Source organism: Papaver somniferum, chromosome 1 (genome assembly GCF_003573695.1).
Source record: "Papaver somniferum cultivar HN1 chromosome 1, ASM357369v1, whole genome shotgun sequence".
Lineage (NCBI taxonomy): Eukaryota > Viridiplantae > Streptophyta > Magnoliopsida > Ranunculales > Papaveraceae > Papaver > Papaver somniferum.
The window spans coordinates 229,363,154-229,479,773 of record NC_039358.1 but is presented as its reverse complement, the minus strand read 5'-3'; the positions used below and the strand labels follow the sequence as shown (position 1 = coordinate 229,479,773).

Sequence of the window (116,620 nt, the reverse complement as noted above, 5' to 3'; positions counted from 1 at the left end):
CAATATTCAAGTGTCAATCAATTTATTTCAACAACCAAAGGTTGGATTATCTAATTGATTGATCTTAACGCACAACCTGTGATATTTCAATTATATAACAAAATATAATGCGGAAAAGAAATAACACAGACACCAGAATTTTGTTAACGAGGAAAATGGTAAATGCAGAAAAATCCCGGGACCTAGTCCAGTTTGAACACCACACTGTATTAAGCCACTACAGACACTAGCCTACTACCAATGAACTTCGGACTGGACTGTAGTTGAACCCTAATCAATATCACACTGATTCAAGGTACAGTTGCGTTCCTTACGTCTCTGATCCCAGCAGGATACTACGCACTTGATTCCCTTAGCTGATCTCACCCACAACTAAGAGTTGCTACGCCCAAAGTCGAAGACTTGATAAACAAATTTGTCTCACACAGAAAAGTCTGTAGATTGAATAAATTTGTCTCCCACAGAAATACCCAAGAGTTTTTGTTCCGTCTTTTGATAAATCAAAGTGAACAAGAACCAATTGATAAACCGGACTTATATTCCTGAAGAACAACCTAGTATTATTAATCACCTCACAATAATCTTAATCGACTAGCGAAATAAGATATTGTGGAATCACAAACGATGAGACGAAGATGTTTGTGATTACTTTTATCTTGCCTATCAGAGATATTAATCTTGAGTCAATTATTTCAATTGTACTCAATACGATAGAATCGGGCGAGATCAGAATACGCAACTACAAACAAAATAGTTGGGTCTGGCTTCACAATCCCAATGAAGTCTTTGAAGTCGTTAACCTACAGGGTCTCGATAGAAACCTAAGGTTAAAGGATAATCGACTCTAGTTGATGCGACTAGTAACACACAGGAGGTGTGGGGATTAGGTTTCCCAGTTGCTAGAGTTCTCCTTTATATAGTTTTCAAATCAGGATTTGCAATCCAAGTTACCTTGGTAACAATGCATTCAATATTCATCGTTAGATGAAAAACCTGATTCAACGAAGCTAATATCTTTCAACCGTTAGATCGAACTTAGCTTGTTACACACAAATGAAATGTACCCTCATTTAGGTTTATGTAACCGTACCAAAACGTGTACACCATGTTGGCTCAACAATAGTTAACCGAAGTTAGCCATATGATTACTCTCATATCAACCTTATTCATCTTAACCATAACTAGTTCAAATGACTCAAATGAAACTAGTTAAAGAGTCGTTCAATTGCTATATTCTCATAGAAGTATACAAGAACACAATTGAAGCAAAACCAGTTTGATTCACTTATAGCCACAGTATGCAAAGATTGCATTCCTTATTTTATAAATGTTTAAGTTCATATACACAACCGATTTTAGAAAGTAACCAACTCAAGTATGCAAACGGGTACGCATACTTAAGTAGCCGGACCGAGTTTGGTTACGCCAGTACGCGTACGGGTGCGCATACCAATTTACATTCCAAACTCCAGCAGAAATTCACGGACGTGAGACTTCCGCCAGTATAAGTACGGGTACGCATACTTGCCCAGACATCCAACAACCGCCAGTACGGTACGGGTATGCATACTTCAGGTTCCCGGTTTTGGACTTATACACAAATGTGATAACATACTATGTTTATATCCGAACATGGTTACATGATTTTAAAGTCTTTATTTCAATCATTGAAACTTTCTTAGAGGATGGCAGTAGCCGTTTTCACATACTATTAGCATCAAAGAAATTTTCAAGATATTGAAATAATCATTACGAAATATTCCAAGTCTACACCAAATGATTGTATCACACAAACCATGTAAGATGTTACTCAGCAATTTTCACATGATATATGATGAACTTGGTCGAAGAGAAAGCTTGCCAAAACATATTTCGAGAAATATGTAAGCGAGATAAACTCATCTCGAAATCTCAAATGTGTATACAGAAAACTATATCGTAATACGAGTTATGTCTCAATATAGAAGATATAGTAGAAGTAGACTTTCCAAGTGATAGATGAGTTTCAGTCTCCACATACCTTTTGTCGATGAAGTTCCACAAGATCCCCTTTGGTAGTTCTTCGTCTTTAAATGATGAACGCCGTGAAGTCTAATGCTCAACTACACAATCTATGTCCTAGTCCGAGACATCTATAAATAGGCTAGAAATTAAGACTTATAGTTTTGATCACTAACATTGACAAACATGCTTGAGATAGCAACGTATGCGAGTTCGACCGAGCACTGCTCTAACACCTATGACGAATTCTCTCCAATGCACGACGGTCTAATTCCTCTAGCAAATCTTTCCTCAACTTCTCTATCTCCTGATCTGGCAATGACAAGGAAAGAGCTTTGGCCTGCTCGTATTCTGCTGATAACGGTGGTGGAACGACGGGAAGAGGATTTTGCGAGTTGTCAGGAAGGTTTTGATTACCGTTTTTGGCCATTCTCTAAAAATATCCCCTTTCTCTTAATATTTTCCTTTTCTGGGACCATTCATAGCCATTTATGGCATTTGATTGAGAGTCATGTCTCTAGACCATGCACGCCGGTTCAATACCCATACACGGTACTCAAAACCATCATGACGCTTTGGGAATTATCCCACACAATCAATTTTCTCTAACCTTTCAGTTCTGGCTTAATTGCATCTCTTCGACCTTACCGCCCCAATACACCAAACCTAATCTTCTACCCACTTCTAGCCTTTATGGTTCCACCATTATGAGTGAAATTGGTAAGACACCAAACCTAACATTTTTTTCTTGGGTATTAATCCTAGTTTATGATTTTATTCAGGTTCAGATATTGCAGCACCTGTTAGGAGACACTATTGGCTTTTGGGGCATGTCGAGTAGATACATGAATTACCATAGCATCAACTACTTCCTAATAAATGTTCAAAACCCTATACCCCAAAATAATTAATATCCTACTCAATCTAATCATGAGTTTACTAATATCTCTTTAGCTCACCCATTGTTATTTCATACCACCCCTTATTACACCCCATATACCATTATTATATTTGGAAGCATTCATATTCTGCTACACAACTCAAAAGAAAACAATAAGTTAAAAGTGTACCTTAAAACTTATGAAGCAAAACCTCCCTTACATGAGTTTTATAATTATTATACCTTTTGTGCCTCTACCATTATTACGGATGTCCTATTATCCCACCAGTTGGATTTGTTTACGTCAATGAATTATCAGCATGGCACGACTATCACGGATTCTGCAGATACCTCTGATACAATGCCCAACGCCATTTCTGTTGAACTTACCAACACATACCCAACCTGAATCTTTCACAATTTCATTCCCACTTAACCAATAGAAATTATAATCTACCTATCAGACTTTCCCTTTTTAAGGTTCAGTCTCCTAGGCATGCTTATACTTACTTATCTCTGGATATCTCCATGACCTGTATTTATTCTTCTCTGATCCCCATTGTATCTTGGCATTATCAACTCCAAACACAAATATATATTATCCCAACATCCAATCCAAAAATTGCAGATACCCACTTGACCCTTAAGTTCACCATTTACTTTATTGTTTATATGGAGGACTCAAATTTTGCAAGTGATACCCATTCTGCTGCCTCTATTCAAAACATCTTTAGTTATATGGAGGACTCAAAAATCTTCCTGCTTCCGTATCTGAACCAGTGTACATCGATAAAACAATCGTTCTAACTGAGAATCATACTAATTGGAAATGGTATATGGTAGGTTACATATGCAGTGAAACTTTAGTGCCACCTCTTCTATCAGATACTACATCTTCTCTCAGTGGCCTTTAGCTTAAACTCCTATTGTTACTAACTTTAATGGATTGAGAAACAAATTTCTTATCAAATTCTTAGACGAAAGTGATTTCATCGGGGTCAATGAACAACGCTCTTGGTTTTCTTGTGGATTCCTTATAGTTCTATGAGTGGTTCCACCAACTGGTTGGCCTGCAAATTTCCAAGTCTCCTTTGAGGAAGAAATGATATGGCTTATCTTATGCAATGTTCCTAAAGAATGTGTTGAATTTGAAGATTTGAAGCAACTTACACTCAAACTTGGAGAACTGCTTGATGCCAAAGATCCATATGGTAATCATACTCTCAAGAAGAATGTTAAAATCTATATAAGAATCCTCATCAATCGAGCTCTCCCAACTGGTATTCCCCTCCTTACTAGAGGAATAAAATAACCCTTTCTCATTGAATTTAGGTATTTCAAAGTCCCAAGGAACTTTTGTCACTCTTGTCGTGTTATTGATCATAGCGATGTTGTCTGTCCTAATTGGATGGTAAAACAAAATCTTATCAAGGAAGCTAGCTCGTCTGCATCAAAATATGTTTACCCACCAATCTATAGACTCATGATGCGATCTACTCAAGTACAAAAGCTTCCAATAATTGCTCCAAACATCTCAATTGTCGTTTCCCTATCGACTCAAGTTGAAGTAGCACCAAATATGCAAAGTCAAATGTTGGTATCTATTGGATATGTGAGTAAAGGAAAGGTTGTAGATGTTACTCAAATTTCAAGTGCTACCAGCCAGGAATCTCCTAATTGCTTGATTAACATGTGAAAAAGCGGGGGTCTAACAACCACACCCAATAATTCGTTTGGCAATCTGAATGGACTAACTCCAATATACTTTCAAGAGAATCAACTAGACAGTCAGACTCAATCTTAAGAAAAGTATATCAAAGAGTTTTATATCTCTATCTCTTGATTCAATCCGCAATCAGCAAATAGGAATTTGCGAGCCCGATTGAATATAAGAGGATTAACTTAAACGGTACCAAAGACCAATGTTCAAGTGTCAATCAATTTACTCAATAAACCCAAAGGCCAGATACAAGAAGTGATTGATCTTAACACACAACCTGTGATATTTCTATTATATAAATAAAATATAATGCGGAAAACAAATAACACAGACACCAGAATTTTGTTAACGAGGAAATCGCAAATGCAGAAAAACCCCGGGACCTAGTCCAGAATAAACACACACTGATTATAAGTTGTTACACCAGTTTCCTACTACCTATTCGGACTAGATGTAATACCTCCTTCAGAACTTGTAGAACTCCTAGCAGAATACCGATTATCTCTAGAAATTCTTCACGTAAATATTCTAGCAGAACCCAAGGTTCTCTTTAAAAGATACACCAACATGATTGATACGATTTGATATTTTGTTTGCACAAAACACCAGTTTGATTTCCCTTTAGATGTGAATCACGGTTTTGGAAATCTTGTGTTTGTTTTGATAAAAACAATTATTAAGTAAAAGTAATATCAAAACAAACTTGTAGATTAGGGATTATTATACTCTTCAATAAAAGGAAGAGAAAACTAATAACTCTACAACAAGAACAACTAGAATAAATCTAGAGATATCTTGTTTAAAACTTCTCAAGGATTTTTACGAGACGCCTCAATGGAAGTTTTTCTTTCAAGTCTCCGATTTCGACTAACAAGTGTTAGTATACGATCCGAAACTGAAATCTATCAAAACTTAGGGTTTATGATCAACAACTCTTGAATGGTTTTATATCAGAAGAGAAAACCTTAGAATAGACAAGAGGTGAAAACCTAGATTACAAGTTGTATAATCAATCACGAAGATTTGATCCAACTTGGCTTTGTGATCCCCAATACAAAGACTTTTATCTCACTCTTGTTCACGAAGAACATAAGACATGGGAACAACCTGCAAAGCCTACGCCAATTTTCCAAAGGGGATGAAAACTGTATAAACTCACGAACCCTTTATTTATAGTGAAAAGTTAGCTTGAAAACAAAGCTAGGGTTTTGACTATTTTCCTTTTTCAAGACTCTCCTAATTATGAGAGTCTTTCCTAAGTTACAAATATTATGCATAAATAATTAATTAATAATTAAATAGCAAATATTTATTTATGTGAATAAATCACATTCTAACTTAGGAAGGAATTAAAAGTTATCTCAAACACTTTAATATGGTAATCAAATATGTTTGGAATAATAGCCATCTTGCCTAGACAAGGAAACATCACCAGAAATAGATTTTAATCACGAATTGGGCTCAAGTCCATGAACTACTATAAACAACCCATGAATTGTTTCCTACTAACGAAATTTAATAAATCACTTATAACTTCATCGTTATAACTCGGAATTGGGTGATTCTTGGCTCGTTGGATTCGTAAGCTCATTCACTATAACATGAGATCCTAAGGATAAAGGTTATTGTCTCCAAGTTCATGAATCCAATAACCTCAAGTATATATACATAAATGTACATTTACCGACATCGGAATTGTTCCATAGAGTGAGCATATATCTTGATAGATTAGAAAGGTAGAATTGAACAAGAATCCAAATGAAATCAATCACATACATTTGTTGATGAAGTACTTTTTATGATGTCTTCTTGTAGTCTTCAATCTTCATCCTTTAAGGATAACTTCAATTCAACTTCTTAGACCTAATCTAGTCCGAAACTATCTTTAGTATGATAAATCAAGAATGCATTTTGGAAACTAAAATTGACAACTAACTTGACATACCAACGCTAGTGGGTTCAAACGAGCAGTGCTCTAACAATATCCCCCTTTGTCAATTTTAGTGACAAAACCATTTTACATCTGGCTTGTACTTGTTAAAAGAAAAATCGACAATCTTGATTTCCTTGGTTCTTCAACTCTTCACGTGTTCATCCTGTACTTGTTGAAGATCCATCTAGTATTATTACACAACATCAAAGTTTCATTATATCACAACTTTGACAATAATACTACGGTGATATGTATCACTCCCCCTTAGTCAATACTCCATCTCAACATGAAAATCACTCCCCCTTACATAATGATCCATAAACCATATGTATATGTAGTGTGAACTATGAAATAATTCTCCCCCTTTTTGTCAATATAAATTGGCAAAGATACGAAGACTGGTGGGATCCTCATGAAATTTTCACGGAGACACTTCATGACCAAAAGAATGAAGCATAAAAAGTATGGGTGTGGTTCTTCAACTCTTCATATGTTCATCCTGTACTTGTTGAAGATCCATCATAGTATTACTACACAGCATCAAAGTTTCATTATATCACAACTTTGACAATAATACTACGGTGATATGTATCACTCCCCCTTAGTCAATACTCCCTCTCAACATGAAAACCACTCCCCCTTACATAATGATCCGTAAACCATATGTATATTTAGTGTGAACTACAAAATAATTCTCCCCCTTTTTGTCAATATAAATTGGCAAAGGTACGAAGACTGGTGGGATCCTCAATAAATTTTCACGGAGATACTTCATGACCAAAAGAATGAAGCATATAAAATTTGTTTAAACGATATCACAGAGTCGAAACTTAGTGACTTCATCAAGGAGTTTATAAAGATACAAGTAACCCCTTCGTGTTCCAAACCCGCTTCTCCCTACAAAGATATGACAATTAAGCACAAGTTCATTTAAGAACTCTCCCCCATAAGCTGTCATTACCGAAAGAAAAACAAGAGTGACCTTACTCCAGAGATAAGGATTTATATATTGGATTTTAGAAAACCCACAAGGATATGCGAACTAAGAACCAATCATTGAAAGTCTCTCATGAGATCAAGTTACTGAACAATAGAACTATCTCATGGTAATAATACACAATATGTAATCATGAAGATCAAATATTGTGATCATCTTTTCTAAGATAAAAACTTGTATGAACAAGAATTGATACACTTAGAAGGAAGAATAATCTTTTCCATAAGGATTTACACCAAGAATGGTTACCATAAGAGTATGAAAAAAGATTTTTTGACAATAAAAACCAACATCCATGGCTTTGATAATTGCTTCTACCCTGTTATATTTAAGAATTCTAATCACAAATCAAGTTAGGTAATTAAGACTCATACATGTGGTATCTAACCATATTCTTCTTCATCATAACTAGTTCAATTGACTCAAAGGAACTAGTTAGAGAGTTGTTCAATTGCAAGGAAATCTTATGTAACTACACAAGACACAATTGAAGCAAAGATGATTTGATTCACTTGAATCGGTTCATGAACTTTATAGCCACGGTTAGCAAATTGCATTCCTTAGTATTTAAGTATAAGTTCAAAACAATCATCTTTAGATATAACCTAACTCAAGTTCGCAGACTGGGTTCGCGGACTTAAGTTCCTGGAAGGAGTTCACAAACTCCAGCAGAAATTCTCGGGTCAAGAACTTCCGCCAGTTCGCGGATTGGGTTCGTGGACTGAGTTCGCGGACTTGGCTCATGCCATACTTCCAGTTCTTTTGATCAACAAAGTTCGCAAACTTTGGCTCAAGGAATAAGGACTTGTACCTATATGTGTTTCCACAATAATGCTTATGTCCACCATTGGTTATATAATCTAAACTCTCATTTAAATCATTGAAACATTCTTAGAGGACGTTATATAGTTTGTCAAACCATTTCTCGTTAAAGCAATTTTCAAGGTGATTGAAACATATCATGACTTTCGTCACTAGGTAAAGATGAACTTGGTTAAAGCGAATGCTTACCAACACATATTTCGAGGAATATGTAAGCGAGATAAACTCAGCTCGAAAAAATAAATTGTTTCACATATCCAGAAATTACCCAATAAAATATGTGCGCCCCAATTCTTTTGCAATCCTCACCGCATTTAATAGGGCTTCATGGTGAGGATGCACTTTCAACACAGTCAGGTTGTGTTGAGGTGAGAAAAATCTTGCTCACGACAGGTATTCGAAACAAAATCAAACATGAAATCTAGGAATTTAACAACTTCCTTGAAACTTTCAGTAAATGCTCCATACCATTTTAAGATGTTATCCCTTGTCGAACTCTTGTCTGAGAGATCCTTCTTAATAGTACTCGTTGCTTTATTGGTCTTCTTTGGTACCCATTTTTGAGCAGCTTTTGGAGCAACGTATTTCTTTTTCTCCCAAATATAATTATGGAACTTCTTGGAGGGAATACTGAAAAAAACTGATATTATGAGACTCAGTTTTTCTCCAGTTTGGAACATCAGATCTTGTCATCTTAGCAGAATAAGATCTGGTTTTATCTCGTTTAAGAAATATGCAATTCATTTGCAAGTGACCTGGTTTTCCACAATAAAAATAGTGTTTAGTAGAATGGAAAAAGTTATGTTCAGTGTTACCTGAATGTTTATGTGCTTGCTTTGGAACTTAACATGCTTTCCTCTTTTCGTTATCAGCAGTTGATAGAGATACTTTATTTTTGTCAACCGTGGAAGGTTTTGGTTGAGAAGAATCTTTAGCTTTGAGAAATTTTACCTCTTTGCAAATACTAGGAGTGTCTATTCCTTCATAGCCCAATCCTCGTGTATCACGATGAAATCTACATGCTCCCAATATCGAGGTTAATTTATCTGAGATGCTATTTCTAGAAAAACTCTCTTTTAAGGTCGAGTTTTCTTCTTCCAAACTTTTGAACTTTTCAAGCGCAATGACTAGATCATTCTTGGATGATTCACATTGAACTTTGAGATATTCTCGTTTTGAATCGAATAACAAGTTCATCTCGATGTTCTCCAAGTTATCTAGATTTGATTAAAGAATGATTTCCCGATCACGACCTTCGGCAATTTCTTCTTTAAGCTTTCGTATTTCGTTGAGATAATCTCTTGCACCACTAGAGTCAAGTTGGTCTTGCAAGCCTTTACTCCGACTAAGAAGTCTGTCATACTTAACTTTCTCACTGGAAATGGTGCTTTTAGCTTCCGAGAGTTTCTGATTACATTCTTTAAGAAGATTATTAACAACTGGATCATCATGGAACACTTCTTCGTCAGAATCAGAATCAGTATCCGAAAGAATTTTTACTGAAGCTAATGCAACCTCGCCTATGAGCTCTTGAGGATTATAATATTCAGGTCCGTCATCAAGACTAGGCAAATCTGCTGCATATGCCGATTGTCTACGGATCCAGCTAGGACATACTGAAGACAAGTGCCCGAAACCACGATAATTATAGCATTGTACATCATCCTTAGGAGATGTTACACTTTTAGAAAAACTCTTTTTCCTGTCTCTCAAGAATTTTCTAAATTGTCGTGGAGTAACATCCTTAGTATCTGGCGAACCAGATTTATCCTTAGAGGATTCAGAATTGTTTGCAGCTTTAATAGAAATCACCTCTTTTCTTGCGTGTTCATTATCAAAGATCTCTAACTTTCCAACAAGAGTATTTAAGGAGAGTGTAGAAAGATCGTTTCCTTCTTCAATGACATGTTTATTAGACTCGTATCTTGATGGTAGAGACCTGAGAATTTTGCACACAATATCTTTCTTCGGAATAGTTATTCCTAACACAAACGAGGAGTTAACTATTTGAGAAAGTATTTGGTTAAACTCATCAAAGGTTTCATCATCAGACATGTGAAGTTTTTCCCAGTCAGAAGCTAGATTTTGAAGCCTTGCTTCTTTCTCTGCGACATTCCCTTCGAATACGGTTTCTAAGATATCCCAGGCATCTTTAGACTTATTACACGTAGTAACGTGGTGCTGAAGATATGGGGTAATGGCGTGGATGATGACATTCAAACCGTCTGAATTTTGCTTTGCAACAAGTATCTCGGCAGGACTGTATTCACCAATGTTCTTTGGAACGTTTACATCTCCAACTGCCACAACGGGAGCATCATAGCCATTAACTACATATACCCATGATTGAAAATCATGTGCTTGAGGAAAAGCTCGCATAGCAGTTTTCCACCATAAGTAGTTTGCCATCGAAGGCTGGTGGTAAGTTTATAGAGATAACACCTATGTCCATAGAATCAGATTTCTACAAACACAGACTTATGAGGTCTTAGCGTGTTTGCTTGCTTTGATACCAATTGAAAAAGCGGGGGTCTAACAACCACACCCAATAATTCGTTTGGCAATCTGAATGGATTAACTCCAATATACTTTCAAGAGAATCAACTAGACAGCCAGACTCAATCTTAAGAAAAGTATATCAAAGAGTTTTATATCTCTATCTCTTGATTCAATCCGCAATCAGCAAATAGTAATTTGCGAGCCCAATTGAATATAAGAGGATTAACTTGAACGGTACCAAAGACCAATGTTCAAGTGTCAATCAATTCACTCAACAAACCAAAGGCCGGATACAAGAACTAATTGATCTTAACGCACAACCTGTGATATTTCTATTATATAAATAAAATATAATGCGGAAAACAAATAACACAGACACCAGAATTTTTTTAACGAGGAAACCGCAAATGTAGAAAAACCCCGGGACCTAGTCCAGAATAAACACACACTGATTATAAGTTGTTACACCAGTTTCCTACTACCTATTCGGACTAGATGTAATACCTCCTTCAGAAATTGTAGAACTCCTAGCAGAATACCGATTCTCTCTATAAATTCTTCACGCAAATCTTCTAGCATAACCCAAGGTTCTCTTTAAAAGATACACCAACACGATTGATATGATTTGATATTTTGTTTGCACAAAACACCAGTTTGATTTCCCTTTAGATGTGAATCACGGTTTTGGAAATCTTGTGTTTGTTTTGATAAAAACAATTACTAAGTAAAAGTAATATCAAAACAAACTTGTAGATTAGGGATTATTATACTCTTCAATAAAAGGAATAGAAACCTAATAACTCTACAACAAGAACAACTAGAATAAATCTAGAGATATCTTGTTTAAAACTTCTCAAGGATTTTTACGAGACACCTCAATAGAAGTTTTTCTTTCTAGTCTCCGATTTCCATTAACAAGTGTTGGTATACGATCGGAAACTGAAATCTATCAAAACCTAGGGTTTATGATCAACAACTCTTGAATGGTTTTATATCAGAAGAGTAAACCTTAGAATAGACAAGAGGTTAAAAACCTAGATTACAAGTTGTGTAATCAATCACGAAGATTTAATCCAACTTGGATTTGTGATCCCCAATACAAAGACTTTTATCTCACTCTTGTTCACGAAGAACATAAGACATGGAAACAACCTGCAAAGCTTACGCCAATTTTCCAAAGGGGATGAAAACTATGTAAGCTCACGAACCCTTTATTTATAGTGAAAAGTTAGTTTGAAAACAAAGCTAGGGTTTTGACTATTTTCCTTTTTCAAGACTCTCCTAATTATGAGAGTCTTTCCTAAATTACAAATATTATGCATAAATAATTAATTAATAATTAAATAGCAAATATTTATTTATGTAAATAAATCTCATTCTAACTTAGGCAGGAATTAAAAGTTATCTCAAACACTTTAATATGGTAATCAAATATGTTTGGAATAATAGCCATCTTGCCTAGACATGGAAACATCACCAACTTGACCAAAAATAGATTTTAATCACGAATTGGGCCCAAGTCCATGAACTACTACAAACAACTCATGAATTGTTTCCTACTAACGAACTTTAATAAATCACTCATAACTTCATCGTTATAACTCGGAATTGAGTGATTCTTGGCTCGTTGGATTAGTAATCTCATTCACTATAACATGTGATTCTTTATAAGGATAAAGGTTATTGTCTCCAAGTTCATGAATCAAATAACCTCAAGTATATATACACAAATGTACATTTACCGTCATCGGAATTGTTCCATAGAGTGAGCATATATCTTGATAGATTAGAAAGGTAGAATTGAACAAGAATCCAAATGAAATAAATCACATACTTTTGTTGATGAAGTACTTGTTTATGTCTTCTTGTAGTCTTCAATCTTCATCCTTTAAGGATAGCTTCGATTCAACTTCTTAGACCTAATCTAGTCCGAAACTATCTTTAGTATGCTAAATCAAGAATCCATTTTGGAAAATAAAATTGACAACTAACTTGACATACCAACGCTAGTGGGTTCAACCGAGAAGTGCTCTAACAACATGGGCCCGTTTGGCAGCAGATCTACTACTCTCAAGATTTATGAAGTAGAAACAAACCAAACCAAGCAACTCATTCCTTTGGTCATCGGCTTACCACTTATCTTAAAGAAAGTCACCGGTCAAGCTGAGGTTTTGCTTGACCTGAATCCTATCCCTGAGTCCAGCAACACAGGACTGATCCGTACCAGTAACTCAACTAGAAGATTCAAGACGGCGGCAACTCCTACTCAGAAATCTGTTATTTCAAATGAACAAGCTATATTTTTAGAAGTTTAACATGATGCTCTTTCTAACCTAAAGAGAAAGATTAATCCCCATGATGATCTCAGAAAGAGGACTAGATCATCATTTTCTCTCCTAGTTGATTCTATCACCAACTCTCCCAAAATTGATAGCTCTGAACCAGATTATTCTATTCTTTTCCCTCCCATCACCAAAATGGGTGACATTTCCACTTTAAACCTGTCTGAATCTACCTTTAATACCTATCCCTCTCCTGATGATTTTGGAAACTTCACTGTACCTACTGATGCTGCTTCAAATGTAATGGTGTCCGCAACAATTCCTCTCATGAGGCTGCTGATCTGAACCTGGATGCTACCCAAGGAACTATCTATTCTGGTGGAAATAGAAATTCTCAATCTAATGGAAACCAGGACTATGTTAATCATGTTCCTTCTTCTCCCACCATTGTTGTCTCTCCCTCATCTCTTGCTTCTCCTTCCTTTTTTCCTGTCAATAATGTGAACATTGTTTGTTGGAATGTGCGTGGTCTTGGAAAAAATTTGCTAATACCTATTTAGGAATGTCAACCCTGATATTGTTTTCTTGTCTGAAACAAAAATGCAAAATGATTTTGCTGCTAGGAAACTGAGGAATACATGCTTCCCTTGTACTTCTAATATGCCTTTTATTGGACGGAGTGGTGGTCTTGTGCTGGCTTGGAAGAAGGAAATCGACCTTACTATTGTTTCCACTAGTAATAGGGGCATCTATGTCACCACTAAGGATATCATACATTCCAAAACTTGTCACATTTATTTCATATATGGAGAACCTAATAGTGCCTTAAGGAAATCCTTCTTTGGAAACCAATGCCTTCTACCACCTATACCAGTAGATGAACCAGCTTTTCTTGTAGGTGATTTTAATGCTCTCCTAGGCCCTGGGGATAAAAATGGTGGTCTAGAGGTTGATGACACTGATCCTGGATTCTCTGGTCCTGGGTTTACTTGGTTTAACATACAACAAGGTTCTGATCTCATTCTTGAAAGACTTGATAGGTGTCTTATTAATCCTTATGCTGAGCTGTTATGTCCTAAATTTTGTGTTAACAATATTCTTAGGGACTCCTCTAATCATTGCCCCATGCATATTGGTTTTAATTTTGAAGTGAATTTTATGCCCAAACTTTTCCATTTTATGGCCATGTGGATGGAAGACCCTACCTGCAGGGATATTATAGCTAATGCTTGGTCTGTTAATGTGATTGGTTCCCCTACTTCTAAACTTAAAGCTAAACTGCTTAACACAAAAAAAGGCCTTAGGGACTGGAAAAAGAAATCTTTTGGTAACCTTTAAACAAACATCAAAACTACTAGAAGAGCTGGCTGATCTCCAAACTTTCAATCCCTCTGATTCCTCCTCTACTGCTAGATTAAGATATATACTAGAATACTTGTATAACCTTGAGGATCTTTACTGGAAAGATAAATCTAGGGATATCTGGCTTCTAGAAGGAGATAGAAATTCTCCCTGTTTCCGTAGAGTCAATCTCTTTAGGAGAAAAAGGAATGCCATTAGCTAGATTAAAAATTATGTTTGTACTGTTTTCACTGATAGGAATATTGAAAAAGCGGGGGTCTAACGACACCACCCAATATATAGATTAGCAATTTGTATGGACTAACTCCGAAACACTTACTAGAGAATCAACTAAACAGTCAGACTCAATCTAGATAAAAGTATCTCAAGGAGTTGATATCTCTCTCTTGTTTTGATTCACTCAAGCTAATAGAAATCAACGAGCCTATAATCAAACACAAGGAATAACTTGGACGGTACCAAAGACTAATGTCCAAGTATCAATCAATATCAATCAACAACCAAAGGTCGGATTTCCAATTGATTGATTCAGACGCACAACCTGTATTATTTCAATTATATAAACAAATATAATGCGGAAATAGAAACAACACAGATACCTTAATTTTGTTAACGACGAAATCGCAAATGCAGAAAAACCCCGGGACCTAATCCAGATTGAATACACACTGTATTAAGCCGCTACAGACACTAGCCTACTCCAAGCTAACTTCGGACTGGACTACAGTTGAACCCCAATCAGTCTCCCACTGATCCAAGGTACAGTTGTACTCCGTACGCCTCTGATCCTAGCAGGATACTGCGCAGTTGATTCCCTTAGGTGATCTCACCCACAACTAAGAGTTGCTACGACCCAAAATCGCATGCTTTAACAATAAACAAATATGACTCACACAGACAAGTCTATCAAAGGATCAATTTGTCTCCCACAGAAAAACCCTAAACGTTTTTTTTCCATCTTTTGATAATAATCAAGGTGAACAGGAACCAATTGATAATCCGATATTATATTCCCGAAGAACAGCCTAGATTAATCAATCACCTCACAACAATCTTAATCGTATGGTAGCGAAACAAGATGTCCTGGAATCACAAACAATGAGACGAAGGTGTTTGTGATTACTTTTTATATCTTTCCTATCGGAGAACTCTCATGATCTCAAGCCAATCAATATGATTGTACTGTTACGATAGAAGATGCAAGATCAGATCACACAACTACGATAAAAGTAGTATCGGTCTGGATTCACAATCCCAATGAAGTATTTAAGTCGTTAACCTGGTTTTAGAAGAAGAAAACCAAAGGTTAAAGGAGAAACGACTCTAGCACGCAAACTAGTATCACTCGTAAGGTGTGGGGATTTGTTTTGCACAACACTAGATGTCTCCTTTATATAACCTTTCAAATCAGGGTTTTTCCTTAGTTACAAAGCAATCAATATTCACCGTTAAATGAAAACCTGATTTAGATTCAAGCTAATATTTATCAAACGTTAGATCGAAAACTTAGCTTGTCATACACAAATGACTGTACGCTTATAGGTTTGTTAACCGCACCCAAACATGTACATTGTTGGTTCAACAATAGTCTACCCAAAGAGGTTAACCATATGAGCTTTTCATACCAACCATGTTCTTCTTCACCATATCTAGTTCAATTGACTCAAATTAACTAGTTAAGAGAGTTTTTCAATTGCAAGGAAATCTTATGTAACTACACAAGACACAATTGAAGCAAAGATGATTTGATTCACTCTAATCGGTTCATGAACTTTAATAGACACGGTTTGCAAATGCATTCCTTAGTCTTTTAAGATTAAGTTCAGAAATCATCTTTATATATATAACCTTCTCAAGTTCCCAGACTAGGTTCGCGGACTTAAGACACCGGATAGAGTTTACAAACTCCAGCAGAAATTCTCGGGTTCGAGAACTACGCCGGCTCGCGGACTGGGTTCGCGGACTTGGCTCACGCAATTAGTTTGTCAACTCCAGCAGAAATTCTCGGGTTTGAGAACCTCGGCAGTTCGCGGACTGAGTTCGCGGACTTGGCACTTGCCATACTTCCGGTTCTCTTGATCAACAAAGTTTGAAAACTTCGGTTCAAGGAATCCATTGGTTATGTAATCTAAACTCTCATTCCAATCATTGAAACATTCTTAGAGTATGTTATATATTTGTTACACTATTTCTGGTCAAAGCAATTTTCAAGGTGATTGAAACATTCATGACTTTCTTCACTAGGTAAAGATAAACTTGGTTGAAGCGAAAATCTTACCAACACATATTTCGAGATATAGATAGGCGAGGTATTCTTGGCTTGAAATACCAAATATGTATGATCTAGTCTATATATATAGCGTATGACTTTTGTCTCAAAGAGTAAGAGATATAATAGATAGACTTTTGAGTGACAAATAAGTTCAAGTCTCCACATACCTTTTTGTCGAGAAGTTCCACCGGTTCCTTGAGTAGATCTTCTACTTGTATGATGAATCGCCATGAAGTCTTTGATCTCAACTACACTTACTATCCTAGTACGAGACTTAGCTACAAGAGATTATAAATCAAGACTTATAGTTTTGATCACTAACATTGACAAACATCTCAAGCAATGCATGCCAGTTTGACCGAGCAGTGCTCTAACAATCTCATTCTTTGTAAATTTTAGTGACAAAACTATCAATACATATGGAATACAAAAAAGATAATGAAACTTTAGTAGCTCCTATTCCATATGTCTAATCTTCAACATTCCTCGAAATCTTCGTCACTTCCAAGTACTCCAATGATCCCAAAGGTTGTAAGTTTAGCATCACCGTTGTTGAAGATCCGTAGCTATAACAATGAGAAAGCATCGGTCTCGATCATTGTTATACAGTGTCATAGTATTATTATACAGTGTCAAAGTCCAATTGTATCACAACTTCAACAATTATACTATGGTGATATGTATCAGTCCCCCATAGTCAATACTCCATCTCACATAAAAACCACTCCCCCTTACACAATGATCCGAAAACCATATGTATTTGTAGTGTGAACTACATATTAGTTCTCCCACTTTCTGTCAATAAAATTGGAAAAGGTACAAGAACGAGATCATAATGAAATTTCCGTAAGAGACATTTCATGACTGAGAGAAAGAAACACACATCATCTTATTTAGATGCAATCATATAGCCGAAGCTAACAACATTCATCAAGGAGTTTAAAGATACAAGATAACCCCTCTAAAATTCCACAGCCGCACACCCCTCAAGATATGACCATTAAGCACAAGTTCAAAAGAACTCCCCCCCATTTTATGTCATTCCCAAGGGAACAACAACGAGCGACCTTTTATTCAAGAGAAACGAAGGATTTTATTGGACACCAAAACCATGAGAATTATTTTTATATCCAAAACTCAATCAAATTATTCATAAGTAAACCCATGAATAATCTAATTGGAATACATAATAAAATTAACCACAAAAGTGATCAATTTAATTCATTGTGCTCAACATAAGTAAACTTACGGAGCAACGACTAAGTTAACCATACAAGAGAGTGATTGGCTTAATCGTTCATGTACTCAACACAAGGGAACTTGTGGAGTAATAACTAAATAACCAACAAGATGATTAATTTAGTTCTAAAATGCTCAACATAACTACCTCACGGAACAACCAACCAAGCAAATCAAAAATAATCAACTTAGTTGTATCGTGCTCAACATAAGACACATCACGGAGCCTTACGGTAATATAAAAATATGGATCAATGAAGATTTATGCCGTGTAATACACAAGGATTCATTCTTTTGCACAACCATATACAATAGCAATAATCCTTGGATACAAAATATTTTTAACTTATCTTCCGTCAAGGGATGACAATATAGGCTTAACTTTTGTATATGTCAAAAGTCTATTCATTCTTAAACCAATACATGAATACCGATCGTGAACGACTTTACTTTTGACAAAATATGGGACAACAAAGTTCACGGACGTAAACACAAATATCCCATAACAAGTTGCAATATAACAAAATCAAAAATATTGCAAACCATCATCCTCCAAATAGTTTTAGAATTTTAAACCACAAACCTAAAAACAAGAAGATGAAAATAATAGCTATGTGTAGTCACAATCATTGCTATTCAAAGCACTAGTTATTCTTCCAACTAAGCCAAAAAGAAGACATACTAGGCAACAATGTCTTTGAGAAATTATTTATCGTTCCTGAACTCCTTGTCGTCAACAGCCATTGGTACATAAGGTTCGTGAAGATAGGAGTTAATATCAACAAACTGTCTTGGATGATGATGTCGAACCAGGGCTTTATGAATTTTCAAAGACCTTAAAACGCAAGATTTTATATCGCGAATCTCCTTTATTACCTCCTTCAACTCATCAAGAACATCGGAAAATTTCTGAGAGTTAGAAGGGACATCCCTTGGCTTTCTTGTATTCATCCTTTTTCTTTTCAAGGACGGAATTACTGGAGATTTTTCTTTTTCCTTGATTGATGGCTTAACAATCATGTTGACATCCTTTCCATCCAAAGACATGATGCTTATGAGAACATCTATAACCAACTGATTTTTGTGATTGGAATTCACAATCTCTACAAGCAGTCTTGGAATATAAAGAATATCAAAGAGGAAAAAGGAATGTAGGGTTCGAAACCTTTAAACAGGTTCGTGGACGTCCAACTCTAAACCCTATAAAGAATAGAATTGTCGAAAGTAACCCTTCCTTTTATTTGATAGACAGAAAAGAATAGACCTACGAAATTTTTTCCTAAAGCTTATGCATTCACAACCTTGTCTCTTTTGAACAGGCACATGAGACAAGATTTACCACACAACACAATTAATTTGTGTTGTGGTGAACAATGATATGTCCACCATTTTTCTCATGAGAGGAAGCCTCTGACTTCTGTCTATCAAAGCGATTTGACCACACTTTCTTCTCAAATGGTCTTGTTTTGTCTTTGGAAACTAACTTCTTAGACGAAGATAAAATCCTACATACCTCAGCGGTCTTCTGAGCAAGTTTAAGCTTTCCTGCTAACTGATTTTCTCTTCGTTGAAGTTTGTTGGCGTGCCTCAATTGATGTTTGTACTTGTAACATCTTGATAGTTCATGACCCTTCTGAGAACAAAACGAGCACGTCAATCTTGGATAATAATCAGGCATCTGTGGTGCAACAACATCTAAACACACCGTAGATCCTGAAACATTACAGACAGGGTTTCCAAAGGTTGGGTCAATTTATTCTTCCAGCATGATTGGCTTCTTATCTTCACCGAAACCATCAAGATTGATATATGTATTTCTACAGTTATCAAAATCAATGTTTTCACATAGAAGACCGACACTTGATTTCCTATCTTCATCAGAATCATAGATCTCAGATATCTCATCAAGTGTTACAGCAAGACCTTTGTTCCCAGTGTATTTTCTACGATTTGGGCACTCGTTTGCAAAATGACCAAAACCTTTACACTTAAAGCAATATGGCATATCCTCGTCATCAGCCTCGTCAGCATCCCTGTTTTTAGGAGGAACACGATTGTGAGGTTTATCAGATGACATAGGTTTGTCTCTTGAAAACCGTTCTTGAATAAAAGATCCCTAAACTGTCTTGTGATCCAGGAGACTGATTTTTTAAGATCTTCATCTGAAAAATCACCCTCAGACTGATCATCCTCAGAGGCATAAACACTTTTACTCTTATCAAGTAATTTATAGTTCTTATGTGCTTTAAAGGAAACATCCTTTCCGATTTTGGATGTATGCTCATGATCAAAGATCTTTAGCTTTCCAATCAATGTATTTCTGGAAAGATTATCAAGGTTATTTCCCTCAACGATGGCATGCTTCTTAGACTCGTATCTAGATGGCAGCGATTTGAGAATTTTCATCACAATATCCTTTTCAGTAATAGTCTTACCCAATGCAAAAAATGCATTAACAATTTCAGAAACTTTGTGATTAAACTCATCAAATGTATCTTCATATGCCATACGAAGGTTCTCCTAGTCGGAATTAAGGTTTTGAAGCCTGGCTTCCTTTTCACTGGAGTTACCTTCAAATACGGTTTCTAAGATATCCCAAGCATCTTTAGACTTAGTGCAATTAGACACATGGTGCTGAAGATTTGGGGTAATGGCATGTATGATAGCATTCAAACCGTCGGAATTTTGCTTTGCAACATTTATCTCAGCAGGGGTGTATTCACCAATAGGTTTGGGAACGTTTACATCTCCAACTGCCACAACGGGAACATCATATCCATTAACAACATATACCCATGATTGAAAATCACGTGCTTGAAGAAAACCTCGCATAGCAATTTTCCACCATACGTAATTAGAGCCATCGAAGATTGGTGGTACGATAATAGAGATAGCACCTCTGTCCATAGTGTCAGATCGCTACAAACACAGAATTGTAAGGTCTTAAACGTGTTTGCCTGCTCTGATACCAATTGAAAAAGTGGGGGTCTAAAAACACCACCCAATATTTCGATTAGAAATTTGTATGGACTAACTCCGAAACACTTACTAGAGAATCAACTAGACAGTCAGACTCAATCTAGATAAAACTATCTCAAGGAGTTAATATCTCTCTCTTGTTTTGATTCACTCAAGCTAATAGAAATCAGCGAGTGTATAATCAAACACAAGGAATAACTTGGATGGTACCAAAGACCAATGTCCAAGGATCAATCAATATCAACCAACAACCAAAGGTCGGATTTCCAATTGATTGATTCAAACGCACAACCTGTATTATTTCAATTATATAAACAAATATAATGCGGAAACAGAAATAACACAGACACCATAATTTTGTTAACGAGGAAACCGCAAATGTAGGAAAACTCCGGGACCTAGTTCATATTGAATACACACTGTATTAAGCCGCTACAGACACTAGCCTACTCCAAGCTAACTTCGGACTGGACTATAGTTGAACCCCAATCAGTCTCCCACTGATCTAAGGTACAGTTGTACTCCCTACGCCTCTGATCCCAGCAGGATACTGCGCACTTGATTCCCTTAGCTGATCTCACCCACAACTAAGAGTTGCTACGACCCAAAATCGCACGCTTTAACAATAAACAAATATATCTCACATAGACAAGTCCATCAAAGGATCAATCTGTCTCCCACAGAAAAACCCTAAACGTTTTGTTCCGTCTTTTGATAATAATCAAGGTGAACAGGAACCAATTGATAATCCGGTCTTATATTCCCAAAGAACAGCCTAGATTAATCAATCACCTCACAACAATATTAATCGTATGGTAGCGAAACAAGATGTCGTGGAATCACAAACGATGAGACGAAGGTGTTTGTGATTACTTTTTATATCTTGCCTATCGGAACTATCACGATCTCAAGCCAATCAATATGATTGTACTGTTATGATAGAAGATGCAAGATCAAATCACACAACTACGATAAAAGTAGTATCGGTATGGCTTCACAATCCCAGTGAAGTCTTTAAGTCGTTAACCTGGTTTTAGAAGAAGAAAACCAAAGGTTAAAGGAGAAATGACTCTAGCATGCAAACTAGTATCACACGTAAGGTGTGGGGATTAGTTTTGCACAATACTAGATGTCTCCTTTATATAGCCTTTCAAATCAGGGTTTTGCCTTAGTTACAAAGAAATCAATTCACCGTTAGATGAAAACCTGATTTAGATTCAAGATAATATTTCTCAACCGTTAGATCGAAAACTTAGCTTGTCATACACAAATGACTGTACGCCTGTAGGTTTGTTAACCGCACCCAAACGTGTACATTGTTGGTTCAATAATAATCTACCCAAATAGGTTAACCATATGAGCGTTTCATACCAACCATGTTCTTCTTCACCATAGCTAGTTCAATTGACTCAAATGAACTAGTTAAGAGAGTTTTTCAATTGCAAGGAAATCTTATGTAACTACACAAGACACAATTGAAGCAAAGATGATTTGATTCACTCTAATCGGTTCATGAACTTTAATATCCACGGTTTGCAAATGCATTCCTTAGTCTTTTAAGATTAAGTTCAGAAATCATCTTTAGATATATAACCTTCTCAAGTTCGCAGACTAGGTTCGCGGACTTAAGACACCGGATAGAGTTTACAAATTCCAGCAGAAATTCTCGGGTTCGAGAACTACGCCGGTTCGCGGACAGGGTTCGCGGACTTGGCTCACGCAAGTAGTTTGTCAACTTCAGCAGAAACTCTCGGGTTTGAGAACTTCGGCAGTTCGCGGGATGAGTTCGCGGACTTGGCACTTGCCATACTTCCTGTTCTCTTGAACAAAGTTTGAAAACTTCGGTTCAAGGAATCCATTGGTTATGTAATCTAAACTCTCATTCCAATCATTTAAACATTCTTAGAGAACGTTATATAGTTGTTACACTATTTCTCGTCAAAGCAATTTTCAAGGTGATTGAAACATTCATGACTTTCGTCACTAGGTAAAGATAAACTTGGTTGAAGCGAAAATCTTACCAACATATATTTCGATATATAGATAGGCGAGGTATTCTCGGCTCGAAATACCAAATGTGTATGATCTAGTCTATATATATAGCACATGACTTTTGTCTCAAAGAGTAGGAGATAAAATAGATAGACTTTTGAGAGACAGATAAGTTCAAGTCTCCACATACCTTTTTGTCGAGAAGTTCCACCGGTTCCTTGAGTAGATCTTCTATTTGTATGATGAATCTCCATGAAGTCCTTGAGCTCAACTACACTTACTATCCTAGTCCGATACTTAGCTATAAGAGACTAGAAATCAAGACTTATAGTTTTGATCACTAAAATTGAAAAACATCTCAAGCAACGCAAGAGATTTTGACCGAGCAGTGCTCTAACAAATAGCATAATTACTTCTTTTGTGTACTACTTTAGAAATATGTACTCCTCCCAACCTCAGCAATTTCAAGATGAAGTTTTAGAAAACTTACCAGTCAATTTTATCCTGAGAATAAGTCTTTGTTAAATCTCGCTCTCACTGCTGAGGAAATAAAAAACTCTATCTTTCAAATGGGAGCCCCTGGCCCTGATGGCTTCACTGATTTGTTCTACCAGAAAAACTGGGATATTGTTGGAGAAGCTGTTATTGACATGACCCAAACCTGTTTTAGAACTGGTCATTTAGCAAAAGTTTTCAATACCACCAACATTGATTTAATCCCTAAGGTCCATCTGTCTGAATTAGTTTCCCAATATAAACCCATTGGCTTATGTAATTTCATCTATAAAATTCTATCCAAACCCTTGCCAATAGACTCAAACCTCTTATGGATAGTATCATATCTCAGAACCAAAGTGCTTTTGTCCCCAAAAGAAGTATATCTGACAATATCCTGCTAGCCAATGAGGCTGTATATGCTTTTAACCATCACAAAAAGAATGAGGGCATTGCTTCTATTAAACTTGATATGTCCAAAGCTTATGATAAGTTAGAATGGTATTTTCTTAGTAAAGTTTTACTTTAATGGGTTTGTCTGATCACTGGGTTAATCTGATTCATCAATGTGTTTCCACTGTCTCTTATTCTGTTTTATTGAATGGTATTCCTATTGGCCTTATCAAACCTGAGAGAGGCCTGAGACAGGGAGATCCTCTCTCCCCTATCTCTATATCATCTGCTATGAAGCTTTATCTGTTTGTATTTATAATTTGACTAGTAAAGGCTTAGTTGAAGGAATTAGAGTTTGTAAGAATTCCCCTTTCATGACACACCTCTTGTTTGCTGATGATTCCCTCTTGTTTTCTAAAGCTACTGATAAAGACTTCAGAACTATTAAAGACTATCTTCAAAAGTATTGCTTGGGTTCTAGTCAGGAAATCAACTTTGATAATTCTAGTATCTTGTTTAGTAAAAAGTTGCCTGCACCCCTTATGAACCATTTGTCTAATATTCTGGATATCCATAACAGATATCTAGGGGAGAAGTATCTTGGCACCCCTATAGCTTTTCAGGCCTCTAAGATCCAGACCCGTATGGGTATCCTCCAAGCTGTAGATACTAAGATTACCTCTTGGTTTCGTAGACTGTTATCCCAGGCTGCTAGAACTACTTTGGTTAAGCATGTTGGTCAGGCCATTCCTCTATACCAAATGGGTGTGTTTCTTATCCCTAAGCACCTTTGCAAAAAGATGGATTCTCACCTTTGTCAATTCTGGTGGGGAGAGACTCTTGACCCTAAGGATAGAAAACTGCACCTTCTAGGATGGGATGCTTTGTGCTCCCCTAAGTTTGAAGATGATTTTGGTTTTAGGAAATCTTAACTTAATAACTTGTCTATGTTAGCTAGAAATGCTTGGAAAATCATAGAGAATCCTGACTTCCTTTTACGTACTGTGTTAAAAGCTCGTTATTTTCCTAGGACTGATTTTCTTAATGCTGCTTGTCCTGCTGATTGCTCCTGGACTTGGAGATGCCTTCATACCATTAAAGAGATGATTAAACAATTTATTTCTTGGATTGTTGGGGATGGTAAATTTATTGATCTCTGGTGTGATATATGGATCCCTACTTTAGGTTCTGCCACCCCTAATCCCTCAGTCCCTCCTGACCCTTGTGTTAAAGTCTCTTATTTCATTGATGATGCTACTAGATCCTAGAATTTAGATAAACTAAATACTCATTTTAATGATGCTTCTGTTCAGAAGATCATCATCATTCCCTTAAGCCAGTTATGCACTCCTGATAGGAGGGCTTGAGAGCTTTCAATGAATGGCAGAGTTTCTTCAAAATCTGCTTACTTGGGATTAAGAGGGTCTGGACCCTCCCCTAGTAATAAACTTTGCAAGTGCATTTGGAAAATTAATGTTCCTCACCATATTCAACTTTTTACTTGGAAAGCTGCCAGAAATGTGTTGCCTACTAAAACTGTTTTACAGACTAGGATGTCTAAGCACTCTGTCTCTTGTAATAGATGCTCTGACCCTTGTGAGTCCATTATACATGATCTTGTCCTGTGTACCTTTGCTAGTCATGTTTGGAGTCTGGCCTCTTTCTGTGCCAATACTTTTGCTTTCTCTTCAAGTTCTATTGGTTGAATTTTTGGTTGTTGGACCCTAACACCAGAATTCCTATTGATAGACATTACATGTTTGTTGTTGTTATGTGGTCTTTATGGACTAGTAGAAACAATTTAGTCTTTAGAAACCTTTCAGGAAAATCATGTTGTTGTCATCCATAGAACTAAGGCTATGCTCCTCACTGTTAATGACAGAACTCAAAACCCACCTAGTCATACCTTTTCCTTTAGTGACCACTGGATGCCCCCTACTTTTGGTAGGATTAAATGTAACACTAATGATGCTTATGATGACACTACTAAGGATAATGGTGCAGGCTATGTGATGAGCTATTTCTCCAGCAAGGTTTCTTTCTGTACTTGTATTGTGTTTGATGTGGAATCTGCTGAAGAGGCTAAAGCTAGAGCTATCTTGGCTGTTTTGAAGAAGGCTGTGAAATTAAAGCTAACTCATATCATAATGGAAAATGATGCTCAAGACCTGGTTTTCCAATTCTCTACTGGCTGCTTTGATGAGAATCCTAGAACTGATGCAATATTTAAAGACATTCAATTTTTTTGCTTATTCTCTTAATGATTGTATTTTCTCTTTTAAACCAAGAACTTGTAACTCTATTGCTCATGAACTAACCAAATGGGAAAAACAACAAGTCTTCTATGTACTGGTCCGTCCCTCCTTTTTGGCTTAGTCCTTTTGTTGAGGAAGACCATTAGCCTTTTTGAAGGCCTTTGCTTATGAAAAAAAAAAACTTCAGCACCTAGGGAAATTTCGATGGTAATTTCCAAACTCAAAAATTTAATCAGTTAGGTAGATGGGCAAACTGTAATTTCCACTATGATAAAAGTACTGGGCGGATCATCAAGACATGCACAATGCAGTAAATCTTTTTGCGGGTTCATTAAAACCGCACGGACGAAGATAATCCGCTGGCGGGCAAGGGTCATCCGCCAACGGCTACTTTTTTAATGTAAAAACGGTCATATTTTTACCACTATAAATTACATTCATCTTAAAACATTCCACTCACACTAAAATTCACTTCTCTTGAATTTTTCTATTAATCTATTTCACATTTTTAGTTTAGTGTTTAATATTTGTTAAATGAAATGTCTGAAAAGGCTGTAATATTTTTTTGCGATGCAAAGCTTGAAGCTGTTATTTTAAAGATATGTGGAAGTTTCAAAAAGATTGAAAATAGTAATAGGGAAAGGAACCAAAGGGTAATGCTAGTTTTAGTAGTGGCTCCAAAAAAATGTTCCGCTAAAAGAGGTTTGTCCATTATGTTTCATGGATAACCACAATTTGATGCAATGTCCTTGGATGCATTCAAAGTGTCTGCGAGAAGGTTGTTCACGCATCAGAATGGTCATTGAATCAGAAGCGGAGAATCTCAGGCATTTGCAATGTCAAGATCCCAACTGTCCAAAGGAACCATATATTCTAAATGATGCTATGAAGGTCAAAGAAGAAGAATAAAAGTTTGTAACACTCTGCAAAAACTTCAAACTTAAAACCAAATTGAAGAAGAAGCTATTACACTGCGAGCATTGTGGAGGTGGAGAACAACAATACAAACATTGTCCACTAAGAATCAGTGGATGCTCAAAGCTCGGTTGCAGGAATTTTATGCATTTGTGCACTTATACAGAAGAAAACACATACGGGAGACATTTATGAAAATGTCCTAGGTGTTTTCCGGTGGAGTGGGCTGATTAAAGTGTAGGAACTAATCGATTCACCGTGGTATTATGTTTTTTAATTTGATGTTATGGTGTGTTATGATTATATATTCAATGAAAAAATTCATGACTTCGATCATACTTCATTCAATAAAAGAAACTACACTAAATTTTAGAAAATACATTACAACTACTACATAGTCGTAAATTAATGTCTTCATTCAATTTCCAATTAGTTCAACACGTAGGATGATGGAAGAGTTGAATTTGTCGAGCTCTCTAAGAATGTTGAAACAAGCTTGGAAGTCGAAAGACCGGTCGTGAGATACTTCCCACATCGCCAGTGTTCTTATTTCAACTTCTGCTTCAGTTTTGAGCGTTGATTTTACTGTGGTGATTGTGCACTAATAGAACTAGGAATTGAGATATTTTCAGTGAAATTAAACTAAAACGATGCGACAATCCGGGGCGTCACGCGAATAAATGTTCCCGTTTCCACGGCGAACAATCCTTTTACTTTCTTCCAGAAAGTCAACATCGAATCGGCATTCTCATTAATAGAATCAGTTGTTTGGAAACCATAGGATGTACAAATAGTTAAATCCTCTTCTAGAGTATATCTAGGATCACGAGCTCTAAGAAGCCTTTTTGTAGAAGATTTGTGTGTGAAGAGATGTTGACTGTATGGAATGTGTGAATTTGGAGTTGAAATGAGGAGTATTTATAGAGCTCAAAATTCTAGCCGTTGATGAAGGATGATTGTTCTTAGCCGTTGAGATGTAACCGTTGGCGTTTTATGACTAGCCGCTGGCAAATTAACATCGCTCGCCAGCGGATTCTCACAATCCGCGCGGTTTACTTCGCCTGCTAGCGGATTTATTTAGTCCACGCGGTTTAAAATGAAATGCGCGTCTCTTATTAGTCCCCAATCAACAAACCAACAATTTATTGGTTTAACCACTGGTTTAATATGAACACAATGAACAAACTTTCGTACGAAATTTCCCTTACTGGCGTCACTATCTATGTAAATTTTCCCTTTGTGAGATGTCGTCAATAGACTTGCAAATCTCTAGATTATTTTCCAGACTTAACATACCAAAGTTCGTCCCCTGCCGATTTAACCAAGACATTTTATACGTATTCTTCGTATCAACCAAGACATGCTATGACAATAATTTATCTGTTCAAAATCACTAGAATATGAAATTACATTAAGATTTGTTCAATCTTGATTTTACATATATCTTTCTGGTCAACTTGCACTAAATGGGGGTTACTTGTCCTTCTTTCTTCTTTTTCTTGGTAAGGGATTAAATAGAACGAACATTCATTCAAATATCATAAGGACGAAAACCCAATCTTGATTTTTTCATATCAAACTCCAAAAGAGTCAAAAGTAATGTACCCTGACCAATAACAATCGACGTTCTCGGATTCAAACCCCCATCCATAAAATCTAAACACAACATGTTAGGATCAACATTTCTCACGATATTTCGTTGATCAAGAATCCGCCACTCTACATTATCCGGCAAGCCAAGACTGACCGTCGGCAATCGCAGTCCTCCTCGCATAACCACAAATGTTGATGCATTAAAACAAGCATCATACGGCGCAACCGGATCAACCCTCGAAATATTCATGGCTTCAGCTTTCTTAACATAAGCACTAACGAAGGCCTTGTAGATTGACGTCTCCATAGTGGTGCTTGGAACTATGGTGCTAACTCTGGTTCCTCCAACTCCATTATTCTCATTAATGGCCAATAATGTTTTGTTTATCGGTATGATTTCGCCGTCTATACTTATAGATTTTACATTAATGAAATATTCGTCACTATGTTTTGGATTAATCAGGAATGGGGTGTAAGAAATACCTTTAGCCAAATCACCTTCCCTGAATGCAGTGTATGGTCTATTCCCGAAGAACATGAAGCCGGCTTGCTGTGATAAATATAGAGCAAATTTGCTAGGAAAATGAAATGACGCTGCAAGCTGTGCGACTAAAGAAAACTGCGAACGTCCTAGACCAGCCATTCCATCAGCACCCTTAGCAAGTCTGTTAAACGTATCACTTGTAGTTCCGCAACCGAATGAAATCACAGTGGCCGTGACATTTGGACCTGGGATCCATTCTTGGGACTTCGGGTCCTGCACATACCTAGATTGTGCAGTCACAGCGTCTGAGAAGAGATCAAGTTTATTGGGTGAATGAGTTATTGGGTTAGATGTGTAAATGCTACATTTATTCTTTTTGCACATTGCAGGGCCAACATATTTGCTAGCAAGTGAGCATTGAGGTGACTTGCAATCGACTGATCGGAAGGTAGAAGATGTTTGGCTTTGATCACAACGGACATAGGGGAGTTCACCGCCGAGTTCGAGGACTAGGTTTCTAGTGACACTCGGAGTTCCTTGACTTAATTGGATAATGTGTTGTAAGGTAGACGGATCTCTCTGAACAGGAAAGACAAGACTACGAGGTCGACTAGAAGAGGAAGAAGAAGCCTAAGAGTTGGAGATAAAGAGTAAGAAGCAGAAAAGGAGAACAAGAAATTGAACAAGAGACGAACAACAAAATGAAAGCATAAGATTATGAACTGATTAAGCTTGATGGCTTTATCTTGTGATGACCTTTGCCATTTTGTAGTTGGAAAGTCTTTAACGCGTCTGACCAATTGGCACAAATAGTCTCACTTGGTGTGCTAGAACTCTATCCAAAACTCTATCCAGGATACACACTGGGACACAAAAACAAAAATAGGAGATGAAAGGTTGGAGAAAGAAAATGCCAATCTAATATATCTTTTTTAATTCATCTACAAAAGAAAAGATAAATAAATAAAGATTTCGACTTAGTGGATGTCATTGTAATACGATGATAAAGTCACTGGGTGATGATACCAACGAGTGAGTTGGAAACTCAAAAGTACCGAATTCTCTACTGATAAAAATAAAAATCCAGACGTAAAATGACTGGACTCCACAGTGGCAGTTTTTTTTACGTACAATTGTTCAGAACTGTAAACAGTCCTCAAGTGCATAAGATTTTAGATGCAAATTCCTCAATGTTCTTATCAGAGCTTCCACCTTCATCAACTGCCTCAATGGCCAGCTCTTGCAATCTAACAGCATTTTTCTTGATCACTTCCCTCCTCTCTCCCTCCATTACTTCTTTAATAGATTCCTCTAAGTTATGTCTGTTAGCCATCCCATCGTCATCTATTTTTGCTCTAACCCCGACTCTCCACACATCCTCAAAACATTTGGCGTTAGTCGTTTGATCGTTCCATTGCGGCGTTGCTACCATTGGCACACCTAAGCTTAATGCCTCAAGTGTCGAGTTCCATCCACAATGCGTTACAAAACATCCGACTGCTTTATGTGCTAATACCTCCAGTTGACGGCACCATGTAGTCACCAAACCTTTTTCAGATGTCTCTTCCAAAAAGTTTTTCGGGAGTTTATCTTCCTCTGAAGCTCTAACTACCCATAAAAAATGGTAGTTGGAATTCCGAATTCCCCATGCTATTTCTTCCATTTGTTCTTCTCCTATAGCAGCCAAACTCCCAAATGAAATGTAAACAACTGACGCGACTTCTTTTGTGTCCAACCATTTCATGCAAGTGTCAGAATCCGGCGTAAAGAGATGAAGCCCGTAATCGGTATCCTCCAGTCTTTTGTCTAGGTAAAATGACGGCAGTGTTGGTCCTATCGTAGTCATTCTCGTGGGCGATTGCATTGCCGTCCAGTTCACCACCCGCAAGACATTAGTATTAGGAAACAAGTAGAAATGCAAAATCATAGATATAACTCTAAAGATGAAACTCAAAAGGATATAAGCTTTACCTCTTCCTCCAGCTTATCATAGGTGTTGAAAAGTAACCAGTCTGCTTCATCAACATTCGAGAATTGATCCAAAACTGTCGCAAGTATGGCAGGATATGAGTCGGGTTTGTAACAAAAGATGGTAATTATTCATGAGGTTCAAGCAAAGGCAATCCAGGAACTGATAGCGTCTGTCCTTCTACAGGTAACGGAATCAATCCTTTTGACACTTGGTAGTAAACAGCATTGACAGAGCTAGACTGAGTATAAAACACGGCCCCGAGCAAACCCAGCTCTTTTGCTAACGGTAAAACCCATGGAATTACAGAATCATACACCAGCCACTTGATAGGACACCCTAATCTTTCCTGCTTCTCAATTAGTTCCGGCAAGTGTTTCTGAACAGCAGCTTTGAATTTCTCCATATAATCATTTCCAGACAACTTTGTAAGTCCGGTCTCATCATAGCCATCCGAAAATGACACCACAGACCGAACCAGCACCGGTTTTCACCGATTTTGAAGCGAAAATGGAGGTAAACAACGTGACTTTGATTCCCTTCGAGATTAAACGCTTAGAGAATTGGAGAATCGGGTTTATATGACCTTGAACAGGTAACGGAAGAACCAAAACATGGCCTGATTTAGAAGCAGCGGCATTCACCTCTTCTTGACCCATGTTTTCTCACTGCTTTGAAGTTTTAGGTGAACTCTTTACTTCTTTCAGTATGTGTGTACGTTCATTTATACTTAATGCATGCTCAATAATTTAGATCTCATAAATGCTAGGCTGCTAGCCATTAATTATTTCTTGTTGTTGGGTGAACTGAATTATTCAATGAAATGTGTGGTTTGTACGTGGCCAGTGGATATCATTATGTGTGTGGATACAAAATACCTTACAACCATTAGGAATGCGAGAAGATCATTCTGATAGCAATTATTCAAAGGCGAAGATAACAAGTTACGTCACTACTGACGGACGCGATGCGATGACGTCACAAGAATCACACCAAACATGTGAGGGCTAGCGCAATCTTATCGCCCTCCCGGATATGAAATTATGGGCTTTATTAGCTGTGCTCCACTATATAACTCCTATAAAAGGGACAAGAAGCCATTGTACAGAGGGGGACCTCTTTTGAGAGTTTATGTGAGGAATTTAGGAGATAGAAAGTTGTTTTGTTCTCCAAATTAGGATTTTCTCATATTTCATCTATAATTGTTCATAATTTCAATAAAAGAACTTAGAGATATTTTTATCATGTCTTAAATTAATTAGGTAATATCATTTTGGTACAGGTAGTAGGATTTCCAGCAACTACATTTTGGAGCATGGAAACAGTGTGGATGAGTAAGAGAGATGTTACTCACCTGTGAAGTTTTCAAAAATGGTTTAAAACTATCGATTATTACGTTTTTCAACATTTAAAGTTTGCTTTCATGGTTATTAAAACACCAATGGTCGATTAAAAAGATTATATCCAAAGGATTTAGTGACTTTCCAAGCATTTTTACTAGATCTAAAAAGAGTTTCCTGAGCTTTTCGGTTGAATAAGTTTTTTCGAAGGATTTGATGATGTTCTAAACATATTAACAAAAAGTATCTCAGATCTAAAAAGTAGATGCTGTAAGATTTAATTTTATAGATACTTAAATTAGGATCGTGAACTTCATGATAATCACACAATCAAACACGCAAGAATAAGTTTATACGGAATACCTGGGATCGCAAATCCATTATACGCCGATCATGTTTGGAGTAGGAATAATACCTTGTGGAGGTCATGGTTTCTCCTTCTTCACCTCTTAAGTTATGAATAATCAATTCTCCGAACCCAATACCGATGGCTATTGTGTTCCTCTTATAGGTATAAGGAGGACCAAGTTCCTAGGATTTAATTAATAGCATTAGATCTCGACCGTCCATCAAAGAAGAGATATTAGGAAATAATCCCAGAAATGGTATCCGACATAAGTTAGCAATATTCTATAATTAACCAAAATTATTACGTGGCCCAAGGGAATATTTCTATGTGTAGAAATATTCTTACATTCTGCCACTGGTCCATGTGATAATTTATTTAACAGCTAATCGTAGAAAAACATAAGGCGCGCGTAATTGCTAACAAAATTTAAAGGTTAACGTAATACCTTGGCCAGCTAAGCTAATCATCCGAGTCATAGCGATTGCACGTTGTCTTGTTATCAACATGTTCCCTTCCATGTACCACAACACAAATAACTTACTTAACTAGGCCTTAAATTGGGATATCATAATGGTCCAGTGATGTCTTCAAAAGAAAGACAATTTCTGTTCACATTCATCCATTTACATAAGTGTATACAAAACATGGATACAGAAATAACTCAGAACGACATAAATAAGAGCTCATTAAGTGTTCAAAAACAGGCACATAAATTAGCTGAATTTAATAATCAAAATTACTCCCACAGACCTAAGATTTTATTCTTTTCTTAAGAGGTCTTAAAATGTAATTGTGCAATAAGTACACCTCTCAATGCAATTGTGCTTAACTGATACATGAACAACTATTGTTTCTGAATTTCTTGATTCACGCATATATACTCAAGGTTCATGTGTTTTGTTCCTTTTGTATCATATCGTTCTTTAATGCTGCGAAACTAAGACGATAAATTTCAGCAATATCGAGAAAAAACTTAAGTCTCTAAGTATCGCAGTCATAAATATTCAAACTCAATTGTGGGACTAGTATTAATGGATTCTTCCTTTGTAGAATCCATACATCCATAAAAATTGAAGTTTGAAAAACCCAATAAACTCTTGTTGGGTTTGCTAACTAATTAAAAAACAGAAGTTAAAATAGTATCTCAAAATTCTTGATAGCTTTCCTGTAATTTGTTCTTCGATTCTTTAACATATCAACAACTTGTTATAAGTTTCATATCATAATTAAGACGTAATGAAGATTAAATTTATATATTCTATCCAACATGAAATAAAATCTGTTAAATATGTTATTATCTCAAAATTTCTTGAATATTCGATATATGCCTTATAAGAGAGCTTTATTAATCCATATGATATTACTATCACATGGTAAGCTTCATTCATATCCTTTACTTCAAAATACTATAGAGATATGCATAAAGTCAAGATCACTACTCGTAGGTAGTACGTCTTAAAATACAAGACCAAGAGTATGAATTTCTCCCACTGATCTTGAGGTATATGCATAAATCTGTAATAATTCATCCAAAACTTGAAACATTTATAGTTTTGTTGAATTTCATATACCATTATGGGAGGATGCTTAAATTTCATACTTTGATTTCTAAAATTTGTAGACTAAAATTTATCATTAATAAAGGCTATTTTCACATTTAATTAATGCAACTCTTAGGTCATACTGAGCTACTAATAATACTATGACAATTCTGAATAAGTCTTTCTTTGACACGAGAGAAAAACTTATTTATAATCAATGCATCGTTTCGGAGTAAAATCTTTGGCAATAAGTCTTTCTTTATACCGTTTAAAATTGCTATTACAGTCGTATTAGGTCAGAAAGACCCACTTTCATACAACTGATTTGTGTCTTTCGAGCAATTAAACAATATCCGAGAATTGAGTTTCAACCAATGATTTTTGCTCGCATAGCATCAATCCATTAATCAAAATTATTAAACATAATATTTGTGAACCTAAAACCGAGTCTTTGCCATTTCATATCAAAATGTAATAAATTCTTGTAAGAAAATCACTGAAACAACATGAATAACTTTCTTTCAATCTCTGTTGAGACCTTCTTAATGCTGGTTCATGTTGTTATCAAAAAATTTCTTTATTGGCATATTATGGAGTATTGGATCAGTAATTTATGGGCTTTCATTATCTAACATTCTGATAATGAGAAGATTCACAATAACTGTAGAAATCTTAAATAAAGAGATCATTATCATGATTTCTTGAACAGATATATCCACGTACTCCCACTGATTATGCCATCATTAATAAATTTATATTTTTGATTTCAATAAATCCCATACTTCGGTTAGAATATTAAAGGTGATTTAAACTAGGTTTCCAGCCTTTCTAGACCAAAGTGTGTCTTTGAAACTTCTCTAACGGAAATCTATTTAAATTACACAGTTACAGAAAGAACAAACATTCACAAATGTATAGCCATTATGCATGGTTCATCATGCTTCTAACCATTTTCATAAAAGTATTATTTAGCCCTTTGATATACACCATTACGCCAAGGATAAGTTGGCATTGTGTATTGAGAAACAATTCCGAACTTTTGAAGATATTATGCAAAAGGATATTATCCTGTTTTGTCATACCTTTCACAATATTCACCACCTTTGTCAGACTTTATAATTTTTCACTTTATCTATAATTGCCTCTCAATTTCAATAACAAATGTTCGATAAAACATCCATGGATTGAGATTCATTATGCAATCGATAGATCTACATAATAACGCGAAAAATCATTAGGTGATAAATAATTTTATCTTCCAAAAATTGGACCATTAAAAGTCTACAAAATAATCATAATCTACAATTAATAAGAACAAAAGCTGAAATTTATAATAAAGATAAATGACAATTAAGCTTACAATAGTTACATACCTTCAATAAGATTCTCCTGTGGGTAAAACCTTATCAAGGAACAATGTGAGACATGAAAAACATTAGTACATATTTTACCTTCTCATACACACAACATTATGTTTGTTTAATACCATAACTAGAATCACCTGTGGGCAACTCACGTCCTAAAATATATTAACAAAATCCAATAATTCTAAATATGTTCAACCTTATATAATGTGAGTTGTAGTTACCTGTGGGTGGCTATTATTTCACATGTATATGAAACATTTAGATAACCTTAATGCTTGTTTAACGTGTGAAGAAAAACTACTTGTGAGCAGCATTGTTCTAATCGTTAAATCAAACTAAGAGGACTCAAAATATACAACACTTACCAGATAAGAGCATAACATCACTGTGGTGATAACTAAACTATCCAGCAAACATGTACAATTGCAAATATCACACTAACTGTTCTTGTGATATTGCACAGTCCCACTCAATGATATGGACATACTTGATCTGATAATGAATTTAGTCGCTTATAAACAATAATGAGTAACCTTAAAACATCAATCACGAACATTTATTCAAAAGCATGCCATACATAAATTGTGAAAAAATATCAACACCCTATAATCGAAAAATATACAAACATAATGAACTTTTTCTTAAACTAAAATCGAGCATGAAACAAGTCTATAAATATAATTCAATAATGAAATTTCGTTGAAGAAAAATTCTTTGATGCATCGCTCATTTAAATATGATACAAACTTAAAGATCATGATAAATAACGGATATATGATGAATTAATATGAAAGGTGTAAATAGTCAACGAGTATCATTTTCAGAAATATGAAGAAATTTATCAAAAATAAAACCTCAATTTCATAGAGGATGCGATAAGTTTTGGACAATATAATAAAAATATTCATGAAAATATGAAAAAAAAATCGTAATAGGTTACTCAACTCGATAATGAGTCAATTTATGTAAATTTTCTTTTATGCACTTTTAAGAAATAATGTTTAATCATGTGTCAATTATTTAATTACCATAATGTATGATCAGATATTGTACACTTCAATGTTATCTTAAACATGTGAACTCATATTACCTGTGGGTAATTCTTGTTCTAATACACTTAAGAAAAACAATATTATAAGCACTTGACATAATAACGAATATGACTGGAAAAATTATTTGACATCACTGTGGTGATTGCAACTCAAAAATAATGCCATAATAACTACTAAACCTTGCCTTTAAGGCTTGGCGTATTCGTGCTTACAATAAAATTATTATTATTTTTAAGACAAAACACTCTAGTATCACTGTGGTGATAACTAAAGAATTATGGCCTAAGAATCTTAAGCACAATAATTTTATCCGTACAACTGAAATTATCATTAACATTGGGAGAAAAGTGAAACATAATGACACTAGACACCCTCAAGATTCAAATCAGTTCATATCCATATGATCAACAATCATATCAATCAGTGTTTTCTTAAATATGTGAACTTCAATTTCCTGTAATTTTGTTCTGATATATTTAAGAAAAACAGGATTACAAGCATTTGACAAAACTTTTGATCATGACCAAGAGTGATTTGACGTCACTGTGGTGATAGCCAATCAACTAAAATAATGTCATTATCACATGATGTCGATAACTACTAAACCTACACTTTACGGTTTGCAAATTCATGCTTGTAATAACATTATGATTATACTGAGATATAACACTCTAGTATCACTGTGGTGATAACTAAAGAGTCCCATAATAATTTTAAGTATAATCCCATAAAATTTAAAGAAAAACAATAATGCGAGAGAAACTATATCATAATGCACAAGCACACACACAAACCATATCATAATGCACACACAAATTTAATGGTGTCAAAAAATGGTTTTGATCATAAAATTTATAATGAAACTCCATAAAAAATTGTGTTACTGTTTCGATAAATCAGAAGCGTAAGTTAATTTACAATAAAAAATTGGTTTCATTAGTTTTAAAATTAATACTGTCTCGTTATCTAAATATTAACTAACATGTATACATGCCCATAAGAAAATATTAATGTTTCCAATTTTTAATGTCTTAATAACCATTCACGTGATCAAAATATTATGTTTATCTTCATTTGCTTTGGAGCACTTATTGATTCATGCCATAAAGATATAATGCCCAATAAATATTTTCTCATTTATATCATATCTCCAATTTACCTCTCTTTCACATACAAGACAAGTAGAATATATGGACTTTAGTGGAACAATTATGCATGTTTATGACTACATGATGTCGACATTCTTCCATTTCATTTATCATCATTATTACGTTCATTATTACCTCATATGCTCATTATATGCCATTATTTAAAAAATAATATTTTTTAAAATGATTTTCTTTTATTTACATGCCAAAAATAAAACCATTAGGCCAAAATAAACTCAATAAGCAAGATATATTAACTTATTTACATGAAATAAAGGATAGGACATTAGTATTAAATTAAAATATATTTTCCTCCAAAATTAAGTAGGTTATTAATGTTGAAATATATTTTCTTCCAAAATTAAGAAGCTAATATAAAAGTATACAAGAAAATCATAAGTGATAATGGCCACAGGATCTTAAATTTTACAGTATACCATAATTTTCAACCGATTTGATTTTGATGAGATAATAAAAAATCAAACATGAACATGAAGTGTGAGCATGAAATGGGTCAAGATAATTAGATGTGAAAAGTAATGCAATGCCATAAGAACGATTATGTTCACAGAAGGGGAAAACCAAATATATCAAACCCAATTTTATTTTATTATTGCATATGATTAACGGACGATCATGAGTTCTAAGCACAAGCTCTAGATGCCAACTGTAAGATTTAATTTTATAGATACTTAAATTAGGATCGTGAACTTCATGATAATCACACAATCAAACACGCAAGAATAAGTTTATACGGAGTACCTGGGATCGCAAATCCATCATACGCCGATCATGTTTGGAGTAGGAATAATACCTTGTGGAGGTCATGGTTTCTCCTTCTTCACCTCTTAAGTTATGAATAATCAATTCTCCGAACCCAATACTGATGGCTATTGTGTTCCTCTTATAGGTAGAAGGAGGACCAAGTTCCTAGAATTTAATTAATAGCATTAGATCTCGACCGTCCATGAAAGAAGAGATATTAGGAAATAATCCCAGAAATGATAACCGACATAAGTTAACAATATTCTATAATTAACCAAAATTATTACGTGGCCCAAGGAAATATTTCTATGTGTAGAAATATTCTTACAGATGCTACATATATTCTTGTTGCATATTGGAGGGCCAACATATTTGCGAGCAAGTGAGCACTGAAGTGACATGCAATCGACTGATCGGAAGGTTGAAGATGTTTGTCTTTGATCATAATGTAAATAGGGAGTTCACCACCGAGTTTGAGGACTAGGTTTCTAGTGACACTGGGAGTTCCTTGACTTCATTGGATAATATGTTGTAAGGTAGACGGATCTCTCTGAACAGGAAAGACAAGGCTCCGCGGTCGGGAAGAAGAAGAGGAAGCGCCAGCCTTAGAGAGAAAGATAAAGAAGCAGAAAAGAAAACGAAGGAAATGAATAAGAGAAGAAGAACAAAATGAAGACATAAGATTCTAAAAGATGATAAGTATTATGAGCTGATTTAGCTTGATGGCTTTATATTGCACTGAATTTTGCCATTTTGTAGTCAAAAAGTCTTTAACGTGTTTAGTCTTGCAATTGACCACTAGGTACAAATAGTATCACTTGGTGTGCTGAAACCATATCCAGAACTCTATCCAGGAGACACATTGGGACACAAAAACAAAAATATGAGATAAAAGGCTGGAGAAAAAAGACCAATTTTTCTATTTCAGCAACAACAGAAAAGATAAAGAATTAATGATTAAAATCCGGACTTAGCCGATAACATTGTAGTACAGTGCATGGTAAAATCAATGGATAATGATAATGACCGGAGTACGAAATTCCGTCAACACCAAATTCTTTAATGATAAAAATAAAATTCCCCACTTTAATGACTGGACTCCACAGTGGAGTCAGTTTTTACGTACTATGCAGGCCGTAAACAAGTGTTCAGTACTGTTAACAGTCCTCAACTGCATAAGATTTCAGATGCAAATTCCTCAATGTTTTTGTCAGAGCTTCCACCTTCATCAACTGCCTCAATAGCCAGCTCTTGCAGTCTAATAGCATTCTTATGAATATCTTCCCTCCTCTCTCCTTCCATTAGTAATTTTATTGATTCCTCTAATTTGTCTCTCGTAACCATCCCCTTCTCATCTGTTTTTGCTCTAACGCCGACCCTCCACACATCTTCAATACATTTTGCATTAGTAGTTTGATCTGTCCATTGCGGCATGGATACCATCGGCACACCTAAGCTTAATGCCTCTAGTGTGGAGTTCCATCCACAATGTGTGACAAAACACCCAACTGCTTTGTGTGCTAACACCTCCAGTTGCCGGCACCATGTAGTCACCAAACCTTTTTCAGATGTCTCTTCCACGAAGTTTTTCGGGAGCTTATCTTCCTCTGAAGCTCTAACTACCCATAAAAAATGGTAGTTGGAGTTCCGAATTCCCCATGCTATTTCTTCCATTTGTTCTTCTCCCAAAGCAGCCAAACTCCCAAATGAAATGTAAACCACTGATGCTACTTCTTTTGTGTTCAACCATTTCATGCAAGTGTCAGAATTCGGTGTAAAGAGATGAAGCTCGTAATCGTTATCCTCCAATCTTTTGTCTAGGTAAAATGATGGTAGCGTTGGTCCTATCGTGGTCATTCTCGTGTGCGATTGCTTTGCCATCCAGTTCACCGCCTGCATGAAATTAGTATTAGCAAACAAGTAGAAATGCAAAGGGTTACATACATATTGAAACTAATTTTAACTCTAGATGAAACTCAAAAGGCAATAATCTTTACCTCTTCCTCCAGCTTATCATAGGTGTTGAAAAGTAACCAATCTGCTTCATCAATATTCGAGAACTGATCCAAAACAGTGGCAAGTATGGAAGGATACGAGTCGGGTTTGTAAACAAAAGATGGCAATTCATGAGGTTCAAGTAAAGGCAATCCAGGAACTGATAGCGTCGGTCCTTCTACAGGTAACGGAATAAATCCTTTAGACACTTGGTAGTAAACAGCATTGACAGAACTAGACTGAGTATAAAAAACAGCTCCGAGCAAACCTAGCTCTTTTGCTAGCGGTAAAACCCATGGAATCACAGAATCATATACCAACCACCTGATAGGACACCCTAATCTTTCTTGCGTCTCAATTAATTCCGGCAAGTGTTTCTGAACAGCAGCTTTGAATTTCTCCAAATAATCATTTCCAGACAACTTTGTAAATCCGGTCTCATCATAGCCATCCGAAAACGGCACCACAGAGACCGAACCAGCACCGGTCTTCACCGATTTTGAAGCGAAAATGGAGGTAAATAACGTGACTTTGATTCCTTTGGATACTAAACGCTTAGAGAATTGAAGAATAGGGTTTATATGACCTTGAACAGGTAACGGAAGAACCAAAACATGGCCTGATTTTGAAACAGCGGCATTTACCTCTTCTTGACCCATTTTTTCTTACTGCTTTGAAGTTTCAAGTGAACTCTCTACTTCTTTCAGTATGTGTGTACGTTAATTTATACTTAATGCATGCTCAATAATTTAGATCACATAAATGCTAGGCTGCTAGCCATACGGTGCACCCCATTATTTCTTGTAGTTGCGTCAACTGGATTATTCAATGAAATGTGTGGTTTGCATGTGGCCAGTGGATTATTATCATGTGAGGTCACTAGTGACATGGTTCCACTGCAGTTATGTGCATCACTAGCCATCACACCCTTTCGAAGATAGTTTGGATGCCAACCTTTTGTTTGCACTCACGCCTTACTGTTGTGCCCCAGATCAGATATTGACATGCCGTACGTCAGAAAAAAACCATGCATATAGCAATTTGATGACATCACTGCGTACGTAAATGTACAAACAAACAGATGAAGTAATTTACATGTCTGTTGCAGTTTTGAGTAAAATGAAAAAGAAGAAATGGATGACAATGATACTTCAAAAGATTTGAAGCGCTAAAAGATGAGACATATCATGTTCAAGACGAGACATCAAAAGCTGACAGTTTTCTAGAATCTTTTGGGGGCGTATGCTATGATGTCATAGAAATTGTCATAATCTTTGCTGTTGGACAAAAATTTAGAGGCTGTTTGAGGGGAAGTAATGGCTCCTACCGTTGTTCAGATAGGTTCTTCATTTTCTTTTCTTTTTTTTTCTTTTTTTTTTTTTGTTTTTGAGAAGTTTTTCGAGTTATTAGCTAAAAAAAATGAGAAGAAATTTTTTGTCCCATCAAAAATCTCTTTTTATGTTACTCTCCAGTTGTAAGTCTTGCCGTGGTGTATTACTTTGGGTTTTCACCCATGTCTGTTTAAACTGTTTAATACAGTAGTAATACTCTTCTTCAGAATATTTCTAGCATTTGCAGCTCATGTCAGACACAAAATGGAACTTCGAGTGTCCTTACATACTAGTATTCTGTTTATATGATCATTTAATCGCTTCCAACATCAATACTCCTACAGTGTGACTGAAAGAATGAATTTAAGGCCGGTCCACATGGGCAGGACGAATAGAATGCCAGATGTGCCTCTTGGTTCCTTGTTTTCAAAAGGTGGTAATGTCTAACAAAGCCCCAAAGCAGACAACATTCATAATCAAACAGAAGACACTTCTCACATTGCTCATTCTCACAAAAATGTTTTAGAAGTTTGTTATGCAACGGATAAGCAACGTGAAATTAAGAAAATCAACAAAGGTAATTCCAGTCAAAACATGAATGCATTAGGATGTAATTGATCCAGAATGAAGCGCGTCCAAAATCAATTAAAAAACTTGACAGTCTAAAAATAAACTATCTACCCAAATAATCTGCTAAGACAGTACATAAGTTTGCAGAAAGCAATAGATCCATGGAGGTTTGAAATGCACCTTATCTCTGCGATGACCAAATTAGTTGCTTCCTGGCGATTCACTTGCCCCAAAGAAAGACTGCAGTTTGTATAGAAATCCTCTAATCAACTTCCAGTTGAGATACTTCTTATCTGCTTCCTTAAAGGACAAGGCTTTCGCAAAAGGATGTATATAGTCCAGTACAGTTCCAAGCAGGAGCTGAAGAGGGTATTCCTCTGATTTCTATCTGTGTGAAGGTATTATTCTTCAAACAGTAAGAATAAAGAGATACGGCAATTGTAGTTCCACTGGCATTCTGTTGATGGATTTTTAAGAATATTCGGTCGGCTCCAGCAGCAGCATGAAAAAAGAGACGTCGACTTTCATCCCAACAAACAGGCAACATGATAATCTTTTCTGGCGTCCAATTGTTGGCACCAATATCTGAAGCTATATCTTTACCTCTATACTTGCCATTGCCTTCATATATAGACATCGTGCAGTGTAAGCACTAGTTCTATGCAACATAGCGACACGGCTTTGCACATCTAATAAAGTAACACATTGTAACTGACTGAAATCAGGGATTTGGATTGTTCTGAACTTCTCACTTCCAACATCAAATGCCAATAGAAATCTTACACTAACATCACCACAATCACCACTTGCAAAGTTAAAAGGATACCAGTAAATAGAGCCATCCACATATACAGAAGGTGCATCCTGCCTGAAATGACAATTTGGGACTTGATCAATTCTTTTCCATGCTTTGTGTCCTAAAGTCAAAATCTCCCAAATTTGGAAAGCTTTATCACCATCGTATATCACCCACTTGCAAATCAGTTTGTGTTCCTTACTTTCCGGAGAATATCCAAAACTATAAGAACTAGTATCACCTACGCAATTGCGGCTAGACTTTTGCGTTTCTTCCATCAATAATGTTGATTTTATCCATGGTGTAACTTCTCTCGTACCTACATTATACATACAAGCAGCATGTACAGAATCGTTAATGAAACAGACCAAACCTTTTACAGCTCCAAGAATTTGAGTATAACAAAATGGAGTTGTGTTCCTTGTAATGTGCTTTACGGTTGATGCTACCTTCCCTCTTCCATCAAGAAATACATCAGCTATCAAGAAACTCATAGCCCGTCCTTGAAAATTGATGTCTGTCTGCGAGTTTCCATTGCTATATCTCTGTGGTGGTTTGATAACAAAAAGATGTTGACGTGGTTTTAATCGGTTAAGATGTAAATCAATAAAATAAGGATCTTTGATCAAGGAATACCAATGTTTCGCTACGCACTTGAACCGCAAAAGTGACTTCACAGGGAGTCTGCTAAGTATATTACTTACTACATGTCCTCATCTATAACAGCATTGGCAGCAGCTTTACGATTAACGCTGCTCTTCTTCTTTTTATTAGCCCTTCCATTCATCTCGTCCCAGTATATAAATAAACCGGTATTTTCCCCCGGAGGAATTATAACAAACAGTTTGAGGGCATTGTGCTTAGACCTTATTTCGCATATTTCTCCTAAGATGCAGATTAATTATGCTCGACATTATTTAGATGAATCATTGGCATAAGAAGATTACGTAAACACTTACTGGAAATCCCACTTATCGGTTTTATTGAAGAAGAATCGCCCACAAATTGTTATTGATTCCGCCGGAAAACCTTACAAACAACCACCCAAACCGTAGGCTGTTAATACTTGGTGGGGGGTTTCTGCTTATTCAAATCAACGGTGTATTTGTCTCTAACAGGGGTTGGTGGATTTGGATTTATAGGAAATTCTAAAGATATCTCAAATTTCCATAATGGAGTTTTTTCTAACGGTTTCTATAATCAAGTCTACGTTGTTAGATTTGGGATGTGAAGTTGGCTTTGATGGAGTTCTAAAACTTTTAAGTAAAACATTTCATAAAAAGCTTGAATTCTTTTTTCCAAAATTGTTGATATTTTGCGACACTTCTGTTTATTTCCGTTTTGAAAATTAAATGTCAACAGGAAAAAAAAAAAAAGAAGGCCAAATAAACTATAGAACATAAGTTATGGTTGATCCATTTAGTCAAACAACCGGAGGACCGTTTTTCGGGGAGGGGCGTTTTTTCGGCGATGAGAGGAGATCTTTAGGTTAGTGGTTTTCATCTGATCAAACCATATCCTCCTGATCTCTTCCCTTTGTCGTCGTCCCCTCATTTTTTTTTTCCTCCGTTTGCTGTATTGTTTGATACCACATTCGACCTGTGCTTCCCGTAGCATTTCTGGCAGAAGTTTCTCTTAGGGTTTTTTAGGGTTTAAGGGTTTTTCTGATGCCGATAACAAACACTTCTTCAAACCCCACAATGTTTGTTGCTTCTGCTACCCCTGTGATGATTCTGGTAACAGAGTTGATCTTTTTCAATGTCCCTTTAAGGGTTTGGATGGGTGCAAAAATTGTGTTGGTGGGAAAGGGTTACTGAAGGTGTCCCTGTTCAATCACCTGAAAAATCTGCATTACAAAAGAGATGGAGGAATCGATAGATGTCGTGAGAGAGTGCGCTATTGTGTTGACGTTTACCAAGCTTGGTAGTCTACATTGCGGGGTTTGGAGAGTTGGCTTTGTACTCACTGCATGCACATATATGCTTCAGGTAAGAAATGCACTCACCTGGAATCACATGAGCTTGCCCCTCCTCCGACTTCAATTTTTGGCTTTGTTGCTCCTGTCAGCAATAACGCTACCATTGAAGTTGAGGTTGAAGTTGCTACACCAACCTTGTGTCTTGAGTTATTGAACAGAGTGTTTCTAGCTCAGATACCCACCATCTCGAGCATACCAGATAAGTGTAGACTGCACTTCACACAGACTTTCAAGAATATTTTACAGAGAATGGTGGCCATGCCCGGTGAACTGGCCTCATGGATCCAGCTTTTATTGTTTCCTGTTTGTACCCTGCACGTTGTTGATTCTTGTCATGAGGAGAAAGCTAGCACACTGAAGAAGCTACAGATTAAATCTGTTAATCGGGCTCTATGTCTTTGGACTGAGCCCAATGGTTTTGCTGTGTTAGTTCATGAAGTTCTCAATAATTCTGACGAGAGGAAGAAGGCACTTGAGAAGTTAAAGAAGAAGGCTAAACAAGAGGATCTGGATACCACCAACCTGAGGTTGTGTAGAGGTAAACTTCGAAATGGTTTATATACAACGGCTATTCTCACTCTTTCCTCAACTGGAGTTGCACCCAATAATGATGCCACTTTAGCGGAACTTCGATGCAAGCACCCATCTGCTCGTTTGCCAATAATCCCATCTACTCCACCTTCCCAATCTGCCATGTTAGCTTCGGCTGAGTTGGTGTTAGGCAGATTGAAGAGTTTCCCCAAAGGGACCTCCTGTGGAAGAGATGGTTTATGTGCGCAACACCTTCTCGATGCTCTTAGTGGAGATGTTGTTGTTTTATCAGATGAACTAATTGCATCTATTACGGATGTGGTTAACTTATGGTTGGCAGGCTCCTGTCCTTCAGTTTTGGGGGCTTTTGTGGCTAGTGCGCCTCTCACCCCACTCAACAAGACCCGTGGTGGTTTGCGTCCGATTGCACTGGGCACAATTTGGAGAAGGCTTGTTTCTAAATGCGCTGCTTCCTTGGTTGGCCAAGAGATGAGTTCTTATATGGGTGACTTCCAATTTGGATTTGGAGCTAAATGTGGTGGAGAGGCGATTTTACATGCTGTAAATTGTGTGCTGGAAGAAAAAGGGGATCAAGATAATCTTTCCATGTTGCTGGTGGACTTTTCTAATGCATTCAATCTCATCGATAGAACTGCAATGATCACCGAGGTACGTAATTTATGCCCCTCCATATCCCGTTGGGTTGAGTTTTGCTATGCGTCGCCGGCACGCCTATATTACATGGATCATGTACTTTCTTCAGCTCAGGGGATTCAACAAGGTGATCTTTTGGGACCGATTTTATTTTCTCTTACTCTCCACCCTCTAATCTTGAGTATTGCAAAACGATGTGAGCTAGAACTGCAGGCCTGGTATCTAGATGATGGAACGGTGATTGGTGACACTATGATGGTTGCAAAAGCTCTTCGGATTATACAAGAGGAAGGTGTTTCTAGAGGGCTATATTTGAACATCAAGAAAACGGAATTATTCTGGCCCTCTCCAGATCCTAGAGCATCCACACCAGGTGTTTTTCCGCCAGACATTAGTAGGCCAGAGAAAGGGGTTAAGCTGCTAGAAGCTCATGTCAGTCTTGATGCCCAATTTAATGTCGATCTGGTTGTGAAGAAAGTGCATAAAACCGTGGATCTTATCGATGCAGTTGAGAAACTTGAAGATCCACAGTGTGAACTTCTTTTGTTTAGGAATTGTGCTGGAGTTTCACGTTTATACTTCGCTCTTCGAACCACCATGCCGGACTATATGCGTGAGGCTCAAGATTTGTTTGAATCTCGACTCTATAAGTTTTTGCGTCATGTGATCACAGACGATGGCCCTGGTTTTGGTCCTCTGGAACAGAGGCTTTCCACCTTGCCACTCAGGATGGGAGGTTTAGGGGTTTATTCGATGCAAGACATTGTGCAGTATTGTTATTTAGCATCTTGTCTGCAGACCCTTGAACTTCAATCTGTTATCTTGAGACGCACTGGCATCAGTGGTTTCAGCACCAACCTCTTACGATCTGCTGCTTCATTCAACTCGGTATGTAGTCCTGTTTCCCCTATATGCGTTGATAGCTCTGTCACTCATTTAATAAAAACCTTGGCAGTTGTCTATTTTGATGCAGTAAAGAAGAACTTGACTACCAATTTCAAGTTGTCTGAACGTGATTCGATGCTTTGGAAGAGTAATCAAATGAAGCACGTTTTAGATTTTTTATTGGCCATCCCTATAGATGGTTTAAATCAGAAAATTGGCGCAAGGCAGTTCAGTGCAGTGTTATGTTACAGGCTTGGGATTCCCCCTTTTGAGTTGGATAGTGTGTTCCCCTTTTGCAAGAGGGAAATGGATGTTTTTGGTAATCATGTTGTGCATTGTGCTAATGAAGCTAAAGTTTTGACATGATCTGGTGCGTGATACAATTGCAGACATGTGCTATCATCCTGGGGTTCCGGCACGTAAGGAGGTGGATTTGGGGCTTCTTGCTAATAATGGCACTTCTCTGAGACCAGCAGATATTCTGGTGCATAACTGGGAAAACGGTCGTGATGTTTGCTTTGATGTGACGATTGTCTCGCCCTTTGCAGGAGGAGACCGCATTTCAGAGCTGGGGAAAACTCTCAAGGAGGCCGTCATTCGAAAGAGCACTAAGTATTTGGAAAAATGCACTTCACAGGGTTATGGTTTCGAGGCATTGGCCTTTACTACTCTTGGTGAGCTTTGGGTTGAAACAAATAATTTTATTAAATGCCTTCGCAATTATATGGCCAACCAGGATGCTAATGTGCGCGTAGGGGAGTTTCTTTTTCATAGGTTAAGTGTGGTAGTACAAAAAGGGGTTGAAGCTCAGCTCGTTGCTAGGCTCCCGACAAGCTTCTTGTCTGATGAGAATCCTTTTGAATAATTGTATTTTATTTTTATAATTTGAATTGCAAAAATGTATAAATAAATAAAAAGTAAACATTGTAGTCTGAAACCAGTGAATATATCATGAGATATTTTAATCCTTCGTATTCCACTCAGCTTAATTTTTAATTGACAAAATAATTAGTACAATTTTATTAGTTTTATTTTTCTTTTTTGGAAAAGGTTAAAGTTATATTGATAGTTCTGATTCAAGATCGGAATCCTTACATGGTTTTTATGAATCAACTTAAGACAGTTCCATCAACCTCATAATATTTCCGTTAATATAAATTTTCCAACTCCACCGGTATATTCAAATCCAGACCAATCTTTCCAATATCCAAGAATAAGCTAAAAGGACTGGTTTAATGGTCCTGTTTGTTTTGTTAATTAATAAAACAAAGCTCGCGAGGCTTCGAGTGAGAAGAAAAAGAGACGGAAGATGAATCAGAGTCGCTGGAAGAACCTAAAAAAAAGGACGACACGAATTAAACATCGGAATACGTGCAAGGTAAAGATTGAGAAGTTACCTGTAGGAGAATCTGGTTGAAGTGCCACCTGGGCAGAAGATCCACCCAAAACCGAACGAGTTGAGACGGTAGGACTAAGAGAATCCATCACATCAGTAGGGATTCTAAAGTTTGACCCCCAAGTCTAGGGAGTTCCCAAAAGATAGGGTATGCCCTTTAAAAAATGGAGACCTGGGGACTAAAGCCCAAGTCTAATAGGGTATGTACATGGAACATCAAGGATAATGAGAGATTAATAAGAAACTAGGGGCTATATTAGGGAAGGTGGCAACAATAGTAACTAAGAAGGTTCTAATGACATGTGGCATAATATCATGAGAACAAGGTATTTTTGGAAAAATCTATAAAAAGAGGAATATATTACAATATACAGCAAGCTCTCTCTCATATTATTCTAGGAAAAATTGTAGTCATTGTTGTGCCTAGGATGTGCAGGACCTATATCATCTTTACCTCTCAACAGTAACAAACTTTGACAACTTGATATGTGAAATGTAAAGCAACCAAGAAATCCCATAAAAGGACAACAAAGGTTGACGGGGACATGATTTAACAAAACAACCAAATAAAAAATAACGTCAGATCAAAAACCTTGATAAAGAAACTAGATTTGTAGTGGATCTGGTTGGATCTAGCCCGGATCTGATACCATAATAAAATTGGCATCAGAGGCACGGTTTCTCTCAATCGGTATAACGTTCAATTCGGAAATATCCATATTTATATAAGTGGTAGCAAATAACATAAAAAAAAACAAGAGAATAAAACTAATTAAAATCTAATAAATGAGAAATATAATCCTTGGTAACAAAGTAAAACTACTAACAATTATTTATCATACTAATACGAAATAATATCTTTGACACAAACAAACTTAAAACATAATATCCAAAAAAAAATTACTGGAGAAATTTTCAAAAAATTTTACTAAAAAGCATATGGTTTGTCGTATTAGGTATTGGTGTAGCATATCTACTTGTTTGATACTGATATGATTACGATATAGGTGCGTTTGTTTTGCGGGTATATGTGTTAGGTGTTTGGGTGTTGAGAGGATGCATCAAGTCTCGATGATTCGCAAAGCTGAGCCGTGGGATGCGGAAATGATAGATTGATCTAACGGCTACAAGTGAAGAGGATGGTATCGACCGTCAGATGCCTGATACAACGAAACTGACGGCTCAAGATGGAGTTAGGTGCTGTAGTGTTAGACAGGAGCTTCAGACTTTGATGACTGGCGATGCTGCGACCGTAAGATGCTGAGATGATCCAATCTGACGGCTAGAAAGGGAAACGGGTATGGATATAGGAAATGGATTTGGGTGAGGGTTTTGGGCCTTGGGTATGCCAAGCCCATATCTTCTTTAAGGAAAATTCTTCCTCTTCAAGCCCAGTTCTAGCCTTTTGGTCTTGCGCACAACATTCTTCGCGGCTTCCTTGTGTAATTCCTCCCGACTTTTCACTACTTTTTTGCTCTTTTCCGCTCCGCAATTCATCTAACTTTATTTATTACATAAAAATGCAAAATTAATTAATAAAAATATTTATTCTTGAAAACAATGAAAATACAGAATATGGGATAAAATGTAGAATTAACGCACAAAAGATGAGTTAAATGCCAAGAAAAATATATAGAAATATGCACTTTTTAGCACTCATCAGTTAGGTGAGTTCATTGTCAGTGCACCCCTAACACCATTATTGAAGACGGGTGGTTGGATCAGGCCCATTGCGGTTGGTACTATTTGGCGTCGGCTGGTTTCTAAAGTAGCAGCTTTATCCATTGGTAAGGACATGACATCCTATATGGGAGATCATAAATTTGGTGTTGGTGTGCCGGTTGAGGGTGAGAGTATTTTACACACTATAAATAGCTTGCTGGAAATGAAAGTCCATTCAGACAAGATGTCAATGATGCTTATTGACTTTTCTAACTCCTTCAATATGGTATGTCGGTCACTTTTCATTAAGGAAGTTCCTCTTCATTTTCCAAGTATTTCACCTTGGGTTGAGTTTTGCTATAGTAGGCCTACCAAAATGTATTATGATCATTATATTTTGTCATCAGCACTTGGTGTTCAACAAGGGGACCCACTCGGTCCTTTGTTGTTTACCTTGACTTTTCATCCCATTGTGAAAACTATTGGGGCTCGTTGCAAACTTGATTTGCACGCATGGTACCTTGATGATGGCACAATTACTGTAACACACTTGAGTGGCCAAAGCTTTGAGAATCATATATAGAAACCGAAGGCCAGGTAGCGGTTTACATCTTAATATAAAGAAAACGGAGGTCTTTTGGCTGTCCATTGATTCCAGAAGTATTGTTGAAGATGTTTTCCCTCGGGATATTGGTAGACCTATTAATGGTATTAAACTTTTGGGGGGACCAGTGAGTCTGAACATGAATTTTATCAGTGATATGATGTTGAGCATGGTACACAAGACCATCCAGCTAATGTCTGCCATCGTGAAACTCAAAGACCCTCAAAGTGAAATGTTATTACTTCGCAATTGCACCGGTATGTCCAGATTATATTTTCAATGCAAACTACCAACCCTGCAATACTTCAACCAGCCACTTAACTTTTTGATGGTCATTTATTTCAGTATTTGAGACTTTTGGTCACAAGAGATGGTGCTGGTTTTGGGCGTTTGCAACAGCGATTAGCTACACTCCCTTTCAAGGAGGGCGGTCCCGGCATTTATACTATGGCAGAAACTCGTACTTACTGATATCTTGTGATACAAGACGTATTTTTGGCAAGTCTCATATATTTCAAGATTTGGCTCTTGGATATTTGTTAGTTTTTGTATTTTATTATTAGGATAATTAGTTTCTTTGTTGGATATATCCTGTTTTATGAGAATAATATATTCTTTAGGAATGCTCTAGATTTCTAGGTTTAATGTTTGGAGGCTATAAATAGCCATTTTATTTATCATTGTAATTAGCTTGGATTAGCTCGTCTATTAAAACTATTGTTTGGTTAATACCATGTTCATTTCTCTTTGAGAGATTGATCATCTTGATCGTTTATTCGTCACTTTTCTCATGGATTGAAGTTGATTATCATCTTTGGGTCTTATTTACCGGAGTGGATTCTCCGCGTGTCAATTGTTTTCAAGTCGTTTCCGCTGTGCCGTATCATCTTGCCTCCCAGAGTCATGACCGTATCATCTTGCCTCTTTTCTCTTTGCACCAGCTACCTGAACACTCAAATTATGAGTTCAGTTCTAGTTCAGTAAGCAGGTTAAGTGGCAGGGGAAATGGTAGAACAAAAGTGTTGGTTACAGCTACAGATGTGCAGTGCAGTTGGCAATCAAAGTGAGAAGGCAGTTGCAGTTTCAGGTTAATATGCAGAATGACAAGAAGCTAAGAAAGCAGATGACTATTGAACAATGCAGAATTGCAGAGTGCAGAATGCAGCTAAACTAATATGAACAGATGCAATATGTCAAGAAAAAAAAATGGTTGGTATGCAGTTTATGCCAATGCAAAGACCAAATGCAAGATGTAACTAATATTTACAAGGTTACAATGATGCAAAATAAGCTAAGATGAAGATGCGAACAGCAAGAATGCAATGTAAACAGCAAATGATGCAAGGAAAGAAATACAACATATGCGCCGTCACCGAGTCCCCGGCAGCGGCGCCAAAAACTTGGTAGCTCAAGGAATGAGTCCTAAAACTATGTTTTAACCTAAACCTGCAAGTATACAGGATCTAAAGTAGTGAGTGAGCAAATAAGGGGAAGTCCACAGGGACAAGGAGGGAGCTGGTGTTGTTTTCTAAATCTTTATACTGATTTCTAAGTTTCCTGACTATTTCTAGTGACAGTGAATAAAAGCACTAGGGCATTTGAATCCACCTAATAATCCTAAGCTAAGGCAATACCTATTCAACTTATGTTCTTGTTCCTTTCCAGGGAAGGATAAAATGGATAATATGCCAACCATTCTCACTAACTCACCCCTAGCATAAACTGTTTTCTTACAGTACATCCTATCACAGGTTCATTTGATCAATTTAGCTAACTATCATCCCTAACAGGATAAAATGGATAATAATTCTAGCTATGTTATCTAATTCACTCCTAACATGAACTGTCTTCTCACAGTACAACTCATCACAAGTGCATTTGAATGCTTTAGCTAGTAATCATCCTACAACAGTGAACATCATAAGAACATTAAATTGAACAGAAATTTTCTCAACATATGACTAAGGGTTTCATCTACACCCTAGCAAGAGTAATTAGAACATACTAGACATGGTGAACAAATACAATTGAAATTACTGAACTTGAAATTAAACAAGAAGTAACAGTAGAGAGCACTGGCTAGTCCAGGCCTCTAAGGTGGTGCTCTGGCTAATCCAGGCATGCCTTCTACAACACTCACACATCCCTATTTATAGTTACAAGCTTAAATTAGGGTTTACAAACAAAATCCCCAAATTCCCAAAAAAAAAACAGTAAAATTAGGGTTTACCAAATCTTACCTAATTCGATGAAATAACTGCTCCATCACGTCGACCCATCCTTCTATTTCTCTTCCCGCTCCATGTCCTGCTCCAATTACTTCTAGCTCATCAACCTATTTCACCAACTTCACACCTAGGGTTCAGTGGCGTGAAAATAGATGAAATTAGTTGTTGAGGAAGATGTAGGACGTGGTAGTGATGATGGGTTGTGGTTGTTAGAAGCCATGATGGCTTTTGGTGGGAGTTGTGGTGGTTGAGAAGGGGCAGTGGAGGTGATGGTGGTGGCAGAGTTTTCTCTGCAGACGGAATGGAGAAGACGGAGTCGATGGTTTTGGGAAGAAGGGTGCGTTTGTTTTGCGGGTTTAGGTGTTAGGTGTTTGGGTGTTGAGCGGATGCATCAAGTCTCGATGATTCGCAAAGCTGAGCCATGGGATGCGGAAATGATAGATTGATCTAACGGCTACAAGTGAAGAGGATGGTATCGACCGTCAGATGCCAGATACAACGAAACTGACGGCTCAAGATGGAGTTAGGTGCTGTAGTGTTAGACAGGAGCTTCAGACTTTGATGACTGGCGATGCTGCGACCGTAAGATGCTGAGATGATCCAATCTGACGGCTAGAAAGGGAAACGGGTATGGATATAGGAAATGGATTTGGGTGAGGGTTTTGGGCCTTGGGTATGCCAAGCCCATATCTTCTTTAAGGAAAATTCTTCCTCTTCAAGCCCAGTTCTAGCCTTTTGGTCTTGCGCACAACATTCTTCGCGGCTTCCTTGTGTAATTCCTCCCGACTTTTCACTACTTTTTTTCTCTTTTCCGCTCCGCAATTCATCTAACTTTATTTATTACATAAAAATGCAAAATTAATTAATAAAAATATTTATTCTTGAAAACAATGAAAATACAGAATATGGGATAAAATGTAGAATTAACGCACAAAAGATGAGTTAAATGCCAAGAAAAATATATAGAAATATGCACTTTTTAGCACTCATCAGTTAGGTGAGTTCATTGTCAGTGCACCCCTAACACCATTATTGAAGACGGGTGGTTGGATCAGGCCCATTGCGGTTGGTACTATTTGGCGTCGGCTGGTTTCTAAAGTAGCAGCTTTATCCATTGGTAAGGACATGACATCCTATATGGGAGATCATCAATTTGGTGTTGGTGTGCCGGTTGAGGGTGAGAGTATTTTACACACTGTAAATAGCTTGATGGAAATGAAAGTCCATTCAGACAAGATGTCAATGATGCTTATTGACTTCTCTAACTCCTTCAATATGGTATGTCGGTCACTTTTCATTAAGGAAGTTCCTCTTCATTGTCCAAGTATTTCACCTTGGGTTGAGTTTTGCTATAGTATGCCTACCAAAATGTATTATGATCATTATATTTTGTCATCAGCACTTGGTGTTCAACATGGGGACTCACTCGGTCCTTTGTTGTTTACCTTGACTTTTCATCCCATTGTGAAAACTATTGGGGCTCGTTGCAAACTTGATTTGCACGCATGGTACCTTGATGATGGCACAATTACTGTAACACACTTGAGTGGGCAAAGCTTTGAGCATCATATATAGAAACCGAAGGCCAGATAGCGGTTTACATCTTAATATAAAGAAAACGGAGGTCTTTTGGCTGTCCATTGATTCCAGAAGTATTGTTGAAGATGTTTTCCCTCGGGATATTGGTAGACCTATTAATGGTATTAAACTTTTGGGAGGACCAGTGAGTCTGAACATGAATTTTATCAGTGATATGATGTTGAGCATGGTACACAAGACCATCCAGCTAATGTCTGCCATCGTGAAACTCAAAGACCCTCAAAGTGAAATGTTATTACTTCGCAATTGCACCGGTGTGTCCAGATTATATTTGCAATGCAAACTACCAACCCTGCAATACTTCAACCAGCCACTTAACTTTTTGATGGTCATTTATTTCAGTATTTGAGACTTTTGGTCACAAGAGATGGTGCTGGTTTTGGGCGTTTGCAACAGCGATTAGCTACACTCCCTTTCAAGGAGGGCGGTCCCGGCATTTATACTATGGCAGAAACTCGTACTTACTGCTATCTTGTGATACAAGACGTATTTTTGGCAAGTCTCATATATTTCAAGATTTGGCTAAATCTTGGATATTTGTTAGTTTTGGTATTTTATTATTAGGATAATTAATTTCTTTGTTGGATATATCCTGTTTTATGAGAATAATATATTCTTTAGGAATGCTCTAGATTTCTAGGTTTAATATTTGGAGGCTATAAATAGACATTTTATTTATCATTGTAATTATCTTGGATTAGCTCGTCTATTAAAACTATTGTTTGGTTAATACCATGTTCATTTCTCTTTGAGAGATTGATCATCTTGATCGTTTATTCGTCACTTTTTTCATGGATTGAAGTTGATTATCATCTTTGGGTCTTATTTACCGGAGTGGATTCTCCGCGTGTCAATTTTTTTCAAGTCGTTTCCGCTGTGCCGTATCATCTTGCCTCCCAGAGTCATGACCGTTTCTGTCCAAAAGGTGATACTCTGTAGCTTATTCTCATCAGTTAAAGGATCTGCTTATCAGTTGTCTCTTCAGAATTTCATTCAGGTATGTGGACTACCTTCTAGTTATTGCATTGATGATATTGCTCCCCCTTCTATGCACTCCCTGGCAATTAATTATTTTGACGCAGTCAAGAAGCAAATCCCCATCCAATTTTCTATGTCTGCAAGAGATTCCATTCTGTGGAAATGCAATCGAGTTAAGCATGCAAAAGATTATCTTTTGGTTGTACCCATTAGTGGGCTGAATCAATGACTTGGGTCGAGACAATTTAGATCCGTATTTTGTTACCTCCTTGGTATTCCTGTGTTCGTCGAAGGTAGCTTATATTCAAGTTGCAATAGACCTATGAATATTTTTGGTGATCACGCACTCCATTGTTCCAAAGATGTTGGGCTCAAGTTTCGACATGACCTTGTACGTAATGTAATTGCTGACATCTGTTACAAAGTTGGCGTACCTGTTCGTAAATAAGTGGACCTTGGGATCTTGTCAGATGATAATAGAGATTTGTGCCTCGCAGATATTCTTGTTCATAATTGGGAAAATGGCGAAGATGTTTTTATGGATGTCACAGAGTCTCACTCTTCACAGGGGAAGGCATCCGTGCTTTTATTTCGGGCCAAGCTGTTTCAAATGATGTATTGCATAAATGTACTAAATATTTGGATAAATGTGTCTTACACGGTTATGGTTTGGGTGTTCTAGCTTTCTCTACCTTGGATGAGCTTAGCGATGATACTTTATGTTTTTTTAAGAGATTGAAGAATCGTTTAGTTAGTAATGATGCTAGTAGTGGTGTAGATAGGTTTCTCTTTTACAGATTATGAGTTGCTAATCAAAAGGGTGTTGGTCGCAGCTTGTTGCTAGGCTACAAACCAAAATTTTGTACGAACCTCTAATAGATTAATAAAATCCTTTTTAAAGAAATGAAATAAATAATAAAAAAATGGATAACAAATAAAATGAAAATGAAAAAAATGAAAAAAAAAATATAAAAATAAGAACAAGGACATTTCAGCCATTACCATAAATTTATAGATAAGGGGTTTCATTTTGACTTCATAAACCTGGTAAAAATTTGAGTGGTCTCCAAAAAATCATTCTAAAAGAAATTTGCCTAGTTATTGGACTTGATCAAAGCCTCTGGCCCAGGCCTGAATATCTTTTTTCCGCTTACCTGAATCAGTCCTTTTAGATCTTGCCCAAACAACTATGAACCTCTAATACACTTGCGCCACTCCGGAATCCAGACCAACTGGTTAGTGTATTCGTTTTCTGTTGGTCACACTGAAGTACCGAAAACTACACACAAAGTGTCAGTTTTGAGCATATCTGCCATTAAGGACTTTGACTTTGTGCTTAACGAATGATATTTCCGATTTTTAGATTGCCGAAGCTATTTTACTTTACTGTCTTTATAAACGTAGAGGGATCCCGCCAATAGAAGGTCCAAATTCCAATAACATCAGCATCCCAGACCTGTCTGTATTTACTGTTTACTCGGAACTCGTGAATTTTTGCTTGTTTATAGGACCGATACAATCAATGAACAAAGTTCTGGACCAATTTTCAAACACTTTTGGCAAACTTTATTGCCACTTTTTTAACAAACTCGACCACTAAGGGAATTTTGAGCATCTAATCTTGAATTCAGTGACCCAGCGTTTGAGAGACTGGACCAGCTTTTACTGTCTAGGGCGTACAGAGCACTGAGCAGGTCTCCCCACCACCACATACAAGGTGAGGATGACGTTTATGGTTTCCTTTTGAACAAGAGTAAAAATGTAGCGAAGGAACAACTTTTTAATTGAAAGGCGTGGGCGTGCACATCTCAGCTGGAGATGCTGATCTGAAAACCAAGTCCCAAGTTTCCCCTGTTTAATTTTCTCTGTTTTATGGCAAGATACCATACCTTTGCACTTGGTGCGCGAATATTCTCGCTGCACCACTGCTTTTTTGGAGGATGCCCTACTGTATGTGACAGACACTCTCAGAACTATAATTCTGCGGATGAAATTAAGCAGACGACAAAAGACGATTCCATTTAAAGTGGAACACGAGATAACATTACACAATTGATAGCAGAAAATGAAAATGAAGCTGAAATACAGTCTTAAATGGAAAATTCAAAAGGATGAGAAAATGTAGAAAAAGAAAAAGGATTAGTGGAATTCAGGTTTTGGCGGTTTGAATCTTCTTTTTAGCTTATTTTGCTTGTACAAGCTTAGCTATTCCATAAGCTGCAGCGGAGGCAATAGTTCCAATTAGAGCCGTCTCCAAAGCACTTCTGATAGGTCGGTTTCCGGTGAAGCGACCCTTAACATAGCCAAAGAACAGTAATGCAATTAACGTAACTCCCACTGAGGTTAGCATAGCTTTCATAGCGTCAGGGATGAATATGTATGGAGAGAGAGGTACTAATCCACCTAGAATGTAAGCGAATGCAATCGTAAATGCACTCTCTAATGCTCTTTTTGGATCAGGCTTCTCTAGTCCCAGTTCAAACCTGTAAAAATAAGTCAAAAAATTTAAACAGCGGGAAGTGTATAAACATAGCCCAAAGGGTAATGCTAGTAAACACAAGTATTTTGTCCCGTCAAAAAATTACTGTCGGATAAATTGGCAGTAAAAAAGTCACCTTAAGACTACTATCCGTAATTTGTAAATATTGGCTCACGGAAACCTTGAGTTTCATACTATCACATATCATACTATGCTTAGAGATAACAAACTTACTTCATCATAAATTCCAGCCATGCCTGGGGTTTCTGCCGAAGAGCATTAATCAGGGGTGCATATTCATGTGGCTGTAGGTCGTACTCTGCTAGAATTTCTTCACACTCAGCAGCCTCTGAAATTCGAAACAAATGAGTTATTTCACCATCCTTTTACTGAAATGTGACATGATGAATCAATAACATAGCAGTGAATGTCTACCGTCCGTACAACCATCTGGACTAAAGTAACACCGGAAGCAGAAAAAACAACTTAAAAGCTGCAACTTACACTTCTAATTGGACGTGTTTGCTAAACCATATAAACTGAAAAGACTAAAACCATGAAAAGTTTCAACCCGTAATGAGGCTGGAGGCTGCATCCAGGGCCTATGACCATATTAAGATCAACAAACAGACTAGAATTTTTACTTATCCTCTTAAGTACCTTGAAATGCAAAAAACAGACATCATTTCTATCTAGTTTATTTTTGAATTCTTCCCAAACGAACGCCTAATGCGTCAAAAATGTAAGTAAGTGGCATCTTGCAACATTACAAAGTTGGGTGTTGAACCCCATTTTGTCCGATTTGAATCCCAAAGAAGTTTCAAACAAAAAAAAAATACAAGTTCGATGCTTTCCATGCAAATCCGAAGTGATCCAAACAACAATGAGTCAATTTAACAAAAGTTCAAAGACCTGTATCAGGGACATTGATGATCTCCTCTTGTTCTCTCTTCAGCTCCCTATAGTAATGATCCTCTTCGCTTTTGGCTGCAAGATACCTGTGTTCATAAATAACATAATACCCATTAAAATTCAACACCCATTGATTGGAAATTGGATAAAATTCATGGGTTAATTTCTAAAACATATCACTGGATACGCATAAAGAAAATGCAGATGCCACTCAAATGGTAAAGATTCAGAAAGTTTAAAAATTCAATTTTTATATAAATAGAATCAAAATCATGATTACCCTCCAAGACCCATGGATATAGCCCCTGCGGCAACTTCAGCAAGACCAGCAGTAACAATAATGGAAGAACCGACATTAGCACCGGAGAGACCAGCAGCAAGAGCAAATGGAACAGTAAGACCGTCGGAAACACCAATAATCACATCTCTCACAATTGCACCGGCAGTAAAATGTTTCTCGGTATGGTTATTCAATAACTTCTCTTTAGTTGTTTCTGCCATTGATTGGAAGGAATTGAGATATGAATGATAAACCCTCTCAGTATATCTCTGTATATCTCAGTGCATCTGTAGACCCTTTTGATGGACTGATCACTGCGTCTCAATGAATTTATAACCCAATCACATGTGATTGCAGAGTATTGATGATGAAAAGGGAGTAACAAGCTTCCACGGTTGTTTCGTTGTCTTGGTCTCTGTTCTGAGTACTTGTGAGTGGGAGAGCAGTAGGGTTTTTGTTTTTCTACTTTTGGGTCTTTGTGTTTGACGTGACACCAATACCCTTTCAAGCTCTGGGGCACTCGAACTGTTTGTACGTGGGAGTGTCAACATAATATGACCATCTAACACACAGTGGTAACATAATTTTCAACGTATTAGGACAACCATCCGAGATTAGCCCAGTTTCCCAGAAACCTAACTTTCGTATTTGGGGTCAGTGGACCGAGATTCTCAGCTCTTGAATTTGGAAGAGGTCTTATATAGATTCATACAGGTGGGAATCCCTCTCATGTTTTAGAAAAAATAAAAATACCACGACCCGTTCTGGGTGTAATTTCTGAGATTAACACATTGTTTGTTTTCTCCCAACTCAACTGACTCGTCTGGGTCTGACTCGCCTGAATCTGATCGAAATCATCTGATTCATCTGGATATGACTCAATGTGTTTGTTTTTTGAGTCAAATCTGACTCATTTGGCTCAAAAATACGAGTTAGTGATTTGTTTCCACGAATAAAGGGTATTTTATCACCTGACTCAGATCGCGAGTCAAATCTAACTCAAAAAGCAAAACAAACAGTCTGACATCTGACTTGGGATGAGTTAGAGGTCGAGTCAAATCCAAAAACCGATTCAACAAAAGAAAAAACATGCTATAGCCACACCGATTTGTTAGGAGATTTTGTAAAAACTCCTCTTAAATTTCATAAAAAAATTATAAATGAAATACGTGAATGGTAACATAATGTCCACAATATGTGACCCTATTAAGATATGGAATTATATCATTGTGGTGCACTTTTTGTAATTCGAAGACGTGTCGAGGTACCGCCATTAGGGGGACATATGATTAAATGTCGAGCATAAAGTGGCCTCGTGTAGAAAAGGTTCAAATCATGGCTCCGCTAACTTTTTTTTTTTTTTTGATTCTCATAGTTGACTAAGATCGGGGATTCGAATCTTCATACAGGCAATGCGTTAGCCAATTATGATCCCAAAGTTCCGTTAACTAAATTCATGTTGTGCGGTCCATGCCAACAATATTATAGCAATGGGTTAGCCAAATTGATAGACTCCGTGATTAAATTTACAGTATGATATGTCACAACATGATTAAATGTTGATCATAAGTAGTGGAGGAACCAAAACCTTCCCTATCCTGAGCTTGACCATAATGTTCCCACAGTTTTTATGGTGCAACTTGAGTTAGGTAACGAAAAAAGATGTCATAGGATCTGTGGAGGTGGCTCCAGCCAGGGGAAGCCTGGTTATGCTCCACCCCTTTTCATAAGGTGGCCTTATGTAGAAAAGATTCAAATGTGTAGTTCCATTAACCAATTTGGGTTACCCAAATCGAATGATTCTCATATTTGAGGTCAGAAATTCAACTTTTCATACATGCCAACAATATTTTAAGAATATGTTAGTCAAATTGATTGATTCTCATAATTGAGGTCACATATTCGAATCTTCGCACCGACAAGTAGTTCATCTTCTGGTCCATGCCAACAATATAAGAAAAAATTGTAAACTATGGCCCATCGATGTACATATATAAGAACGATTTTTTGGGGAACATGGTTTTTTTGGGGACAATGGTTTTATTTTGCGTAAAGACATTAGAAGTACATCTAGGTTACCCCTTATCTACATATTTATATTAATATCTAAATTACCCTCCTGATTAATTTTGGGTGATGATTAGTTAGTGTTAATAATAGTTAGTATAATGATTAGTGAGATGATTAAGTTAAAGATAATTAGTGAGATTAAAAAATCAGATGTTTTTTTTTTAAAGAAGTAGAATTATTGAGAGAGTAAAGTTAGAGAAGATGAAGAAGGAAAACATGAAAAACGATGGATTTTACCAACCACAACCGGAAGAAGGTATTTGGGTACCCAGGTATGCTTCAAACTTAGATAATGTTGGTTGAATTGCTCCAAACTTTCAAAAAAAAAAATGAAATTTTTTATGTAGATTTGGGCCAGTTCGGTTACCATATGTCAAGAACATGTAACCGAACACACCTGAAAGTGTAGTTCGGTTACGTTTTCCAAACACGCAGGTTACCGAACTCGCTCGTTAATGGAGGTTTTGTGTGTTCGGTTAGTTCGCAAACTTCAACGCAACCAAGTTTCCAACCGAACTGCAGGTTAAAAGTAACCTAGTGTTAGAAGTTCGGTTGGTTCGCAAACTTCAACATATTTTGCGAATCAACCGAACTGGGCTTATATATGCATATTTGCAATTAGGCAAACGTTCGGTTACTACGAAATTTATTTCTTGGCGAATTAGGTAGAGTTCGATTACGAAGTTTCAAAGGTAGAGTTCGGTTACAAAGAAAACTTAATATTTCTGCGAACGAACCGAACTTGTGGACTTCTCATTATTTTCGTAAACTAAAGTTCGGTGATATCCTTATTTTGCGAAGGAACCGAACTTATGAACTTGTGTTGTTCTAATACAAGGAGTTCGGCTAAACGTATGTTTTTGCGAATGAACCGAACTCTGAGTTCGATTATGAAAAAATTAATTCGTGATAACCGAACTTTTCTCTGAAAAAAACCCTCTATTAAACCTCTCTGCAACTTCCATTTTCAACTCATTTTAATGATTACTTCTCATTTATTCAACCAAAAACGAACGACAAGTAATGGGTTTGTGAGAATATCTTTGTTAATGTTTTAAATTAAGCTATATATATATATATAGTGGTGGTGGTGGTTGCTGGTGGTGGTGGTAATCGGTGGTTGGTGGTGGTGATAATCGGAGGAGGTGGTGGTGGTAATCGGCGGTGGTGGGCGATGGTGGTGGTGGTAATCGGTGGTTGGTGGTGGTGATAATCGGAGATGGTGGTGGTGGTAATCGGCAATGGTGGAAGGTGGTGGTGGAAGGAGGTGGTGGTGGTTATACATATATATATATAGGTGGTTATTGGGTTGGTTTTAAATTAAATTAGGTTAATGGTAGGTTAGTCATTTCAATGTTTTAAAACACCCTTATAACTATAGGGAAGGTGACTTAAAAAAATCATGGTCCCCTCAAAAACCATGGTCCCTAACAAATCGTCCATATCTAAGAGCGACTGCAATGGTACGACTAAACTCAAAGATCAAAGACCAAAAAAAAAGACTAAATATGAGTTTAATCTGTACTGTGACGTTATGGGGAGAAGACCAAATTTGGTCGCGCGTAAAATTAATCACCGCACGAAAACGGGCGTAAATTTGGTGTACGCTTGAATGGGGCGTAAAATTGGTTTACGCCCGAAATTTGAATGGGGCGGATGGTTTGGTGTCCGCCTGATGAGTAAGTGAACGGGCGGATGGTTGGGTGTCCGCCTGATGAATTTCATTTTGAATGGGGCGGATGGTTTGGTGTCCGCCTGACGAAATGTGAACGGACGGATGATTGGGTGTCCGCCTGATGAATTTCATTTTGAATGGGGCGGATGGTTTGGTGCCCGCCTGATGAGTAAGTGAACGGGCGGATGGTTGGGTGTCCGCCCAGCAACAAGCGTACTTTAAATTTACGCCCGACTATATTAGGATTTGGTATTTGGTCGCGACCAAATATGATCTGGGATTTGATCTTTGGCTGGGATTTAATCTTTACTCCGTCCCACTGCGTTACGATCTCATCCCAAATTTTTGGTTATACTCGCCACTGTGGATGCTCTAAGGAATAGTTAGTTGTGAAGTTTTTGTTTTTGGGGGCCATCTTAGAGCATCCACAGTGGGCGAGTATAACCAAATTTATGGGATGAGATCGTAACACAGTGGGACGGAGTAAAGATCAAATTTGGACCAAAGATCAAATTCCAGACCAAATATGGTCGCGACCAAATCCCAAATTCTAATATAGTCGGGCGTAAATTTAAAGTACGCTTGTTGCTGGGCGTAAATTTAAAGTACGCTTGTTAACGGGCGGAGATTTAAATTACGCCCGATGAAATTTTAATTAAATAAAAAAAAAAAAGAATGAGGCGGACTTTTAAAGTCCGCCTGTTAAAATTTACAAAGAATGGGGCGGACTTTTAAAGTCCGCCTGATGGAATTTTAGTGAGGCGGACTTTTAAAGTCCGCCTGTTAAAATTTACAAAGGATGGGGCGGACTTTTAAAGTCCGCCTGACGAAATTTTAATCATGTACCGTTGCGTTACACCACGGACTAAACCCAAATTTTGGTCTTTTTTTTGATCTTTGATCTTTGGTTTTGATCGCACCACTGCAGTTGCTCTTAGACCACCATCATTATTGCATGAATTGACTAAGTGTGTAAGCCACGCGCTTAAAGCGTACTTTAGTACAAAAAAGCAGTACAAAATATGGCATATTAGGTGTGGATGTTTTGGAACATATGTAAATGATGTTGCCATCTTAGTCCATGGCTGAAAAAGATTGGTGATTAAATAAATATGATTATAGATCAGATCTGATAATTATATTAAAAGATGGTTTATTACAGATAGACAAGGATCTAATTAAGAATGATAGCAAATCCCAATATAGCTTTTTACAGTACCGGCCAAGGAAGGAAATGCCAAATTTGGTTTAGAACAGGGAATATTAGTTGGGCATTTTCTGGTTTAGGAATCTACAGAAGTGAGTTACTATCTTAATGCAAAATGCCCAAATTTGGATTAGCATACAAGTAGTGCCAGTAATGTACTTTCTGGTTTTGGAGCATGCCGATAGGTTTGGTGTGAATTACATTCATTGCTAGGAAAAATTTAAGTGGCCATTACGGTTATAGGGTGTTTGGATCGAGGTATTGAAAGTGTGAAGTGGAGCACTGAAGCGTGACTCGTTTTCTATTTTTGAGGAGCGAGGTGCAGGTTGAAACGTGAAATGGCGCTTTATGGTTGGCGGTGAATCGTAAAATATAAAATTTGATATATTATAAATAAGTATGAAAATATTTATAAATATAAAATATGACCAAATATTATCCAAAATAACCATGTAGAACAGTGGTTGAGCATTCACATACGACACATGAGGTGATAGGTTTGAATTCCACTGTTGTTTTTTAAGTTTTAGAACATTATTTCTTGAAGTTTGACCATTTTGCGTTTTTGATTTTGGTCAAAGTCATTGACTACATGTTTCATAGGTACGCTTCAGAGCGTTTCTCAGAAAAATTGAAGCGAAGCGTAAAGCGTACGCTTTTAAAACCTGGCTTGATAAGGGTATACCCAAATTAATTGGGGAGTACCTAATGAGACAAAACCCAGGTCATTTTGAAGTAAAAGAAGCCACCCCTTAGCCATATTTTTTCTAAATGGCTAATATACCCTTGTTTAATTAACACTAAAAATTTGATTAGCTTAATTAATTGAGTTTAGATTGATTAATTGAGTAGATTAAAACTTATGAATTTAAGTTATGAAATTTTGTTTTTGATTGAACTCATCTGGGAGGATATATGATGCAAAAATTTGTTTTCAGAATTTTTTGCAACGGAAATGAAAACATACTAATCAAACACTTCTAAAAAGAGGATTGCAAAGCTGATGTATGAAATCATACTCAAAATTAAAGAAGAAATCAACACTCTCAATTCTGAAACTATGAAAAGTCGGTAGGGTTGGCGAATGAAGACAATGTCGACTAACTTTGGTCGGCAAGGTCGACGAATGAAGAAAATGCCGACTAGCTTTGGCCGACAAAGTCGGTGAATGAAGAAGATGTCGACTTTATTATTTTTGACACACAAGAGACTGTTCTAAATGTTTTACTTGTCAGCATCTTATTGATTTTTTACCTTGCCGGCTACCTTATAGTCGGCACGGTCGACAAAAAATACCTCGCCGACTATAGAATTGTTGACATACAAAGAAAGGTGTTACAAATGCATGATTACTCGTCAAGGTACTAATTTCATAACCTGCCGACTAAACCATAGTCGGTAAGGTATAACGATGAATACGGTGCCGACCCTGTAAATGCTAATTTCAGAGTTGAAAAGTCGGCAAGGTCACCAAAAAGACACCTTGCCGACTGATACCACTCGGCAAGATCACCAAAAAGACACCCTGCCGACTTTTGTAAAAAGGTGGGATCGTATGCGATTTGAGATTGAGTATGATTTTGTACCCATCTCAAACCGTGTATGAATTTGTACTCGGTTTAAGATTGGGTACAAAATCATACCCAATCTCAAATCCCGTAGCCACTTTTTTTTTTTTCTTTTTTTTGATTTTGTTTTGATTTTGGATTTTGGATTTTTTGTAGTTTTGTTTTGATTTTCGATTTCATCACAGATGAACCTCATAGGGTGAATTGGCTTTGAAAATTTTCAAAACCAAGTTTCAGTCGGCAGGGTATTGATAGCAAGGATAATTTGGTCTCTTAACATCTTTCTGATATTCCTTGACAACCTATCTTGGATGGGAACAAAATGAATATACTCTGATTAATCCAGGTATTACCCGGATCAAGCCAAATTTTAAAAACCATGGTTTGGATACCAAAAACACATCAATATGTTACATCCTCACCTCGTGGATGCTTTTCAAGTTCTTAGAGGTGAATAGGGAGGTGAAAAAAGGGAGTTGAGTATCACTGTGGTTTGGGTATCCTTTTTCTTTTGTTTTATAAGGAGAGGTTAAAAAGCCGGAACTACGTGAAGTTAAAAATACATGGACATATACGGAATGGTGGTTGTGAATTTTTTGTTTTTAGGGCCACGAGTTGCCATCTTAGACCACCACCATAATGAGTGCCACAACAAAATACACGATTCTCATTAATTAATTATTACTATGAGTCATTATTACATTGTAATGATGGTTAATATTGACTAAGGTATGAAGCCACGTGCCAAGTACAACAACGTATGGAATATTAGGTGCGGCACTTTTTGTTTTGGAATCAAAAATTGCACATGGTGATGCCATCTTAGTCCATCGGTGAAAAAGACTGGTGGTAATAAAATAGATCAGATCCATTAGAATATGGTCTATATAGATTATAGGGATAGACGATGACTCTAAAAAATAAGCAGGTTTGCGTGTAAGTAGTAATTAAGAATGGAAGGGATCCCAATATGGCTTTTCACAATACCGGCCCAGGAAGGAAATGCCAAGTTTGGGGAACATTCTGGTTTAGAAAAATGCAGATGCGAGTTACCATCTCAAATCTCAATGTAAAAAGATCAGAAGTTGCAATTTTTAATCTTTCATGTTCATTTAGGTGAAATCTTAGCCAAGGAGCCTGTCGAGAACTATGATAGTGATAAGAAACGACACTGAAAAGTAGTACCACTTCTGTCAGGACTTTCTAAGCAGAGTTCTTTTGCTGCAACAGTGAATTTTTTTGAAGCAAGGTTGCAGAACAGGAAAGGTAAAAAATCTTACCCCAAACTGGCAGGTCTGCTTTTAAGTTTCAATTGCCTAAGAATCTGATTCGAAATCAGGATAATACAATACTCATAAATCACTGGTTAGCTTTCCCATCTATTTCGAATCAACTATTCTGGTCTCAACACTCTCTACGCTTCCCTCCCTAGACCAACCCTTCTCCTTCACTTTGTGACCAAAGCAAGTCTGGAACGGCCATTTCTTGGTTTAGGCCGGATTTATACAGATTGATCTCTCGAATCAAAGTACTCCATCTGAAAGAATCAATCTCCTGGCTTGGAAAAGCTTATGTCAACCAAATCTGATGCCCGGAGCTCCAGTGATTTATAGAGATAACCAAAGACTCTAATATGAATGATCAGAAATCCTAATAATTTATTACATTGAAAAAATTTAAAGATTTTTAGTCCTAATAACTCATCCTATTTTCTCCACATAGTAATATTCCTTCTACTAGAGATGCATCAACTAAGCTCGCTTCACTACATATATAAAATTTGGCGGTTTGGATCCTCTCTTTAGCTCATTTTGCTTGTACAAGCTTAGCTATTCCATAAGCTGCAGCAGAGGCGATTGTCCCAATTAGAGCTGTCTCAAAAGCACTTCTGAAAGGTCGGTTTCCGGTGAAGTGACCCTTAACAAAGCCAAAGAAAAGCAGTGCTATCAAAGTAACGGCCACTGAGGTTAGCATGGCTTTGACAGCGTCCGGGATGAACATGTAAGGAAGGAGAGGTACCAATCCACCTAAAATGTAAGCAAACGCAATTGTGAATGCACTCTCTAATGCTCTTGTTGGATCAGGCTTCTCTAATCCGAGTTCAAACCTGTCAGGGAAATGTCAAAATTAAACCTGTCATGGCCTTAGTAATTCACAGATCAAAACGAGTTCACTGGAGTATATTTCATGGGTTGATCTAGAAGAATATTGTGTAATTAATGACTTATTATAACGATGATTACCAAGTAACAGTAAAGATGCAAACTTAGATTGAGCTCATGTAGTAACTGTATGAAACTTAAATTATAGCATACTTGCAGTTGTACTGTCTACCCCTGATACAAGCAGTAAAAGTCACTTTAAGACTACTGTCCGTAGTCTGTTAAAATTGGCTCATAAAACCTCTAATTTATACTGTCACATATCATACCATGCTGAAAGATGACAAACTTACTTCATCATAAAATCCAGCCATGCCTGGGGTTTCTTTCGGAGAGCATTCACCAAAGGTGCATATTCATGTGGTTGCAGGTCGTACTCTGCGAGAATCTCCTCAATCTCAGCAGCCTCTGGAATTCAATACACATGCTTGTTTTAAACAATGTTGCTTGAAAGATTATCCTAGCAAGGATGCATGACATTAGCAGAGTATTTACCCAGTTGGCACAGACAAAAGCATATAAGACATTAACACCTCATAAAGCAGCAAGATCAACTTAAAAGCTGCACTTTACCCTTGTAATTGAACAAGTTCGCCAAACAGTAAAAACCGAAAAGACTAAACTATGAAAAGTTTGGACCATTATGTTGGTTGGGTAATTCACCACAGATTTCAACTTTGAAATAAGGTGCGGCTAGAGCCAAACTGAGGCTCAAAAAGGCATCAATGGCTACAAACCAATTGTATTAAGATCAACAAACACAAAATGCAAAACGGGACAAAAACATTTCATTTGGTTTCCTCTCACGGGTCTCACTCTAGACTGTTTGTTCCAAACAATTGCGTAATGCGTTAAAATGTAACCAAGCGACAGTTTGCAACATTACTTCTTGAGTCATGTGCTTTTGGTCCCCAGATTTGTGACCAAAGCTGGGTTTCATACCCCAATTTGAATTCCAAAAATTACAAAACAATTCAACGAGTTCTTTACGGATATGAAATTGATCCAAAGAATAATGCAGCTCAATTGAATTATAATTAAAATAAAGAGAAAACAGGGAATTGAGTTCAAGGACCTGTATCAGGGACATTGATGATCTCCTCCTGTTCTCTCTTCAGCTCCCTATGATAATGATCCTCTTCGCTTTTTGCCGCAAGATACCTGTGTGCATAAACCCATTAAAATTCAGCACCCATCGATTGGAAATTGGATAAAATTCATGGGGGTAACTTTCATCAAACCTCCAAAACATATCAATGGCCCTTATAAAGGGGTAAAATCAGAAAATTTTGATAATTTTACAAACCCATGAAAGTAAAAACCAGATTTACAGAGAAATAATGAAAAAAATATTCAATTTTTCACATAAAGGAATCAAGATTATTATTACCCTCCGAGACCCATGGATATGGCACCAGCAGCAACTTCAGCAAGACCAGCGGTGACAATAATAGAAGACCCAACATTAGCACCGGAAAGACCAGCAGCAAGAGCAAACGGAACGGTGAGACCATCAGAAACCCCAATAATCACATCTCTCACAATTGCACCTGCAGTAAAATGTTTCTCAATATGGTTATCCAATAACTTCTCTTTAGCTGTTTCCGCCATTGATAGAAATTCAAACACGATCTAAAGAAGATAATGATGCAAGCAAAACCCTTTTGGATAAAATCTCTGAAAACCCTTCCGAGGGGATTGATCACTGATTCACTTCTGTGTGATTACAACCCAATCACGTGTGTTTACAGAGAAAGGGAGTTTGGATTGTAATGATGGATAGAGATGCAGACACTAACAAACTAACACAGTAGTTGTTGTTGTTCTGAGTGGGATTGCAGTAGGGTTTTTGGGTGATTATGTAGACCTGACAGATGGTGACAGACTGACACAAGTACCCTCGGGCCGGGGTACTTGAAGTTGTCTTTACTTGGGTGTCAATATCTGACTCCAGCATCAACTTTTGAGATACTGTCTTAAGGCCATGTGGTTGCCACACGCCACAAGGTTCTGACAAAATTGATGATTTCATTCATTTGAAGATTTTCACTGCTATAAACTTTGAATATCATATGACCCCATCTATCTATATATATTCTGTTAAAGGGAATAGTGGTTGTGCACTTTCTGTTTTGGTTACACGAGTTGCCATCTTAGACCATGAGTATTAAGTGGCACATGACAAAATTGATTATAATTCATTGATTGTAGATTAGTACAAAAACTTGAAAGCCCGTTTGGACGGGTATAGAGTGATTTTTAGAAATCAAAAAAATAAAATAAATAAAAAAGCAAGAAATCAGTTTGGGCACAAAATTTCAAAACAATTTCTAGAAGTGGAAAAATTAATCTTGACTTATGTATTTGGAGAAGTGTTTCTTGGAAAGTCATGCCGAGAAGCCATCCAGAATCTCACCAAGATGGTCTGGCAAATCGAGCGACAGATGATTGCTCTATAGGAAAGCTCTCAACAACAGTGTGGGACAATGTAATTTCCCACCTATAAGCTCTATTGTAATAGCACACTTTATGGGCATAACATTCACATGCGTAATGTCAGTTTAACTTAATAAAATGCATGCTTCAAAAGAGGTGGAAGAAAAAAAAAAAATCTCACCAAGATAAAGAAATATAAAGGAGATTGACTATATTGGCCCCGACTGCTTTTTGCAAAAATGCAAGTCAGATACCATCATCATACGGAGTTAGCTATGTTGAAAATTGTAAAATACAACTATTTTCACTATGAACCAAGGAAATGCTAAATTTGATTTAACATGGGGGTAATTGGGTAGCTTCTGGTTTTGGAAGATGCAGCTGTGTTATCATCATAGTGCCAGTTTTTGGCCTAGCATAGGGAGTAATAGCTGGGCACTTTCTGGTTTTGGAACATGCACATGAGCTACCCATCTTAAATTCTTAGTGCCGAAAATTGGCTCAGAATAATTAGTAATAGCTGGGCACCACGTTCTGGTTTTGGAGCATGCAGATGAGACATTGAGAGCTACCATCTTAATCCCAAAATAGCAGATGGAACAACAATTAAGAGCATTTTGCGGTTTGGTCACGGGCACATGTCACCATCCTCAAGGCCTCTGTTGAGCCAGCTGTATCCGAGGCCCTGATCCAAGTTACAGGCCCAAGAACTAGTTTGGGTCCTTGCCTATGTTAGCACAAGCTGCTGTTACGAGTGCTAGTGTCCTTGCCTTGTAAGTGTACCGGGGTATTTATCACGAGTGGTGTACTGTGCGAGAGAGAGTGGGATTCACTCCTGCACTCACCCATCTCAATGCTAAAATCTCAACAAAATTCACCATCGGAAGCCTCTCAGTACATCCCACGCGATAAAACCTCCGGTCAATCTAACATCACTCTTTCTGAATCCGGGATTTAGATGTGGGACACGTTATGGAGAAAAAATCTGGAGAGAAAAAATAGGAGTATGTAGCAGATGTACTTGAGTTGTCTTTATGTGGATCTGAACATACGAGAATATTAAAACAGTGTACTTATTGCCATGTGGTTGCCACGAGCCACAAAGGTTTTGAATATGATTTCATTAATTAAAGATTCACTACATAAAGTGTTCCAATACGAAGTTATGGATTATGATTCCTACGGCCCTGAGATAAATAGTTATGCACTATCTGTTTTTGGTACAAGACAAAGTTGATGATTTCATTTCATTGATTGTAAATTGGTACAATGCATGACTTGGTATATATGGGATATGAGGTGAGCACTTACTAGTTTTTGGAACATATGTAAGTAGATAATGAAGTTACCGTCTTAGGCCAGTGTCGGTGACAAGGTTTGACGGTAAAAAAAAGATGCATTTGTTGTAGTAGAATAATAGGGCAAAAAGGAAGAGACATAGAAGAGAAGAATTTTTATTGATTAGCCTATTACATAGATAAAGTATCCTTTATATACATGTAATGTAAAGAGAAACCCTTAGGTTTCTAGTTGGGCCGCACACCCATGGGTCGTACGCCTTACAACACTCCCCCTTGTGTGGTCCAATAGAACTTCGTTTGTATTTGTTAGAGCATTGCTCGGTCGAACTCGCATGCGTTGCTATCTCAAGCATGTTTGTCAATGTTAGTGATCAAAACTATAAGTCTTGATTTCTAGTCTACCATAGCTAAGGTCTCGGACTAGGATAGAAAGTGTAGTTGAGCTCAAGAACTCCATGGCAATCATCATACAAGACGAAGGACTACTCAAGGAACCGGTGGATCTTAATCGACTAAAAGGTATGTGGAGACTTGAACTTATCTATCACTCAAAAGTTTATTTATCTCCTATCTTGAGACAAAAGTCGTTTTGCTATATAGACTTAGATTATACACATTTGCTATTTCGAGCCGAGTTTGTCTCGCCTATCTATTTCTCGAAATATGTGTTGGTAAGCTTTTGCTTTAACCAAGTTCAGGTTTACCTAGTGACGAAAGTCATGACAAGTTTCAATCACTTTGGAAATTGCTTACTTTGACGAAAAATAGTTTGTGAATAACAACTATAGAATATCAACGTCCTCTAAGAATGTTACAATGATTGAAATGAGAGTTTAGATTATATAACCATTGGAGGATATAAGCATTGTTGTAAAAACACATATATGTATAAGTCCTTATTCCTTGAACCGAAGTTTGCGAACTTTGTTAATCAAGAGAACCGGCATGGTGGCGTGAGCCAAGTCCGCGAACTGGCGGAATTTCTTATCCCGAGAATTTCTGCTGGAGTTTGTGAACTCCGTCCGGGAACTTAAGTCTGTGAAACCAGTCCGCGAACTTGAGTAGGTTATATCTAGAAACCATGTTCTTGAACTTATTCTTATATAAACTAAGGAATGCAAATTCAAACCGTGGCTATATAGTTCATGAACCGATTCGAGTGAATCAAATCGTTTTTGCTTCGATTGTGTCTTGTGTAATTACATAAGATTTCCTTGCAATTGAAAAACTCTATAACTAGTTCATTTGAGTCACTTGAACTAGTTATGGTGAAGAAGAATATGGTTGATATGAAAGTGATCATATGGCTAACCATTTGGTTGACTATTGTTGAACAAACAAATGTACAAGTTTGGATATGGTTACACAAGCCTAGAAACGTGCATTTCATTTGTGTGTAACAAGCTAGTTTTCGATCTAATGTTTGAAAGATATTAGCTTGAATCTAAATCAGGTTGTCATCTAACGGTGAATATTGAATGCTTTGTTACCAAGCTAACATTGATTGCAAACCCTGATTTGAAAGACTATATAAGAGAGAGCTCTAGCAACTGGGAAACCTAATCCCCACACCTTCTGTGTGATACTAGTTGTGCTAAGCTAGAGTCGATTCTCCTTTAACCTTTGGTTTTTTCTTCTAAACCAGTTTAACGACTTAAAGACTTCATTGGGATTGTGAAGCCAGACCGATACTACTTTCTCGTAGTTGTATGATCTGATCTTGTTGTTTCTATCGTACGAGTACAATTGTAAGAATTGGCTTGAGATTGATTTCTCCGTCTCATCGTTTGTGATTCCACAATATCTTTTTCCGTTGCGTCGATTAGGATTACTGTGAGGTGATTGATAATACTAGGTTGTTCTTCGGGAATATAAGTCCGGTTTATCAATTGGTTCATGTTCACCTTGATTTATCAAAAGACGGAACAAAACTCGTAGGTATATTCGTGGGAGACGGATTTATCTATTACAGTAGACTTTTCTGTGTGATACAGATTTGTTTATTAAAGTCTTCGACTTTTGGTCGTAGCAACTCTTAGTTGTGGGTGAGATCAACTAAGGGAATCAAGTACGTAGTATCCTGCTAGGATCAGATACGTAGGAGCATAACTGTACCTTGGATCAGTGTGAGATTGATTGGGGTTCAACTACAGTCCAGACCGAAGTTAATTTGGAGTAGGCTAGTGTGTGTAGAGGCTTAATACAGTGTGTGTTCAATCTGGACTAGGTCCGGGTTTTTTCTGAATTTACGATTTCCTCGTTAACAAAATTCTGGTGTCTGTGTTATTTCTTTTCCGCATTATATTTTGTTATATAATTGAAATATAACAGGTTGTGCGTTGTTCAATCAATTAGAATATCCGACCTTTTGGTTGTTGATTTAAATTGATTGACACTTGGATATTGGTCTTTGGTACCATCCAAGTTATTTCTCTAGTATTTGATAAAGACTCGCAGATTTCTATTTGCTTGAATATATATTGAATCGACAGATTGAGATATAAACTCTTTGATATACTTTTTATCTATATTGAGTCTGACTGTCTAGTTGATTCTCTAGAAAGTATGTTGGAGTTTGTCCATACAGATTGCTAAGCGAAATATTGGGTGTGGTTGTTGTACCCCCACTTTTTTAATTGGTATCAGAGCAGGAAAAAACGTTCAAGACCTCGCAAGTCTGTGTTTGTAGCGATCTGACTCTATGGATGATAAAGTCTCTTGTAATGCTTCACCAGGTTTAAAAACCAATTGTAGAAAAAGTTCTGATAAACTGCTTATTCTCCATAAAAGGTTAGACGAAAAAAATCCGGATCAATTCTGATCTTGTTGCTGAAATTGCGATACTTAAGGATTTGAAACCCATAACAAGTCCTTTGATGGATTCGAGTAACGCCAGTTGTTCCTCTTTGAAGAACTGTCGTAAATCGGTTGATAAACAAAGAGTAGAGGTTGTGAAAACTGATTTGACTCAGAACTGCTCTGCCAAACTAAAAGGTGTTGGCCCATGTTTGTTTTGTGATTCCTCCAATGACTTTCAACATGATTGTGTGTCTTTTCAAAAGAGTCTAAAAGTTGCAAGTAATCTTCACAAGAGAACTAAACAACTTTTTGATTCTCTAAAAAGACATACAAAACTATCAGGAAACCCTAAACATAATACTACTTATAGTATGGGAGCTTTTGCTTTAAAATCAACATCACCCTTTCAATGGTTTCTTGACAGTGGATGTAGCAGACATATGACAGGTGATCTCACTTGGTTCGTCTCCTCAGACGACTATGAAGGAGGGCCTGTAACATTTAGAGATGAGAGTTTTTGCTACATAAGCAAGAAGGGGACGATCAAATTACCCGGCGTACCTGAAATCCATGATGTAGTCTACGTAAAAGGTGTGACTGCACCTCTTCTTTCTGTTAGTCAAATTTGTGACAAAGGCCATCGATTTGTCTTCAATGCAAATGGATGTGACATTGTAGATAAAACTGGGAAAGTAATTTTTCAAGGAACTCGTGGTAAAAACAACTGTTATCTTCTTGATATTCAGTTCATCAACTGTTGCAATTTGACTAAGGTGGAATCTACACATCTTTGGCATGAGCGTTTTTTTCACATCCACTACCGTCTTCTAACTAAGATCATTAACAAAGAACTTGTTAGGGGCGTTCCCAAAATCAATGCAAAGATTGAAGGTGTATGTGGTACCTATCAAAAGGGTAAACAAACGAAAGTTCACCATAAATCATCTCAAGATATTCTCACTAAAGCTCCACTTGATTTAATTCATATGGATCTCTTCGGACCAATTCAACAACCCACGGTTGCTGGTAAGAAGTATGCTTTAGTTATGGTAGATGACTACACCATATTCACTTGGGTTGCATTTCTTTCTCATAAGAATGAAACCCTTGATGAATTCAAGATCATTGTTAAAAGAATCCAGAACGAACAAGGTCGCAAACTAAAGAAAATTAGGAGAGACCGTGGATCTGAATTCAAGGACACTAAGGTGTTTGAATTTTTTGACGAACTGGGGATTATTCAACAATACTCACCACCCATTACTCCTCAAGATAATGGAGTTGCAGAAAGAAATAATAAGAACATTCAGGAAATGACCAGGGTAATGCTCGATAACAAAAACTTACCTCTAAGGTTTTGGGGAGAAGCTGTCTTTACAGCATGTTATTTGATCAACCGTGTTTACTTACGGTCTAAAATCCTAAACACTCCTTTTGAGTTGTGGTATGAAAGAAAACCCAACTTACACTATCTTAGAGTGTTAGGAAGTAAGTGTTATTTCCTAAAAGATCGAAAACGGAGAGGTAAATTCGATACCAAAAGTGATGAAGGTATCTTTCTTGGCTATGCCTCTGATAGCCGTGGTTTTCGAGTATTTAATCTTAGAACCCAGGTCATGATGGAATCTGCTAACGTTATCATTGATGATATTAGTGATTTTCATCATGATAATCCTCCTGCTGAATTGCCTCCTACCGAGACAATTGAGAAAGTCAAAGAAATACCAGAATAAGTTAAAGTTATACCAAATGTTGTTGATCCTGATATTTCTAGTGACGAGGAGAAGAGAACTGATCAGGCTACTCCTGACGAACGAGAACGTGTCCCTCCACGACACCTCTGGGTTCAAAGGAATCATGATCCCAACAGTATTTTAGGGGGAAGATATTCTACAACTAAGACTAGAGGACAACTTCAAAACATGTGCAATGTTGGTTGTAATCTATCACAAGTAGAACCAAGAAATATTGATCAAGCTCTGAACGATCCCTTTTGGGTGAATGCAATGCATGAAGAGTTAAATCAATTTCAAAGACAAGATGTATGGGAACTCATACCTTGTCCCTCAAATGTCAATATTGTTGGAACAAAATGGATATTCAAGAACAAGTCTGATGAATTTGGCACAATTATCAGAAATAAATCCAGACTTGTTGCTCAAGGATACTCATAAATTGAGGGTATCGACTTTAACGAAACCTTTGCTCCTATGGCACGACTTGAGTCCATTAGACTTTTATTAGCTCATGCTTGTTTTCTCAAGGTTAAGCTTTTCCAAATGGATATAAAATACGCATTCCTAAACGGAATTCTAAAGGAGGAAGTATATTTTGCTCTACCTAAAGGATTTGAAAACCTTGATTTCCCAGATCATGTTCTTAAGCTCAAAAAGGCATTATATGGGTTAAAACAAGCACCTAGAGCCTGGTTTGAAAAACTTACCACTTCGCTCATTAGAAAAGGTTTTTCAAGAGGTGGAGCTGATAAAACTTTGTTTACCAAATGGAGTGGTAAAGATGTTGTCATTGCTCAAGTCTATGTAGATGATATCATCTATGGTTCAACTTCTGAGAGATTTGCAAAGGATTTTCAAGTCTCTCTTGCTAAATAATTTGAAATGAGCAACGTTGGTGCATTAAAATTCTTCTTTGGATTGCAAATTCAACAACATAAGGATGGAATTTACTTATCCCAGGAAAAGTATGCAAGGGATCTTGTGTCAAAATTCGGTCTGGATAAGTCATCTCCAAAACTGACACCTATGCCCACTACTGGTAAACTGCACAGAGATGAGAAAGGAGTAAAATTAGATCAAAAATTGTATCGATCTATTATTGGTAGCCTTTTATATCTTACAGCCACTAGACCTGATATTTCTTTTAGTGTTGGTTGTTGTGCTAGATTTCAGGCTAATCCAAAGGAATCTCATCTTGCAGCTGTAAAAAGGATCATACGATATGTTAATCACACTGTCAGTATGGAATATCTTATACTTTTGATACTAACACTGACCTTTTTTCTTATTCGTATGTTGATTGGGCAGGATGTGTAGAAGACAGAAAAAGTACATCAGGGGTTTTTTACTATGTAGGACTGAATCTTGTGGCTTGGCATAGCAAGAAGCAGAATTCACAATCCTTGTCTACATGTGAAGCATAATATATTGCTGCTGGCTCATGTTGCACTCAAATCATATGGATGAAACAAATGCTAGCTGATTATGGAATTGATACTGGAATAATGAAGATCTTTTGTGACAACTCTAGTGCGATTCGAATCAATGAGAATCCCATTGAGCACTCAAGAACAAAACAGATTGATATAAGGTATCATTTTATTCGAGACCTCTATGAAAATGGTATCATAAATATGGAATTTGTGCCTTCCGAACAACAATTGGTTGATATTCTCACTAAACCATTAGACACTGCTTTCAACACTTACGACAGTCTATTGGTGTTGTTTTGGTTCATTAATTGTTTCTATGACTCTTGCCCCTGTGCTTATCTCGATCTTTTGGTAAATTGGGTCTGAAACTACAGTAGTGTTTACTTCAATTCTGTAGTTGTTTCCGTAGGATTGGTTTTTTCTTTTAGAATTTTTTGCGTGTTGTGTCAAAAAAAATCCTTCTTTTCTTTCGAAATTAAGGTCGCTCTTGTTGTTCTTTCGGGAATGACATTTTACGGGGGAGAGTTCTTAATTGAACTTGTGCTTAATTGCCAAATCTTTATGGGGAGTGCGGCTGTGGAATATTATAAGGGTTATCTTGTATCTTTACAAACTCCTTGATGAATGCATTTAGCTTCGGATTTATGATTGCATCTAAATAAGATGATATATTTTTGCTTTCTTTTGGTCAAGAAATGTCTCTTTCGGAAATTTCATTAGGATCCCGTTCTTGTACCTTTACCAATTTTATTGACAAAAAGGGGGAGAATTAATATGTAGTTCACACTACAAATACATCTGGTTTTAGGATCATTATGTAAGGGGGAGTGGTTTCCATGTGAGATGGAGTATTGACTAAGGGGGAGTGATACATATCACCATAGTATTGTTGTTGAAGTTGTGATACAATTGAACTTTGACTTTGTTTAATGATACTATGACATTGTATAACAATGATTGAGAACTCTTGTTTTCTCGTTATTATAGCTATGGATTTTCAACAACGATAATGCTGAACTTACAACCTTTGGGATCATTGGAGTACTTGGAAGTGACGAAGATTTCAAGTAATATTGAAGATTAGGCGCATGGAATAGGAGATACAAAAGTTAATTTATTTATTTTTTGTATTCCATATGTATTGATAGTTTTTTCACTAAAATTGACAAAGGTGGAGATTCTTAGACCATTGCTCGGTTGAACTCGCATGCGTTGCTATCTTAAGCATGTTTGTCAATGTTAGTGATCAAAACTATAAGTCTTGATTTCTAGTCTACTATAGCTAAGGTCTCGGACTAGGATAGAAAGTTTAGTTGAGCTCAAGAACTCCATGGCAATAATCATATAAGACGAAGGACTACTCAAGGAACCGGTGGATCTTCATCGACTAAAAGGTATGTGGAGACTTGAACTTATCTATCACTCAAAAGTCTATTTATCTCCTATCTTGAGACAAAAATCGTTTTGCTATATAGACTTAGATATACACATTTGCTATTTTGAGCCGAGTTTATCCCGCCTATCTATTTCTCGAAATATGTGTTGGTAAGATTTCTATTAACCAAGTTCATCTTTACCTAGTGACGAAAGTCATGAAAAATTTCAATCACTTTGGAAATTGCTTACTTTGACGAAAAATAGTTTGTGAATAACAACTATAAAATATCAACGTCCTCTAAGAATGTTCCAATGATTGAAATGAGAGTTTATATTATATAACCATTGGAGAATATAAGAATTGTTGTGGAAACACATATATGTATAAGTCCTTATTCCTTGAACTGAAGTTTGCGAACTTTGTTGATCAAGAGAACCGGCATGGTGGCATGAGCCATGTCCGCGAACTAGCGGAAGTTCTTGTCTCGAGAATTTTTGCTGGAGTTTGTGAACTCCGTCCGGGAACTTAAGTCCGTGAACCCAGTCCGCGAACTTGAGTAGGTCATATCTAGAGACGATGTTTGTGAACTTATTCTTATATAAACTAAGGAATGCAAATTCAAACCGTGGATATATAGTTAATGAACCGATTCGAGTGAATCAAATCATTTTTGCTTCGATTGTGTCTTATGTAGTTACATAAGATTTCCTTGCAATTGAACAACTCTCTAACTAGTTCATTTGAGTCACTTGAACTAGTTATGGTGAAGAAGAATATGGTTGATATGAAAGTGATCATATGGCTAACCATTTGGTTAACTATTGTTGAACCAACAAATGTACAAGTTTGGGTACCGTTACACAAGCCTAGAAACGTGCATTTCATTTGTGTGTAACAAGCTAGTTTTCGATCTAACGGTTGAAAGATATTAGCTTGAATCTAAATCAGGTTTTCATCTAACGAAGAATATTGAATACTTTGTTACCAAGCTAACATTGATTGCAAACCCTGATTTGAAAGACTATATAAGGGAGAGCTCTACCAACTGGGAAGCCTATTCCCCACACCTTCTGTGTGATACTAGTTGTGCTAATCTAGAGTCGATTCTCCTTTAACCTTTATTTTCTTCTTCTAAACCAGGTTAACAACTTAAAGACTTCATTGGGATTGTGAAGCCATACCGATACTACTTTCTCGTAGTTATGTGATCTGATCTTGCTGTTTCTATCGTACGATTACAATTGTAATAATTGGATTGAGATTAATATCTCCGATAGGCAAGATATAAAAGAAATCAGAAACACTTCGTCTCATCGTTTGTGATTCCACAATATCTTTTTTCGCTGCGTCGATTAGGATTATTGTGAGGTGACTGATAATATACTAGGTTGTTCTTTGGGAATATAAGTCTGGTTTATCAATTGCTTCCTGTTCACCTTGATTTATCAAAAGAAGGAACAAAACTCGTAGGTATATTCGTGGGAGACGGATTTGTCTATTACCGTAGGCTTTTCTGTGTGATACAGATTTGTTTATTAAAGTCTTCGACTTTGGGTCGTAGCAACTCTTAGTTGTGGGTGAGATCAGCTAAGGGAATGAAGTACGTAGTATCCTGTTGGGATCAGAGACGTAGGAGCATAACTGTACCTTGGATCAGTGTGAGATTGATTGGGGTTCAACTACAGTCCAGACCGAAGTTAATTTGGAGTAGGCTAGTGTCTGTAACGGCTTAATACAATGTGTGTTTAATCTGGACTAGGTCCTGGGGTTTTTCTGCATTTGCGATTCCTCGTTAACAAAATTCTGGTGTCTGTGTTATTTCTTTTCCGCATTATATTTTGTTATATAATTGAAATATCACAGGTTGTGCGTTGTTCAATCAATTAGAATATCCGACCTTTTGGTTGTTGATTTAAATTTATTGACACTTGGATATTGGTCTTTGGTACCATCCAAGTTATTTATCTATTATTTGATAAAGAGTCGCAGATTTCTATTTGCTTGAGTATATATCGAATCGAGAGATTGAGATATAAACTCTTTGATATACTTTTTATCTAGATTGAGTCTGAATGTCTAGTTGATTCTCTATAAAGTATATTGGAGTTTGTCCATAAAAATTGCTAAGCGAAATATTGGGTGTGGTTGTTGTACCCCCACTTTTCAGTATTACTTCACGTATGATGCTTCGAATGTAGGTCTTCAAATGTCGTCCTCTTCTTGATGACTTGTGCCGAAATCAATCTCCTCATTAAAAATTTGACAAGGAAAACTCAGTGGGATAAAGCCTTGGTAAAACTCTTCACATGTAGTACATACTTTACAAGTAGTTCATCACATGCAATACGATTTTCAAAGATCGACGAGTCTAAGTTAATTTCCTCGTTAAAACTTCGTCAGGAAAACCCAGAGGGAAAAAGCCTGAACTAAGGAAAAAGAGTACAATATTAAGCAAACTTAGAACATAGATGGAATCAAATATGTTGCCTCATTAAAACCTTGACAAGGAAAACCCAGCGGGATAAAACCTTGACGAAGGGAAAAGAGTACAACGTGAGATGCAAGAAAAGGTGATCCGTTGCAGATGATCCTTTTGCTCCGTTGAAGTTGACTAGTTGTTTCACAATTCTTAAGGCATAATTTCCTCATGGGGATAACAATAGCCTTAGCTGGGAAATCATATTCCCGGTGTTTGTTGTTGTCTCATTAAAAACCTTTCCGAGTTACAAAACCATGTGGGAAAAAGCAACCTCGGTGAAGGAAAATAGTTCAACACACCATTAGATGATCCCCCTGATGTCAGATAATCTTCATTAGTCTAATGCATTCAAAAGGAGTTTATCACACTTTTCTTTGGTGACTTGAATGTTTATAAGACCATGTTGTTGATTCTAGAAGTTACGTTGCTTAAGAGAATATCGCGTTTCATTTCTTTGATTCAGATATTTTCAGTAATATCAACGCGATCTCTATGTCTTAAAAGTTCAACATACTTGATGTTTTTAGTGTTGTCTCACTAAAAACCTTGTCGAGTAACAAAACCCTTTGGAAAAAACTATTCTCGATCGAAGGGAAAAAGAGTACAACACAGCTTCAATTTCGAAGTAAAATATGTCGACATCATATCCTTGGATCCTCCCCCTGATGTCGGCATCTCCCCCTGATTACTTTCATAGTTGTTCCAGAAAGTTTCTTTAGTCATGTACTTTTCGAAACTAAATATCGGTAATGACTTGGAAAATAGTCTACCATATCTCCCCTAGTTACTTTCATTGGAGAAGAGATTATTGTTCCTTCAAAATCAACAACCTTTGGATTGCAGTTCCTTTAACATTCATTTTTATGTCTTTGCTGGGATAAAACAAACTCATGTGAATGGTTACTTTTAAGTACATGATCACATTCATTGTACCATTCTAATGGAGTTGCGTTGGCGCTGAGCTATATCTAGCTAATAAGTTCCATGAGGATGTAAAATTTAATCGAGTATATTACTATACTAAGTACAACAATGTGTATATTTTACTTAGATATGAGAATTTCATCCCCAAAACATCTTCGTCATCTTCCTTTAGACGAAATGGTCACTTACTTACATTTGAACCTCGACTAATCATGGGAGTGATATCAGGATGCATGTCTTCATTAAATTTCCTGACAACTTGAGATATATGCAAATTGGTGGAATGATATACCACCAGCTCAGTATTCGGTCGAGCTTTCCCCAGATTTTTAATCTCAAATTCGGATTTCAAATAGCTTTTAAGGTCTCTTATTACATCAAGAGTACCCATCATGTCTTTACCATCGACATATGTAGATACAACTCCAAATCTGGAACTTTCTTGTGAATACATAAGGAAAAATAACTTACTTGTCTATCCCCTCCAAATCAAATAGCCACTTAGACGGGTATACCACATCCACATGATTGCTTCTATCTATAAGTGAGTGTTCTATCTAACTGTAAACGCACTATGTGGTTTAGAGTCACTTGATTTGGGTAACAAAAGGTTATCAAGTACTTTTTTAAATATCTTCTATCTCTTGATTCTTTCAGAGATACGTAATAACCACATACATATGTTGCATTTCAATTCCTTTTGAAATTACCAAGCTAACTGAGTAGCCAAACATTATGAAGTTCATCAAAAACAATTCCAGGGCTTTGTGAGAAAAATCGCGCCACAAGGAGAGTCTTTATACTAGACTTCTTTCTTCTAATTATGCTTTATGACAAATTAATCATGTATGTCCAATAGGCTTTACATTTGGTTGGTTAGCACTACGACACCACATACCTGTATATTTGTCAAAGAACCAAGTTCTACCTAAATTGTATAGGCCAAATATGCTATTCGTTGACATTAAGCAACAAGGAGCACGCTTCGATCTCATCTTGCTCTATTTCCTAGAGAAAGTGTATATGAAATTAATCATCAATATGCTCGCATGATATTTCCATTGAATCGTGCGCATTCTCATAATCCACTAGGGATGTCATTGTTCTATGGAATCATTAAACTTCGGAGTCCAATTTGATTCATGGACATATTCAGAGACAATCTTATGAGATGATTTCTGATGATATAAGTAAGTTGTGCCTTTCTCACCTACATCCTTTATAGGTGAGGATTGATCGAACCAAGTGGTCTCTCCAACTTCCTTTATGAATCCACGGCCTCAACCCCACTTCCACTAAGTGTAGTTACAACACCTTAGCCTATGGTGTATATCCCTTATTGAGGATTTGTAACCTTGCAGGTAGGTTTGCAGCTGGTATGTGTGATCTCGTCACTTTAGCGACATCAATATACATTCTGAAAATCGATTATTCTTTCACTTCATATTTACATTTCTGGAGTACAAGAATCAATATAAGACACAGTGGGAACACAACACGACAATTCCTGTAGTTCCCTTAGAAAATACTTTTTCTTATCTCCCCCTAATAACGATAAGACTATCTCATTAAAGTGATAACTCGCAAATCTAGCAGTAAGAGATCTCCTTCCAAAGGTTTTAAAACGCGGACAATTGTTGGAAATTCTTTCCCTACATAATCACTTAATCATTTTGATAACCCATCATAGTACGATGTGGAGTCGTAAGGGCACATATATAGTGCAACCAAAAAATGCGTAAGAACACAAAATGTCAGGCTTATATCCAGTTATCAACTGGTACGCAAAGAATGATTGACCAATTGTGGGTCTAAAACGAATAAGTGAAGATGTGTGTAATATTGCATATTCTCCAATCAGTTAAAGGTAGGTTTGTACGCAACCTTAGGCACCATATGTAACCTTTGATGATAGCCTTTACGAGACCATAGGGTATAGGATGCTCTACATTGATCCTATTAAACATGCAATAACCATCAAGTCCTTTTGATGTATACTATCTATCATTTACAAGGGGTGGCGAGTCCTTACATGTATAATGTGTGCTAGTAGTTTTTCAAACGCAACATTACCTGGGAACTATAACTAGTCCAAAATGTCAAAAAATCCACGAGAGACATAAGTCACTTTAATGGTCCGCATTCTGCATGAATATTTTTCTAAATATCACCTCGTTTTCTTTGTAATATGGATTGTTTACCATTTTCATCTTAGGATGGTCTCGGTCCTATTTAACTGAAGGAATTATGAAATGAGTGATATGCTCTCTTACTTAAAAAGCATAACGGGAAGGGGGGGGGGGGGGGGGGGGGGGGGGGGGTTGTGCATCTAGTTCTTTAGAGAACACTTATTGAGAGATATGTTATTACTTCGCATTATGTCAATCTTTTTCCCGTTGTCTCGTCCACTCAAACACAGTGATGTACGTATGAGTCCTTTTAAAACGAAACATCATGTCACAACCAAACTACCTTTATGGTTACGTCAAAGTCTGTATGAGTCAATTCTCAATATTTCATCGTCGAAGTCAATATGGATTCAATAATCCAAATACTATTTAGTGATTTACATTTCACTAGATTGACTCATTAGTTTCTCTAAGATATATTTCCTTCCAAATATATTAGAGACTATAAAAGATGCAATCAATTGCATTCTCATCATTGTGAGTTTCCATATGATATCCACTTGCATGGGTCTCTTTGGAATTTAACAAGGTGATTAGCTCTCGATACATATAGAGATTTTGTGACTTTTAATCTTTGTTCCATTCTGGAAACAAAATTTGAGCATTGCTTCACTCGATGATCCAATCATCGTAGTCATTATAAGGAAATAGTTCAACAACTAATTTAAATTTCTTAAGAGTTTCGTGTAATAAGTGGTGTGACCTTATTACGTAACAAAAGAAAATCTATCTCATTTACTTTAGAGTGTTACCATTCATGAAGATGATATACTTTTCATCATAATGTATGAATGATCCTTATAACTCAAGTACTTTTGAGTATATCTCAAGCTCTTTTAAGTATTTCAATCTCATGAAAATGATATATTTTTCATTCCATAAGTGCAGACAATGAATTTAATTCTTCGCAAAAACAATTTCTTTATTTTAGCTAATGAAATATATGTTAAACTATCATGTAGACAACAATTTAGGATCAAAATATAGAATCTAACCATACGAATTCAATTGAATAAAGGTAAGAAAAAAATGGGTAAGTATATCGACTTGGAAAATTTCTTGTTTCCATTAATGTTGATGTCTAGGGCATGACCTTCTCCAATAATATAGTGTGTTCGTTTTCCTTTAAACTCCCTATATCTCTTGTAGTTGACTACTAATATATGATACTTGCATTACAACGCTTGTATCATTCTCAGTAAAATGATTATACCAAGATTTGAAACTCTAATTGGTATGAGTCATAATTACATCGTTGTCCCATTATAGGTAGACACATTTACTTTGTATCATTACTACTGGAGCCAGAATTACATCTCTGACTCATGGAAACTTTTGTGAGTTTCTTTCCACAAAACGTGAGGTGTGCTTTTAATTACAACATATCATTTTCAAAATTATTGACTCATTATAGTCTAACAAGTGTATTACATCCCACTTAACATTCAAGTTTGTGGGAAAATTAACGTTTCGACAAACTTCCTTCAAAACAATACATCGTCTGAAGTTAATATGTCGCCTTGGAAATGTTGAAGGTATGGCTTCCTCTTTGAAAGGTGTATCTTTATAAGTTGAATATTTTTATGAATAAAGTATTGTATTTGTTTACACAAACTTCCACATCATAGACTCTTTAGTGGTGCTCAAGTACTTCTGAGTTCAAAAGGTCAAATTAGAGTCGAATTGGTTTAGTCAAAGTCTGGTCAACTATTTGGTCAAGACCTGGTCCATTGGGTTGACAAGGTCATGTTTAATGAATATAAACATATATGGTTCATTATATATGAAATACTCAGGCCCATTGATAATAAGTGTGAAACTATTAGCATACGAGCCCAAAACATATCGTTAACCCCTAAAAATTGAAAAACTTTCTTCTTTCAACTCTTCTAATCGACAGACAAATGCAACATAGTCTGATCATGATGACATTCTTACTGTAGATTCACCACAATGTTTCGACAAACATATTAAAACTTCAAAGACATCCAACGGCTAGATAAAACGATATTTATGACGTCGTATAACTGTTCCAATTCACGTTTTTGTGGACGCAGCAGAAAATATCACGTACTTTGGAGTACGTTCCATGATTGGATCTTTATGAAAATTTTAAAGTATCTCTATAAGGATAACATATACCACATAAAAAAATTATAAAATAATCCAACGGTTAGAATTATACGAAACTTAGGTTTTCCGACGCTGCTATAATTAGGATTTTCTAAACGAAGACAGTTCTACTAAAATCAGTATTTGGAGATTGCATCATATTCCGATTTGATTGAAATTTTAACATAATATATAAAGACTAATTAGGTTGAACATGCTAAAGTTTTATGACAATCTAACGATGAAACCTATACGTTTGATAATCATGCTTCAGTGGAACCCTAATACATACTATGAAACAAAATTTCTTTGTTCAAAAGAAATACCTGGTAACGCATCCATGAAAAAAAAATATCAACCGATCCAATGTAGCTCTGTGGTATAGCTTCGTGCATGATAACGTGTTGTAGTAGAATAATAGGGGAAAAAAGAAGAGGCAGAGAAGAGAAGGATTTCAATTGATTAGCTTATTACATAAGTAAAGTATCCTTTATATATATGTGAAGAGAAACCCTTAGGCTTCTAGTTGGACGCACAACCATGGGCCGTAGGCCCTACAACAATATTTTTTTTTCTAATACATGAGAGCTAGATCCGGGCTCCTATTCAAAATATTCCTTTCAGAATGGTCCAACTGTTATCAACCCACTGAAACTTCGAAATCTAACCCATTGAAACTTAAGAAGCTTTCGATATAAATGCTTATGCCGATACATTTAAGGCTGCACAAGAACCGAACCGGAACCAGTGAACCCGAAAAAAGAATCAGAACCGGACTGGAACCGTGGAATGAGGTACAAGAAAAGAGAATGTATTTTAGAACCGGTTCTGCTGAGATTCCCGGAATGTAACAGACCAAAGTACCTGTTTAATCCTAACCTTTGATTTCCTGTGATTCCTAGTCGTTGTCGTTGATGTTACGAATTTACTTTTATTCTCGATCAAATCTCTAATCCTTATTTTTATTCTTCATACTTCTTCTTCACCATCTCAGTGAGCCACCACCACCATCATCAGTGAAGGAGGAGAGGATTAGAAAGAGGGGATTGACGACATAGGAATATTCGAATTTGATTTAAATGGATTTAATTAGGTCGAAATCAGGGAAGAAATCTTGTTATTCTTTCCCTCTTTCACCTGAATGCCTCTGCAACCACTACAAGAAAATCTAGCTATTGCTACACCATATACTGTCACACCTTCAATATAGGTGTTGCAAAAGAAAATTTCTATTCACAGTATTTTTCAGCTGCAGCTAAAAGCTATAATTTACTGCTGCAAAATGAACCTTTTTCCACACAACTGTAGCAACAATATGAAAAGAGTGTGGCAAAAAAGTATAATCTCTTACTGCAGCAATAAAGATAGGGTGCAACAATAGACTTCTTGATACATAGGTTATAGCGACACTAGTAGGGGTTTATGCCATAACCATTGGGTGCTGCAATATATTAAGTTTCTTGTAGTGTTAACAAAAATTGGATCTGAGAAGCGGAAATTGATGACAGAATTAATATGAGTTTAATGGAAATGACCGAGATACGGGTGTGCTAAGAACTTTGAGAAGAAGATGAGATGAGGATGTTGTCACCCGAACGCGCGCGTGACAACAAGACTCTTATTATGGCGATACAAGATTCCGACAAATAACAGAGAAGGAACTCTGTGAAACGATCCAAATAAAAAATGATAGATCCAACTAAATCAGAAAAAGATCAAAATTAGATTTGTATAACTTATGGTGATCATGTTTATTTTCTTTCTTATTTTGATTATTGCTCGAAGATGGTAGGTGTTAATATTTATTTCGTGGATCTACCACCTTATCGAGGGAAGAGGTGATTTATTGAATCGCATATCCTTACGCTAGTGTTAATCAAGGATGATGGTGATGAAATTCCTTAGATTTCACCTTTGGGAGTTTGGTGGATGTATGGTATTTGGCGGTGGTGCACTAATTCTATTTTTATTCTCTTAATCAATATGATATATGCTTATGGACACACTCATGAACAAGATCCTTATCCACCACTGGGTTATCTATAAGAGACAGTTTGTTCAAATTTCTGAATTTTATCAAGGATATTTACCAAATCCTGGTTCTGAGTATTTGAAGATACTGGTTCTGAATGTTTTAATTGAGTGTTCCTTTGGCTAAGTCATAGAATTGTAAATCATACCACCAACAGGCATAAGTTATTGCAGTTTGAAAACCGTCACGAAGCATAAGGATTTGAACTATCAATTTATGTCTGATCATACACACCAAAGGTAACTCTAACTAATTAAAGATAAACATACTAGTATCAGCTTCATTAAAATTATTTCAATTTCAGGGTACTTCTTGCAGGCATTTGCTAAACAGTGGCAGAAATAGATAAAGTAAGGTGGATTAATTTACCTCCCACACAACTATCTCAATCTAGTCAACATGTGTGATTACTGGAAATCCAGCAACACACCCAAATGGAAAGTAAGTAAGATCTAAGACATGATAAACACAAGACCTTAAGTTTATTTATTAATCTCAAGCGAAATACAAGTTACACTCGTGAGTTACAAGGAAACCCTAATTTCTTCTCTAAGCCTATGAATTACAAGGAAACCCTAATTTTCTCTTTCATATTCTAGACCTTTCCTTCTCTACCCCCCCCCCCCCCCCCCCAATCTGTCCCTTTACATTTCCCCCATGGTCTTTATTTATATCCTTCAACAACCGTAATGGTATACAACCCACATTATCTCGCCGATGTTACTTTATACTTCACATGGAGCATATTCTATAAATTTTTCCCCCACCTTTCGCTGACTTCACGTGGTCTTGTCGGGACACCTGTCCTATTTCTTGCTTGTTAATTATCTACTTCGCGTCTTTCCTTATTCGCCAAGTAAACTCTTTGTGGCTCTGACTTTACTTCGATCATGCCATTTCCGGTTTTGACAGTCTCCTCTTCCTCCTATAAATACACTTCTTATCCCTTACTTTGATTTCTTTTATGCTTCTCCCAACCTCTACTCTTCCCTTGCTCAGTGTTCCTTCTCACCTCTTACCGTGTTTTTTCGAAACCTTCTGCTTTCTTTACCACCATGTCTCCCAAAGGCGCTTTCGCATCTACCTCACTGAAAGCCCTAGAAGAATTTCAAGCTGAACTCCAAGAGTTAAGTTTAACTTTAACCCCAAATGTCGATTCTTCCCCGGATCCTGCTGTTATTGCTACCTTGGAGATGGAGCTGAATTTCCGATGGCTTGGTTCGGACACCTGGTCTGCTGATAAGGCGATAGTTTCTTTAGGTCAGTTGAGAGCGGGATTGTCCTTCCCTATGTATGATCATTCAAACCCTATCTTCTTGGAGATTCTCGGTAGGCTGCAGTGCGGGGTTTTTCAGCTTACTGGTAATGCGATTCGGATCGCCAACGAGTTCAAAGTCCGTTCTCGTGACGATATCTCGCAAGTTCCTTCTTCGGCGGACGAATTTGACTCCCTCGATTTGAACATAGACTCTTTCATGGACAACTATTCAGCTGTGTTTACAAGCACCAGGGAGCATCAGGAGTGGGGTCTCGAGCTCGTCAGGAAAGTGGTCTCTCCCCCCGTTTAAGAGCTTCTATTGGATGTGTATTATCAACTTCGTCTCTCCGTTGATGACTTGGCGAGGTTTCCTTTAGTAGTCGGCGGTCGTTTCGTCTGGGGTTACGACGAAAAGGGCCTTCCTCGCAATGGTCCCCTTCCCAGACATTGTTATCTCGCGGGATGTGATCCTTGGAGACTTCGATGGACTGCTCCTAACGAGGTTTGATTTTTCCTACTGCGATTTTCATCATTTTGAACTATCAATTGTACTTACCCTTCTCAATTTGTTTTAGTATGTGATGCCCGCTGCTGGACTCGTCAAGGCGAGACAGGAGAAGAAAGTGGTTGCTAGACTCGTCAATGAGGGATGTGATGCCCTCTGAACAGGTATCATTTTCTTCTATTGCTAGCGATTTTGTGATAATTGTCTATCCTGATGTCATGCCTCTTCGCAGGATGAACTACCCACTTCTAGGGTACCCCAGGGTCACAAGAAACGTTCTCACCCTACTCCTCCTCCTTCTTCTCAGGTACCATCATTATAGCCTTTTATTTATTAATTTTAGGCTTTTTCGTTTTTAACTCTTGACTTCGCAGATGAGTGTTCCTCGGTCTGGTGCGCCTAAGAGGCCGTGAAAGACCCTGGATGTGGATGCCTTAGCTGCAATACATCCTGCCGCTCTCCTTGGTCGTCCCGTTTGCACTAAGCAACAGTCTCCTTCATTTCGTGATCCTCCTAAAGAAGTTGATTCAGTTACCCGTTCCAAGGCCGTTGATTCCCCTGTTCAGCCAAGAGTTGAGCGTCCTAAGAGTTTTCTTAAGGTACCTCCCCCTGGAGAGAAGGGAAAGAAACCCGTCCATCCTGCAATGTCAAATCCTCTCTTCGACCCTGACATGCAATTTCTTCAAGGTATCTACCATAAGGCCCAAGAAGATCTGGCTATGAGATCTCGCGCTTTGGAGTCTTTTTCCACCTTTGTTTATGATGACTTCCTCTCCCAAGACTCTTCTGTTCTTTTGAGTTCTTTAATGAATCTATCTCTCCAACAACACTCTGCCTTGATGAACCATGTGATTTCTTTGTTCCTTCTCTGCTATTTTCCCTTTTCGGCTCCGAGATCTATCCTTTGAGTTTAAGTTTCGCTTCGCAGGAAGTCTACCGTCACATGGCCACTCTCGTGGAAATTCGGCTTGTTCGCGAGATGGCTAGGAAGGATGAGGCTAAAATCAAAGCTTTATCGGAGGACCTTCAGAAAGAAAGAGATTATTCCCTCAAGCAAATGCAAATGATAGAGAAGCTTCTGAGTAAGTGCTTTTTTATTGCATATTCCTCTATTGTTCTTGCCCTTGTTTCCATTATTTTCTTATTTTATACTTCGTCAAGCTCGATGCATGCAACGTCAAATGAGTGCCAACGAAGCTTCCTCTTCGTTGGAAGATATTCGCGCTGAGATGATGAACCTTACAACTCAAAATGATATTTATGTTTATGAGAACTCCATTCTTAATGAAAAGGCCGAGACTCTTTGTTTGCAAGTGGACCGTCTGTCAGTTGAATGCTCCCGTAACGAGGAACTGAACCTCCATCTCCACAATGACAACCTGCGCCTTAAGTCAGAGCTTCAACGGGTCTCTAATTCCCTTACTACCTCGCGGAACCTCTATTCTTCGTCGATAGCCAACTATGAGAAACTGGAAGAAGATTACGATCGAGTGATCAAAAGAAAAACCGAGCTCGCAGCTATTCTTCGTAGGTCTCGGAGCATTATGGACGGTCTAAACGAGGAGATTGATTGTCTGAAAAAAAAGGTGAAACTCTTGCAAGCTAAGTTAGCCACTTCCTCTCGTCCAAAGCTTGCGGAATCCTCTCCTCCGATCAAGCCTGCAAGTCTTCGTGGAAAAGGCACTCTCGTCATTCAGTCTGACAAGAGCACTTTGAAATCCCCTCATGGTGAAGGTTGGGATGGAATGTATCATGAGTTATGTGTTCAACTTGAAGAGTCCAACTTCAAAGTCGCCAAGCTCGATCTTCTATACTCTGATGTTCAGAGTACTTTAAATACTACTATCCTTCAGGCGGAAGGTAGTTTTTAGGTGTATTATTATCTTTGTTTGACCCGACTTACTTCCTTGTTTCTAATGTAGTTTCTCTTGTCTTCGCAGAATCGGATGAGCGTTATAAGAGTCAGGTCCTTCGTATCACCAGGAAGAGAGATGAAGCTCATGGTGACGTTTCTCGTCATAGTTAGGAGGTTGAGAACTTAAATGATAACATGGACGAGATCATCGATTCTTCCAAGAAGGTAGCCAAGACGGCCCGCAAGAACACTCAGAGCTATTTGGTTCCACTCTTTAATGACTACTGCGTTGAACATGGCATTCCTCTTCCTTCTTTCCCTTTGGAGGTTTTTTCTGATGATGAGAAGCCTCAAGATGAAACTGTTGATCCTACCAACGAGGAAGCGTCTCTTGATAACGACGAGGAACCAAAGGCTGATACCTCGAAGGACAACAAGGGATCCAAGTGAGCTTCTACTAGCCTCACCGGGGCAGGCGGCGAGATTCCTGAGACAACTACCATTGATAGTGCCATTCCTCAGTAGCAGCTTTAGTTTTGTCTTCTCTCGTCTCAGATTAGTGTTTTATAACTAGTTCTTTTATGAGCGCTCCCAAGCTTGGGGGGAAAACACTTTATTTTTGGAATCATCGTATTTTATGATATTATGATTCAAGCGTATGTTTATTTGATTTCCACCATTTGCCTCAAGTATATACTGACCATGGGAACTCTCAAAAGAACAGTGAAGCCTTTAAGTATATACTTGCCTTTTATTCTTTTGCGAGTTTTCATCTTCATTTCTGCTTCCACCTTTCAAATCACCCTCAGTTCCGGCTTTCTTTCTTCACTCATTCCTGTTGCCTTTTGCTTTTAGGCGAGAGTAAGAATGCTAATTTAATAGAGTGATGAGCATCGGTTGTTAAACTATGCGCCCGATCTTAGTTTTTTACCTCAGGTTCCTTCTTGCCCTGTATTTTCGTGCGGATAATGCCAAAAGAACAAAAAATATAAAAGTATATACTTGCCTCTTGTTCTTGTTGGGATTATCCGATCAAGACGAGATGGTTCTGAGAATGCTCTTTATAACTTTGCTGTTTTAGTAGCTGCGTCTATTTCTTGCTTATCTCCTTGGTTTTCTTGTTTATGAGGTCTTAATGCGCCTCCTAATTAAGGTCTTATTGCGCCTCACCCTGTTTTAAAGGGTATTACTTCGGTGAAGTTTCACACCCTAAGTGGGGTTTCTTTGGGATCAAGTGCATCGTACCCAAGACTTGCCAGGCGGACATGGCTGGTGACGCTTCAGGCGTCCCAGGCACCCCCAGCTCAACCAAATACATCGGCGCATTGGTCATATTTCTGCACCTCTTACCGAAGGCCATCATAAAAGGGACCCTCAACGGATATGTCTTATCATTTCCCCTAGCTTTCTGCCCGAGAGTTGTCCACGACATGCGTTAGGTCTTACCTCTTGCATTTTTATGCGAACTAGGGTGCATGCCACGGCCTCCCAGCCTTCCCAGGAGAAGGTTTTAAGTTTCCCTAGAAACCGTTTATTTCATATTCGTTATTTTCCTCCTAATCTTGAGGTCTTACTGTCTTTGGTTACTCGGCGAATATTTGATTCATCAAAATTTCATCAAATTTTATTGCTATAATTTTGAAAATTGAGTACATCGATCATTTCATTTTCATCATCAAAATAAAGTGAATACATTTATTTTATCTCGCTGCACCTTTCCTATTCTTCTTCCATACAAATGTGCACGGCTTGGTAGTTTTTTGATTCCTTCATTCGCACTTCATTTCTTATCTTGAATATTGCGGAGAATAACGGCTGTCCGGTTGATAAAGCATAGATGAATGATCGCACTAACTCCTCTTCCGAGATCCTTCCCTTTAATTCTTTGCATACTGCTTCCCATCTCGCGACGAGACTTCGCAATCTCTAATTCTATTTCTGCCTTAATGAGAATAGCGCTGCTGTCTCTGGCTTGCACGGTTCATTCCTTGAGCACTTGTTTACCATTTGCAAACCACTTTCTCTCCTTTCCTTGGGGATATTGTTTCTTCCTTGAGTAACTGCTATTGATTGTTGTATTCGATATTCCCTTTCTCTGAATTCTCTTCTGCTACTTTCTATGGCCTTCTTCAAATCTTCTCGCTCGTTTTGCTCACCTCGCCCCAGGCCTTCTCGTTCTTGCACATAATGTATTTCTTTAGTTGGTGCTTCTTCCACAGAATATCTCTCCTCCTGTCCATTACTCTCTGCTTGCTTCCTTTTCAAATGATTATTTCTGATAATCATCTTTTCGTTTTGCCTTTCTAACCTTATTCGTTCCCTGACCAGATCCTCTTTACTTCGCCTCTTCTGGTAAAGTTCCTCCTCTAACCGGGCCATCTCCTCCTCTTCGCGACTTTCTTTCAATTTATTCTTTGAATTTTGTATTTCAACGCTTTCCTCTGCCTCTTGTCCCCGTGCCTTTTTGCTTCTTGACCGATTCACCTTCCCTCATTCTCGTGGAGTTTGTTTCTCCTTTGTCGTGGGAGTTTCTTTTTTATTCTTTGTCATCTCGTTTCCCTCATCTACCTTCCCCTTCTTGGCCTTTCCACCTTGTTTTAGATTGACCTGGCCTCCTTCCTCTGGAGTTGCGTTATTATCTTCCTCAATATGAGTTTTTGCTTCATTGATTTCCTCCTCATCCTCCTGCGTTCCACTCAGTTCTTTGCTAGATTCTATCATAAATACCATCAGCTGTTCGGCTCTTCTTTCTTCGCTGCCTTTCTTCCTTTGTTCCATCTTCTTTCTTAACTTCTCCTCGTAGTTATGCACATCTTTGGTTATACAGTATTTTGCATCTCTCAGATCTTCTCTTATCTCGCTGATTCCACTTGGCATTGGAAACCGTATCGCCTGGTGATATATTGACGCGACTCTTTTTATTCCATGTATCCAAGGACGCCCTATGAGAGCATTGTAGGGAGAATCGACATCTACGACACAGACTGTGACCTTCGTCTCTAGTTTGCCAGCTAAAATCTTCATGGTCAGTTCCCCTTTCGTCTTGGACGCTACCCCATTGAACCCATATATGTTGTATGTAGAAGGTACAAGATCCGAGTCCTTGTATCCCATGGTCCTGAATGTATGATAAAAGAGTATATCGACTGAACTCCTAGTATCAACTAAGATTCTGTCTATTTCCCAAATTCTCATTTTTCTCAGCTTGCTCTTCCTCCCATCTGGAATATTTTCCGAATCCCAAGGTCACGACCAAAGGATTTGTGTGCGAAATTTCCCCATCAGGTGCATCCTTTGCCAAGAAGGTTATCTCCCTCTTCTTCCATTCCTCTAATGTCTCTTTCGTCATGACGCTGAATATTTCATTTCCCTCGAAATCCCTTTTGTGAACTCTTTTAAGCACATTGTCATGAAAGTCTTGGAGATTTTTTGCCGCATGAAATATCGAATTACAGTTTAATTGCTGTTTTCCTCGGTCTATCTCGATCCAGTATATTGGTTGGTTCTCACGAGGTGGCGGTGGTAGCACATAGCTCTCTAGGAAATGCGCGAGTTTCCCTTGGTCTATCAAGCGAAGTATAATTCTCCGAACGTTCCTGCAATCACCTGTTTGGTGCCCATGGAAGCGATGATACTTACAGAATTCATGACTTCGAAATCCTGGTGGAGGCTCTCTTCCGAAATTTGGTGGGGAGGGATTTCCTCCGTCAGCACTATTGCCTCCCACACTTTTTCCACAGTTGTGTTAAGTCGTGGGAGTTTCACATCTTCGAAGATTGGTCCATTGGGACTCCTTTCCCCGTATATGGGTCCTTGATTATTCCTAGGTTGGTATCCCATATTGTAGATTTGTGGCTCATGATTTCTTCGTTTTGACTCCTCGTACCTTTGTTGATCAATCCACTCCTGATCTCCACTCGAGACGGATACAATCTTTGATGGGACTGGAACTGTTGGCTCTCCCTTTCCTCGTCTGGGTTCATTCTCCACTACGTGCACCGTCCTTGGTAATAGCCTAGAATTCCTTTCTTTCGCTGGGGACAACGTCATTTCGCTGACCTGCCTCTGCTTTTCCTCCAACGCTATGTATTCCTCCTGGTACTCCCTCAGCTCATTCATCGTTATCGAGTTTCGAATAATGAATATCTGCGTTTACAGCAGGTCCGTTGGGATCAAAGCATTCACAAAGGCTAAGATGAAGTTTCTTCATCAACTCTCTCTGCTAACTCTCTACACATTGTTCTGCATCTCGTGACCAACCCTCGCAAGCTTTCCGTTGGCCTTCTCCTCAGGTTGAACAGAGTCTCTATCCCTGGCATCAACAAGTTGTTGCTTATATACGTCGTCAAGAATATCTTCTGTAAATCTTTGAATAATGCTTCCCCTTCTAAGATCGCATGGAAGTATCGACAACGTACTGCGTCATTTCTTCCCCATTGCATCAGCGAAAGGGTATATTGTTTCAAGTGTTGCACTGCACTTTCCGATCCAATGAATATGCTTGCAAGCGTTGGTAACACGCATTTCTCCGGGATGTCCGCATGCATGATCTCATAGGTGAATGGCGACTTATCTGCTTCCTCTATCGCTTCTGCTAACTGCACTCTTCCACCTCTTCGTGAGTTATTTATTAAAGATCTCATGTCTCTCAGCTCATTTAGAACTTTTTGGTTAAAGTTTCCTCCATCTTCCTCATGGTGACGACCTCTAATCACGCTAAGCCTCCCTTCGCATGGTCGTCGTCTTTGCTCCTCATCTCGGATAAGGTTCGCCTGACGTTGCAGTTCGTCCTCCTGCCACTGTTCCTCCTCCTGTCTCCGCCTCTGATCTTCCCATTGCGAAATCTCCAGTGCTCTTCTCAAGTCTCTTTCTTCGTGGGCATCCATTCGTCGTCTTCTTCTTCGTCCTCCTCCATCCTCCTCGTAGTCATATCTCCATCGCCCTAGTTCATCTTCCTCCGAAGATACAGTGTTTCCTTCCGAATCTATGGCATTCATCTACACGTTTTCGTTAAGTTTCCGGTTTTCTTGTCTCAACCTAGCATTATGCCTTACCAACTGCACCTGATGTTCCTCCAAGTCCCGGTCCCATTCTCGTTCACGGTGAAGCGTCTCCCTTAACTGGTCCAACGTCATGTTTTCTTCTCCGATATTCTCTTCCATCTCCTCGCAAGTCATCTCCTCCTCGACAACGGTGTCTGTATCGGATGTGTGCACTGAACCTTCCCTGAGGCCATCTTCTTCCGTCTTCCGCTAGTTCTCTTCTCGTCTGTCTCCCACAACTGATGTTCCGTCCCGTTCCATCCTTCCCCTCTTATCTGTCAATCGTTTGCTTTTCCTTATTGCTATCACATGCGCTGCTCGATCTGATGTTCTAGCCATCAACCTATCCTTATTTCAATATCAACTGAATTTTTTCCGACCCTAATTATCTAGATCTCCTATTTTCACAACCTCGACTTTCTTCTAACTCTTAGGTGAGGATTCACCCCCAATCTAAGATCCCTGTTTGTGGACGCCAAAATGTGATTACTGGAAATCCAGCAACACACCCAAATTGAAAGTAAGTAAGATATAAGACATGAAAAACACAAGAACTTAAGTTTATTTATGAATCTCAAGCGAAATACAAGTTACACCCGTGAGTTACCAGGAAACCCTAATTCCTTCTCTAAGCCTATGAATTACAAGGAAACCCTAATTTTCTCTTTCCTATTCTATACCTTTCCTTCTCCCCCCCAACCCCACCCCCCCCCCCCCCCCCCCCCAAAAAAAAAAAAGAAAAAAAAAAAATCTCTCCCTTTACATTGCCCCAAGGTCTCCATTTATAGCCTCCAACAACCCTAATGGTATACAACCCACATTATCTCGCCGAGGTTACTTTATACTTCGCCTGAAGCATATTCCATAAAGTTTTCCCTCACCTTTCGCTGACTTCATGTGGTCTTGTCGGGACATCTGTCCTATTTCTTGATTGATAATTTAACTACTTCGCGTCTTGCCTTCTTCGCCAAGTAAACTCTTCGTGGCTCTGCTTTAATACTTTGATGGCCCTCCTTCTTTAGTTCGGGGTGGGGAGCTTTCTCGCGCTTGGAATTGTACTTCGTCTTCTGATACTGACTGATTTGACAGGTCACTGACGAGGATCTTTGGCTAAGATTCCCTAACTCTTCATGGTGTGACACGTGGGGATCCTATTTCGTGTACTTACAACAGGGGTGAACAGAGACTTAAAAAATGAATCTAAAAAGTCTGTAAGAATAAATCAATAAGTGACAAACAATCACTAAAGCAAATAACAATTTAGATTTTTACAATTGTGAACAGATTCTATTACCAAATGTTGAATGATCAATATCAATCAACGTTAGTAACCAGCCTTGTGTTTAAATCTACGCATTAATTTTCTTAGGCAGTAATGAACTTCCAAGTCGATCAACAATGCGCCTTCCAATACTAAAGGAATAAGACTCGGACACAACTATGGAGATGGTATGGCTAGTACATCCTTTGCCATGTGTGATAATATAGTATTGCTAGTGGAATTGGTCTTCCACCAACTTAATATACCAAACTGAAGGGTTCTTGGTTCATGAGTCTCTTAAATATGATACCAACTCAGATTTCCCCTCCACAACACCCACCTCCTCATTTTTTTTGCTGCTCTTTCTTCTATAAGACTAGCCAAGGAAGAATCTTTATCATCGTAAACTCTATAGAAATGAGTAATCTCATCACCAATACGTACTGCACTTGACAAATTTTCACGAATAGAGAGATTGGTACTCATGAAAAGATCCTCAAATTCTAACATAAGTCATTATATGATGAGGAAGAGGGTTTTTAGATATGAGAAGCAAATTTCAATTTCAAATTCTATGACCAATTTATCTTTTGGCTTTTTTACTTTTGGAAGTCGAAATCTTAGGCTTTCTATTCTGGCGCGTCAACATACACCCAAAACATTTCCAAAACTCTTGATTCAAGATAGAGTTCAAGGGTTTGTTTGAGCACAATCTAGATTCAATTTCTTGGCGCCGAACGATTTGGCCTTGAAAATTTTATTTCTTACGCCAAACCATTTGGCACTTTAAATCTCAACCATCAAATTTTATTTTTCAAATTAAAATATAACAGTTAGGTTATTTGCGTCCAATCGTCGGGCGCTTTTATTATTGACCATCAATTTTCTGTAAATTAATTTTAAAATATAACGGTTCCAAACTTTCTACGTCAAACCATTGGGTTCTTCCATGTTCAACCTTGAATCAAAATAAAACTTGGACATCAAGCTGACGTGTCGATGCTCGAATCCTGACTCTCGAGAAGACTAATACCATGTTTTTTTACATATGACTCGTGATCTGAATCTGAGTTAACCCTTGACTTGTTGCAGTTCAGATGTCAGACCGTCTTTTATTTATTATTATTTTTTTTTAATTTCAATCAGATCTGACTCGTGCGCTACCTGATTCAGATCTAACTTCTGACGTTAGGCATGTGACTTCATGGGTTAGGCAGTTGAGATTACTAGTCCCACATTCTATGAATTATCTTCGGTTCTACGGTTTATAAACCTTAACCTTGTGAACCAGTTTTCGAGGTTAGTTAAGCCCATTGACTTTAATATAGTATCAGAGTAGGCAGTTAGTGACGAGTCACCCAATTTAATATCCACATGTTAGACCCAACAAGGATGTTCTTAAGGGGGTGCGGAGATTGATCCCACATTGTATGGGGTATCTACAATTCCGCGGTTTATAAGCCTTGGAAACCCTAACCTTGCAAGTCGATTTTCGAGGTTGGTTAAGCCCATGGACTTTAATATGGGCTATGCTGGGACGACATGTTTTACACCTCTAGGTTATGACGCAACAATTTTTTTCAAAGAGTTCTATTTTGGGCCATGAAACAGATTTGAATATGTAGTAGTGGTCAACTTTTGGTCTGCAATCCAAGAATTTTACCCGACCTAACTGTATTTTTACGGGTGAATGTCCAGACCGTTCACTAGTGGGTTGGATGCGGATAATGTTTTTGAAATCTACTGGATTACTAATTAGGCCTAGGTCGAATCATGAAAATCCATTGGAAATCCAGACCCATTAGATCAATAAAGATTCAAACTTGAAATAGATAACCTTTTTTGGATCCCAAATGCTCACCCCTAGTTGTAGTCGCAACTCCAATTGTAGGTGCCTTTTTCATTACATTGTTCTATGGTGGGCTTGATTTGAATTGTGTATCTTGCAACTCCATGAGATAATATCTACTTTCGCGAAAGAGTTATACAGCTAGGCCCTTTCTAGTTAGGTCCCAAGTTGCCCGTAATTCAACATCTTGCATCATACTGTTGTCCTTTGAGAGCAACAAATAAACAAATGAAGAAAAATAACTATCACATCTCAAGTTATATTTCTCTATTATAAATTTTAGTTATAAAATAAATTCATTTTTATTCGCATCCAATCAATTCATTCATGCGTTCATTGGATACAAATCCAATGGATGATGAGATTGGATGCAAATGTCAAGTTTGAAATCCATAATGCATTGGTTGGACATAGATGAGGTGAAAACCGATCCATATTGGCCCATGCTCACCTCACTAAACTGATTCACTTAACTTTGCCTCATACCGGAATTTTTTGTTTTAAAATGCATAACACCATTTTTTAGAAACCTGTTTTGAGGAATACTCATTTTTTTTGAGGCATACTCATTCATTATACTATCTAGGGTGGGTTTATAAGGGGTGTCTAAAGGTACTGCAATTACCGATATATCCTTAAACAATTTAAATTATCAGAGTGCCCTTATCATCAAAAACCTAAAATCAAAAATCAAAATAAACTTTAAACTCAAACATCTTGGACTCAAATTCAATCAAGAAATTGATCAAGCAAAGCAAACATGAATCGAAGTGAGCGATGTTGGAGTGCGAAATCCAAATCTCAATTGCTCTTTTATGTATTTTAGAATGTATGTGTAACAAACTCATCTTGTTTTTGATTGATTTTATTTTGTTTGATCGATAAAATATGATTTCAAAGATGAAATTAGAGGTTTCAGAAGATCAGTTCGACTGATCTTGGAGTATCAATTTTGAGCCGAACCTAGTGTATAATTTAGAAAAACACTATGTTCGGCTAATGCGACTTTGCTAGATTTTGTTCGAATCAACCGAACCAAAATTCGTCAGTTACAGAGTCAAGTTCGGCTGATAACTTTTCAGCCGAACCTTAGTTTTTTGAAAATATACCTAGGTTCGGCTGATAACTTTCCATCCGAACCTCAGTTTTTTGAAAATATACCTAGGTTCGGCTGAAAAGTTATCAGCCGAACTGTTCATCTGGTCAGTAGATCTGGGTTTCAAAAATTAAAATTTTTGACAGATTCAACTTATAAAAAGAAATTAAACCTCGTATAGAAGTCTACCTATGATTTGAATCACACATTTTGGTCACTTCTAATCATTAAAATCTCAAAATTCAAAACCCAAGTTTTTTTTCACTTCTTCTTCTTCCTCTCAAGAATACAAACTCTCTCACATAAATTTGAATTATCTACTAATTCACCACTAATAATATAATTTTTAATCAATCCTTAAAATTCCTAGCTAATCAAATCTAATCATAATCTTTAACACCAATTATGTAAGGGTAGTTATGTCATTATCAAAAAGGGTGGATAAGGGGTGATGTTATTTTTTGTTTGGTGACCCTATTTTGGCATTATTTAGTATGCCTCACAAAATTTCAGTATGCCTCAAAACAGGTTTCATTTTTTAGGATTAACCAATTAAGTAACTTTTGCAGTTTGCTCTCTGGCATATGTTGCTATCCCTTGGGCCTATGTTAAGACCTATGCATCCAAGACCCTGGTTCAAGATACAAGCCCAATAATGATTTTAGTGGTATGTAGGGGTGAGCAACGGACGGACGGTTGCGGATTAGGGGTCACCCGCAACCAAACCGTCAAAGTTGCGGATTTGGAAATTCAAACCGTGACCGGCCCAATCATCCGCGGATTTGCCCTTTGCGGATCAGCGGATTTTGCGGGCCGGTTGCGGATTAACCGCGGATTTGATCACAAGAATCATAAAAAAAAACTAAGTATAGAAACTAGAAAGTTACAAACTAGAGTGCATACGTTTTTTTAACACAAAAGAGTTATAATTCAGTAATTCAAAAGCAACAATAGACATAAGATAGTTAACAGCTAACACAAAAGAGTAGTAATTCAAATGCAACAAGTCTGGTGCCAAGCCATATGAATCTCTGATGCCAAAAACTGAAAAAGTGACCTTGGATTCAATCCGTGATAGATATGTCTGGAATTTCCTGCAAGATTTCTGCCGCATCTGTAAAATGAGGAGTTATAGATAATCAATAAACACTATAAGGCAGATATAAGGCAGCAATAAACAAGAAGAAACAAAAACCAATCAGCATTGGTTAGTAAAGACCATTTAAAAGGGCTGATCACAACTAGACCGCAGACCCAATCGACATTGAGGAACAACAAGCCAGAGTTTTAAGATTGATTATGACTAATCAAATTCCAAGGAGACTAATAGAAAGTTATGCCCGCAGACCCTATAATGAACTGATCAGGTCACATTTGCACACAAAAAGTTATGCCCCATAGGTCCCAAAGTTGTAGCATCACATCAAAATATAGCAAGGTTTGAGAAATCAACTTAATTAGTGCAAGGATGATCACAAAGAGAAAGATGCAAAAACAAAGGAAGCAAGGTTTGAGATTTACCTAAGTCAATTTTTTCAACCGCTTCTATCAGCTCCTCGAGATTGATTGGTTTATCTAGAAGCCAATTTTGAGCACAGATCAGTGCTTGGACTGTTTTTGGCAGCATGGAACTTCGAAACTCATTAAGAACACGACCACTCGTGGAGAAAGCTGATTCTGAAGCTACTGTTGATACTTGCATAGCAAGCACGTCTCGAGCTATCATGGACAAGATCTTATACTTGGAAGAGTTAACCTTCCACCAATTCAGAATATCGAATTGTTGATTAAAATCATCTCTTTTCTCTGAGAAATACATATCCAGCTCTGTTTTTCCCTCCACTGTTTCTTGATGTTTTTCAGACTCAACAAATCTGTTGATCGGATTCTGAGGTTCTAGTGAACGAGAAGTCTGTACTGAAGTTGTTGGTCTTGAATCCGTATCATCCCCTTTATATATCAGTGCATACTCCTCAAACATATTTGTTAAAATAAGTTTCACTGCAGTCATCATCTCATGGACCTCATGGTCAACTGTAACATGATTCTCTTTCAGTAACTCTGTCAAAGCAAACCTAAGATAGGCTTCCTTGCGTCGTGGGTCAAGCAACACAGCAATGTATAACATTTTGTTGATTTTATCCACTGCCCAATACTTTTCATATTTAAGAACCATCCAGTCAGCCATGTCAGACAATAACACGTTACCATTCTTAACCCATTCTTGCAATACGTCATTAATACAAATTACTTCGTCGAGGAATAAATTAGACGTGACATAAGTTGATCCAGAAAATTTCAATGTAGCATCATAGAAAGTTTTTAGCAATCTAACAAATGCACGAGATGTTTCCCAATCAGAAGCAACGGGCCATACCTTAGGAACTGCTGGTACGTTTGTTTTACCTCTTGTTGGTGGTCGAGGGGGATTAAGAAATTTATCCGCATACCCTAATTCTTCAAATTGGTAGAATGCCTCCTCATATTTTTCAGCTGCACTCAACATATGGTAAGTAGAATTCCATCTAGTCTCGCAATCCAAGCTAAGAAATTTGGTGATGTTAATCTTCCGTTGTTCAGCGCATTCCTTAAACTTCTTCAATCTTTCTGCTGATCCTCTAACGAACTTAACGGCCTCGCGTATCCTAGAAATAGATTCATTATACAAATCCATACCGTATTTAACCACTAAGGCAAGGATATGTGCTGCACATCTAAGATGCATGTGCTCTCCTCCCAAAATTGCAGCCTTCCAACCCACAACTCTCTTGGACAAATAAGAAACTGCTTCATTGTTAGAACTAATATTATCAACTGTCAAAGTGAATACCCTTTCAATCCCCCACTGTAAAAGACAAGCTGCAACTGTTTTACCTAATTCCAGACCAGTATGATCCGTAACTGGACAGAAATTCAATATCTTCTTCTTTAACACCCATTTCTCATCAATATAATGACCTGTCAACACCATGTAGCTCATGTTTGTAACTGAAGTCCACGTATCAGTGGTGAGACATAACCTTCTACCATACTTTTTAAATTCAGCTTTCAATTTGTGGTACTCACTTAAATACATCTTCATGCAGTCTTTAGCTTCAGTAAAACGAGAAGGAACATCAAACCTAGGTTCTAGTTGATGACAAAATTCTAAGAAGCCTTCACGTTGTACAAACATAAAAGGTAATTCATCTTTGATGATCATTCTGGTGAGGGCTGCTCTGCATGCATCTTGGTCAAACGAGTGATTCACAACGGAACGAGTCTCACCATTATCACTTACTTGAAAGGCTAACTGTTGTTGTCCAGGTGGAGTGTAGTTAGGACACCTTCTTTGCTTTATATGGTTGTTCATGTTTGTTGTTCCATGAGAGTTAGAACCCCCTATATCGTCTTTACCCCATGAAAACTTCCTTTTACAATGCTTGCACTGAACTTTAGGTGGCTTAAGATCAAGACTCTTATCAAAATGTTGCCAGCAGTCTGATTGCTTCTTACCAGAAGCTTTCGGAGGCTTTGAAACTTCAACCAGAGATGATGGTGTAGCTGTAGATATGCTCTCGACGGTTGCCGGGTTAACTGTAGCCATGCTCTCATCAGGATCGTCAACAGGAATAGAAGGTCCCTTAGTACTTGAAGCCATCTGCTCTCAGATTCTCCTGTTCATACCCATTGACAGTAGATATTGAAAAATAAGATTGACAGAATCAATGATGCAATGATCTATAAACTAAAAGAGTTAAAATCAACTCAAAGATGGAGTAACTGAGAACCAAAAACTGCAATATATGGAGTTAAAATTACTAGTTTGTTAATTACTAGTAATCTTTATTTATATTTTTGTCAACTCAAATAGGTAGACTTGGTTTTTGCCTTACAACTTTGGAATTCCGTAACATTCAAGTGATATGCAGCATGAGTAATGCTAGGTGTTTAACTGATGCTACATTTTTAGCGGAGGATTCATTCGTATGCATGCCATTGCTTTACTCAAGTTAAGAAAAACTGGGTATAACCACATACTGCCCATCGACAACAGTAGGCCATATTTTTCCTTCGTCAGGAAGTTTAGTTTATCACATATGTACGGATTATAAGTAGCTATTAATATCCTTTTCAATGTTGGATTGTAAAACCGACCAAACCAAAATAATACTAGATCTTCATGGAATGAGATTTCGATGAAAACTAAAGCTAAATGACTCCACCAGCAATTTTTCTCTATAAGACTATTCTTCCATATTTATTAGTAAGGTATACTATTTGATAACATTTTACACAGAAGTTGTACTACTAAGCTACGTACATATATGGCTACAAAGACTTGCAACATGCATAGGAGGAAAAAAATCAGTATTACAAAATGCAAATAAGAAGATATGTTACAGAATGCAGAGATAGCAACATCATACCCAAACAATTGTAGCACCGATAATACAAGCTTCACCACCTACCCAAGGATTTTAAATATTGTTCTCCTGAAGATTCTTCTCTCCAATCCGTGGATCTACCTTGTTTCATAAATAACATACATAAATTAGACAATCCACACCCACAACTGGTTTAATTTTCAGCACTGATAATGGTCTTTACCGACCAAATCACCCAAAATTTCTAAACTGGAAGAAAAAACTAATTTAAGAAAACCCTAAATCAAACATACTCAAAATTATTTTGACATCTAAGAAAATTACAAACCAATTAAAACGAAATCAACATCACTAGAACATATAATAATCATTGAAAGTCAAAAGAAATGAAAATGAGAGAACTACTTACAGTTACTGATGCTGATGCTGCTCAGAGAAGAAGAATGAATGAGAGAACTAATTTACTGTGATGAGAAGAAGATGAACCGAAGGATATTTACTGTGAATCTGTGATGAGAAGAAGATGAATGAGAGAACTAATTTACTCAGAGAAGAAGAAGAATCGAAGGTCTCTTCCTCTGAGACTATTAGGTCTCTTTTCCTCTCGAAAAAAACTGATGCTATTAGGTTTCACCGAAAGCTAAAGATGTTTATATATCAAACTCCAACTTCCCATATTGTCCTTAGTACATTTACTAAATTCCCTATATGTCCTACGGTGCGGGTAATCCGCGGTTATCAAATCCCAACCGCAACCGTAACCGCACCGCGTGCGGATTTGAGAATGCACCCGTGTCCGGTCCATAACTCTTGCGGATTGGTTTTCACCCGCAATTTTGCGGACGGATACGGGTCAAATCCGCGGTTCCGGTTTTTATGCTCACCCCTAGTGGTATGCATTGATGGACGCATTTCATTTATTTTGTTTGATCGATAAAGAATTTTGCGGCAACGAGTTTGGAAACTGGATACCCAAAAAACAGGAATTAATTATATAATATAAACTTCTTTTTTCTGAGATGCAAAGCATACTAGTTACAAACTCTTCAATGTTGTTATAAGAGCTTCCATCTTCATCAACCGCCTCTTTAGCCAACTCCTTCCATTTCACAGCATTTCTCTTCATTTCTTCCTTTCGATCTCCTTCCATAACTTCTCTAATACAGTTCTCTAGTTTATATCTCACAACAATACCATTCTCGCCCCCTTTAGCTCTGACTCCTACTATCCACACATCCTCGATGAACTTGGCATTTGTCGGTTGATCCGCAGATTGTTGCACTGCCACCATTGGCACACCTGAACTCAATCCCTCTAATGTAGAATTCCATCCAGCATGTGTTACAAAACATCCGATAGATTTGTGTGCCAGCACTTGCAATTGTCGACACCATTTAACCACCAAACCCATTCCCAAAGTCTCCTCGACGAAGTTCGCAGGGAGCTTTTCTTCCTCCAGTTCCCTGACTACCCATAAGAAATTGTATTTGCAATTCAGCAGTGCCCAACAGATTTCTTCCATCTGATCTTCACTTAGTGAAGCCAAACTTCCGAATGAAACGTAAACAACTGACGCCACTTCTTTCGTGTCTAGCCACTTCATGTAAGTGTTGGAGTCCTGTGTAAAGAGATCAAATCCGTAACTGTTGTTACTTTCCATGCTGTTGTCTAGGTACATGGATGGTATAGTTGGGCCGATAGCCAGTACTCTCGTTGGTGATTGTTTTGCCAGCCAATTCACTACCTGCAACCAATATGTAGACTGAATTCAAACGCTACTATATAACCTCAAGATAAATCCTTGGAAGTCTCTAGATAGTCATAAATTTATAAATTAGCGACAACCGGACCCAAAAAAGTATGCTAATTCACAAGTAAACGAGATTCAGATCATAGACATATTTTGAACACTAAGTACCCCCAACAGATAGGAAAATAATAACAAGATCAACACCATACCTCATCCTCCAATTTGTCAAAAGTGTTGAGAAAATGCCAATCAGCGTCATCCATATTCGCAAATTGATTCAAAACCATATTGAGTATATGCGGATACGAATCAATCTTGTAGACAAATGATGGCATATCTTCAGCTTCAATTAGTGGTAGCCCGGGCACGGCCGTTATTGGCTCTTCAATTGGTGCAGGAATTAATCCCTTGTATATAGTGTAATAGATTGCATTAACAGAACATGATTGAGTATAAAATGAAGCTCCAACTAATCCGAGTTCTTTCGCTACATTTGAAGCCCATGGAATAACAGAATCATATAACAGACACTTAACTGGATATCCAAATCTACTTTGTTTCTCAATTAGCTTTTGCAAGTCTTCTGCACCAACTTCTTTGTATCTTTTCATCCGATCACCATGGCTTTCAGTTTCTTTTGCGATTCCACCACCTTCAACGATGTCATCGCATAACGACTCAATTCTAACAGGACCGGCTTCGGCGTGCATGGATGTGCTGAGCAAGAAGGTTGTAGCTAGTGTAACTCTGAGTCCTTTTGATGCTAAACACTTGGAGAATTGAATCATTGGATTTATATGGCTTTGGACAGGAAACGGAAGAACCAAAACATGGCTTTTCCATGATGCCTTAGCATCCATATCTCCCTGCAAATGCAAAGGAACGGACTTGCAATTTGAGTCACTATGAGATTAGATTGAGTTGATTCTGGTGAATCAGATAAAGTTTATCCTCACATAAACTAAAGCCTCATTGGCCATTTTTAGGTGTCAAGTGGATGCTTTTTTTTTTTTTCTGGCTTTCCAAGTTATTGTGAATTTCAGTCCTTCCATAATGATTATTATATTTAGATGAAAAACTTTTTGTTGTCTCTCGGCTTTCAGATCTAACTCTACTACTTGAAAGTTTTTCTGTTGACCTTGTGGTACTGAATACTAGATATATATTCTACTAAACGAATCACCACCGATAGATAATAATCCTGGTTTAATTAGGGCCCAAAAAACAATTAGGGGCTCTCACTAGAAGATAAAAAAGATCATGGAAACCTAATTTGAGTCGTCCCTTAACCAAAATATTTTTAAATGACTATACTGCCCCTGAATGATTAGTATTAAAATTTAATTAAGTTAAATTAATTAGTATGGTTAGATTATGTTAGATTAAAATTAGATTATAGAATCAAAACTTGATTTTTTTTTGTTTGGGAATCTTGATAAAGTACCCCGTTTTATTAAAGCCATAAAATTAATGCCTCTGTTTCTTTCAAACTTTCTAAAATGCACTTACCGTTTACTTTCACCCCTTGGGCACGCATATTGAGTCCACAGTCGTTTACCTAGTCAAAATAAATTAGTCAAATTACCATTAAACCCTACACTGAATCTAAATCGAGTGAGAGATCTCATATTCATCTCTTTCATTCTGTTCCGCCTGAAATTGAGAGGAGAGAAGCAGCAGATGCTGCTGATGTTCAAGAAATCATAAGTGTTTAAAATCAGTGAAGGATAGATCTCGTTGATGCTGCTTAAGGGAGTTGTAAGGGTTTGGAGTTATTGATGCCATAAATTAATGAGATTTTTCGATAGTTTAGGGTTTCCTGAACTGAGGTTTGAAGCTACCGACGAACAAAGGGAATCAAGGAGGAGAAATGGAGACTAGGGTTTGAGATTCACAGAGAAGAACACAACAACCTTGAATCAATGTTAATTTGGTTTAGATTTGAGTTATGCTCGAATTTAAGGGAAAAGGTTTTGCTGGTGGAAATTGAAGTTTGGGTTCGATTGAGATGGAATTGGTGTTGGTTATAGTCTTGATTTGGTGGTGAATATAATGGGTATTTGTTTCATTTCGTCATGAGAAGGGATTAGATCTGCAGTGGTGTTGGTGGTAAAGCAGTGGTGGTATTGAACTCTAGCCGGAGTTGAGATGGAGATGATGTTTGAAAGATTCAGAAGCTGGTTATGAATTAAAGAGTGGGTCTAGGTTGAATTAGCTGTTAGTTGTGGCCATGAATGTTTTGTTGCTGCAAATGGAGGTTGAGCTGCTGGTCTTGTAATTGATTTGTTGGTGGTTGTAGGGAACTGAAACGAGGGATGATTGAAGCTACATAATGATCTTATATGTATGTTAGGATCACGGAACTCGTATATCTATGTGATTGCAGTGTCATGCTTTGTTAATTCAGAGTAATGTTGGTTTATCTTTTTTTGCTTAAGCCATCGCTTGGTAAGCTTAATGCTACAACAATGAAGCTGAATTGGATCAATAGATTTAAGCAGATCTTTGACGCAACAGTCTTTTTATCGTTACTGGCAGGACTGTGCAATTTGTGTTGGTTGCCGTTTGGTGGTGATGATTGAATGTGTGTACAAGGAATGTGCTCAGCTAGGAAGTTATGCACTACATGGCCTTGGTTCAAATCGGTGATTCAAGTGGATTCAGCTCTACTCAGTCATAGGAAAGGCTTTTCAGACTTTTTGAAGCTGCCACATAAGCGTTAACGTCCGTTAACTGCTGTTTACCGTTTTTTGAATAAAACGATCAAGGGAAGGGCATTTTAACAATTTTTTAAAAACGGGGGCACTTTTTTAGTGTAATGTGAAAAGCAGGGGTACTTTATCAAAAAAGCCCTTTTTTTTTGGGAGTTGAGAAGAAGAAGAGGAGGTTTTAGAGGAAAAATTAGGGTTTTTAGAAATGAGTAATTCAAGTAGGGGAAATGATGTTGGGGAAGGTTCAAGCAACAAAGATGATCGTCTTGGTGGTAAGATTATCTTAAATTCTCCCATGGATTGGATATATGTCACAACACAGAGAAAGAATCGTCAATGTCGAGGGATGTATACCCCAACGACTCTATAAAGTCGTCAATGTATTGACACCAAAAATGACGACTCAAACCTTCAACTTTTCCAGGTTATGAAAAATCGTCAGGGTAATATGATATACCCTGACGACTCTTAGCTTGGGTCAGAAAGAGTCGTTATTTTGCGTGTTTATACCAAGACGACTCTGAAATTTTTTGGGACAAAGAGGCTGTTTGTTTTTCACATGGGGTCGTTGACGTTTAAAAAGGGTCGTTCATAGAGGATCGTCATAGGTTTCTATATTATGTTAACGACTCTAATCTAGGGTTTAGGCTTGTCGAAATTGACGACCCTTTTACTGTAACTGAAAATTTTCGGGTGAAGATTTTTTTTTTTTTTCTTGGAGTCGTTAATGGAGAAGAAGAGAAGAGTATAGAGGGTGTGAGGGGAAGTAGAGATTTTTTTTAAGAACTAAAATTAAATTGGGGATTAAGATTAAAGGTTAATAAGTTTTTAGATTTATTTTTAGTGAAATGTAAAATAATACTTTCACAAAATTTTAATATACCCCTGAAAAATTTGGGGTGCAAATAAAATGGGTGACGCCCCTAATCTTTTTTTGGGCCCCCAATTAAACGAGGATAGTAATACATGTGCATTGTACCATTTGAGTCAAACGAGGATAATAATACATGTGCATTGTACCATTTGAGTCAGAAACACCACGTTCAATGTATTCAGATATATAAGGATGATGCTTCTGCAAGAAAAGTAGCCGTAAGTAGTGGTTGTGGAGCAGCTTGACTATATATCTGATTTCACCCTAGAGATAATGCTTCTGTCTCCTTTCAAAGAAAGGAACATTTCAGGAACCATTTTTTATTTCGAGCAATCAGAACCCCCACCTATATATTAATATATATCAACTGCTTCGTAGGGGCAAATGAGACATAAATACAACAACAAAAATTTAAGACGGGAAAATGAGTAAAAATGTAAAATCACAAGTCCTGAATTGGAAAAACTTTAAAATTAATTGTTGGCAAGTAAGGTAACTTGACACACTTGTCCTTATTTGTCCCTGCTCTTGAGTTCGGCTACAAATTCCGAAATGTTCTTATCAGAGCTTCCACCTATATCAACTGCTTCTTGAGCCAACCTCTTCCACATAACAGCATTCTTCTTCATCACTTCTCTCTCATCTCCCTCCATAACATCCTTTATACATTCCTCCAATTTGTCTCTCTTAGCCAATCCTTTCCCATCCAGTTTTACTCTCTTTCCCACCGTCCAAACATCCTCGATGAACTTTGCATTCGTCATTTGATCTGCTTTTTGTTGCATTGCGACCATTGGAACACCTAGACACATTCCTTCAAGTGTAGAGTTCCATCCACAATGTGTCACAAAACATCCTACTGCTTCATGTGCAAGAACCACCATCTGTTGGCACCAACTAACCACTAATCCTTTTCCCGTTGTCTCCTCGATGAATTTGCTTGGAAGTTTGTTTTCCTCCGAAGATCTAACTACCCAAAGAAAATGGTAGTTACAGTTTCGAAGTCCCCATGCTATTTCCTCCATTTGATCTTCACTAATCAAAGCCATACTTCCAAATGACACGTAAACAACCGACGAGGCTTCTTTTGTGGCTAACCAATTGCTGCAGGCATTCGTATCGGGAGTATAGAGATGAAGATCGTAATCTTTGTCACGCTCCACACGATTGTCTAGGTACGTAGATGGTATAGTTGGTCCAATAGCCATCACTTTCGTTGTCGATTGCAATGCCATCCAATTCATCACCTGCATGCAAAAGATGAGATATAATTGATTTGTGGGATATGAGTCATTTCCCCACAGAAAACGTTGTAAATGTTTGTACCTCATTCTCCAACTTGTCGAATGTGTTAAAGAAGTGCCACTCTATTTCGTCGACATTCGAGAACTGCTTCAAACAAAGACTTAATGATGTGGGTCTTGAATCAACATCGTAAACATGAGATGGTATTTCATGAGTTGCAAGTAATGGCAAACAAGGCGCCGACACCGTTGGTCCTTCTATAGGAATTGAAATCACCCCCTTTTGTATGTTGTAGTAAATTGCATTAACAGAACAAGACTGAGTATAAAATGCAGCAGAAATTAAACCGAACCTTTTTGATATATCTAGAACCCATGAACAGATAGAATCAAATAACAAGCACTTGACCGGATACTCAGATTTGCTATATTTCTCAATTATATCTGGAAGGTGTTTTAAGCCAATAACTTCGAAAATATCCGCAGGATGCACTTCACTACTCGACTCTCCTTTACCACCTACGGAGGAAATAGATGGATTTGATCTCTCCATATCGTAACATGATTCAATTACGAGAGGTTTTGCTTCGAATTTTGTGGATTCTGTGATGAATAAGGTGGTGAATAGCGTAACTTTGAGGTTTTTTGAAGCTAAACGTTTTGAGATTTGGATCATTGGGTTTGTGTGGCCTGAAACAGGAAATGGAACAACCAAAACATGACCAGACATAGATCCATCTTCCTCAACCATTTTCTTTTCTCTAATTTCTTTGATTCCACAACTTTTTTTTTCTTTTTTTTTTACTGTTTTTGTTTTGGGTTATATGGAGTTATTGCAATATGTAAAAATTGGAAAAATCTTTGTATTCAATTTCCTACCAAAAGAATGTACACTGTATGTGTTACTGAACAGGTTGAGACATTTATAGAAAGATCATAAATTATAAAATTTTCTTTTGTAATGACTAATTTATGTGGAGCATCCGAGCATGTATAGTTTGCCATGAGTCCAAATGAAAAGTACTACTAATCTAGTGATGGTACCAATGATCTGAGTTCATCATCACATACCAAATACTTTAGGATCCAAAAACAAGAAAAAAAAACATAAGCTTACATTAATCTTGTATGTTCCCAAGTTTAGTTCTCATATTTGTTAGCCCTTTTTTTCCCTGCCTAATTTGGGGCGTACGCATATTATTTGGTCACTATAGATTTCCACATCCACCCAATAAAAAAGGATATGGGGTGTCTAAATATACTGAAACTACCAATTTATCCTCTGCTAAAAATAAATACTACCAATCTACCCCCATTAAATCCTAATAATAAAAATAAAAATCTAATCGATTTTCATCTCCACTTCAACTGATTCTTCTTCTTTTCCTCTCCCTCTTTTTTATTCGTTTTCAAACGAAAACATTGTTCGATCATCGATGATCCTAAAAACGATTGATCGTTTTTTTTTCTTTTATAAAATGAGGAAACAAACAAGAATCAAACATGCCACTAACATGAATTGTCCCATTAAGAGTAACCAGAAACAAATTGAAGAACACAACGGTTGAGGAGGAAGAACCATCTTTGATTTCATGGCAAGAGGAGAAAATTGCTCGAATCAGATACTTTTCTATCAACCCAATCCTCTAAATTAGGTTTGAATAACATGTAATCGCTCAAAAATTAGAAATTTTAAAATCAAAATTTTATGGGTTTACCAGAATTGGTTTACGTTAGTGTATTTGTGAACCGATTGCATATAGAAACAGTTTATGTTCATGCCCACAAAGACCGATTGTCCTGGATGTGTTTTCCGTTTAGTGTTTTGATTATTGTCTATCAAATTTGTTTTGTTTTATAGGATCACAAGGATGTAGCTCGTCGTATGAAGCCAGGAACGTCAGTGAGTTTGGCCACTGGAAGCAATAGAATCAAACATAGGAGAAGTTGAGGAAGTAATCGATCTAGTAAATCTATGGGGTTGTTGGATGCGGTCGACAATTTGGTTTTTGGTTACGACAATCCTCTTGTTTCTGCCTTCGCCGAGAGATTTTATGGGGAAACATATACTTTCCATCTTCCGTTTTCCGAAATGACGATAACTCCAAATGATGCGAAGTTGATTACCCGTCTAAGCATAGAAGGTAAATCCGTGAAAAACAACGAATACGCGCAAGACCTTGAGTGGAACAAGATTTATGCCTTCACCAAGGATGTGTTCCAATGGGATGAGGAGACGACCAAGTCACAGATGCTAGTAGGTAAAGCAAAGCAGAGGATATCCAATGGCCGTAGTGAAGATACATTCCTTGGTCACCCAAGAGGATATGTAATGTACAACCCGACGAGATTCGCATGAAAATGCAGATACGTACAAAAAATCCATATGTGGAGCACAAGAAGTTTACAATCAATGAGAAAGAAAGAGAGTCATTGGATAATGAGATTGAGATTGTTCACAAACCTTTACCATCATCTGAATACGGGGACGTGAGAAGGTACAACAAACATGAAATGGATGGTCAATCGAAATCAAATAGTGAGGCAATTCCTCAACATTTTGCATACTCGAGTGATACGAGTAGATGAGAGGCCCCAGATATAGGACAAAGATAAACTTTCGAATACCTGGTGCGTATTGTTTCTCAATTATAGTTTTGTTAATGGTTTTAGTATGATATGTTGAATATTTGTTGTTTAAAATAGAAACAGCAAAGACGAATCAGGCATTTGATAACTCAAGAAATGCTATGTATTAGGGAAGGGATAGATGTTGAGGCCAATGAAAAATTGACTGATCAATTGACCAGTTTCGAATATGTAGATGCGGGTGCAAAGTTTGGAAAAGCGGTGGTGGAGGACACAAGGAAAAAGAGGATAAAATACAATCCGAACATGTACTCTCAAGGTGCATCGAGTAGTGCCTAACATGATGGCGGCGAAGAAAGACCTGCTAAACGAGGACGAGGTGGTCATGGTGGGGATGTTGATGAATGAATGGTTTCTTTGCTTTCCAAACTTATGTCTTTAACTATGGATAATCATGGAGTCAAAACTTATGTCTTAAGTTATTGTCGAATTATGTTTGGTTATGTTCTCTAGTTTATGAATGACAGAGTCAACACTTATACCTTAAAATTGTTTGTGTTTCCTTATGATGCTACAAAAGAACCAACTTCTGGCGTGTATTGTTTTTGTAAATAGTAGATTCATATGAGTTTTTCCCCCTTTACTTTGTTATACTTGATTACTGGCATATGAGTTTTCCCCCCTTTACTTTGCTATATTTTACCGTTCATAAGTATTCATAAGTGGTTGATCCAGATGACCTATGTTTCCTCCTTTGCTTTGATACGTAAATCATCCCGTATGTATTGTTTTTCTCTTTTTCCTTTGGTGTATTTGATCATGTATTATGTATTTATTTATTTTTGAAATATTTTGTATAATATGCTTTGATTGTCGATGCGAGTTAATGTTTATGATTCACCAATGGTTGAGTTTCCATTAAATCCTATTCTCAAAAAGGATGTCAGCTCCATGTTCCCATCTTAACCTTATCTTATAGGCTGTTCTTAATAAGATATTAAGGGAAAACAAGAGCTTGCATCCCAATGAAATATGTCAGGTAAAGGGTGTAAGTGGCCCGAAGGTACCTACTCGGGTGTTTTCATACCAGTTTCTACTTGGGAAATTTAAGTTTGAGGGTGAATGTCTGAGATGAATTTGTGGAGAGCTTGATTGCCTCTTTCTCTGTATAACTGATGTATCTCACGCAGATTGGA

At 37.4% G+C, this 116,620-nt stretch overlaps 7 protein-coding genes and 1 pseudogene across 7 annotated transcripts; all 8 read right to left on the bottom strand.

The window, feature by feature from the left end:
• Window positions 1-28,411: 28,411 nt before the first annotated feature.
• LOC113318439 (basic 7S globulin 2-like) lies at window positions 28,412-29,881 on the bottom strand. Its single transcript, XM_026566612.1, has one exon. The coding sequence runs from the start codon at window positions 29,495-29,497 to the stop codon at window positions 28,568-28,570; it is 930 nt and encodes a 309-aa protein (XP_026422397.1). The 5' UTR covers window positions 29,498-29,881; the 3' UTR covers window positions 28,412-28,567.
• A 188-nt stretch (window positions 29,882-30,069) lies between these two features.
• On the bottom strand, window positions 30,070-31,799 carry LOC113318448 (annotated as a pseudogene).
• A 7,742-nt stretch (window positions 31,800-39,541) lies between these two features.
• LOC113318430 (UDP-glycosyltransferase 74E1-like) lies at window positions 39,542-41,403 on the bottom strand. Its single transcript, XM_026566603.1, has 2 exons — window positions 40,642-41,403; window positions 39,542-40,537 (listed from the first exon to the last, which is right to left on the bottom strand). Exons 1-2 carry the CDS (start codon window positions 41,296-41,298, stop codon window positions 39,812-39,814), a joined length of 1,383 nt encoding a protein of 460 aa, XP_026422388.1. The 5' UTR covers window positions 41,299-41,403; the 3' UTR covers window positions 39,542-39,811.
• A 1,728-nt stretch (window positions 41,404-43,131) lies between these two features.
• LOC113271747 lies at window positions 43,132-43,830 on the bottom strand. Its single transcript, XM_026521653.1, has one exon. It carries the CDS (start codon window positions 43,828-43,830, stop codon window positions 43,132-43,134), a length of 699 nt encoding a protein of 232 aa, XP_026377438.1.
• A 14,017-nt stretch (window positions 43,831-57,847) lies between these two features.
• Window positions 57,848-59,960, bottom strand: LOC113318422 (vacuolar iron transporter 1-like). The gene is made up of 4 exons (XM_026566595.1): window positions 59,523-59,960; window positions 59,243-59,328; window positions 58,565-58,679; window positions 57,848-58,334 (listed from the first exon to the last, which is right to left on the bottom strand). Exons 1-4 carry the CDS (start codon window positions 59,741-59,743, stop codon window positions 58,034-58,036), a joined length of 723 nt encoding a protein of 240 aa, XP_026422380.1. The 5' UTR covers window positions 59,744-59,960; the 3' UTR covers window positions 57,848-58,033.
• A 7,307-nt stretch (window positions 59,961-67,267) lies between these two features.
• LOC113318414 (vacuolar iron transporter 1-like) lies at window positions 67,268-70,045 on the bottom strand. Its single transcript, XM_026566583.1, has 4 exons — window positions 69,595-70,045; window positions 69,280-69,365; window positions 68,498-68,612; window positions 67,268-68,149 (listed from the first exon to the last, which is right to left on the bottom strand). Exons 1-4 carry the CDS (start codon window positions 69,813-69,815, stop codon window positions 67,849-67,851), a joined length of 723 nt encoding a protein of 240 aa, XP_026422368.1. The 5' UTR covers window positions 69,816-70,045; the 3' UTR covers window positions 67,268-67,848.
• Window positions 70,046-107,169: 37,124 nt separating this feature from the next.
• LOC113271733 (UDP-glycosyltransferase 74E1-like) lies at window positions 107,170-111,132 on the bottom strand. Its single transcript, XM_026521639.1, has 3 exons — window positions 109,516-111,132; window positions 108,216-108,872; window positions 107,170-108,000 (listed from the first exon to the last, which is right to left on the bottom strand). The coding sequence occupies exons 2-3, from the start codon at window positions 108,864-108,866 to the stop codon at window positions 107,170-107,172; spliced, it is 1,482 nt and encodes a 493-aa protein (XP_026377424.1). The 5' UTR covers window positions 108,867-108,872; window positions 109,516-111,132.
• Window positions 111,133-111,960: 828 nt separating this feature from the next.
• LOC113338083 (UDP-glycosyltransferase 74E1-like) lies at window positions 111,961-113,737 on the bottom strand. Its single transcript, XM_026583606.1, has 2 exons — window positions 112,918-113,737; window positions 111,961-112,838 (listed from the first exon to the last, which is right to left on the bottom strand). Exons 1-2 carry the CDS (start codon window positions 113,584-113,586, stop codon window positions 112,104-112,106), a joined length of 1,404 nt encoding a protein of 467 aa, XP_026439391.1. The 5' UTR covers window positions 113,587-113,737; the 3' UTR covers window positions 111,961-112,103.
• Window positions 113,738-116,620: the final 2,883 nt, after the last annotated feature.

Bases quoted from the DNA above. Each gene is read 5' to 3' on its own strand.
- LOC113318430 (XM_026566603.1), bottom strand. From the start codon at position 41,298: ATGGGTCAAGAAGAGGTAAATGCCGCTGTTTCAAAATCAGGCCATGTT. The intron at 40,538-40,641 runs GTAAAGATTATT...AATTTCATGCAG, and splicing joins ATGATAAGCTGGAGGAAGAG to GCGGTGAACTGGATGGCAAA.
- LOC113271747 (XM_026521653.1), bottom strand. From the start codon at position 43,830: ATGAGTTTCTTGATAGCTGATGTATTTCTTGATGGAAGAGGGAAGGTA.
- LOC113318439 (XM_026566612.1), bottom strand. From the start codon at position 29,497: ATGTGCAAAAAGAATAAATGTAGCATTTACACATCTAACCCAATAACT.
- LOC113271733 (XM_026521639.1), bottom strand. From the start codon at position 108,866: ATGGATGCTAAGGCATCATGGAAAAGCCATGTTTTGGTTCTTCCGTTT. The intron at 108,001-108,215 runs GTATGGTGTTGA...TATTGGTTGCAG, and splicing joins TTGACAAATTGGAGGATGAG to GTAGTGAATTGGCTGGCAAA.
- LOC113318414 (XM_026566583.1), bottom strand. From the start codon at position 69,815: ATGGCGGAAACAGCTAAAGAGAAGTTATTGGATAACCATATTGAGAAA. The intron at 68,613-69,279 runs GTCCTTGAACTC...ATTGAATTCCAG, and splicing joins CATCAATGTCCCTGATACAG to AGGCTGCTGAGATTGAGGAG. The intron at 68,150-68,497 runs GTAAGTTTGTCA...TTTCCCTGACAG, and splicing joins TGGCTGGATTTTATGATGAA to GTTTGAACTCGGATTAGAGA.
- LOC113318422 (XM_026566595.1), bottom strand. From the start codon at position 59,743: ATGGCAGAAACAACTAAAGAGAAGTTATTGAATAACCATACCGAGAAA. The intron at 59,329-59,522 runs GTAATCATGATT...TTATGAACACAG, and splicing joins ATATCCATGGGTCTTGGAGG to GTATCTTGCAGCCAAAAGCG. The intron at 58,680-59,242 runs GTCTTTGAACTT...TTCGAATTTCAG, and splicing joins CATCAATGTCCCTGATACAG to AGGCTGCTGAGTGTGAAGAA.
- LOC113338083 (XM_026583606.1), bottom strand. From the start codon at position 113,586: ATGGTTGAGGAAGATGGATCTATGTCTGGTCATGTTTTGGTTGTTCCA. The intron at 112,839-112,917 runs GTACAAACATTT...TTTTGCATGCAG, and splicing joins TCGACAAGTTGGAGAATGAG to GTGATGAATTGGATGGCATT.